Source organism: Nannobrachium achirus (assembly GCF_963921795.1).
Source record: "Nannobrachium achirus genome assembly, chromosome: 16".
NCBI lineage: Eukaryota > Metazoa > Chordata > Actinopteri > Myctophiformes > Myctophidae > Nannobrachium > Nannobrachium achirus.
Genome location: NC_137823.1, coordinates 51,244,487 through 51,388,665, shown reverse-complemented (window position 1 = coordinate 51,388,665; position 144,179 = coordinate 51,244,487). Strand labels below are relative to the sequence as shown.

Below are 144,179 nucleotides of genomic sequence, written 5' to 3'. Positions count from 1 at the left end.
CTAGGCTCCTCTACCGTTCCTGCTTGTTTGAAGCTCAAGCTGATAATGTTATTCTTTTGTCCCTGTTCTTGTATAAGTTGTGTGTATCCTTAATAGTGGTTTGTGTAGGAGTGCCTGACCACCAACCATCTGAAGAAAGCAAAGCTCATGTTCTTCTTCACGCGGTACCCCAGGTCTCCAGTGTTGAAAACCTTTTTCCATGATGTGCAGGTAAGAGTGTCGTTTCAATAGACAGATGCAATAAACTCAGTATAAATAGTAATTTATAGGATGTATTGCAATAATTTTTAGCATTAATCAAATAGCCTAAGACTTGAGAGAAAATAACAAAGCTTTAAATGTACAGGTCCTCAATATGTTGTACAAGTTCCATTGCAGAATTGTATGCGTTTTGTTTTCTGTGGCTGTGGCAGACCCCCATCAAGTTTTAATTATTATTTAATCATTTAGAACTTGATTGCCAACAGTAAATATACCATCTTCAGATTGAAAATAGCATTTCTGTGAAGTAGAAAGAATAACGATGACAACACATTACATATAAAAATATATACTTTATTGTAATTTTGAAAATGGAAAAACATAAAACTCAAGTCATAAAGCAAACTTTCAAAACCCAAACAATTTCCACTTAGCTCAAACATGCATTCACAATCATCATCTTATCTTTATTATATATATCTTTATTATCATTGCATTGTCTCACCCACCTGTTTTTGTGTTGCCTCCCAGTTCACTCGTTGCATCACCTCACAGCTCATCAAGTGGTTCAGTAATTTCCGGGAGTTCTACTACATCCAGATGGAAAAGCATGCCCGTCATGCCCTCATGGAAGGAGTGGCTGATGTCCGGGATCTGACTGTTGGAAGAGAATCACAACTTTTCAGAGCTCTCAACATGCACTACAACAAAGCCAATGATTTCCAGGTGATGTATGAGACATACTAGCAGATTTCTATCTGTAAAATCACACAAAATATTGTGAATAATTTGGTACGGGAATGTAGACATAGGCATAGTCACACCGCACTTTTATTCTGCCTATGAGGGCGGATTCTGCCAATGCATTTCGCAATGGGAATGGAGCGGTTTGCTTCCATTTGCGGATTACTCAAAAAATCCACTCCATTACCATTGAAATGCATGGGCAGAATCTGCCCTCAGATGTAGAATAAAAGTGTGTTGTGACCGTGCCCTAAAAATGACTTCTAGTGTTAAGTACAGAAACTTATACTAAAAATGAGTTCTAAAGGGATACTGCCAGGGTCAAGTAGTATGTGATGAGCTGAAAACCATTCACACATTATTCCTTGGTGAAAAATACTTAGCAAGTCAATGTTATACATTTATAAGGGTTTCACTGACATTGCTAGTGTTGAACAGCATTTTATAGACCCTCCAGAAAATGTGATTTCCTGCATAATCAGCCAAATGCCACAGATTATGCAGGGGTCACATATTTACAAAAAGGCCGCATAATAGCATATTTCCTCCCACATATTTCGGGAACTACCCGCATATTTCACAGCATAAAATCACAAACCATTGGATATTTCACATCTTTTCGCATATTTCGCAACTTTCCACAATTTTGCCGCATAAAATCATATAAAACCCAGCATTTTTCATCACAAAATCAAGGATTTTTGCCAGAAAATAATCAATTATTTTAGTCTGCATAATCATGGATTTTTTTGCCCACGTTTTTCTGGAGGGTCTAATTTTATCCTTAAGGAATAGTAGTGATCAATATTTAAAACAATTTCTAAACACCCAATGACTGGATCTTAACCACATAAACCCTCTATACTTAGTAAGCTAACACTTAATTGACCGCAGGGTCTGCTTTGTATTTTGTACTAATTCTTTCCGGGTTCACAAACAAACAACAAAAATTGCCGATCTACAAGCACACAACCTGTTACTTTGCAATGCATTATGAGCTTGTATATCTGCTATTTTTGGCTAATGTTGCCCCATATTAGGTATGCTCAGGTTACATTACTTAAGAGTTCAGTGCACATTCCCATCCATGTAAAATGTATATAATTTATGTGGGAATTCATAAATGTGATGACACTAAAAAAGTAAAAGTAAAACAATTACGATTCCAAAACTAGAAAATGCAATTGAAAATTGCAAGTGTGGTTGCCGACATGACTATATTCTGTAGAAAGCTGTCATGTGAAGCTCGACCAATACTCGAGCTAGCGCACTCCTCAAATGTTTTTATTTAAAAATATCAGGAAATTATTTTTTCTTTGCTACCATTGTGAATGGGGTTTTCTTTTTTTTTTCAAGGTAAAAACCTGTTCACAAATAAAGTTTATCTAGAATAAAGTTTCCCCAAGAATAACCACACTAATAAGTATCAATGATTGGAAAAATATTTATTCATGACTTGTAAGGCCCGATTTATTGCGACCGTAGGTCACAGTATACTACTAGTAAGACGCCTCAGGACAATTCTTGGCCATCTGGCCAGTGATGTATATCGGACCAGTTACCCATATATGGCACCCGGAGACCCCTGGTACTGTATATGGAGATATGCTGTGAGAGGCGTGATTCAAAACAGCGGCGCAGTTCGGCCAGTGGAGATAGATGCCCCTCTTAACATGACGCATACAAAAAAAACTGTTAAAGCCTGCACTTGACACTTTTGTGCTGTGCTCAAAATAAACTTGACACTTGTACTGTGAAAGGCCTCTCATTTTATTTATCTTCTGTGCTGGGTGTTTTTTTTATGGGTTGGCATGGTACAAAAGATAAATTAGAATAAGTGAAAACGGCTCACAACACACTTTGAAAAGATAAAAATATACTGTCTTGTTTTGTTCACTACTAGAAAATGCAGACATAACTTAATTAGAAAATGCAGACATAACTGTTTATTTACAACAGCCAAAAATGTTATACATTTGTAAAACATGGGCTGTAGGAAACAATTTAGGAAACCATAAAATGTGAATTAACGTTCAGCATTTCCTTAAAGCTTATTCGAATTCGCCTTTACTTTAAAGTTGTACTATGTAACTTTTTTTATAAAACAAATCTTAAAATTCTCCTAACTATTAAATCACAAAAGTTTTAGAAGATCCGCGCCGTGAATTTCAGCCTGTAAAGCCTTCTCTATATATGTAAACTGTGATCCTTGCCGGGGACCGGATCTCGCGCCAAAATTGCGTCATCACACTACCGGCCAATCACAGCGAGGGTTATACAACTGCCGGCCAATCACAGCGCATCTTGAAGTGGGGTCGCTATGGCTGCCATATTTGTTGTCACCCGTTTGTACCATCCCGTCTCTAGGTAATTTCGCCTACCAGGCAGGGTGAAGGAGTCCGTATCTCTGGAATTACTGAACGCACAGGAACAAGGGACCCCTCTAAAGATAGATCTCAGCGAGGTGGAGGCAGACGCGGGGGTCTGAAGGTACGAAAAACGGCCGAAAGACGCGGACGCGACCGCGGTTTGCTATAGGGCTAATGACCACTAGTTGGGCATCTTACACAGTATAGCTTTAACATTAAACCCGAACTACTGTCATACTCAATTCTCAAGATAACTTATAACGTGTCGGGTTATTGTTAAAGTAAAGCGCTACGCGCCTGACAGAGATGACAGCGTCCCCACCCGGGCACAGATATAAAAAGCTAGATACCTCCTCCGCTGCTGCAGTTCATTAGCGCGACTGGTCAAACACCCCTGGCGGAAGTGCATAACTGTGGAACTGCGGAAGGCACTCTGCCCCCTCCAATGGGAAAGAGGGAGTCCTGCCAGTCCTGCATCTGATTGGACTACCGAGCTTCCCATTCTGTGACGCACAAGGAAGCGTCCTTCAGAATTCCCAAGAGCCCCGCCTCAGAATTCTGGAGGCTTGCGTAGAGTTATTGGGAGGCTTGCCAGGAGTCTTGGACCAGCACCCCCCAGCCGGAAGAGGCGTCTACCTTTCTATGTCTGTGCACCCGGGTGCCGCCACGGGCTTAGGCCAATCAGAGGCAAGCGGAACGAGAGGGGCGTCTCCACTGGCCGAACTGCGCCGCTGTTTTGAATCACGCCTGTAAACATGCTTACTCAGTTATTTGTTATGTGAAAGTCTTATGTCTGACTATGACATCTGACATCATACCCTTTTATGCCCATACATGGAGATCCCTGTCTGTAGAACCAGCCGTTAGTGTGGTATGTGACATCAGGGAACTCCATATATGGACATAAAAGGGATTCTGTTAGTGTGACATCACAGTGAAGCCAGAGTGTGATGTCAGAGCGGCAAACCCATTCTGTTAAGAGTGGTTCCCCTGACATCACAGTGACGTCAGAGCATGTCAGAGCGACAAACCCATAGAACCAGTGTCAGGCGTGACAGAGATACATACGGACAGCTGTGTTCACATACTAAACTTGCGACCTACAGTCGCAATCAGAACCGTCACAGCATATCCGTGTCTGTTCGGACGGATAACGCCTGACACTGTGGTTCCCCTGACACATCTCTGTGACATCACAGTGATGTCAGATACTCAAGAGTAGGGATCTCCATATATGGGCATAAACAGGTGACATCACAGTGATGTCAGATACTCAGAGCAGGGATCTCTGATTCTGTTAGGGATCTCCATATATGGGCATAAAAGGGATTGTATCCCAGATGATGCCCTGTTAGAACCACACTAACATAATCCATATATGGCCAAGACAGATGGCAGGCCCTCGCCCTGCTTTTCGCTCTTAGGCGTCTTACTGGTATGTTATGTGAAACGGCACATCATGTCTCCGTCTGGACTTGTACGCTTTGATACGGTCTATGGGTTTGCTGCTCTAACATCACACTCTGACATTACTGTGATGTCAGGGGAACCACAATCACATAATCCCTTTATGCCCGTATATGGAGATGCCTATTATGGGGACCCTGTTCGTAGAACCTGCCACAAAGATATGGGCTGTCTTGGCCATCTGTGGATTCTGTTAGCGTATGTTGCCTCCATATATGGGCATTCCCATATGAGGTCAGATGGCCAAGACATGGCGCGACTTGACGCCCTTAGGCGTCTTACTGGTACTTACTTGCATGCCCGTGTTATGCACCTAAAATAGCCAATCTACAAGTTAAAAATCACACCCAATGTGAAGTGAGCGGTGGTCGTGCTTGCATAACGTCTTCAGACTAGGATTTGAGTCTAGGATGTACAGGCTATGCTACACACACACGTTTTGCTATGGCAAAACGCTGAGGAAAAAGACTACAGACATACAACATATGACATCACTAGACAAACATGATGCTACGTACACACATTTTGCTATGGCAAAACGCTGAGGAAAAAGGCTACAGACACACGCACAGCCACTCTATGGAGCGGTTTACCACCGCTCAAAAATGCGCAGTGAGCTTGTAGATCCGTTATTTTTAGTGCAAGACACGGTGCTGATCTAAGTATAAATAAGGCAGTACCTCTGCCTCATTTAACAGTGTGGAGGGCAAGGAGACATCATTGAGTTTACAAGTTGAGTATTGATTACAAGTATCTAACAGAATCCCTTTTATGCCCATAAATGGAATCAATATTAAGCCCATATCTAACAGGACTTCATATGGGAATGCCCATATATGGAGGCCACATACCACACTTATAGAATCCATATAGGCCTATGGCCAAGACAGCCCATATCTGTGTGGCTGGTTCTACAGACGGGGATCTCCATGTATGGGCATAAAGGGGATTGTATGTATGATGTCAGACGTCATAGGACTTTCACATAATAATAACTGAGTAAACATGTTTGGGCTCTCACAGCATATCTCCATATACAGTACATGGATCTCCATATGGGTACCAGGGGTCTCCATATGGTTAACTGGTCCGATGTACATCTCTGGGCAGACGGCCAAGAAATGGCGCGACCGAGGTCGCATGTCGCCCTGAGGCATCTTACTAGTTTATACTTACTTGCATGCCCGTGTTACACACCTAAAATATCCAATCTACAAGTTAAAAATGCGCAGTGAGCTTGTAGATCTGTTATTTTTAGTGCAAGACACGGTGCTCAACTAAGGATAAACCAGACAGTACCTCTGCCTCATTGAACAGTGTGGGCAGATACAGGAAGGAGGGCAAGGAGACATCATGACAACATTCAACAGCTTCAAACCTAATTCAATCCCAGGATGCTGCATTTATGTTGTCAGCATGGCAGGACATTCCACAACTGTTTTTATTTCAAAGGCTTTGTATTTTTGATTACTACAATACAGTAGGAAAGCTGAGAGGGATGAACGCTCTGGTCGGAAAACTTTAAACAAAGGGATGTCTGTGGCAATAGAGGCACGTGTCTAACAAACATAACATTATACTTACAATTCAGCTAACTTGTGCCTATCCTAAACCTAGAATATTATCATTGACACATCATCATAGGCCTTCCCTGAACTGAATCTCTAAGTTGGTATTAAAACCCAATTAGTAATTTACAGTACCTTGAGTTTACAAGTTGAGTATTGATTACAAGTATCTAAAAAATATATTATTCCATATACATGTAGCAGAACCGAACGTGCCCATGCCGTGACCACAACAGTAATTCTAGATTAGTAAAACAGTTTGTTATACTGTAGTCCAAGCCTGAGACAAGTACATAGGAAGTTAATGCAGCATTTCCTTTTGCGGTTTCTTTAACCTGGCATCCCTATTTTGGATGTCACAGGTGAAAATAGCTGTTCTACAAGCTCACGTCTAGCAACATGACACGAGCTTGTAGATCTTAAATACAAGGCGACATTTGACATTGAACTGTCGGACACAAGGTCATATTTCTTCCAGAGCACATGTGGACTACGTATGGATACTTGGTGATGTTAAAATAATTGTTGAATTCACATAATACAGCTGCAGGTAACAGGAAAGAATGTGTAGATGATTATGATTATTATATTACAATCAAATTGATCATTGTTATCTAGAACGCATGGGAGTTACTCAGTGGTAGTGATTTGGCCTCCCCCTCCAAACCACTCTGCAAAAAATTACAGCATGTTATTTGATTCCTCTTTTGTGTATAGCCACATCTGTTTTGTTCTTTTTTACTTGTGACTTACCTTAACTGGACAACAATTCAGAATATCAGTAATGTACACACGTTCAACACACACACACACACACACACACACACAGTATTGTATCTGAACAGAATAGTTACAAGAAACTGCTCTTTTCTGTTTATTAAACAGGTTCCTGATCGATTCCTTGAAGTTGCTGAGATTACAGTGAGAGAACTTTACACTGCCATTTTGATGGGCAAAGACTGTGACCCCTCTTGGAAGAAGGCAATCTACAAGGGAATATGTAAATTGGACAGTGATATACCATCAGAATTCAAAAGTCAGCCCTAGAGTTATGAATACACTGTGTTCTGTGAGATGTTTGTTTACAGTATATCAATGCCGAATTATTTTTGTGAGCCCTGATGAGCCTGCGCTTCCCATGGATAAGCAGACCTATGCTTGTAATGTCCCAAATGTACCCAATAAACAATATGAAGGCGGTACATGAAGTCCATTCCTTTGGAATTAGTCAGTATTGTTAAACATGCGATGGGTCTGTGCAATTACACAATGTATTTAACCAAATTATCACAGCAAAAATATCAGTTTTGTTTCAAGTCTACCGAGGTACTGAACACTGATACTAAAATGTTTAAGGCAAGTACAATTGATGTTTTAAGGATGATTCAATTTTGCCAAATTGACATCTGAATCTTTTTAGTCATGATTGCATGTGATTTTTTTTAGTGTTCTTTCCATCTAGAGCAAGAGTTAGAAAGCCACTTGCTTGCTCTAGAGGCGCATTAAAAATATCACATCCTATATACTCCACACAAGTAAACATTAAGAGCACACACACAGTAATAATACACCACAAAATACACATCACACACACAAGGAAAAAAATAATTTAATAATCAAGAGCTTTCACAATAAAGCAAATGTATCAACTATGAATATTGCACTGCAAAGGTTTTACATACGGAATGCATAATTACACACATAACCAACACCACAACTATCAGAATTTAAATTAGAACATTTCCTCTTCTTCAACTTACCATGAAGATCCTCATCATCTTTATAGATACTGAGATACTGCTCACCATCTCTGGTTAATCAAACATGGTCTTCTCTTCTTTCACTGGTGCCAGGTGCAGTTATACAGTACATCGTTCCTTGCTTCATCTGTCTTTATCCCAGCATCAATATTGATGTTTTAATGATCCTGAAATTCTCGTCTCGGGCATCTCTGAAATATTTGGTTTTGAGGCGTTAACTGTTGGCGTTCAGATTTTCTGTGAACATGCCTGTTTTTTGTGTGTGTGTCATATATTCTCATACAGTATAATATATGAATAGTAAGTTCAAGTTGCCTGGAGAAACCGTGGAAATACCTAAACTTGGTGTGCAGTCATACATACATAGAATAACTCAACTATCATGTCATGAAGAACTGTCATGTCATGAAGAATTTGAAGTGTAATTTCAGTTATTTCACATAAACGTGTCATAAAAAAAACAGCAGGCGGTCACCTGCAGTGAAATGAAAATGCTGCAGCCTTACTGTTGAACATTCTCTACATACTTAATGTGTACATCCCGACAAAGGTTCACGTGTGGGGCTTGTTTTGTAGCCAGCTGTTAATCTAACAGATATCTTAGATACTGTAGTTCTGACCACGCCGCAGACAGAGGGCTACACATAATGCTTCAGTGAATGAATTCAGAGAGGAACATTTGCCTGTAACCAAAATCATTCTTTGTCAACATGTTGATAGTGGTTGATAGTAGGCAATAACATATGCTCAGTATTACATTTGACAATTGACTTTTGTAAGACGTCCTGGACTTTTGGACCTAAAACATGCAAAATATGATAGTTCACTCATACAATTCTTACTTCTTAGATACAGTTGATATGTAAAAAAAAATTATAGATTGTCATAACGTCCACAACTTTGGGCACTGATCTCTGCATGACGCAGGATGAATGGTAGTTAAGTATATTGTCAAAATAAACTGTAGGCTCACATTGTGTCTGAACCGCTTTCTGGAACGATCGTCTCCCGGAGACAAGTTGTCTCACATAAAGCAATGTCAACGCCACGGTGAACACCAATACTGGGATGACGTTAAATTGAATATCCTGTCCACTATAATAGCAGCAGAAAATGACTCAGTCCCCATTTCAGAACCTCCCATAAATCATCAATTGTCAGTACATGTAGTTATTAGTTGAACGTTAACAAAAGGTTGACATCGGCGCACTCTTCTGAGTGCCTTTCAGCTGTATTTTAACTATACCCAGACGGTACGATCTGGGTACGATTATGAGTGCCTTTCAGCATCACAACTTTTCATATTGATTGTCAAATCTGTATTTTAACTATACCCAGACAGTACGATACAGGACTTTCTGAAATGAGACTGAATAAAAGAAAGAAAGCTGTTGCATTGTTTAACACCAGATAATACTGAACAATACTAATATTTTTCAAAATTCTACAGTATACATAATTTATCAGGAACTGAGACAAATTCCAGCCCCTCCAAAGTGTTACAGCTTACAGTAATCTGAACATTTACCTGTGGCAACAATGGGCACAATAATAAATATTTTTCAAATGGGCTGGGAACTCACAGTTCATGATTAATAACCTTCTTAAAACCATAACATTTTACTTAATGGGTTACCAAACCCCATACCCAGATCTGTGTGAAGCCGGACAATATTGGTTTAAAGCAGGGTACTAAACTGGCCGTCTGCTATTGGCTGGTGTTGGTGCCTGGTAATATCATTACTATATCCACAACTTTCCCACGTCCCATCGCGCAGAGGGTGTGCGGCAGTTTCCGGCGTTGCAGCCGAGAATGATCTACAAGCTCAGAACAGTTGCATCTGCGACGCGACGTGCGCTTGTATGTCGGCTGTTCACCGGAAGTGTCCCACAGATAATGCTACAGTAAATTCTTGCGGAAACAGGTGGATAAAGAGAACAGCCAACACCAGCCAATTTCACATTGCCAGTATAGAACCCCGTTTGGCTGCCAGACATCACATGGATTTGGGTGGTTAAGCTCAATGACCGCTCAGACAAGACACTCCAAAAAAAAGTTATTTTGTAAAACTTTATTATTTCTTATTTGAGAATGAAGACATGGTGCTACAGGTATACCTAGAACAGTGTAAAACAACAACGCAAATACGACTGGATACAATATGCGTGGCCAAAAGCACAGAATGAAAAAACTATAAAGTCAATATCAGGAACACTTATTTAAAACGTAAATCTCTACTGCATATCCAGCACTGAAATTAATGTTTGAATTTTATAAGTAACTTCATCCAGATGAGTGTTCCATGAGTTCATCGTCTGAATACCTGCAGAGAAAAAATTAAATAATTGAAAACATTTGTATTAAATTTGTTCTCATTGCAAATTTTGGTATTCAACTCAGACTTGGTCAAACTTTTAGCATTCAATTCAAATTGATAAGAATAACTGGAAAACATTCAGCTTAAGATTCTTTACTCGGCTACCAGATGAACTTAACATGAAATGGCATATCGTTATTATGACAGGGTGGCAGGGTACAGTAGCTGGAGAAACCAAGCTACATTTCATCATTACATGTGCATCACTAGAAAAGACAGTAGTTAGAATCTTTAATTTTACTCTGTTCTTACTGCCTTTTACTTTCAAACATTAAGTTCTATTATAAATTGTGTATTTCAGTAGAATATCATACAAACCTTTTTTATGACAAGACAAAAGAGTGATGTTTTCTTCTTAAAAATACTTAGTACGATTGAGTGCTCTCTGCGCAAGCTGGCCGGTCCCATCCGTGATTCTCTCCCAGTCTGTCTGACCCACCACAAAGCCGATGGCTCGTTTTCGGTCAGCCTCTTTCTGTTCTTCAAGATCAGCCCATCGCACCTAGAAGAGGCGGAACGACCGCAACGCGTCATGAGCAGGAAATTGATATATTCATAATAGTTCTGCTGCTTAATGCCTTTAGTTTATGTTCATATTTAACATTAACAGTATCATACGCACTAGAGGATCATAAACGTAGTTATTGAACACATCACTACAAACAGGGACCGAACTCTAGATGATTCCGTAGAATCTTCCAAGGTAATTTAAAGACATGTACACAACAGACAAACATTTTGACTCCGCTGCCTTTTTCAGTGGCTGTCACTGACAAACCAACATTTATATATATATATATTATATTTTTTAAACTGACAGTTATAGCCCTGAGTATTATTTATTTTCATCACCTCTCATTATCAAATCATAAAAGATTATGACGCAAGACTTGTGTTCCCATTTACCCTTTTCTTTCCTGGTTCTGACATGCGGGTAGCATAGTCATCTGGCAGCTGTAGGAGGTCCTCCATGTCTTCAGCGCCATCGCCTTCACGTTTCCTCTTCCCACCGCCCATCAGGCCATCCAACTTGTCTTTATAAAAAGAAAGAATGGTGTGTCCAGGTTACCTCCAGCTTGACATGATGGCATCAATTCCCTGACCTGGCATTCAATCTCCTGAATTAAGTCATTTTAAACAATATTTCTCCCCCTTTCTGTTTTACGATCTATAAGCTTGAGGCGCAATATTTTCACTGCCCCACAATGTTGCGACCTGCTGTAAGTGCATGTGCCAAGAACCTTGCATTTTCCGACAGGCCCATAATAACTGCCTGAAACATTGTTAACAAAAATATATTAAATTCAGAAGAGCATGAGAGGACCTCACGCTACTTGTGAACAGAAATTAAAACTGAATCATTGCTTTGTATCAAAGTATGTTCAACTCAAGATGTCGTTTGAGTTCAATTTCTCCCAAAACAATAAAACATGGGACAGAAATGTCGATGTGAGCATAATGTGGAAATTTTTTGCCACAGTCATTTAAATTTTAAATGCTGCCACATGTTTGGAACAAGTCACTGCAGATTTCTTGGAGTGGCAGCGTAACAAAGAATAGTCATTATTCACGACACAAGGAAAGGTCATAACACAACACAGATGTACAATATACACCATATCGTCGTTGTCGGCTGGAAACCTTGTATCTCCAAGTTTCAAATTTGTACGTTCTTTCGCAAAGTAAAGCCCTGCTTCATCATGCAAGGCCGTCGCACAAAAGTAGCGAAAACAGCCGATCTACAAGCACACAACGCCTCGCACATAAATCATTTTTAAATTGATAAATGCAAAACAAAGGGTTTTGGACATACAAGGTTTTCACCTGACAACGACGTTATGTTGCAGTACGTTGTCCAGATACTGAACGCGTAGTTGTGTAGCCAGATATGATCGTACAACTCTGGTATGTAAATCAAATCAAATAATGGAGAACAGCAGAACAGGTATAAATGTAAATATCAAACTATGTCAAACTTAACACATCTGGTGCCAACCCCGAGTTTCCCGAGTTTGTATTGGTACCAACGCTGTGCCAACCCCGAGTTTACCGAGTTTGGGCCGTTTTTGAAGAAAAAAAATAATAATAATTTTTCAATTTTTTTTTTCATTTTTTTTTTGGACCTCCAGAAATGTATTAGGCATGATCGCAATCGCGAAATTGCATGTTTAACCCCCATACCAACCCATTCTTTCAAACATGGCAGCCATGTTTGTTTACATCTGAAGAAAACATAATGGCCCATAAATCATGAATGCCTGAACGGATTTCCAAGCGGATTTTTTTGTTTGAAAGCTGTGAACAGTGTGCACACACGTGGTGCATCATCTAGGCATGGGCGTGCACTTTTTACACAATTGCGCAATTACATGGAAGTCTATGGTAACCATGGCAACGTGGGACATTGAAAAAATCATAGCAACATAAGTGTTTAACTGGTTCGGGAAAGAATGCATGTAAAAAGGGAATACCTACCAAGTTTTGCCTCAGACGTGTCCATCTCCCATTTGCTTTTTGGAATGTAAGCCGCCTATATTATACAGAGAAACACTGCAAAGTTAAACTTATGAATGATTAAGGGGTTGGGGATAATGGAAAGGGAGGAGAGAGCATAGAAAACACATTAACACATAAAAATCACTGCTATGACAATTACACAGACTAGGCGTCGAGTTAGACACAGACATGCAAACAATTTTGATGTTGTGTTTTTTTTTTGTAAGCTGAGAAAGCTTATGTCTAGACTATGCCTTGATAAAATATTCTTTTAAAACAAAATATGGAGTAAATCAGAAAGAACAAAAATGCACTAGCTAGAGTGGAGAACCTCCGTCAAGGCCTAAAAATCATCCCAGTTTGCCAATTTGAGAGTTTGGCCTAATGGTGGTGCAAGAGAAAAATGTCATGGGGTCACTAAACCAATAGGTTTCTTCCTCTTGCGATCATAAATGTGCACAGCCAATTTAATGGCAGTCAGGCCTTTATCTTTTGAGACATGTTGGTCACAGATAGACTAACAACAACCTTGACGGAGGTAACATACAGGAGATCAGAGCTGAGTGGCATATAAAAGTATTCATGGACAACAAGTTGTAAACGGCCTTACAGAGTCACCAATTCTCTACCACAATTGAATTTAACACCCTGTCTCCCATACAAATAATAGACATTTCTTGCTTTTAAAATCGTATTAGGATCATCACAAGCTCCACAATGACTATTTGACTGATGAATCCACACCTGTTGCCACATTCCAGTTCACAAACGTTCAACACTATAAAAAGCACAGCTCTGTTAAACTGTAACTCTCCGCCTTGAAAGTTTACTTCAGTGTCATAACAGTGTGGTTATGAAACAACACATGGCACTCCAGGTGTAAAAAATGTCACTACTAGAAAATGTGCCATGTGTAGAAGCAACAAACGTTTGCACTGCAACTATCTCAAACCACTCACTCAGGTCTTCCTGTGCTGACCTACTCGATGTGCCTACAATGACAAAAAATATGGTGAAGCAGCTTTCTGCTTCTACGGACCGACAGCTTGGAATAAACTCCCACTACACCTAAGACAGGCAGCCTCTGTGGATAGCTTTAAAGCACAGCTCAAAACCTATTTCTTTACTCTTGATTTTAGCTGAATTTTTTAATCCCTTTGATGCTATTGACGTCCACACTGTTCTGAAATTGTTCTTCAATGTTTTGTTTTTATTTTTCTGCTTTATTGAATTCATGTGTATTTCTTTCTGTTAAACACTTGTGCTTCATTTTCTGCTCTGTAAAGCGCTTTGAGCTGCATTTCATGGCATCTTATCACCCACCATCACTTACACGGATCACCATTTTTTAAAAGGCCACATTGGAGGTGTGCTCACTCAAATGTGTATTTATTTATTTTTTTGCCCCATTTTAGGATAGTTAAGTTAATCTTTGGGCTGGCGGCCACTAAGTGGAGAGGGCCAATCCTTCAGTAGCACAGGCCGACAGAGCAGAGAGACATCACATGATTGGCCCACTGGCTTGTCTATCATCTGAATAACGGCTTAAGTACCACTACCATGCAGAGTAGTACATAAGGACCGCAGGAATACACAAGAAACGGAGGGGGAGAGAGATTTCGTGCGTTTGATCCGTTTCATCTCCCAGTACGTAATCGTCCGGATGATTTAGGTCTGTACACGGACCCTTACGTACAGCTCCCAACTGGACGGACTGAACGTACAAGATGTATCCGTAGCAAGTACCACCCGCGGCTACCGTTGTCAATCATAGGCGCAGTAGTGAGGAAAATTACTTTTCCTCTGCTCTATGACAGCGGTGTCCCAATGAGAAATATATTGTATCAAGAAACGGGAAAAAAGGAATGTCGCATCCACGTGAAGAGGACGGCTTGACTGTTGACTCCTCACCCACACAAACAGGCGCGCGCGCGCACACTCACACACTCTCCCACACACCGCCTATCCTCTAACAGCAAGACGAGGCACACAAGAAGAGCTGATTAATTGGCTCAGCGGCTCATCCTATACAGTACTTGGGAATTATATGAGCGGGTGTGTTTGGTTATAATTACTCTGGGTCCGGATCCATATGTGGTTAAATCTGTACCCTGGCGGAGTTTTACATTTACTGCGAATCCGCGATGCAACGTTGTGGACAGACAGCAGAACCAGTCCAGACTGTTAACATCACGTCATGTCAAGAAATTCTGTGGTTCTACATATTTTGGCTAAAATGCTTCGCTTTTGTTCTGTTCTGTGCTGCGAGGCATTTTGCCTGACATTTAAAAGAAAGAAAGAAAGAAAGAAAAGAAACAATTGGATTAGATTTTTGTGGACTGGCAAATTAAAAAAAGAAAAACTTTATTCCTGGATATTAGTTGCTAAAATACATTTTTTGGTAAATTATTTTGAACAATTAAGGCTCCATCTCTGTCTGCAGGAAATATTCTGGCCATATTTATAAAAAACAATAACATGCTCATAATACCAAATGCTCCAACACCTTCAGTTTCCTGGTAAAGAACATCTAATCTGATAACGCCCTAAATAGTAATAAAAAGCCATTCAAACATGGGGAGCTCCTCTGCATTTACTACAAGAACCATCAGCCATTTTTCACATGGTGAATTTCAGCAGTAAATACCTAAAGGAACCTGTGTTTGTCCGGCTTTTAAGAAACGTTAAGATAAATGTGTTTGCATGTCCACAATTATGTATGTTATTTATTTAGGCTACATTGATGCAGACTGAATCCAAAGTATACAGTTCTAATTGACTGTCATTTGGTTTTGCACGACTCTTAAATCACAACTGTGTATTACTACTATTACCACATGCAGCCATACTTGTGCCATATTGTGGGATCAAATACATCTGCAGCAGTGGCTGTTAGGCACTAATGTCTGTACTGTAGTCGATGATGGTTGATGGAGGTTGATAATTAGTGAACAAAAGCACCCTCTAGTGGGGGAAAATATTATAATATTGCATGCAGAGTTATGGCAGCTCTTCATCAAACAGACTTAAAGTAAGCCATTTGCCATGAGAGGGAGTGGGTTGTTGGCTGATTTACCACTGTTTCAGGGTTGTGGCACGAGGCAAAGCCGAGTGCCAAACAACCCTGAAACATGTCTGTGGCATTTAGTTGGACTGCCACTGTGTTACCAGGTCTGCTCTTTATAAGCGACTTTAGGTCTTCCTGTAAAGTTGCTTATAAATATTCATAGTTGCAGGTTGCTTTTGTTTATGGCTTGTTTTCCGAAGTGCAGTTGCTTATTTGGTCTTGCTTTCAAGATTATTTAATAAAAAGCTGTTGTAATAGGTGGTGAAAATGGTTGTTTCTTCTTGGCTTGTTTTCATAGACCTGTTCGCTTGTTTCACTCACACAGCAAATGTTGCAACACTCATCTTCGACAAAAACTAAAACAAAGCATTTTAGTGCTAGCTTTGCTTTGGAGTTGATTGCTTGGTATAGGAATTGAGAATTGAGATTGAGAATATGGTATTTAGTTCAAATGTGTGACGGGAAAATGTCTCTGGCTTATTTAGGCTTGTTAAAAGGTCCACAGTACAGGAGTATTTACCCCCTAATTTCTACCGACGGTTAGGCAACAACGGAACATGTCCAGTTTTTCATCAACGGATCCCGACGGCTTTATCGACGGCAAGCGTCTCTTGCCGACAAGCTCCCGACGGCTCCCTGTCGGCAGCAGACGCTTTCCGACTTTTCGGCGCAGTTAAGAGCCACCCTTTAAGTACACCACCTCATTCATATGAGCTGGATCATTACTACTATCAGTAGTGATTTGAGGCATTTTGTCATTTTGCTGCCTGCCTTAGCAGGCAGGCATCAAAAGCCTACGGCTGACTTAATTAAAATAAGCTAAATCAGTTCATTAGGTGGGCATTATTGCTAGTCATAGGCACTTTACAAATGGATGTCAACCTGAGGTTTAATACAACCTGTCTGTGAGGCCATTATTTGCCCTGGGCGAGTAAGAAAAGGAGAGAGGGTGACAACTGATATCAACCCTAGAGCTGATAACTTACAGCATCAACCCTAGGGATGATGGCTGTAGTTGGCCATAGAGGCCAATAAACACAAGCTAAAGTGTCACTGTGCTCAGAACAGTCACTGTAAGCCACCTTGATACAGAAATAATTCCATATGTCAAACATGGCCACCCCAGTGCTGCACTGATCAAATCTTCTTCTCTTTGTGACAAAATAATGCCATAGGTTTGTGAAGAACAAATTAGGCATCAACATTGCAGTGTATCATCAACCCTATAGTATAGTATAGTATAGTATAGTATAGTATAGTAAAGTATACAAGTAATTTCTATCAAATTGTACCACAGTTTTAATTAGTGTATATGAACAAGTCCCACCCTAAACTAAACAGATTGACACATTTTGTATAATCTAGAGCAGCTCCATAGACTATCTAACAGTACCCACGGTCACTCGTGGCAGCTTGTGGATTTTTCCCCAGGTAGTGCTACATTTAAAATTAAGCTAAAAATAACATGTACTATATTAGCACACTACTTTATTTGGGTTATTAACATAACTATGGTATGAATAAAAAAGATCACGTATTATACCTTTATGTGCTAATAATAACATTGCTGTATTATATGATCTATATATTCACTGCAATAACAGACAAAGATGTTTTGTTTTATATGTTGGGCTATATTATTTGTACAATCTACGTAAGCATTTTGGTATGAAAACCAACATTCTTAGGCTATGATTATACGGGTACGTTGTCATTCTCGTTTTGGTGTTGTTACCAAAACATGTATCGCGTTTACACTTCGTATTGGCTTGTATGTCCGTAAGACATGACAACGCATGAATTCATGCAAAATGCTTTAGTGTCATGTTCCCGGCCTACATATACTGTGTATTTACCCTTCAACTATAAAATATATTGTGTTGTGATTACGCTCCCAAAATCCATATTATCGTCTGTTTTCACAAATTGAATGAGTCCCACTCCCACAGCGCAGCCAAGTATCTCAAAGCGCTGCACTGCAGAGGTATCAGTGGCAAGGTATGGCAGCATTGGCAGCTACCATACCTTGGCTACAGGGTATGTAAATAATAAAACGTACTCCATAAAATAAATTCATCATGCCTGTTGCTAAGGATTGGCAACATGACTGGTGTCTTGCAGGCGTGCCTTCGCGTGTACAAGACACCCGTCATCTTGCATCATACAAACCAAACGTGTAAATCTGTTGAGAACTCTGGGAGTTGTGTTGCCTTTCATGCCTCAATAAGATTGGTTTATACTTCGACGCACGGCGAACATCGCCGTTGTTCGTCGAAGCATAACTCAGCATAGACATAATGGGCATAGAAAGCAAAGCTCACCAGGTGGAATGAGAAGCAGCAGCCAGGGCGGTGCCACGGTGGTAAAGACTTTTGAGCACACAGTATTAAAAAAAAGTTGAAAAACATTTTGGGACATTTTTTTTGTGAACTTCCCAGACAGTTTTTAAGTTGCTTGATTCACAAACCCATTGTACTACTTTAAATTCCATTTTAACCATATTAGATTCATCAAAAACACCCGCCCTTGGTTCTACTGACTCATACTGCCCTCCTAAAGGCCCTTTTCCACCGGCAGCGATAACGATGACGATAGCCATAAAATATCACAGCGATAATTATGCCTTCACATTGATGTCCGATAAAGTTATCGGACATCAATGTGAAGAGGCGCCAATTAACAGCCGCTCGCGCAGAGCGCACCTCGAGCTGTTTGTCAGAGACCCAGTTCCATATCACTGTGATCTTAACCACATCGTTGTTGATCCTAACGATGTAGTTGTCGGCTATCGTTGTCTTTATCGGTGTTGGGTGGATGCTGCCGATCCACTTCAATTGAAAACCCACTTTTTTAAATCGTTATCGTCATCGTTATCGCTGCCGGTGGAAAAGAGCCTCAATGCATGAGGGGGCCATGTTATTTCAATTACTTTTAAAAAATTTTTTTTTTTCCAAAAACATGAAAAAACGTAATTGAAAAAAGTAATTGACAAAACACGGCCCCTCATGTATTAGGAGGGCAGTCTGAGTCACCAGAACCAAAGACGGGTGTTTTCGATGAATCTATAATGTTTAAAATAGAGTTTGAAGATATAATGGGTTTGTAAAGGAAGGAGGTGTGTCTGATAAAAATGAATATCAAATATCTAAATACTGAATCAAGCAACTCAAAAAAACTGTCCGGGTTGCTCCCAAAAGCCGGAGTAGACGAAAAAATTACTGTAAATGTTTTTGAAAGTGAAATATCCCTTTAAGCTTAGTAACGTCTTTAATCTACATTTCATGGCAGATTATACATTTCACTCACTAGTCATTAACTATATAACATTTACCATGTTGGTTTGATAAATTAAAATGTATAGCGAATATATTTTAAAGTAATATTTATTCAAGGAAGATCTACTGTAGGTTTGGCGAGAGTTGGTGTGGTGCATTAGTGCCCTCTATTGACGGCACCTGCCCATGGTTTTTGAGATGTTTAGACCAAAGAGTTGGATAAATGGACTGTAGAACCCATAGCAGGGCCAAAAGAAAAATGGCGGGTTACATATACTGTAGTGTAAGTTATGCACAGATAGAGATCTATCGTTCATGTCATTAGACTATACCTCCTGACCATGTGAGGCTTAACTTACCTATTAAACTGGATGTGACAATGCAGTTTCTGTCATGATTAAATTGGTTACGTGCAGTCGTGCACTATAAGATGACTTCACAGCAAGTCATTTCAACTACCGATACTTACTAGCGGCCTTCAGTCTCAAGAATCTGTGACATATGCACAATTAGATTTGATCAAAATGAATACACACATTGTTATTATTGGTGTGGTCAGATGACAAATCTGACCACACCAAATAGCAATATATTTACCAAACATATACGCACTCCATTGAGACTCCGCCAGTCATCAAATTATTGGCTTACGATTCGGATTGCAACAAAAACATATCTATGAATTTAAGGCTTCATTGGATGTGTACATTTTGATGGAAAATAAGTATTGTTTCGCGTAACTACTAACTACTGCGCACAAACCAAATACACAAAACATATGTAGCTCTGGTGTCTTTCTTCTTTAAAGGTTGAATGCCACAGGCTCTTAAATAATAGATCAATGTATTGTTATATATCCAGTTTTTTCTCCATTCTAAAAAACTGCATTCGTGTGTTCCAAAGTTGTATTTCTGTGGACATATCTTACAGCACTAAAACTTCTATTTTGTAGTCTCACTAAAGTACTTCTCTCTTCCTGCCCGTCTCCTTTCCTAAACGTAAATTGCAATCTTTTTAAACATCTCCCATCAATGAAGCAGTTTTCTCTTATGTGGAATCTATGTATTTGATCCTCTCTTTTCTATTATCTCTTTCCCAATTCTAACTCATGATGTAATGGGGAGTTTGGAAGCACTGTATCGCTGTGATTAGCTGAGACGTGCAACAGTTAATCCAATAATTGATAATACAAATAATTGTTACGGTCATAAAATAATTAATAACTGATCCTTATTTTGGCATTATAGGCAAAAAGTTTAAAAAAATGTGAAAGGAATTCTAAAAGAGGAAAACATTTATTATTTTTGCACAACACCGATGTGCAACAAAGTACAAAATAACAATGGTGGTGCATTGATTGACTAATTGCGACCGTAGGTCGCTGTTAACTATGAAAACCGTCACATCTTGTCAGTAACGCCTGACATTGAGGTAACGCCTCAATGTCTATAGCTGATCTATGACATCACATTGTTGTGACATTACATTCTGTCCTTGTCCCTTGTATGCCCAAATATGGAGATCCCTGATGTCATCAATATTAAGCCCATAGCTTGAAATGCCCATATATGGACATATTGTGTTTGTCTCATGTGGTCTATATAACATAAGACATCTATGATGTCAGACATCAGTCATATCCAATTATCCATATTTGGGAAAATAACTTAGAACAACCAACCACAACTCGAATCACACTTTGCGAATTCCATCCTGCGAAGGGCGAGGTCGCTTTTCGGCCTTAGGCGTCTTACTGGTATGTATTATGTTATTATGTATTAAGGAAACACTATCTGTCCCACATGGTTCTCCTCAGTGATTGAGAAACTGCTCTGAACTTAAACAGGCATTGACCATTAGCATATGCACACCAAATATACGCTGTTTACTTGCGTTTGTGATTTCTGCTGGGTTTGGAAGTTACTGAGCATGCGCGACCACAGGGTCTGTTGTCACAGTTACAATCCCCCAGGCTTTGGGATATAGTCCACGACACCCTGCCTCACGGCTGCGAAGAAAAACGTACGAGTGAAGCCGTGTATGTGTGTACTGTATGTGTATCTGTCGGAGCTAGGCAGAGATCGAGTGATAGGAACACACGCCTTGCCCATACACAACTATGTCTGCAAAGCTTCGAGTGCACACATCCCCGGTGTGTGTGTGTGTGTGTGTGTGTGTGTGTGTGTGTGTGTGTGTGTGTGTGTGTGTGTGTGTGTGACTGTGTGTGTGCGTGTGTGTGTGTGTGTGTGTGTGTGTGTGTGTGTGTGTGTGTGTGTGTGTGTGTGTGCGTGCGTGAAAACAAAAGAAAAGTGCTTCTTGATTATTCGATTAATCAAAATCACAATCAATAGAATTGTTGCTGAGAAAACAGATAGTTGCAACCCTAAATCAAAATACCATTTCAGTTCATCTTTTAGGGTGAACTGGTAGTCTATTATGTTCACTAATACTATTTAAAAATTTACAAAAGTGTCAAAAGCAACTCAGAAACAAATAAAAATACCTGTCACATGGTTTTGGTGTATAATTGTGATAATGGTGTTCAAAAGTTGGTATTATTCCTGTTACCATAGTTAACTATTAAAGCACAACACTCTTGCCTTCGGTTTGTATAATTACATTGCTGAGCAGAGTATTTCAAGAGAGGTGAAACAATTAGACAGACTTTTTGACAAATCTCAGCATGTGGGTTTAGATATTGTGATATATTAGATATTATCTTATTTTACAGTCATTTTGAGGTTTAAATTATGAATAGATTAATCAAATTCAAAAGATACAGCCTGACTAAATAAGTAATGCCTGCACATTTCCTCACGTATAGTAGCCTAGTTCCAGACCCTGAATCGCTAGCCACACCCCTTTAATTTTTTTGTTTCGGCGATTCAGGTCTAGAATCGCTCTCAATGAGGAGGCCTGCCTCGGTTGAAAATCCAAACGGGCGAATCAGCGTCGTGAATCAGCGTCTTGTGATCAGCGTGGGTGGGGGTTTCCCAGAACTCATGTGTGTTTCCAAGTACACCAGCGCCGCCGCCGTACCGTACCGCACATCGTGTTGCGGTAAAATGCGATCGTATCGATCTCGCTATGAAACACCAGTAGCAGGCATGTTATGTTGTGTTTGATTACTAGTTCGTAGTGCTCCTATTCTGACTGTTTCTTTGGTTAGCAAGTAGCACTAGCAAGCAACAGGTTAGCCACTAGCCAGCCAGGCACACATAACAACACTATGTCATGTGTTGGTCGGTGAACCAATCGCTGAACAGTGCCTCATTTTGGCAACGCCCATCCCTGCAAACGCTGTGGGCGGAACTGACTTCAGACTGAATAATGAAGTGAAACGAAATGTCAATTCAGGCTGAGTGTCAGGCTACACGTATAGCATATCTGAACTAAATCCTTGGGATTCTCTTTTTGGTCATGTATTTTTCCTTCTGTTAGTTAGTTCAGGGATACAAATAACATGTGCAATGGATCAATTCAACTTTTTAGGTTTCATTGTCTGTATTTGTCCATGCGTACACTAAACCTATTGTATACCTTTATTCACGAGCACACAGTTTGTAATACGTCCATACTATATTATTTTATATAGTTATATAGTGCATTAAAAGTAATTTCTGCTGGCCCGGATGGCTGGTGTAGTGGTCCGGGCACCTAGCCTCAATGTAGCCTTACAGCGTGTCGCAGGTTCGAGACCCGATCCAAACAGCCTTTGCTGCGTGTCACTCACTATCTCTCAGCATTTCCCGTCAACCTACTGTACTATCAATAAAGGCATAAAAAAAGAAAAAGAAAGGAAAAATCTTTTCAGCTGAATGTCCTGAAGTTTGAATGGAGACAGGCAACACATTAATGATCTTGGTCATCTCTGTGTCGGGCAGACAGCAGGGATGTCTGAAGGGGATTAGAGACTACTCTTCCGGTGTTTAGTACTCGCAGTTTAAGCCACTGGATTTGGAACTTACTTTTAGGACTAGTGATACAGTTTTGTATTTCTCTCCATCTGCAATTTCCTATTCCACAACAATACCATAGTACGTGTTTTAGTTTTTCTGTTGCCGTTTTCACCAGGTCTTCCTTGGGAGATCCCATTGAAACCCTTGGACTGTTCCCCGAACATAATAATTAAGTGGATTAAACATTTAAAAGACTGGGATTTTCAAATGCTCATCTTAAGCCTCTTTCAAATATGAACTTCAAAAAAATATCCTTGGAATCATGTTAGGACATTGTCCGGTGTTGACCTTTCATACATGTAGGATGCAGCAGGAGAATTCAGACGCGTTGTTACATGACTGTACATAGACCGTTATTAGCCGAGGCGCTGTGTCTGGGTAGAGGCATGCGTCAGCCACTCCCACATAACAGCGTGAGGAGGATTTGAGGAGCAAATACGGCGTTTATACACATTTTTCCTACCATAGTAGGCGGCAGGCCTAACGTAGACAACGAGCCACAGCCTACTTTTAAATCAAAACGAGCCGTCCTCCGAGCTAAATAACATTAGTCTCCATGTACAGACGAGGGCGTAGGGAGCGCCTGAATGAATATTACCGGTAGGTTGTATCTCGTCTCGTTTACATAACTATAGTAGGAAAGAGACTTTGTGTTGCAACAGTGTTTCACTTATGAGCCATTGATCACAGAAATTTGATTCTGTGAATATTTCCAACTCAAAACGCAAACAGAACCTGACGACCTGCCGTTTTTTTTTTCAGTGAACGTTTCTTTCTTTTCACACCTAGAAACCTCATCAACAGGCCCACACGCTCAATTCAAATTCACCGTCCGGACTAACACCATGTCCATTCACACATTCAGCTGTTTAGGTTGAATGAGACATCACACAGACATAGCTCAAGGGAGTTGGCAGCCTAATGTCCCTTGCATGTCAGGTCCTACTGAGTCAGACATGCGCATGGTTCACACTTACAGCCCCACCAGTTAATGTCTAGATAAATTCCATCCAGGTTACAGTGCATGCGTGAATGAGGCTCTAATGATAACAAGAAACAACTCCTTAAAGTTACTTTTCCAAGGAGTGTGTCAATATTATGCATTTGCTTAAAAATTACCCGAGAGATAGAACTTATTTCAAAAGGCTACTTTGCAGACAAACTAGTGACAATCATTACAAAGCACCAAGTCAATTTCCCTCAACCTGCACTGTAACCACGCTAAATACAAGACCCTTTGGGAAACCATGGGTTGTTGATGTGTGGATAAAGGTCAGTGGAAAAATATGTTTGAAAACTACATGATGACAAACAAGTTTGTCTTATCCTACCATGTCACCCTCTTCTTCCTCCTCTCTCTTGGGCTCCTTGGGCTCATCATCGTCAGGGTTGAAGTCCTCCATTTCAACCTGAAAACACAAATGTTAAGTTTAACCTCCTTAGCTTAGTGTCAGACTACACGGCAGTAAGGCTGTACGATCAGTTAACACAGTAATATCACGCATTCACCCAAATAAAGATACATTTCCTTTTTTTATTTCCCCCATCACAATCATGGTTATTTGACAACTGTGCTTAAGCATAATTTTATTTAAATAGACTGAACTACTGAATCTGTGATGATTCCTTTTAATAAAGTGCACACAAGTCATCTTATTTCCATACCACAAAACATTGAATTTAGTAAATAATGAACACACAGTTTAATATTCAAATATTGCTAAATGTTAAATATCAAGACTTCACACATTCAATTATATTTCTTCTGATTCACCACATCAAGATTAAGATGTTGTAAACCAGACGAATGTTTTGTCACACAGGAGCGCTGGGCAGCCAGAGCACAAGTGTGGTCGTAACTTGGGCTCTATACAGGTAATACATGTAATACCCTGCTAGCGGTTAAATAAAGTGAATGTAACAAAGGGAGTCTGCCTGTCTGAGGTCATGCTGAAGTTTGAAACACTGCTTATTATTTGAATTATGGATGTACCCTGGCCAAGGCAGAAGCATGTGACTGGATATGCCAACTAGATGCTGCAGTTTGCTTTGTTTAGTTTTTTTCCCGTGGGCAGTGGCAGCTCAGGACTACAAAGTGGAGACTGCTTTTACAGACACGAGAAACGTTTGGCTGGTTAGAGACTTGACGTTGGTATCAATGCATTTTCTGTTTACCGCCCAGCCCTACTAAATAGGTTTTTATCATTGATGTAATTCACATAAAGTTTTCAAATATGGTTTCTCCACTTTGAGTGTAAAATGTGATCTAATGTGGAAACTGGAATGTATTCAGTCTTTGATGTAGATGTGATCTAATGTGGAAACTGGAAAGTATTCAGTCTTTGATGTAGAAGGGCTCACCTCTTCAATAGCAGCATCCTGAAGCAGGGAGCGAACATCAAGGCGCACCATATGTCGAGGCGACGACTCCCAGTTGTGGGACATCTGTGAAAAAGAATTAATAATCCATGAACCAAGCGCATGTTGCATTTAGGAACTATTAAAGAAATTATTCATGTTATCTTAAAAAAAAGAAGCAAATGACGGCTTTCTAGATGCAAGGTTCCATACAAACCTTGGATACATCTTTGTGTGTGCGTCCGTGGACATTTCTCTTTGCACAAGTCTGGTGGTCTGCAGTGATCTCAGCCAAATACACCTATACAATGAGTGGAGATATTCTCCTTAGTAAATTAAATAACATTTGAAAGAAAAACAACAACAACCACCAACAAACTAAAAACCTCACCTCAAAGCCCTTGGTTTTGGCTGCACTCCAAAACTGATCGAAATGTTTCACCCGGTCATTAATAGTGTCGATAATAATGAAGGGGAAAAATCCATCCTCAAGGGTTTTCTTAAATGTCTTGAGCATGCTGCTGCGGTACGTGTCCTCCATCTCTGGCTCATATTCATACTCAAGCACCTGAAGGAATTTATTTAGTTAACAGTTAACAGCAAATAATAATGCAACAATAATAAATGTATACAATGTTCATTCTCCAATTATTAATATACCAGTAGGACTCCCTAATCGTGAGATAAGCGACCGTCAGGTCGCATGTATGTTGTCTGCAAAAAGCAACCTCATGGTGCCGCTAGAAGTGGGGCATGTGAGAAATCAGGGGCGGAGGATGTGGTTTGCCAGCCAAGGAATGTGTGTGAAACGTTTGGTATGGATAGGAGCAACGGTGCCGGAGATCAGAGTAGGGCCAAAAGTGTGACGTGACGGACAGACGGACCGACATTATTAATATAAAACATAAGAACTCTCAATCTGAACACACCTTGGTTTTGACTCTTTTTCCTGTGTCTGGGTCCTTCTCAACCTTCTCAACCTCCGTCATGAAGTAGTCGTCCAGGACAATGACTCTTGGTGGGGCTCCGCCACAATCTACTTCCTTGTCCTTTATGCAACAAAAACACCCCAAAACATTGCAATTGAAAAAGGCAACTCATTACTTGGCCATGATGGTGACAAAATGTCATTTCCAGCAGCACCTTTTTTCTAGAGTTAGAGCCACAAGTGCATGACATCATCTTAAATCTTTACATTCTACGAATCCATGTACGCCTCTTGTCTCAAACTACTGGATGAAATGAAGGACAACCGTCTGCTGGACATGTATCTGGCTCCTCATGTCAGAACACTGTACACACAGATCAGTATTTATAAAACGCAAGACAAACTTTTATAACAAAAATAAAATAGTTACATGGCTGAATCCAAAATAAATTGCTTATGTTTTAAATGGATGTTTGTGACAAGAAGCAGGACAGGAAAGAAGAGACACCTGATCTCATCAAAAACATTATTGCCTTGGAAGGATTAATTATAAATGTAGTACATTGTGTTTTGTTCACTTAAATAGGTTCTAATTTCTTAGAACAGTAACTATTCAATCATCTTAGTAAACAACCCAACTCGATTACCTTGACATTATGACTTACCCGTATAAGCTTCGCAACGTGGCTTTTCCCACTTCCCGGAAGCCCTCTCATTATGATGACAATCTAAAAAAATCAAATAAGAAAAAATACATTTTATACATTTCTAGCAGTAGGCTCATACCGATGCAATCACACAAAACAGGATCAGAGTTCAGTTTCACAACCGCCATAATATTTCAGCATTGTGTTCCACTGAAACTAGATGCGATCTTCAAGTAGCGTTTCCCCCTCACGGTATCTAGGGAAAGTTGTATGCTTCAATCAGTTTCACACCAAGTTTTGCAGAGCATCAACAATTAGCCACATTAGCATTAGGGATGGGACGATAGGCGATATCATCGTTTATCACGATAAAAAAACACTCAAGATAATCGTATCGTGGAGATTTCATTTATCGTGATATTGTGCTCCGTCATGCTCTGGGATCAATTCACCTTTTATTCGCCGAGCTGCATATCCGGGACCACTTAAACCCTCTATAATTGGTGAAAGGTACTTTTTTTAAAAGGTACAGTTTTTTTTCACTCTCTACCAAATGTCTTTGCCAAACAATTGCAGATCTACAAGCGTCACAACGCGTTGCTCACGTTCTGAGCTTGTAGATCTGCAATTGTTTGGCAAATGTTCCGCCCCAGGATAATGGATTTTGATTATCGCGATAATACGGTAAATCGCGATTTCTTTTGTCACAATAATCGTGATATGACATTTTCATATCGTCCCATCCCTAGTTGGCATTAATGAGACGCAATGTAATATTTATAAAGGATTAACACAATTAACTATGAGCCATATACGTGTGTCATTTCAGTTTCTATGTCAAAGGACAGTTTTGTTTCCCATTGTGGATTATATTTTAGATTTAGATCAGAGATATAATCAGACGAGAAAGTATAAGATGGTTTATCCTGTTGCAGTATTATCAATCGAGTTGTTAAATACAGCGTGTCTGGATGAAGAAAGCAGATAAATAAAGAGTAAAACAATGCTGGCTGCTGCACTGCAACAATGATTACATACTCTCTCTGGTCGAGATAATCTGCCGGGCATTTTGAGGAGGTCATCGATGTTCTTGATCTCTGGTTTCTTTTCGACCCGTGGGGGAGGTTGAGGTGGAGGATGAGATGCTGCAGGGCCGGGCACTCGCTCCTCTGGATACCCCCTCCGGTCCACTGCGTGACATAACATACAATTAAAGCCTCTCTTTTTCTACCTGCCATGTTCGATTCTAATCTGATCGCTATCAATGATGCATTTTCCTAACCGTGAAATGAACTGAGCTGAACAAGGGACTACAGTGTACTCAGGGGTCAGTCATATCCCTGTGCACGTATCCCCTGCTGTCACAACAGGCAGCAACTTGAACTCTTTTACTGCTACGGACCGCGGACGTTCCCGTTCGCCCCATGGTGGCGGCGCGTTGCCAATACGGCTCGTTCTTTTTACCTCTTCTGATGACTGTAAGCTGATGGGGGGTCGCGCCGCCGTGTACTGTAAAAACATCTCCCGTAACGCTGCTCTCAAAAATCCACTGCACGTTAGCAATAATGGAGTCCCAAATCACTTCCTGGCTGTTTTCTGTGGATCTGTTCTAGAAAATGCATTTCTGTGCTCTGAATGGATGGCAAGCGAAATGGCCCAATTCACATGAATTATTTGTATAAGGCTGCCCTCTGCCGCCAGCTAGGCCAAAGTACACATATCCATCCATCCATCCATCTTCAACCGCTTATCCGGAATCGGGTCGCGGGGGTAACAGTTCCAACTGAGACTTCCAGATTTCCTTATCCTGAGCAACTTCCTCCACTTCCTCTGGGAGTATACCGAGGCGTTCCCAGGCCAGTTTGGAGATATAATCCTTCCATCTGGTCTTAGGTCTGCCACGGGGTCTCCTCCCAGTGGGACGTGCATCGAGGACCTTCCTAGGAAGGCACTCGGGGGGCATCCGTACTAAATGCCCGAACCACCTAAGCTGACTCCTTTCCAAGTGAAGGAGCAGCGGTTCTACACCAAGTCTCTCTCGGGTGATTGAACTTCTCACCCTATCTCTAAGGGAGATACCAGCCACCCTTCTGGGAAAACAGATATGCGCGTTGTATTGTTGAAAGAATTATTTTGAAAATGTCAATCGATAATTTTCTATAACATCACAAAGGTAAGCTGCTTTTTGCTGGCACCAGCCCCAATAAATACATTATAACATCTGGCAGTAGGACAGTTAACGTACGATAAGGCGAGGAGCTGTGGCCATAGCGCTCCGGTGCGGCGCGCTCAGGTAAGCCCCGCTCAGGTAAGCCCCGCTCAGGCGAGAGCCTGTCATATCCAGACCTTCCGTAGCGATCTTCCCGGTCTCGACTGTCCCGCCCCTCCCTCTCTCGCAGGTCCCGCTCCCTTTCCCTGTAGGCCGGGCGAGCTGGGGGTCCAGGCGGAGGTCTGTGAAGATAAACGTTGTAATTTCAATTTCAACGAAAGAAGCAATGTGTTTAGTCCAATACTTGCTGCACACATAGACATGGCTGATGATTCATCACAATGTGACACAATGTGATATACTACCTTTCTTCAAAAGCCATGGACTGTGAGCTTGGATAAATAAATAAAACAAAAACAAATAAAACACAAGACAAAAAGAAAGCAAAGTTACATAATGTAACGAAGTAGCATACTTCCCAACAGTTTGGACAAAAGGTTTGTCAGATCTACTGCGGGGGAAGTGTCATACCGTACCTTTCATCTCTCGGGGGGTAGCGCTCCCTCTCAAATCGATCCCTTTCATAATCCAAAGGAGGCTTGTCTCTGTACAACTCTCTCTCTCTGCTGTATGAGCGGCGCTCGTAAGGGTCAGACGACCGTCTTTCATAGTAAGGGTCTCGCCCATAAGGATCTCTGCCGCCCAGTGGCTCTACACAGAAGGGAGGAAAAAAGCATTTCAGTAAACCTGGCTTACAAAACGACCAGGGACAACAATTAGTCCATGGGCCATACGAGATGTCTGTATCAGAAAGGTGGCAAAGGTTATCATGCATTTTTGAAAAGCTCTATATCAGTAGATTATATTTTGGTATGATAACCCTTTCTGAGACACAGCTAAATTGGTGTTATCAGCCACTAGAGTTGGTGTCGGCATCTCGTATGGCCCATGGACTAAATGACAATCCATATTGTCACTGTCGGGTGGAATGTAGTTATTATTCAGTCACAAGCTCACAAGTTCATATTTTTTAATTGTTCAATATTTATAAAACTCAAGACAAACAAACTTTTATAACAAAAATAGAAGAACTACAAACTCACGTGTTATGTAGTGAGTGAGCTTGTAGATCCGCTATTTTTGCTTTTGTGTGACACTATAGTTGACCAAGTAGTAATTAACGAAAAAATATATATAGTTTAAATATGGACATACCTTTTTCATAGCCTCTTTCAGATGGTACTGGGTCAGGCCTCAACACGATCCTTTCACCGTATGACATCCGTTCAACAGTGGTGCCAGGTTCTAAATATTTACATTTCACACACATTTTTGTATTTCTTTCACGGTTTTCTTTACATTTTGGTTCTATGCTTTAATTAAACCTTTCATAAAGTTTGACTTCCTACCATGCCCATGACCATAATCCACAGTCTTGGTTGCTGGAACTGCAGGTGGAGGAGGGACGGATTGTTGGTAACTGGCCATGGACTTATCCCAAGACACTGGGTCACTGCTGCTAGGAGTCTGTCCACTGGCAGCCATACCCTAAAGATGAGAAAATAACACAACATTTAATGGTGAACTAAGAAATGTTTAATTTTACTCAAAGTGTTATTTTAACGCGCTTGATTTTACATTTGAGTCATTATGGTAGTTTTGATTTACCTTAAGGGCATTCCTCACTTCTTCAGTTATCTCCAGTCCAAGTAGACCAGCTGGGAAGTCAGGTTTTACTTGCGATTCTGTTGCGGGTGGCTTCACCTCCTGCAATTCCCTGTGGATAAAGACAAAAACGACAAAGACAAATCCTTCTTCAGTCATTGCATAAATGTTACATGAACACAAAGTACTGAAATTGAATTATAGGATCAAGATCTTTCATTTGTATTGTTAGTTAGCTAGCTGTAAGCTAAGTCAGTAAGAAGTTCAGCTACTTTTGTATAACACAATGCTATTTACATTGTGTTTTAAAGTACAGTACAATACTCAAGACCTGTTCAATATCATGTGTAATTTTCCTTTTGCCATTCAACTAAATGTCATTAACACTTAATTAGTGATCAGAAGTCAGCTGTCAAACCAGAAAAGAAGGTCTCTGCAACTTACCGTAAGAATTTAAGTTCTTGAGCAGCTTTCAAGATGATCTCATGCTGGTGTTGTGAGAGTGCTAGTCCTGCGCTCGATCCTTGAGCAGCCGGGTCAACGGTGCTCTCTGGAGCTTTGGTCACAGGGGCTGCCGGGGTATCCAATGGAGGGGGCTCCAACCTACGGTCGTCATAGTGTGGTCTGGGCTCCTTATAGTCTGGAGGATACGCTCGGTCAGGTGATGGAGGAGGTCTTGGAGGTCTATCCCACTCAGAAGGAGGTGGCGGGTATGGCGGCTCTTCCCGTCTATACGGGGGCTCGTCCCTGTATTCGCGCGATCTGAGTTCCCCTCTTCGCAGCTCTTCCTCTTCATAAGGATACGGACGGCCTCTCTCTCTCTCCTCCCTCTCCCTCTCCGGCCACGGGTCATCTCTGTAGCGATCTGGTGGAGGAATGCGAGGAGGGTAGTCCCTCTCCCTGTCCCTGTCAGGGGGAGGAGGGCGATCTCTGTCCCATTCGGGATCCAAGTAACGGTCCCTGTCCCTGCGCTCATACTCGTCAGAGGGATAGTCCCTGGGTGGCGGCCGCCGGCCATACCTATCATCTCCATGACCGTAATCGGTGACAATTTTTTTCTCGCCACGTCCTTCGTCGTAATCTTCAGGGGGACGATGACTCCCCCTACCCATACCACCGCGATCCATTGGGGGCCTCCTCGTCCCTCCCCGATCCCGGTCCATCATCCCTTCCCGCTCCCGGTCCATCATCCCTTCCCGCTCCCGGTCCATCACCTCATGCGGAGGCCGAGGGGGAGAAGGGCCTCTGGCATGGGGAGGACGATGCCACCCAGGTTCTCTCTCCAGACCATCATCATAAAAATCATCAGCCATTGGATCCATCATTTCATGAGGCGGTGGTGGTGGTCGCCGTTGGCCTCTTCCCATATCATGAGGCATAGGATGGCCATGAGGGTCATAGCCGTGATGCATGGGGCGTCTCATCGGATCTATTTCCATGTCATCCAGGTCCACTGGAGGACCTAAAGGATCGTGTTCCATTGCAGGGTGAGGTGGCCGTCCTCGGCCTGGGTGTGCGAAGCCCGGATGGCCACGTGGCGGACGGCCCCGACCAGGCGGGAACGGGGGTCTCATACCTCTCATTGGCGGTCTCATGTCTTCCCAGTAGGGGTCCCCCCCTTCCTCCCAGTACTCTGCTGACTCTGGGTCTTCCCATTCAGGGTCCATTTCCTCTTCCATGCCCATAGGAGGTCCTCCCATGCCCATAGATGGCCCTCCCCTGCCCCTAGGTGGCCCTCCCCTGCCCATAGGTGGTCCTCCCCTACCCATAGGTGGTCCTCCCCTGCCCATAGGTCCTCCCCTGCCCATAGGCGGTCCTCCCCTGCCCATAGGCGGCCCGCCCCTTCCCATAGGAGGCCCTCCCCTTCCCATAGGTCCTCCTCTACCCATCGGTGGTCCTCCCATACCCATCGGTGGTCCTCCCATACCCATCGGTGGTCCTCCCCTGCCCATCGGTGGTCCACCCCTGCCCATATGAGGACCTCCTCGCCCCATCGGAGGCCCCCCTCGCCCCATGGGAGGTCCTCCTCGCCCAAAAGGAGGGCCCCCTCTGCCCATCGGAGGGCCACCTCGCCACATCGGAGGGCCTCCTCTACCCATTGGAGGTCCTCCCATCATGGGGTCTTCATAATAATTGTCCTCTGTCTGGAAGTGATAATCCTCTGGCTGCCACATCTCCTCTTCAGGGGGAACCTCTGGCTCCTCGCCCTGAGGCTCCTCATATGCGGGATCGTGCCATTGGTACTCGTCCTGCTCTGACATCTCGTGTGGGGGCATGTAGTCATAAGGCATTTCTTCGGTCTCCTCCCCTTGTGGGTAAGCAGGAGGTCCACTAAACTCCCCACGCCCCGCTGGCGGAGGCGGTCCACTAAACTCCCCACGCCCCGCAGGCGGTCCACTAAACTCCCCACGCCCCGCTGGCGGAGGAGGTCCACTAAACTCCCCACGCCCCGCTGGCGGAGGAGGTCCACTAAAATCCCCGCGGCCCGCTGGCGCAGGCGGTCCACTAAACTCCCCGCGGCCCGCTGGCGCAGGCGGTCCACTAAACTCTCCACGGCCCGCTGGCGCTTGGCCACGCCCTCGTCCACGTACAGGTTCCGGGGGCTGACCACGCCCCCTGCCACGTGCCAGTCCTACTGCCGGGGTTGGAGGCTCTGGCTTTGAATCTACTTGGTCAGGAAGTTTTGAACCCTGTTGTGTTGCCGGGGCTTTTGGTCCTTGCTGGGACACGTTGCTTTTGTTCACTGGTCCCCCTGGTTTATTGTTGGTGGGAGGCGGAGCTGTACTTTTTGGAGGCACAGAGGCAGGAGCCTTTGCAGGGGGCTGTGTGCTAGCTGGTTGTGCTTTATCAGTCTTTAAGTCTTTACCAGCAACAGGGGCTTCAGGCTTCTCTGCTTTTGATTGAGGGATGGGCTCGCTTTGAATAAAAAAGCCCCCATTTCCATCCAAGCTGTCAGATGCCAGGTCTTCCTTCTTATTTTTACCATCTGACTTTGATTCATTTTCTTTTTTCAACGGGGGTTTGGAGTCAATTTTGGGTGGTTGTGATTTATTATCTTGCTCTATCTTAGGCTGGGGATCTTGCTGTGCTTTCTGTTGAGGTCCAGGAGGCCTTTCAAAGCGATTGAAGCCTTGGGGTCCAGGAGGCCTTTCGGCGCGTGGGAAGCCTTGCGGCCCAGGAGGGCGTTCACCGCGTGCAAAGCCTTGGGGTCCCAGAGGCCTTTCACCGCGAGGGAAGCCTTGGGGTCCCGGAGGCCTTTCAAAGCGATTGAAGCCTTGGGGTCCCGGAGGCCTTTCACTGCGCGGGACGCCTTGGGGTCCCGGAGGCCTTTCAACTCGCGGGGCGCCTTGGGGTCCCGGAGGCCTTTCACCACGAGGATAGCCTTGTGGTCCAGGAGGGCGTTCAAAGCGATTGAACCCTTGGGGTCCAGGAGGCCGCTCAAATCGATTGAACCCTTGGGGTCCAGGAGGCCGCTCAAAGCGAGGGGACTGATCAAATCTAGACTGATGACCAAATTGAGCCTGATCGTTTTGCGGATGCTCAAATCTGTTAGGACCGTCAAAGTGCTGGTCAAATCTTGAAGCATTTCCATGGGGATCATCAAATCTTGAAGCATTTCCATGGGGATCATCAAATCTTGAAGCATTTCCATGGGGATCATCAAACCTGGAGGAAAATGAAATGCAAGAAAACAGAGCATCAGTTACTATTCACTGAATCCAAATATAACAGAAAGGTATTAGTCAGACCACATTCTCAAATAGGCAGTATTTTTAAAAGTTAGACAATATTCCAAACATGCAATGTGGATTTGACAAAGAATGTCAAAATAATGTTTAGTACACACAGTGATGCTTATAAACAAGAAACTCTTCTATATTCCCTGAAATAACCAAAGATTGGACAGGTAGCCAACACCATTATGCAACCCCTTTTGCCAACCCATTCAGGCCGGGAACACATTTTGCTGTATGGGAGGGGCTTACAGTAGTGTAGCAACATATTTGTTTTTGTAGGCTAATTTCTGATTTAGACCTAACTTAGGTTAGGCCTAAATGAGTTAACAACAAACCCAAATGCTGCAACTCACCATGTGTCTCTGGGACTATTATAGTGTGGTGGTTGACCAGGAGGAGGGCCTGAGGGTCGGTCTCCTCTACCGGCAGGCCCGCCTTCCCCTATATTGGCTCCAGTTGGCGATTCTGAATGTGGCCCAAAACCAGCAGATCCAGGACCTTGGTTCCGGGCTCCAGGACCACCCGGGGATTGCTGCACACCTGGGCTCACCATGTGCTGCTGTTGCAATTGCATGTCTTGCCCAGAGTACTGGCCACTATGCCCCATCATCCCCATCCCACTACTGTACTGGCTGGACACCGGCACTGAGGCTCTTAGAGTGGCGACGCGCTCTTGTAGATGAGCATATGTCGAGTTCATTTGATCCTTCCACTGCTTCCACTGGAGCTCATAGTCGTGGAGCTGGTCTTTGTGGGGGTACGTTGTGAACTGCTCGTACCAGAGACCGAACGTTACTTCCCAGTCTTGGTACAATGGGTTGAATTGCTGCTGCTGCGTTTCATAGTGGTTGAGCTGCATTTCGAGAGTCATCGTCTGCAACTAATGGCATTAAAAGATATTGAGTACAGCATAGCATATGTGATCAAAACTAGTGTGTGCATGAAAATAAAATGTCCCCATTATTAAAGAAAATTCTGATTCATCTGTCACTGGTTTAAAAATATATGCACATAATGACAAAGAAAACACATTTGAGCTACCTGTAGATTAGCTGGTTGCTGCTGAATCAGCTTTTGGTACTGCTCCAGGATTTGTTGGAGCTTCTCGTGCTGTTTCATGAGAGCCTGGTATTGTATGCCTGCCCTTTGCTGCTGCACCTGCTGCCACTGGGCGGCTGCAGCCTGTAACTGCTGGAGGCGGGCAGCCTCTTCTGGGTCCACAATTCTTTCCATCTGCAAAGTTAAAACAATGTCAGAGGCCTAGAATTTAGGACATTTCGATTTTTTGACCAAAACCGTCCCCACATCAATGTGCAGTACCGTTATTTATATAACAGAACTGATGTAATGTTATCCAGCAAATTCATGTATGTTGAAAATGTATCTGAAAATTAAATACAATACCAAATCTGAAAAGGCAATGTAGAGGTACTTTTTGTAGGCTGAGCACAAGCCTCGAAAATAGTTTTGCCACCAGCTCTGTTGTACTGTGGCTTGTTAATTTGATGTCCTGTATGACGTCAATTGCCAGGTGAGCCGAGTAGATACTGTGTACATGGTTGCACTGCAATGTATTTGTAGCATATAAATCTATCCTTTGTGACACACGACATCCTATCTAACATATAAACGACTGAATGTCTGTCTGAGTGTCTGATCCATCCCCTTTCCTCCTCAGTGGCTGTAGCAAATGATCTGAATCGGCATGACCATTAGCATATAAACAGACCTGACCTAACTGCGAAGCCCGTTTGTCACTTTCACAAATTGTATGCTATATACAAGAAATACTGTTCTTACGAAAAACTGTGGGCTCCTCCATTGGCTAAAGGCCATGCCTTTGTAATGTCAGACAGTTTTTTGAGTAGAATAAAATGAGTATATAAAGATTCGGGAGAACATACTTGCCTGGGAGAACATACGCTTTCAGCGTAGTGGTGGTGATCAAGAACTCTGCTCCTCATTGGCTAAAGGCCCTGCCTTTGTACTGTCGGTAATTTTTTTGAGAAGAATAAACTTGGCCTATAAGGTTTTGGTATAACATCCTGGTCTCGCCTTTCAGAGAGCCCAAAGATTTCGTGTGGGTGTTGTTATTTATATCAGGTCGCACTTCTTGGTGGTGATGTCACCAAGAACGCTGCTCCTCATTGGCTAAAGGCTCTGCCTTTGTACTGTCTGTAATTTTTTTGAGGAGGATAAACTTGACCTATAAAGTTTTGGTATAACATGCTGGTCTCGTCTTTCAGACACAATTAGCGTTTTTATGTTAACACAGCTTATTCCATTGTCGCCATAATAATTATATAATAAATTGTGAAAGAGAGACGTCTGTTATAATACACTAGCCCTTACACGTTCGAAGATATGTGCGTGGGTTATGGGGACGATTGTTGTTTTTACTCCACTGGCTGTTTACTGCTGCAGACCACGAGCACAGGGACAAAGTTGTGAAGGCGCGAGGACTTGCATTTAGAAGCCGTCTCCACAAACACAGCCTCTTATGAGCGGCGGCCCACTAAATTTAATTTTTCAGGGCACTCGCACGGCACACACTTGCACTGTGTGTGTGTGTGTGTTTGTGTCTGATTGTGTTAGCTCTTGATGCTAAGTGTTAGCGTCTACAATGCTTGCTGTGCACTTCCCGTGTGTGAGTGTCTGTTGGGAAATGTTCCTCCTGTGTGTGTCTGTCCGTACTATCAGAGACCGCGAGGAACAACATTTCTCACTTCTCCCGACACCCACACCAAACTGTTATTCACGGGTCCACCATTACGTGGGTCACGCGCGTGGCCGTGCATGTGTACAACATTTCTCACATCACTCTGTTATTAGCGTGTCCACCCTTACGTGGGATAGGGTTGCAGCGGTATGAGATTTTTAACACCTAAAATATCGTCCGTGTCAACACCGCGGTTATCGGTAACACCGTTTCAACCACCATTGCGTGTCTTGTCGTCTTGTGAGCACTCAGTAGCAGCCAATGCTACCTCAAGCTACAACAACAACAACCATCCGACCAGGGGTGAGATGCCGTGGGCTCGGCTGGGCTCGGCGAGCCCACACTTCTTTTTTTCAAACTGCACGTACGCACGCACCAGATGCACGCACACACGACCCGCGCGTGCACGCACGTGTGACGCCGTGCTGTCAGCACTATCAGAAAGCCTGGTAGGCGAGGTTAGGTCAGCACGAATCCCCAGGACTGAATCCCCCTACCTGGCTAGCTGCTTTGCATAACAATACTCGGGTAGGCAGTTCTCACCTACATCCTCATTTACACTTGTACACGGCCAGCAGCATGTTCGCCTTGCATTCTTTGCAGACATTTAGAAGCCTGGACATTTAGCTCCTTTCGGAACCCCCCCTCCGCTATGCAGCTCCGAGATGAGCTTCCCCACTCTTGTGATCCACAATCGTTTGCATCGCGTGGAAGCTCAGCCGTTCGCGAAAACGTCTCCTTTTGTGAACATCTCATCTGTTAGTTTACTTCAAAAGAGTGGAAGAAAAACGAAGCTGTGTGTTGTTTTGTCAGAGCTGCATGCATAGCGGAGGGAGAGTTCCGAAAGTGTCTATGATTGTAAAGTAAAGTCTATGTAATGTGTAAAGTTATTTTATATTTGATATAAAGAAATACATTAATTGAAGCTTTGTAAAAAAGCAACAACACTGTTAGTGTTACAACAACCCTGCGTTTTCTTGTTTGGCTAATCGTTGTTTTTCCGCCTACTGCGCGCTGTGACATTATAAATGTCTCCTGGAACGTGCCCTGCGAGTGGGGACGAGACATCATGCAGTCTGATGGGCTGTGCCTCGCCCTGTGGATGATCCGTTGATTCTGAATCTGTTCTCGACGCTCCCACACAAGGAACAGCTCCCGGCCTCCCGCGATTGAGAACCGAATCCCATCGTTCATTTAAAAGAGCTGTTCAAAAGAGCGGAATCGTTGGCGAACGTCACATCTCTACTGCGCTCCTTGGGGCAGAGAAGAGGATGCGTTTTCTTTTTATTTAATGGTGTTATCGGTGTGCAAGTAAAGCAACCCTAAAATGCGTGAGATGCGTGTGTGTTAGTGCTGTAACTGTCTCATATCTTCGAACGAATATGGAATAACTTAAGTGGCAGAAACCACACCCAACCCGCTGCAACTCACAATCTTGCTAATCAATGAGGATGAGGACTAACGCTAAACGCACCCAAATGACCAATGTTGTATACAAATACATATTAACACATACATAATCCCCATACTTCATTGCCAGTCAAACTATTCACCTAATTTTAATTTTTAATCATCCTAAATATAATATTGGTAGTATGCTACTTTTATTTCAAAGTATGATGTACTGTTATTCCATGTTTACTGATCAACTATATTCACAATTATAGCAAAGCAATTCTTCTACACATCCAACACTGTCTCAATACATTGCACTCCTCCATGGGTTACATTAATCTACAATTGCAGGTCTTACATTTTTGCTCCTACAATTTCTCATAAGCACCAGTTAAAGTTACTTCTAATCCATCATATACGGTCGGTGTGCACAAAACATAACTTTCTCCATGCAGGGACAGGTCAGCTCAACTCGATTATAGAAAGCGGTCTGAGGGGGGTTCCGGGTGCAGACAGCCGTCTTTCTTTCACAATTTATTGTAAGATTATTATTAAGGATAAACAATCAGGTGGTTAAGTGCCTGCCAACCATCATGGAGGTTATGGTTTCGAATCCACTGTGGTGCATCCGGCTTTGTCGAGCATCTAACACAATTGGCCCATGTTCAAGGGAGGAAAGCCAAGCAGGGAGGGTGATACTTCTGTCATTGGGTCTTCAGCCTTGTTTGTGGGACCTGATCAAGTGAGTCCCTTGTGGGGTTATTGGGAGGTTTAAAGGACAACTTTGTCTTTTTACAACACGGGTTCATGTTTTAGATAGTACTTAGAGCAAGGGTCTTCAACAGGGGGTCCGGGACCCCCCTAGGGGGTCCTCAGAGTTACTACAGGAGGTCCTTCAAATCTTTGTGTGATATAAACCTTTTTATCCTCTTTTATATTAACCATTTGAACCCTAGTGTCCATATTCTGAGAACTTTAGCCAAAAATAGCAGATCTACAAGCTCACAACGCCTCGCACTGCGAGGCGTTGTGAGCTTGTAGATTGGCTATTTTCGGCAAAGAGGTCTGGTGTGGAGGGGGAAAAGAGCAGACTAAGTACAGGGTGAAAGGTCAAGTTTATTAAGTATTGACGGTTCAAATGGTTAAATATCTGAAAACACGAATTGACATTGACAATCCAAAATACACTGACGATTGTGCTGTCAAACAATGAAACTATATGGAATCTATGAAAAGGTTGTGGGGGTCCCTGCTTCAGCTCTCTCTCAACTAAGGGGTCCTTGGCCTGAAAACGTTGAAGACCCCTGACTTAGAGCAAAGAAAAAGAAATGCATTGGGGGCATGCGTACAAGTGGGTAATTATGTATTTTTATACACAATAAGCCAGCAATTTCTTTATTACTATTTACTGTAGGCCTACTAGCGCCCAATAAGTCACAATATCCCATGAAAGTCTGCAGGCATCTTGGGAATGTGGGAGGTGACCTGTCCATAGGCTCGAGCCCTAAACAGTATGTAGTGTACTGTGTAGCTGTTGAGTCAACGGTCACCTCCCACATTCTCAATTACTTGAACACTCATCTTTTCTTTGCTCTAAGTACCATCTAAAACATGAACAAAGTTGTCCTTCAACACCAGCCAGAAGAGGATGCGTTTTCTTTTTATTTAATGGTGTTATCGGTGTGCAAGTAAAGCAACCCTAAAATGCGTGAGATGCGTGTGTGTTAGTGCTGTAACTGTCTCATATCTTCGAACGAATATGGAATAACTTAAGTGGCAGAAACCACACCCAACCCGCTGCAACTCACAATCTTGCTAATCAATGAGGATGAGGACTAACGCTAAACGCACCCAAATGACCAATGTTGTATACAAATACATATTAACACATACATAATCCCCATACTTCATTGCCAGTCAAACTATTCACCTAATTTTAATTTTTAATCATCCTAAATATAATATTGGTAGTATGCTACTTTTATTTCAAAGTATGATGTACTGTTATTCCATGTTTACTGATCAACTATATTCACAATTATAGCAAAGCAATTCTTCTACACATCCAACACTGTCTCAATACATTGCACTCCTCCATGGGTTACATTAATCTACAATTGCAGGTCTTACATTTTTGCTCCTACAATTTCTCATAAGCACCAGTTAAAGTTACTTCTAATCCATCATATACGGTCGGTGTGCACAAAACATAACTTTCTCCATGCAGGGACAGGTCAGCTCAACTCGATTATAGAAAGCGGTCTGAGGGGGGTTCCGGGTGCAGACAGCCGTCTTTCTTTCACAATTTATTGTAAGATTATTATTAAGGATAAACAATCAGGTGGTTAAGTGCCTGCCAACCATCATGGAGGTTATGGTTTCGAATCCACTGTGGTGCATCCGGCTTTGTCGAGCATCTAACACAATTGGCCCATGTTCAAGGGAGGAAAGCCAAGCAGGGAGGGTGATACTTCTGTCATTGGGTCTTCAGCCTTGTTTGTGGGACCTGATCAAGTGAGTCCCTTGTGGGGTTATTGGGAGGTTTAAAGGACAACTTTGTCTTTTTACAACACGGGTTCATGTTTTAGATAGTACTTAGAGCAAGGGTCTTCAACAGGGGGTCCGGGACCCCCCTAGGGGGTCCTCAGAGTTACTACAGGAGGTCCTTCAAATCTTTGTGTGATATAAACCTTTTTATCCTCTTTTATATTAACCATTTGAACCCTAGTGTCCATATTCTGAGAACTTTAGCCAAAAATAGCAGATCTACAAGCTCACAACGCCTCGCACTGCGAGGCGTTGTGAGCTTGTAGATTGGCTATTTTCGGCAAAGAGGTCTGGTGTGGAGGGGGAAAAGAGCAGACTAAGTACAGGGTGAAAGGTCAAGTTTATTAAGTATTGACGGTTCAAATGGTTAAATATCTGAAAACACGAATTGACATTGACAATCCAAAATACACTGACGATTGTGCTGTCAAACAATGAAACTATATGGAATCTATGAAAAGGTTGTGGGGGTCCCTGCTTCAGCTCTCTCTCAACTAAGGGGTCCTTGGCCTGAAAACGTTGAAGACCCCTGACTTAGAGCAAAGAAAAAGAAATGCATTGGGGGCATGCGTACAAGTGGGTAATTATGTATTTTTATACACAATAAGCCAGCAATTTCTTTATTACTATTTACTGTAGGCCTACTAGCGCCCAATAAGTCACAATATCCCATGAAAGTCTGCAGGCATCTTGGGAATGTGGGAGGTGACCTGTCCATAGGCTCGAGCCCTAAACAGTATGTAGTGTACTGTGTAGCTGTTGAGTCAACGGTCACCTCCCACATTCTCAATTACTTGAACACTCATCTTTTCTTTGCTCTAAGTACCATCTAAAACATGAACAAAGTTGTCCTTCAACACCAGCCAATGCATTTTCACAGCCAAATCCTACTCAAACATTACCACTCAAACATTACCACCTATAATTGAGTTATTGGAAATGGAAACACACAGCTAACCCAATATTTCTCAAAATACTTTTAGGTAAGCTTACCTCCTCAGGTGGAGGTGGTGGCAATGGTGGCTTCTCTTTTGGTGGCGGCGGAGGAGGTGCACCTTTCGGTGGCTCAGATGGGGGAGGGGGCTGGTGCTGAGGTGGTGGTGGCTGAGGTGCCCCACCCTCATTCTGGTTCTGTTTGGCCTTCTCATTTTTCAACTTCTGTAGATTCTGAAGGTGTTGTTTGTACCAATACTGTTGTTGCTCCTGGGTGGGTAGAATAAAAGGAAATCAATCAGATGACAGCCCGTTCTCATTAAAATATGATACAAAGAACCAAGCATGAAGCCCAAGACGTACGGTAAATGGCAAGACTCGCCATCTCCGGTTTACTTCCTGTATCTGCATTGGGACAGTAGGTGAACATCTATTGTTTCCAATGGAAGAGTGAGCGTGAACACAGCTTCTGAACCACTTTAGGCCCAGGGCCACTGAACTAAATATTGGACCATCACACAAGCCACACAATATTCCCTAAATTTTCATACTGCCTGAAGAAGGTCTATGAGCAAAAGCTTGCACTCTAACGGAAAATAAAAAACTTGATTTTGCGCAGTTTTGAGTGTGCGGAGGCTCCCTTTAATTGTTCATCTTGCTCCATTTTGGCTCCAGCACCTCACCCAAATCTACTGGCAGATGAGCTATGGTGTATCATGTAATGAATTCCCAGTTCCCACCAATCCCCAAACCTGTTGTTTTGGGGACCGCTGGTTTCATTGGCTAATTTTGGTACCGACCTGCGCGCGCATCTAGTTCTTATCAGTGTAACGTGGACCAGAAATGCGTCTATACTAAAATGGCTTTTTTCAGAAGGACAAATCAAGAGAAAATTAACTTCATTATCGACCTCTCTCTGTCCAGCAACACTCTCGCGGGATATAGCACCAGTAAACAAAGGATGTGCGTGAGATTCGGCTTATGAGGCGCCCACTTAGGAGACCCTGTGTAGGATTTGTGTACCATTTCGCCTCCAGTGGCTTCAATTGAGAACATGTATCTTCCTAAATTAAAAATCTTTGATGAAGCTGATTGAGGAGGAGTAAGCTATATCATTGACATAACATGCACTCAGAAATAAGAAATTCGTTTTTTTTATGATGACAGACCAGACGTTTCTGCGATTCTGGCTTCATCAAGTGTGAAGGCTGAATATCCAAATCGTTTGTCATCTTGAGGCATATGGAACTTTAAAAGAATTACATTATTTTAAAGTTCCATAATTACTTTCATTTCTGAGTGCAACCCTCCATGTTATGATTTTTTGAACCGTTAATTTGTACAACACACCAGAGTTGTCAGAGCACGGTGGTAGAGACAAGTATGTTAATCCTGCAATGCAATATTTATTTCAAATTAGCCTTTGACAACATAAGCCTTGCATAACCAGCATTTAACCCTGTTGTATCCTGCTACATCCATCCATCCTACAACTTACAAGACATTATTAGTTTTAGAAAAGTTAGTGTTCAGAGAACCGTTTTTCTTGACGGGTAATGTACCTATTATTACTGTGTTTTCAGCAAGTAGCAGTGACATGTAGTGATTTGTTTAAGGTTTGCTCAACTCAAAGACAGTTTGGGAAGGTTCAGGATATATTTGGTGCTGATTCAGATAATACGTAGAAAGGAATGTATAATCTGTACTCTCTGTAAGTCTTTGTTAATAATGATGATTAGGATCTGCAGCAGCATCTGTCCAACAGACACGTTTTGACTCACAGACCCAACACTGACGAAGGCCTGCGAGCCAAAACGTGTCAGTTGGAGAGTGCGGATTGTACATTCTTTTCTAAGTAGTGATTTGTTTAATCACCATTTGTAAACATATAAATGGGTTAAAAAAAAAGGCATTTAATTTAAGATAACCCATAGACTCACCTCTCTAAAAAGAAAACTTGCCAACATGTTCAAAGCAACAGACCTGTTTTCATCAAAATGAAGCCGCCCTTCATCATGTGTTGAATTATGCCCAAATATAATGGCCATTTGGATGACTTTGACAATTATTTTTCCTCACTAGGCCTACTCTTAATTTACCAACTACCAAGCCAGCATAGCATTTCAAATCCGTAGAAAATGTTATGTCAAGTAGTATAACAACCTGACAACACTACACACAAGGCTATAATATTAAACACACAATTTACACCTGGACAAACCTTTCCAGGTGATTACGGTAAGTGACTTTGTCGAAATAATATGCGGTATATTGGTGTCACTCACACATTCAAAGTCAATACATCAACATTTGGAGTCAAATTAGGATATGCCACTTGCCCGCCCACACACACACACACACACACACACACACACACACACACAACTTTTTGCCCTCACTATTAACAGTTTGCCCTCACTTTTAACAGTCTGTGGGGTTACTGTTTTCAATGTTTGAGCTCTATACAGCTTATTGAAAAGCTCAATAGCAAAGATTTTAAGTAAAAAACGAAATGGGATGGGTTTTTCCTAAGAGAAGCAATAAGCATGGCATGGCGAACGAAGTACTCAAAATGCCTAAATGAATAACAATGTTTATTTGTATAGTAGCCTACTTTCAAAAAACAATAACAAAAACTATTCTTAACTATTCGTTTTAAATCATGAGCGAACACTAAAAACTAGCCACCACGACACACACATGCAAACGGTTTGCAAGTTTACTAACGTGTCGCTTTACCTGCAAAGACATAGACGATAAACATGACTTGTTGTCATCCTCGGGTGCGGAGCTCTGCTTTACCTCTTGTGTCTGGGGGTGACCGCCGTTATTCTGGGGCGGCTTCGCTGCTGACGGCGGCTCGGGAGGCTTCGGCTGGGCCTCGCTGGGCAGCGGAGGCGGCGGCTCGGGCTCCTCCAGAGGCAGCGGAGCCTCCTCGGTGTCGTAGCCACCTCCATAGCCCATGTCCATGTGTCCACCACCGGCCCACTGAGAGCCATAATACCCCCCTCCTCCTCCTCCTCCTCCTCCTCCTGCAGCGGGAGCGCCGCCGGCACCGTACGGCCCCGCCGCGGTGCTGGTGTGCAACACCGACTGGAGCTGCTTCTGGTGGAGCATCTGCAGCTGCTGCATCTGTTGGAGATGCTGCTCCTGCAGGCTGGAGAACAGAGACCCGGTGGTGTTGGCGCCGCTGCTGGCCTCAAACCCCCCGCCGCCGCCGCCGCCGCCGAACCCGCCCGCTGCCGCCGCCGGGGAGGCTTGGCGGGGTCCGGGGCCGCCGAAGTTCTGCGGCTGGTGACCGCCGCCATAGTTCCCCCACGAAGGATACATGATGCCCGAGAGCTATTAGGCCTTTGTTCCGACCCAGAGCATCCGGCCTTGTGCTGCTAACGATGCTATGAGCTAACGAATGAATGCTGACCTACCTTTCGTACAGTCTGTGTGTTTTCATCGTATGGTGCATTACCCTTTACAAACACTGGTTACACCTACCGCCCAGGCATTAAACCACGGCTATGACGCATAAGAAATAAATACAGTAATATGTGTTTATCGCTTTGTTATTAAAGGTACATTGGACTGGTCGCTGTGCTTGTAGCCCGGGCGCCGCAAGAACACGCACGGAGGTGGGGAAATGTTGAATTATCGTACCGGAGGCTCAGAATTATCGTATTTGACATGAAACTATCGTACACGGCCAAAAAAGAGAAATCACTCGCGTAAAAACGTAATTTCACCAAAAAAATGCGTCTTTAGTGTAAGAAACGACCTCGTTTTAGACTCCTGCGTGACAAAAACGCATCAGATATGCTGTGTGGAGGCAGGCAACTTCTTGGAGCTTACACAAATAAAAGCCTGAAACTGGTCTGGAAAGATGCAACCAGTGTTTTTAATGCCTCCAAGTACAGATCTAGGGTCAGATTGACTGATTTCCTGGCTTATTTTGAGAAGCCAAACCAGATCCCAGATCAGCAGCCAGGGAAAATAGTGAATTCACGCTCTTTTTGATGATATGCCGAAATTATCGTACATTTGGGCATTTTTGGAATTAATGATCGTACATCGTACAGAGGGTCAAATTATCGTACAAATACGATAATTATCGTACGTCTGGCAACACTGTAGGGGAAGTACGTGTACGTTACGTAAAAGAGAATTTGCTCATATCCGGTAAAATGTCCTGGCCTGGGATCAGTTCACTGTCCGTTTTGTGACTACAGCGTAGCGGACACGGAAACGGGGTTCGCATCTATGTGTGCAAAGCTGGTGCAACTACCGGATACAGTAGGCGGGCTCTAATTTGGGTACAGTTAAGACACAGGTCGAGTGGGCATCTAGACCATGACCTAAACACTGTAATATAACAACAATAATAATAACTAGAAATACTGTTCCTACGAAACAGTGTGGGCTCGCATGTAACACCAATAAAGTCAATCAACGAATTCGCTTCTTGCAAAGAGTTGCCCCACTGATCAATATTAAATCCCGAAAGACACTAGGAGGTGCTCTTATTGGGCCCCTCATTGATTACGGAGTCCTTGTCTGGTATCGCGACGCCCCAGCTGCCTTAAAGCTAAAGCTCCAAACAGCCCAAAACAAACTAATTAGGGTTGTGCTTGGTCTCCCTCCTCTGACCCACCTTACCGAGCATCACCACGAAAGCGTGGGGTGGCTCAAAGTAGCTGACAGAGTACAGCATCTTGCAATGGGCCTGGTGTACAAGATACACTACACCTCCAAGATTCCCATGTACCTGACAAACTACTTCTTAAAGGTCAAGGATGTTCACGATCATAACACCAGAGGCAGCTCCACTAATCATCATCAGCGTAGATTTAACACTAAACAAGGCGCTAACTCGTTCTCCTGCTATACCATCAACATGTGGAACGCCCTTCCACAAGCCCTAAAGGAGAGCAAATCCCTAGCCTCCTTCAAAATTGGTATGAAAAGTCACCTTCAGACAGCAGCTACCCGTGACTTGTAAATAGACTAAGCCCCCATGCTCCCCCCCCTTTTTCTTTGTATTCTGCCTTTTGTATTTGATGTTATGCTTTTGAAACTGATATTATCCTAGATAAAGTACTATGTTCTATCCGTCTGTCTTTCAATGTTATATGAGATACTTAAAGTGTGGTTCCTGTGGAAATAAGCCTCGGCTTTCTAGGATCTCCTTTTAGTTGACCTTGTACCAGTGATTTGTACTGTCATGAAACTGTACTTTTTTCTATTGCAAACTTCTAATAAATTCTTCAATCAATCAAAAAACCATGCATGGACATAAAGATCTACCCTTTGGCTGCACCTCATTGGCTAAGGGCCCTGCCTTTGTACTGTCGAGGAGAACTTGACGTAATAGGTTACGTAATTTTTGAAGAGAACTTGATAGATAAATTATGAAGTTGTTCTTGCTTTCAGCGAACCCACAATAATAATAAATAATAATAATAATATAATAACTAGTAGGACGCCTCAGGGCCACAGTGATGTGGACATCAGGGATGTGGACATCAGGGATCTCCATATATGGGCATAAAAGGGATCTGTTCCCCTGGCATCACAGTATATATATGGGCATACAAAATATTTGTTCCCCCTGGCATCACAGGGATCTCTCTAACAGGGCATCATTAATATTGATGACATCAGGGAACTACATATATGGGCATAAAATTGATTCTGTTTGTGTGACATCACAGTTAAGCCAGAGCGTGATGTCTACACAGACGGACGGACACCGGGACATGGACAAGCTGTAATGTTTCTCATAGTAAACTGCGACTGAGGTCGCGCTAAGACGCGACTGAGGTCGCGCCAATGCTTGGCCATCTGGCCAGTGATGTATAGCCTATCAGACGAGACACCTGGTACCCATATATGGAGATCTATGTACTGTATATGGAGATATGCTGTGAGAGCCCAAACATGCTTACTCTGTTATTCGTTATGTGAAAGTCCTTTCATGTCTATGACATCTGACCCTGTCATAGACATGATACCCCGTTATGCATACATGGACATCCCTGTCTGTAGAACCAGCCACACAGATATGGGCTGTCTTAGCCATTTGTCTTGGCCATATATGGAATCTGTTAGTGTGTATGTGGCCGATGTGGCCTCCATATAAGGGCATTCCCATATGAAGTCCTGTTAAGTAAGGGGCCTCGGGTCAGATACTACATCACAATTTGAGATAGTTCGGCGGTTTGATTCATTTATTTTTTATATGGCCCACAGATATGGGCCATGTCTTGGCCATCTGGCCAGTGATATATATCGATGACATCAGGGATCTTCATATATGGGCATAAAAGGGATTCTGGGGAATACCCAAATATGGATTTTTATAGGTGATGTCACCTGTGATATCACCTGTGATGTCACAGTGATGTGTCAAGGGAACCAACCCATAGACTGTAAAAATGTGTGTACACACACACACACACACACACACACACACACACACACACAGAGAGAGAGAGAGAGAGACAAGCTGTGACATTTCTCATGGTAAACTGCGACCTTCGGTCGCAATAACTGGTCTCAGATCAGCATCTTGCACTAATAGTATAGAAACATAACCGGTTTGTTTATATACAGTCAATGGACAGTTACCAAGGACTATTTATGTAGCAGGTCAGTGATTTGTAGGCCCAACAGCCCTGTTCCAAACAATATAAATACAATCTAATAAGATAAATTACAAGCTTCTGGACGTTAATTAAACTATATATAAGAATGAAAATGGGGAAATAAAGATTAAAATGTATATAAACATGTGAAGTTATTCACAAGATGCCCCTGATATTGCCTTGCCATCTGGATGTTTGGGACCCAGTCAGATGGCTACCCCGGTGCTGCAGCATGCATACCCAGACTGACAAATATAAAGTTTACTGTTCAGGTCTGTGATTGGAATCACCCGTGGTACGCCAGCAGTTGAGAAACAGCCTCAGATAAATGATTTAGGATTACTTCAACAGGCGACCATGGATCTGAGCCTAGAATTTAATACACATTGTTTCTTGTTGTAATGCTAATAATCTCCACAGGAGGGAGATATTGATAAAGATATCTTTCCTCTACGGGAGGAGCAGTCTACTGTAGGTCCCTGGATATTATGATGATTATTAATTAATCATAATAATGATAATTATTATTATGCTATCACTGTTGTTATATGAACTGCCTCCCCTTATAATTGTTTTGATTGCACTATAATGATAATGAATTCATATTGATATTGAATACACTGAATACAGTGAGTGAGGGTAATGTTGACAAAAGATACCATATAAGACTAAAATATAACAAAGGGTTCCTTTGATCTGCTTTCATCTCAAATGTTTTGAAAAAAGGACACTCTTTTAAAGTAGGTCCATTTATATGTTTCCACGCTGTTCAAAGTGATACTATATACTGTAGTACACCTACAGTACTGTATGTGGTCAGTGTAAGACTGTAAGTTATTAACCAGCTGTGTGAGTCGTGAACAGTGGGAAAAGACTTAAGTGTTCTTAGTAACAGAGAGTGAATGATGGCAGAGGGTGAACATTTGGGGAGGTAAAAGGCCAATGACTTTAGATTGCCCTTGAGGTCTGGTACACATAAGAGTATTTTTTTCCTTAAGATCACCAGTAAATCTGTATTAATTTTGACCAGAACCACTTAAAAAGAATCGTTAAAGCGGATTAATCAAGCCCGTCCTGTTTAATGTCTCCCGTTAATTAGTTTGTCAGCAGTGTTTTAATATCGCCTAATGACTTCATATTTCACTGATGACATTAAAGGGGTGTTAAAAGAGGGGAAATGGCCCATTCAGGATTCAGCTCTTTTGCTCAAGACGCCCTCACTGAATAAGACAAGGTCACGGAGGCCTAGCCTTTAGGGAGAGATACATTATCAGGGGATGGGGGGTGGGAGAAATCCCATAGAGGAAGCTCTCTCCCCTCTAAAACAGCATGACGGGCACAATGTGATACAGTTCTGTCTTTGAACAATACACTGCACAGGGAATTGCATGATACAGCTTAGGCCAGCCACGCTGTATAGGATGGCAGGATAGCCCCACACAGTATACAATAGTGATTCTGGGGGCCTTAATGCTTTGTGCTTTTGTAGACTGTAGGAATGAGATTGCTTTGCATCGGGAGACTGCGATGCATTGTGTCTGTAGCAATGGAGGAAATGCACAAAGTTAGGAGTAAAGTGTTAAGTGTTTCTTGTCATTTTCAAGTGATTTATCCACAAAGGAATAAGACCAAAGTGAAATATAGGTTTAATATTTTGGGATAGATGTATATCTGTATATCCTTTCAAGAAATGAAATGGAAAAACTGCAGCCTTCAATTTTTAATCAAACACATTCAAATATAACAGTTTTTTAATCTTGATCAGCACTTTCTAAAGCTATGCGAGCGAGGGGAAAAAAAGAAGAGAAATCCTAAAGTTGTGGTCCCCAATATTGAGGACACTGCATTTTCTCTGTGATGAAAATCCTATGTTAAACAAAATGCTCAATGGAGGCTAATGGATCTCGAACAAGTCCATACGCTGCTTCCAAAATGCTTTGTTTGACAAATCAATTTTCCCATAACCCGGTGAGGGGAAAAGTGATGCAGATTGATCGCCCCCCCTGACTTTGTTTCCAGAATATTGTTTGATGGCTGGATAGATTAATTGGTATGACATTTGAAAGCCTTCTCTTGACTGTCAGCATCTGTACTCCAATCGAACCCAGGTCTAATTGTCTCCTCTGTAATACCCCACTTCACAAATTAGAGAAGGGTGCCTCTGAAAGCTATTCCCCATATAAAACCCGAGCAACAGCAACACACTGTCCAATCAAGCATAAGATTGAATAGGGTGATGCTGGCTTGATAAGATAAAGTGTCAGGCACGTGCACACATAGACATCAAAGGGGGCTTGAGCCCCTGCCCTTTTATCCGTCTGTGAAAAGTGCCCTCTCCAGACCATGAATGCAGTTTGTACTATGGTGAAATAAATGCAAATGTTGAAAGAATTGTCCTTTCTGTGTAGAAACAACATTGCTATTCAGAAGATTGAATTCCATTATTCTAAATGGAGGTGTCACCTAAACCAAACCTAAACCCTAACCCTAACCTCAGTGGGGGTATTTCTGAATAGGGGTGTTTCTGAATTGACGTCTCTCCCTATAGAATGCCGTTACGCCACATCTCCAGTATTTACTTGATTACGGTTAGTTTAGTGTGGTATCAAGTACCGGAAATAGCCGACCTCCAAGCTCACAACCCCTGAAATGTCAGCCCCTGCCTCTCTAGCATTCTCTGCACGTCCCTGTAAAGTGTAATAAAAGACATCACCCTATCGCTGGGCCAGCACATCTCCTCTGAGCAGAAAAAAACCCAAAATACATACTAAATCCATCTGAAAGCCTTAGTGTTAACCACATTCACCTGGCATGTCTATTTTTGGCATGTCTTAGGAAACAAACAAACAAAGTCCAAACAATTGAAAATAATAGCTGATCTGGCTGATTTTACTTTGTACAAACCAAATAATCCTAGTCAGTATTTTATTTTGAGCAAAAGGAATAATCCACAAAAGGAATAGCGATCTGTTTCCTTTTTTGAAGAACTATACAGTAGTTTTCTTGTCAGATATCTTATATTTTATGATGCATTATTTAGCCTATACGTTGTTGAGGACCCTAACATTGCTTTAAAAAGGTTTAAACTATAAGTAACAACTATAAGGTTGTTCCTGTGCACTCACTCATCTTCACATCAAGCTCACTGAATACCACCTAATAGATAATATGAAAATACTGTGCTCTGTTTCATTTGAGAAATGCAAATAAATGAATCCCCTGCCTACTACATAGATATAACATGAAAAGGCATGGCATAGTGACATCAAAATTAAAAGAGGAAACAAAATGCCCAATCTCCTGAGCTGTTAGGGTGAACTTCAAATGTACAGTAAATGACTGTTACTTAAAATTGTTTATGTTAGCTTTGTTGTCAATCATAAATATTCAAACTGTGGCGTGCAGGTATGTCCCTGGTGGTTATATGGATGTGTGCAAGTAAGTTACGGTAAGTAACAAAATGTTTCAATTTGTTACTTAATTCAATATAATTTGCGTGACGCGTGTACAGAGCAACACTTAAGATTGCTGCGGTCTCACCGCTATCATTGCTCATTCTACAAACAACTAGGCAGAAATGGATTGAATCACATCTGAAAACAAACATCAAAAATCCCTGGGGACAAAAGCCTTTCAGATCGGGCTTGCTACTCTGACCTAATGTAGATCTATTTGGGGCTCTGTGGCATTAAAAGTTCAGAAATCACTACATTAATAGTTATATTAAAAAGTGAACATATTTTTATGAATCAAAAGAGACTATACATTGTGGGGTGTCTGCCCTGGGCCTCCACATTTCATCACCATTTATTTATCACAATATCACTCACAATGACTAATTGCCTGACTTTATTTCAATTTAGAGGGCTGGATTCTTCACAGAGCAAGCTGTTCCACTGCCCACCTCCCTTCACATGTGGTACCTCCCTATCATCCAACACACCCACTCGCCTTTGAGAAAGTATAATTGAATGAGTTTATGTCGTCAAATTGATTAATCATATTAATTTGTACTTATTAGTGGGATAGTAGAAAGCGATGACAATTAGATTAATGAAATTAGTTAATTTTTCCCTACCTACACCATACTCCCAGCTACAACGAACCGAGGGGGGAAAAAGAAAGGGGGCCTGTTATGACAAAATTGGCAATCAAGATTTGGGTACTAATTGCATGTCTGGTTTTATTAATGACGAGGTTTATAAAAAGTCCTTGAAAGAAGAATATTAATTAATAAATCAAAGCAGGTTCCAAATTAAAGGGGGAGTGCACAATGTGGGGCTCCGTGAAAATCGCTTCAGATTTGATGTGAAAGGATTTGATGTGAAATAATTTAATGCAGTGTTTTTCCCAGGACTGATACATACCTACAATACATAGGCCTGTAGAGTACTTGATTGAGAAACATGGTTTGGTTAACATTTAACTAAATATTTGTCATTCTGCCATTTCAAAATCACCATGTTGTGTTTAATTTTGTTCAGTGTTTTAGTTATGATAAAAGATCACCACATTCAACTGACTTATAGTAAAACCGTGTGTTCCTGTATTTTACAAAAACTGTAACATTCAATACATCAACCATTAATAAATGTTTTATTTGTCAGCAGCACAACAAGTCATAAAGTTTGTGATAATATTGCACTGCAGTGTTAATTGATCCATTTGTACTGTCAATTTAAAACAGGGGATTTTATTGTCTAAGAGCAAATGTCTTGAGAACAGCGGTACACCAGAATTCACTGTATAAGGCTGGAACTTTCCTGACCTCAAATGTATTCTGCAGGAGCCACCTGCCCCAGGGGGGACCGTAGCCATGCATTTATCATGCCTGGTTGTCTATTGTTGAGAAACAAATACACATAAATATATGTAAATGTGAGTGTGTAAGTAAACAGAGAGGGAGATCCCTCAAGCTGATAGCAATGCTATGCTGCTATGAATTTCATTACGCAACACACTGTCCACTGGTTATAAACGATCCCTCTGGGGGGGGGAAAGCGATTGTTTGATATGATAACAATGAAATGTAATAGTTTATGCCACCATGAATCTGATTGTAACATCCGCACTATTAGAAAAACTGATAAAAAGCATTTATGACTATTTCCTTTGTGTCATAAAAGGGAAGTGGGCTGTTTGATTAATATGAGAGGCTATGGCACTACGTTCAACAGATTGTGTTGTTGCATATAGCTAAAAAGGGTATGGGTTTGTAATATACTTAAATGTGACCTGTCTGATGGAAGAGATAAGTAGAATTATGAATAACACATTCTGTAGTCTACTTGAAACATATTTGAAATTCACATAGAGCAAGAGGTAGAGAATAATATACTGTATGTGTTTTCACTGAAAGAATGTGGACTAGATGCTAGATGGCTAGATGCTATCTTCTATTATGGACTATAAACATCCATATATATGGACACGGCAGTAGGCAATGTGCAGTATTTATATACCTTATACTTTCATGTTCTTGGAATATTAACTTTTTCCTTCCAGACCATTGGGCATTTTGGGAACATGTCCTTGTTATAACCCAATATTTATCATGAGCAGTGGTGTAAAGTAACATTTACTCAAGTACTGTACTTACCGGTAAGTACAATTTAAAGGTATTTCTTTTTACTGGTACTTGTACTTCTACTCCACTGCATCTCAGAGGAAAATATTGTAGGCTACTTTTACCCCATTATATGAAAACTTTATTTACTGGTTACTTTGTAGATTGTGATTATTCTTACAAAACATACAGCACAACTTCGGCCATTTGAAAAGATTTGTATACATTTGAAAACTTGTTAGATGGGACATACTTTCTACTTTTGGTACCAATACTTTTGTACTTTTTTACTTGTATCAGAGTATTTCTACATTGCAGTATTGATACTTTTAAGTAAAAAACTGGAGTACTTTTTCCACCACTGGTCATGAGACTTAAATGAGGCTTAAGTCTGCGGTCATTTCACTACTATATTCAAGTCCAGAGTGTCAGAAACAGTGCTAATCCTGACTCAGCATGGTCCAGGACAGCAGCATGTCATGGGGAAACAAATGAAATACAATAGCGTAGGCCAGCGATTCCCAACCTGTGGACCGGGGCCTACTAGTGGGCTGTGAGGATATTGTAAGTGGGCCCCCAAATAATTGTTAAAACACTAGACTTTATTGACAAATATTGAGATAAAACCTTAAAAATTATTAACCATGTTAACCCTACCAGTGCCAGCCCCTAGATGGCGCCAAAGAATGCCAGGCTTTCTCCCATAGGCGAGCGCATTAGCATCCGGGGACTCACGTTGCAGTGACGCGCGTGCTCACGTTCGTGCACGTCATGGAAAGGTCCCGGATGATAATGCTAACAGAATAGCTATTCCCATTTTGTCATTTTAAAGATCATTTTTCGGCGATTTCGCCGTAAATAAACCTCGCGCCACATCCCTAAAAACACAATCCAGAGATATGGGCCTCCAAAGATGTGGTTTTTCATTGGATTCGGCTGCGATTCGCGGCTACGTTCGCGGCTCACGGCCGGCATGGCTTCCCCAGGATTTGGACCACTGGATTTTAAATTTAGGCTCAGGCTTCAGAAGGCCTCGGATCATTTTATTCATTTCATTAAAAATCCCGAACATGTTCGGGATAGGCACACTGTATACGTTCCGGAAGCGGTAGGGTTAGGGTGTATTTTAAACCATTTTTAATGGAATATATCGTCGGACCCTGTAAAATGGCTGGCTGGCTAGCGTAGGACGAGCCAGGACCACCCACGACTCTACAAGCAGCTCAGGGTAAGTCAATTAATAAAAAAAAAATTGTTTTGGATTGAACATATCCCGAACATGTTCGGGATAGGCACAGAATGAGTTAAGTGGCCAGATGGGTGGACCACAAACACACTTTGAATATTTTCAAGTGGGCCCTGCTCCAGAAAAGGTTTGGAACCACTGGTGCAAACTACAGGCCACCCGATTTCAAACAGTCAGATAAGCAAACACCTACGGTTACGCCCATGTTACTGGCGTTTTTAACGCCAGTTAAAAGTTCTTTTTAACCCTATGGTTACATCCTGTTTTATGCTTCCTCATATGAAAGTGTTGAGCACCAAGAGCAGATCTTCAAGCTAACAACCTATAGCATTGCATAGTGTTGTGAGCTTGTAGCTCTTCTATTTTATCTATTTTTGAACATTTTCTCCTATGACCTAAATAGGTGAAAGTATACCCTGACCCAGGGGTCTTCAACGTTTTCAGGCCAAGGACCCCTTAGTTGAGAGAGAGATGAAGCAGGGACCCCCACAACCTTTTCATAGATTCCGTATAGTTTCATTGTTTGACAGCCCAATCGTCAGTGTTAGTGTATTTTGAATTTTTGAACCGTTAATACTTAATAAACTTGACCTTTCACTCTGTACTTAGTGTGCTCTTTTTCCCAAAACCTCTTTGCCAAAAATAGCAACACAACGCCTCGCAGCGTTGTGTTGAAGACCCCTGCCCTAACCTAATATACTGTACGGAAGCCATGCTGAAAGTGGTTCGGCCGGTGGCTCTCAAAGTGGGGCCGAGGGACCCTCCAGGTTCAGTGAGGGATGGACCCTTACAGGTCTGAAACTCTGAGAGTTATGAGGGTCCTTGAAATTAAAAAGTTTGAGAACCACTGCAGTAATTTATGGTTTTACACACAATAGATTGATATTCCTGAGAGTGTGCCACTTCAACATTATTGAATCTCATCTGCAAGACACCCCCCTTCTTGACCTCCTTATAAAAGGCCAGTCTGGTTAGGGTGAAGCTAAGGACACATGCCGACTTCATCATGCAGCGTTCCAACAAGTTATTTCAAAGGAAAAAGTGAACTGATATATCATTGTAATCAGTGCAGTGAAGGATGGCATGATAGTGGCGCTTATATCCTTAACCTATCCTTCCACCGGTTTATATGCAAACAAGTAGTGGCAGACAGCCATAATGCACACTTTCCAGTGCACAATATTTCCAGTTTGTGTGTGTGTGTGTGTGTGTGTGAGAGAGAGAGAGAGAGAGAGAGAGAGAGAGAGAGAGAGTGTGTCTGTGTGTGTGTGTGTGTGTGTGTGTGTGTGTGTGTGTGTGTGTGTGTGTGTGTGTGTGCGTGTGCGCGCGTGCGTGTGTGTGCGCGTCCGATTGTATGTCTGTGTGTGTGTGTGTGTGTGTGTGTGTGTGTGTGTGTGTATGTGTGTGTGTGTGTGGGGGGGGGGAGGGGTGTAGTTAATTGCACAATGAGAAACTGTTCTTTAATTTATTTCCTGCCTGTCCATACGAGATTGATCATGAAAACCCAGTCATTTCACAGAACACAATTTTCATATTTAATGAGCATGACTCCAATACAATTACAGTAATTAGTCAAATCTCACCCATGGCCAATGGAGCTCACTGCCATTATTAGTGGATCTTATTAATGATGTTGCGTGTGTGGCACTCATAGGGTAATTGAGGGCATGTTTGGGTATGGGAACCGGGGTGCTGGGGATTGAAAGGCAGTGGCGATGTCAGTCTATGTTTGCTGTCTATTTTGGGCCTAATGTTAAATAGAGGTGTGCTTGATGCTAACTTTGGGGTGTTTGGGGCCGATTCACGCAGTATAGCAATGATTAGAATGTCAAGCACACGATACTGGACTGGCATGTCTAGTTCAATTTAAAACCCTGCATGGCATCCCTGTTTAATTGTTAATTGTTTTTAAACATTTCAAAAAATAAAAGAAAATTGCAGATCTACAAGCTAACTCTAGTCTACATCATCAACTAAGCACATTGAATAAACTGTACAGTAATTCTTCTGCCTACACATATGTCATGTCCTAGTATGAGCGAATAGGGGAAGGGGATCGTGATCGTGGGGGCACGTGATTCCCTTGTTTGGCCCAACAAAACATTATTGGCAGAATCACGGAAAGTTTAGAATATTTGGCGCTCCCGTTTTCACCCTTCACTAGATCGGTGGTTGGTTGTTTCAGTTACTTGCATTACAATACTTCACCATCTATTGTGCTATGACAAAATAAACCCATAAAATGTAACGTGTACGTTCCGTAATGCAATTCCAATGGAGGAAGCTGTGTGTTGTACACTCGGGGAAGCAATGGCATATTCGGCCAAGCCCCGAAATACCCGTATGCGTCTCAGAGAATAATATATGAGGTGCAGACAAACGAATAAAGCTAATAAAGGTGTCACTTAAATGTTCCACTGAAGGAGATATCACATTCTATGTCTTTCAGCTGAACTGAGAATCCATGTTGTATTTTACAAGCTGCTTTGAATAATTGCATATGAGTTCACAGCATCAGTGCTGCGCATCGGACCCAAGAGGATCACAAAAAGAAAGACAAAATGAGAGGCCCATTTATAGTGAGTGATGATACTGCAGCTGCTGACATTTCAGAGGTGCATGGAGCTTCCTCTTCTTCTCACAACGATGCTTATTAAACCTGATCTCCTACTTTGTCGTTCGAGGTCGAGAATAGCTGATCTACAAGCTCACAATGCATCGCGATGAAGGAGCATAAATAGGGTATGAGACCTATTGCGCGGCGCTGTATTTGCAACGAAACATGCAATATAGACTCATTCAGTTTGCCTTCATTTTAAGTTGTTGGTATATTTTTCAGCAGATTTTGCATTCTCAAAATCAGAAATCCATTCATGTTTGCAGCTAACTAACGTTTCCCTGAAAAGTAGAACTGAAATTCATAACAAACATTGCCACAAGGAGCAGAACGATGCACACATTCAATATATTTGTCTCAGAGTTGATGTTTATAAGGAACCAATAACTTTAATCCGAAAAAAGTGACTTAATGACCTCTTATCCAATCAAGGCCAGTGTCACCGCTGAGTTAATGAGTGTGACGCCATAATAGAAAAACCCCAATTAACACAACGTAATTAGCGTAACATAGAGGAATTAGAGAGAAGCAATGATAGTGCTTTGGTGCCTTTATAATTAAACTCTGCAAAAGACAACAATTAAGCCAGATCTTCTAGCTGCTAAACCCCCTGCTCCAAATTGAGCCACGGAGGGCATGTATTGTTTTATAAGAACTCTGGGGACGCTGTTGTTGCGTGAGGCGTGCATTATAGTTCAAAGACAAAGCTGAAAGTGAGAGAGGTCATGAGAGCAGCATATGGGATTCAGTGTACAGAAGGCCATGCACAGCCTGCACACTTTGGTTTTTGGTTTAATTAATTGTTTGACTGTGTAATTAATTGACTAATTATTGCATGTTAGTACGAGTATAGTACGAGCAATGATCATTTGATTTCATGGCTGTGCTTGTAGGTGACTAGACTGAGGTGACTGCATATGTCCCTGGCTCCATTCGGGGCGAGGACTTGTGTTGCATGACATTCTCCTCTGAGCTCCCTGTCTCTAATGCAGGGGTCTGCAACGTTTTCAGTCCAAGGACCCCTTAGCTGAGAAGGAGATGAAGCAGGGACCCCCTCTACATCTTGTATAAATGTGTGATGATTGAGATTCTCATCGATTTCATAGATAGATTCATAGACTTGTTTGACACTTAAACACCTAAAATCTTAAATCGTCGATGCTTAGTAAACTTGACCTTTCACTCTGTACTTGGTCTGGTCTGTTTGACCTCTACACCAAACCTATTTGCCAAAAATAGCTGATCTATGGCTAAAGTTCTCCTATATAGGGATGCAAGGGTTCAAGTTGAATTATCCTATCACACAAAGATTTGGCGGCTGGCCCCCCCTGTAGTAACTCTGAGGACGCCCTAAGGGTCCCAGACCCCCTGTTGAAGACCCCTGGTCTAATGGTTCTGGAAAAAAAGCTCATCACTCCCCAGGGAAAATGGTTAGGGTGAGGTTTTCAGTTTTTCAGACCTGAAAAGGACAATTGCTGCACCTGCCACTGCTCATGCTCTGTATTTGTGTTTGTGTTTCTTCCGTGCTGAAATGATCATCCAGAAATTAACTTTTATTTCCAGAACAGCCCTAATCAATCAGTTAACTTTTTTTGTTGTTGTTGTTGTTGTTTGGTTCCATAAGAGAAGGTAAAAATATATACAGTATGTCATTTGCTGCTAATGGGACCCTATACTCAGAGCTCAGTGTAAACAACTAGCTCTTTGGTGGGATGCATCTCGGGGCAAACCAACTGATTATTCTTGTTGCAGCATACTGGAGGGCAGGCCTTATTAGTGATGTGCTAATGTGACATTAATTGCTTTTACTTTTTCACTCCATTAAGTGGGCGCTATCTCTTTCAGGAGCCCGGCCAGATGGTTTATTGGCTCCGCTCTGTCAGTGGTGTCGCTAATGGACTAGGCACAGAGCTGTAAAATAACGTCGGCTATGGGCAATGACGAGCAATGCTCATTGCACTAATTGAAAAGTAATTGGGGAGGTACAGAACACCTGTCACGCCGTGAAAAGCGGTGTCACCACGCACACAAGGACAACTCACTTGAAAAGGTGGCGCGTTGTTGTTGTGCATGTAAAATGGAGTGACACGCGAGGGATGAAAAAAAAAACGACTCGACAGATATTATAACTCACCCCATTTGTCAGAGCCAAGTTATGTAGTGTAAACTTATCGCATTATTTATATCCACTATACAGCTTAGTGTCTGTTGCTTTCTATTCTGCGAGAGCAAAGAGAAAGTAACTTTGCAGGAAACAGAATGGCAGGTAGCCTGCGCCTTCTAAATCCTCAACATCAACCTGTTTGTTTACAGAATTCTTAAGCTTTTGCCATCAAGAACTGTCAAGGTTCCATTGGATGCGATCAAAGTATTGGCAGCTATTGACTATATGCTAGGAGGAGGACTAGGTGCTAAGGCAAGCTACTTTGAGTTGTAAAGCCAAGACCAGGGTCAAATACTGAAGAGGGAACTGGCACACAGGGAGCCCCTGGGGAACCCTCACCTTCTCTGTCCTTATTCACCCTCTCCCTTCCATTTAAGACCTTCCTCCCCCTTTTCCTACCCTGTTGCCAAACCTCCATGACCTAGGCCAGGATCAATAGCACAGTTTGAAGAGGATGGACTGTGTAAATAGAGATGATAGATCCTACCGATGACGCTGCCCCGGCCCATTGATGATCTCTGGCAGGTGTGGCGGATTTCGATCAAGGCTCATATCGATGGCTGTCGATACATTACAGGCAGTGAGCAGGCTTCAATTCTCCCACCATGGAACATCTGGAGCCTGAACATACAATATGGACACTGTAGGTCAAATGGACCATGAACAGTCTCTGGAAGCTTGTTTAAACTGCACTGTAGTCATTAGGTGTTGTTCAGCATGGCTGTACTGTAGCTGTATCAGCTAAAACCCATTGTATAAGCCTTCTTCAAGCTAAAGTTTGAGTATGAGCATTTAGAATTGTTTTTCATGAGTATTAAAATGAAGTCTCAATGAATAATACCTGCTTTTTAGATAAGCACTTTGAGATTTGTGTCAAATATAAAGTGCGTTACAAAGCTTTAAAGTGTCCCAGAATGTTTTCACAAACTGTTTCAACATGAATGGCAGAGAATGATGTTTAACTTGAAAGGTGTGCATGTGAGAACAAATGCTGCTGCCATCGGGGCAATGGGGCTTTTAAGCCGTGACATCATTTTGTAGGCAGAGGAGAATCTGCCCCCAGAGCATTTTCTGTCCCTTGCTATTTCAAAAAACAACGACTAAAAAATAACGACTAAAGTATAATTCTAACACTTTCCTTTCAACAACAAAGAGAAGAAAAATGTGTAAATAGTAAAAATAGTAAAAAGATTCACGGAAACTGGGGGCAGAAATTCTCCTCTGCCTACAAAATGATGTCATACTTAACAGCCCCATAGAGTACGCAGTACGGTGGCTCATTGCTGCCATGTGAGATTTAAGCAATATTACACGAGAGGGTGGGGGATATCGGAATTATTTGCACGGCAGTGATGTGGTCAGGAACGAGCCAAAGGCGATTTCCGCCGAGCATCACTGGAGTCGGAACTACCTGTTGTATAATTTGACATGTAATAGAGGGATGAAGCGACCAGCTGGCCTCCTTTTAAAGGGAGGACCTGGGAACACTGGCCAGGAGCTCCCAATCCCACCTGATTGGAACCCCAATGCCGAGCCTGCAGGACCTGTGGAAAGACACAGACAGAGGAAGGGGAATACATCAACACACATAACGCAGGCCCTGACAGGCCAGACCAAGGGGCAGTGACACAGGGCCAGACTGGTAACACAAATTATGCCAGGAATGTAAATGACAGCGGACCTCATGTCAGTCCAAAGTGACATAAAAATAAGAAAGGTTGCAGCATGCAGCCAAATTAAGTGCAGCAGCCAGCTGATCAGTCAGTCTGTGACACTGTAACACTGTAGAGCTCAAGACCATGATGTTAGATAGGAGAGTGTGGAGGGCAGCGATCTACTAGGAGTCCAGTTGGTTTTGGCTAGACCACACTCTCGCATCGCATCGCAGTCTGTGAGTAATACAAACTAGACAATTTTGAGAAATTGCATGCAAGTTGTGGATTGGCGGCTGCAGCCGTTGGGACCAGAGGAAACTGTTGGGAAAAAATAGCATTTCTCCAAAGCATCAAGTGACGGAGCTATGCTGAGATCTGCTAAAGTATACATTGAATGGCCTACACAAACTGTGCTGTTGAGCATCTCTGCTAAGAGAAGTCAAAATTATGCAAAGAGTCAGAATTATAGACTGCAAGGCCTACAGCATGGTCCTTTAATGTACTAATGTAACTTTTTGACAGACATTTCTTAAGCCCCCTTTGAAAGCAAACATTTAAAAAAAAGTTTGCTGCTTTTGAGGCCCAATAGTGGCATGCATATGTTGACTGGCAGATCATGTTTCCACCTCTGTAAGAGCAAAATGGTTGTGAATGATCAGAAATAGGCCTATCATGTGCAGGAATTTATCTTGGAGATGTTTTTAACACATTAACACTTACATACTGGCAATATGAGACAGAAACTACATATTTAGTCCAAGGGGAAATGTGCAATGGAATACACATAATTCATTCAGTGCCAAGTGTCACCGCGTAACCACGAAGTGAACTGTAAAATAATGCAAAATAAAATACTTGCAATATATCAGTTGGTAGAACTATGGTTGGCTTGGAACAATAACAATCAATAGCAGACACCGTTCTCTCATACTTAACACAATGTAATGTGCCAGTGACTTCTTACTACAACTTGTGTTCATACTGTATTTCTTCATATCATCTCTGGGGATTTAAGCAGCTGTCAGGACTCAAGAGGCAAAGCCGGTATAGTGTCTGGGAGTGGCTATGTCCCCGAGGAGTGTAGCATCTCTTACTCTCCCCGTTTCTGCGTGCTCAAGTTGTTTGAGAAATCTCCAAATGCAAATGCTGGTAGTTACCTTTTACCGCCCAGCAACAAAACTGTGTCACACTCAGAAGCCTTCAGTGAAAGCCCCCATTTTGTCTGAGGAGATATGGAGGTGAGAGAAGGCAGGTAAACAAAGCATGATGTAGAGGTCAAATGCTAATGAGCGCTCCATTTGTTATGTCTGGCTCCTTCAAAAGGCAACGCAGCAGCATCAGAGGTACCCAGACATAATAAATCATCCAAATGTATAATAAACTTTAGATATTCAGAGAGTATTTCATCCTATCCATCCAGCCACCCAGCAGAATTTACAGCTATACAGACCTGATTTCTTTCATGTGGGCCTATTTGTAACGTCCTATTTCATAATACCTACTGATGACAGCAACGTACTTGTAAGTTCATGTTCCTCTAGGCCTAACCCCTCGTAAACACCGTTGATTAATAGAGTACGACTGGACCGTGGCACCACAGAGAGAACTGCATGGAAACGTCCTTCTCTGTTTTTGTGCCGCAGACCACAAAGCAACATGACTACAACAGATGCAATGTCATGCGCTGTTTGCAGCTGTTGTGAGGCCTTGGACTGTTCACAGCTGCCCCCTTCACTGTCTGAGAGTTCACAAGTAAAAAGATACCAGGGCATCGAGGTGATTGATGAGGTAACGAAAAAGCCAAAGTGTCTGTTGGATTAAGAACATCACAGGTAGATTAAAGGCAAGCGCATCATACTGTATAGCTCACAAAATGTATTTTTTCTTTCTTTCTTTCTTTCTTTCTTTCTTTCTTTCTTTCTCTGTTAGTTTCTTTCTTTCTTTCTTTCCCTCTTTGCTTTTGTATGTCCCTGTAACCAGCCTTTCTCAGTTTCACTAATCATGGTTCTGATGAACACACTAGCTGAGAGGAGCTCTTTCACTACCTGCCTATAGATGGTGCTCAACTCATTTTGAAAAAACCCAGGCCCTTCCCTCAGACTGTCCATCACTAAGCGCCACTGACTGCATGACAGGGATGGGCTGGGGGGAAAGGCACCCTTACCTGTCCTTGAGCCAGGCGAGGAAAAGAGTAGATTCAGCATGTATGTACGCCGGTAGCCAGCAGCTATAAATCATGACCTTCTTCAATTTACACAAGGAGCATATTGATGGTTTCCTATCCCCTTCACTCACTCTCACCTAGTTACATTGTCTGAGACAACACCACTTCAGCTAACCATGACTGACACTTTACCACCTATTCTCAGTGGACTTTCACCTCAGCTATATCAAATAATCATCACACACTGTGACTTGGGGGTATGGTTAAGCCCAATCTTTTTTGAAAAATAAAATAAAATACAAATAAATTCAAAACATGGAAATAGAAGATCTACAATCTCACAATGCATTGTATCATGATTAATTGTGAGATCTTCTATTTTCGCTGTTCATAGTATGATGAAGTATATAGAGCTAAGTGACTGAGAGAGAACTTAAAAAAAGGTTTACATGATAGTGTGTCACTCTGAGGACAGTAGGCCGTGTCCTAATTCTCTCAGAAAAAGAACATGCATTAAACCCAAAATAGGCAACCATGGCAAAAAAAAAAAAAAAAAAAAAAACATTTCATCTGAAGTATCATTATAAAACAGTCCATATTGGGACCATATTGCAGAATGTCTAGAATGTCTACATGACTGGTTTTTAAGGAAGCACTATAAGTTATAAGGCAAAAAAAGGAATATTCAACAACCATGTTATAGTAGAAGCTGTGTTTGATCGGTCAGAGGGGAATAAAGAAGAATTCAAAATTGACAAGCCATTTTGTTTAATTCAATCTTTTGTTTGAAAGCAATCTTTTTGCTGGACATCATTGTTGATTTTGTTTGGGGGGGAGGGGGGGAAGGGTCCGTGGCATGTTGATTAAACATAGACCCCCCCCCCCCCCCCTCCCTCCCAACCCCCCGTGTTGGCTGAAGCTGAAAGCTTGCTAAATGAAATGACTTCCACAGGATTGCACCACAAAGGAAGGGACTGTGTCAGATGTGCATTCAGGCTGTGTTGGAGCCAACACAAGGTCAAACAGGACATTGTGTAGACAGCTAACCAGCTGACAGTCAGGGCAAGAGGATGCCGTTACACCCCTTAGGCATGGTCTGGTCTTACTCTTGCTAGACATACAAGTGCATGTGTGTGTGTGTGTGTGTGTGTGTGTGTGTGTGTGTGTGTGTGTGTGTGTGTGTGTGTGTGTGTGTGTTGCGCACGGCTGCATGCGCACAAGCGCGCGCACACACACACACACACACACACACACACACACACACACACACACACACACACACTTGACCATGTCAAGTACTGTTTGACTGTTCATTTCTTATCAGTAGAGATCAAGGGCGGCGAGTGCTTCTTATAAAAGACTACTTAATGAATGACTTCAAAACTAGATGGATACGCCTGATAATTTGAATGTTATTGGACTGTTTATGACTCACTGTAGAAATGAATGAATTAATAAAAACACACAAATCTACAGACATGAGAGAGTGGCCTAATTTAGCAAATAATGACAATGATATAGAACACCATAAGTTATAGTAGGCTACATTGTTGCAGAATGCAAAATTATACTTTTCCACATTAGTCAATATGTTATGGAATAGTCACAATAAGCTATTGTTAATAGCTGCACGTATAGATTATTTGTTTGAGCAATTTAGCGATTACTCAAATAATGGAGACATGCAGTTTAAAAATAATAATACATTTTTATGTCAAAGAAACGATCAGCCACTTAAGCCCTATTTTATTCTTCATAGCAGATCTACAAGCTCACAATGGGGCCCTCGAAATGGGTTTTGAACTTGTAGATCTGGTATTTTAACTATGTTTTTGATATATATATATTTTTTTTTCCAAAATCTTTGCCTATAATGCCATGCTCAAAATGGAGATCAGTTATTAATAGATTATTTGACTAAATTATCAATTGATAATTTGTATAATCTATTAAATTGATTAGTTCCATTAACTGTTGCACCCCTATTAATAACTCGGAATCACACATGTGCGCACGCACACACACACACACACACACACACACACACACACACACACACACACACACACACACACACACACACACAAAAGTAGAGTGGGATTACATAAACCATGTGATTTTATTGTCACTGTACATTCAGTGCACTGTTAGATCTGACTCACTCCAAAAAAGGAAAAAAAAAGCATATTTACACATTGGTACAGTAGGCATGAACACAACAAAACAAAAACACAAGAAAATACCACATGATACTGTCCAACATAAGCCAACCACAATGGCTGGCCTTTTTTCTTATTTCAGTTCCAATATATTAATATTATTATTTAATTTGTCTTCCTACAGTACGACCTGTGAATATGTGTGCATAGTTACCCCTTCCTTTGCTGAGCACGAGGTAAGTAAGTTCATAATTAAAACGAACCAAAGCTTCCCTTTTAACTTGATTCATATATCACAACCGCTAACATGATGCTTTTGAGGGGAGCAAACCCCTCGGGTAATCAAATGTCTATGGTACATACACCTGGCTGCTTCCTCTATACACCGTGGACCAGTGGCGGCCAGGGAGGTTCCTCCATGTTTTATGTAAATCTCCTCATCTCAGAGTGTATGGAGATAAGATGTTAAGTCCACAAATGGAACAGCGAATAAGAAGCTCTCTCCTCCGAGGGAATGTGTTCCCCAATTGCAGTAGGTTCATCTACATTTTTTTTAATACCCAGTCAGTGATGTCACTTTATTTCTGTGCCACTGATTCCCGAGGGAACCCGCATGGCCCGCTTCCAAACCCAGTGTAATTTTCAAAATATGAATTGAGGTATAGGGTCTACGGTGGGCTACTATATGGTACATCCTGCCGCTCCGTCCAAAATCCACGATAAAACAAAGCAATGTTAGGTTCCAGCTTTGCGACACAAAGACCAGGAGAAGGGAAACAAACAAACAACAGAAACAAACAGGCGTGAGATGAGAGCCCACCCATACCAAAATACAAGATCATTATGTTTGCTTAATTACCCTTTCATTTAAAAAGAGTGGTTAGTAGAACGCAGCAGCCGAGGTGGGTCGTCGTTAATCTAAATCAGGTTGATGTACAGCAGGTATTACAGAATTGAACATTGTTAACACACCTCATTACAGGACCAAATAATCCCACAAAACAAATCTAAAGTCAAGTTCAGTATCTAATCAGAACTATAACAGTGCACAGCAGCTACAGCACAGTATGGTGAAATATGCACGATACATTTGCAGTCTGTACAGCACTGTGTGTGTGTGTGTGTTCACATTGTAAACAAAGCACAACTAAATATCAGTCGGATGCTTGACAAACACAAGGTACATTATGTGGCTATATTTGCCTTGCATAGCCCAGTGATCATTCTGTTATGGAGCTGTTAAAAACACTCTGTAATGCTTTGGACAAATCCCTCCACCAGCTCTGTCAGCCCAACAGAAAACCTCTCCCGTCCCCAAGGTGGAGCCGATGCAGAGATTTAATTGCTCCATTTCTATTGAGAATTTCCAGCTAAGGAGACAATTAGAATTAATTGGATGTACAGTCAGTAGAACCATTTTAGTCTCTTAAAATAAATTAAGCATTTTTTCCCTTTTATTTTCTTTTGATTAATTTGAGTTGAGGGGTAAGTTTGGGAAACGATTATCTACCACATCACTCTTCAAAGTGAACTGGAGGTGGGGGTAGTCAGTGGAATACTGCTGATCTGAAGTTCAAAGGTTATTTAGTGTTATAGTTAAATGTTTGCCACAATGTCCACATATTTGTATATCCTTCCCTTGCCTTCCAAACCACGAACTGCTGAGGCATACTTAAATGTACACGTCTTCTTCTTTTTTTCCCTTTTCCCCCTTACCATTTGAACTACATTAATTCCCTCGATAACATGTACAGACACGTGCGCGTTGGATTAACAGCGAACAAACGTATGACTGTTTTTCTTTTTCTTTTTTTTTTATGGTCACTCGTTAGGATGAGATTTAACACGGTGCCTCGTATTGACGGGGAAACAGATGGTCAATGTCCAATCAATGCAAATATTGATTGAACTAAAAACATAACAGCTAGCCATCACAACGAAGCAGAGGATGTCAGAGAATGCCTCTGAATGCTGAAAAACACATGGACATGGCTAGACAGTCAGCCAAGAAAAGACAAAGGAAAAGAAAAGCCAGTCCGCAATCACAATGTGTTGCCTGTATAAACTGTAACCATTCTCTGTGGCTGGTTGAAAATGCAACAGATATTGTTTTACCCGGTATTACAGAGCTCACACTCTGCTTTTCACTGTAAAAGTACTTTAAGACGCTATGCTTTGGCTTGCTACTACAGCAGAGTTGATACACAGTAAAAATCTTGGTGTTAATTCAACCCAGAGAGTGCACAAATGGAACCGCATGGACCCATAAGGGTCCATGGTTGAATTAACACCAGGATTTTCACTGTGTGGCATCCCTCATCCCTGCTGTGGATGGATTACTTTGGGGAAGTGCGTGATGGGAACCGTGTGTGTGTGTGTGTGTGTGTTTTCTACTGTATGACTTTAAAGTTATCTATGCATTTCATTACAGCGAGTCTATCGTGGTTCAGGTCTGGTCCAGTGGGGACCCTCTGACTAATTCTCTTTAGTTGCTCGGGTTAATGTGGGTTCACCTAGATTTTCTCTTCTAGTTACCTGATGAGGGGGAGGAAAGCTAATGGCACTTTACACGTTAAAGTGTTCCAAAGGGACAATAATTATTAGTTTCACTAAAACCCTAAGAGAAGCTGATTAATCAATCCTTGCATTGTTTGTATCTTAGTTATGATAATGGCATGCACAGCCAAATCCTGACTGTCAGTTTCACTCTGAGAGTGTAGGATTTAACTGTGTATTATCAGGACTTTGTTCATAGGTACTATAATTACCCATGTCATATTTTGATTGCTTTCTTTGAATATGTTTGGCAATTGGTTTATATATCTCTAGATATTAGACATTTTCGCTCAAATATTCAGCGGTGAATGATGAAATAAACATATTTGTTAGATAACTCTGTGCACCTCAGTCAGTGTACACTGACATTTACACATACAGTGTCAGAAACAATCATTAGTACCTTCAATAAGGTTGAACAACAATGAAAGTGTAAGACAAATAACAATAATGAGCCATATTCTATGTTCAGGAAATGATATCCATACTCGGGAAATACATTGTTCAATTGTAACTACTAATAAACGTTTTAAATCAACATGTACTTGTCTTATTCTCAAAAAGTGTCATATTATTATTGCACAGACTCTTTACCCTTTATTATTGTTGCCACATTACTTGTTGCACAGACTCTTTATCAGTTATACTTAGTTGGCCAGGGTTCCCCAGGGCTCTAGTCTTTCCCCCCTCTTTTTTGCCTCTACACAAAATCTCTTCAGCGGAAATAGCTGATCTACAAGCCGACAAACGTGACCCATTGGGAGCTTGTAGATCGCAATTTTTTCGCGGAATCTTTTGCCCCCCAGAATAGGGATTCTATTGGGTTCATGTGGTTAAACTGAAACATGCAGAACAACTGTAGAACATTATCAACAGTTCTTAAAGTCTGGAAAGAACACCAGACAGAGCATGTCAACCAGCTGTTGTTTTAGATGGGTTGTACTTGAGCCAGTTCGAATTGCACTGGCTGTAACATACTGTATTGGAACTTGACCAAAAAGGAAGTTGGACTGTGTCAAGGCTGTGCAAATAAGAATAACATAAGTGATCTTTGGAGAATAAGACATAGGGAATCAACAGACCATTAAAATGGATAGTTGTTGTTGATTTTTTGAGTAGAATATAGCTTGGCTTTTCAGCCCTTTTAATCACCAATAATTCTCGAGGACACTGAATATGGTCTATACTCAGAGAGGGAAAGAGAAATAAGTTAGAATGAGAGAGAGAGAGAGAGAGAGAGAGAGATCAAGAACTTGGGTGTTAGTTTCTAAGCAATAACCACTGACAAACACTACCAAACAGAGCTTGCTAGAACAATACCCATTATTGCCACGTTACTTATAAACCAGATGCTTAGTGCAAATGTTTCGTGAACTACGCTCATAAGCCAACCACTTTTCCTGCTGTACGTACAGTAAGCACCAAGTTGAGTATAACAATTGAGTCGATGAAGCTACTACGAGGTAAATATGTTTACGAGGAACTCGGGGATCTTAGTACACGCCCGCGACGGGCACAGCTTCTTTGAGGTTGATGACGAATATAAGAATATGTCTAACAATTCTTCCCCCCCTAACCCAGTGCAATTTCACACAATATACAGTACACATATTTATATATTGACCAGTTGAGGACTATTGCTTTAACAACTGAAATCAGAAAGTATGAAAGAAGGGAAACGTACATGGCCACACGGAGGAGCCACACAGTTCATCATCAGGACATTTACATTTAAACACACTTCCAATTTTTCGAGACCAAAGTAAGATAAACAAATTCACAGAAGCTTTCAGGTGATATAGAACAATGGGTCTCTGGTTATAACAAGACCATGGTTTGCCTGATTTCTGTACACAGCATGTCTATATACACAATATCATGATCCCACATTAATCAGGCCGACATTTACCTCTTTTAAAACAAACAAATCATCGTCCGTTTCCTTTTCACGCTTGCCACCATTTAAAGGTGACCCCCCCCCCCCCCCCCCCCCCCAAAAAAAGCACGTCACGATCTGGACCAATCAGTGGAACGTCTCAATTGGGGCCAGATCACAGCCCATATGGGGATGATCTTGACGTCATTACCAGGACGTCATATGGACTTTTTAGTTTGACAGGATTATTGTTATTATTAAGGTTATATTCTGGGACATATCTAACTAGCTATGATATTTATCAGGCCTAGAATATCACCTGATTTCAACCAACATAAATCCTGTCAAACAAAAAAGTCAATATGACGTCCTGGTAATGACGTCAAGATCATCCCCATATGGGCTGTGATTTGGCCCCAATCGAGACGTCACTGATTGGTCCAGCTAGGTCCTGACCGTGCTTCGCTGGGCCCCAAAAGAAAAAGAAGAAAAAAAAAGATCATCAGTCTCATCCTTTGCATGTTTTATCCTTTCACTGTCAGTTGGGGCACCAGTGTATTCTTTGCAGGCTATCTGCGGCCTCGATCGGGGTGATACGACCGTCTAGTCAAACGTCTCGCTCGCTACCGATCATCATCAAGCCTTGGCCTCCAACATCTCCAGGAACAGTTTGTGCATGGGGACCTTGCCCTGCACCTTGATGCTGTAGAAGTGCTGGACGGCCTTGGCGGCGGTCTGGCGGAGCAAGGGGAGCGTCATGAGCAGCTTGCCCGCCCGCCGGGGGTCCTCGGGGTGCTGGGAGCCCTCAAAGTCCTGCAGGGCCTCGTGAAGGGAGTCCTGGAGCCTCTGCACCGCCTCAATGTCTTCTATGTGCATGGAGTCTGGCAGGAGGAGAAGGAGGACAGGGACATAAGATAAGGAAGAAAGAAATAAACATAAGAATAACCAGTACGATTCTGGTTATTAAGGGCAAAAAGCGAGGTCGCGCCATCTGTCTTGGCCATATATGGATTCTGTTAGTGTGGTTCTCCTAACAGGGCATCATCTGGGATACGATCCCTTTTATGCACATATATGGAGATCCCTAACAGAATACCTTTTATGCCTGCTCTGAGTATCTGACATCACTGTGATGCCACCTGTGATGTCACAATGATGTGTCACAGGAACCACAGTGTCAGGCGTTACCCGTCCGGACGACTGGACAGACATGGACAAGCTGTGACGGTTCTGATAGTAAACTGCGACCTACGGTCACAATAATCATTTCCAGTGGTGGACATTTATTTGAATAACAGTACAAAAGTATCAATATCAGAATGTATAAGTACCAAAAGTAAAATGTACTCGTTATGCAGAATGTCCCATTTCACAAGTTTTCAAATGTATATGCAATGTCTAAAGATCTTTAGAAAATAGCAGATCTACAAGCATTGCGACTCATTGTGAGCTTGTACATAGGCTATTTTCAAATGGCCAAATTTATATAAGGCTTACAAATAACTAGTAACTAAAGTTTTCAAATAATTGTGGCGCAATATTTGCCTCTGAGTCTGACAGAAGGGAAGGGGGAGGACAGTGAAAGGACAGTAAGAAAGAAAGAAAGAAAGAAAGAAAGAAAGAAAGAAAGAAAGAAAGAAAGAAAGAAAAAGAGAAAACACAGACCAAGATATCACAACAATTCAACGACAGTCACTTCCCTACTGTTTTGCAGAACACAGTTTAGAGATTAAATAAATTCATATAGCTTTCATGCTTAAAATTAGATATGAAAATCATAAAACCATTTTCTGGCACTCTACACCGTGACAAAGAAGAGGCCTGTAGCTACGAAAGAAAAACAGGGGGGGGGGGGGAGGAAGAAAAAAACAACAACTTGGTGTTTTGCAACGATATTGACTTGTTTGAAATTCTGCAGCATCTCTTTCGCAAACATCCAATTTTGGAGAAAGGCTCTCTCTCTCTCGCTCTCTCTCTCGCTCGTGGTTAATGACTGGCCTTAAATAAATGCCTATGTATGGCCAAGGCTCTAGGGAGAAAGGGGGGAGAGAGAGAGAGAGAGTGGTGGTGTGTGTGTGTGTGTGCGTGTGTGTGTGTGTGTGTGTGTGTGTGTGTGTGTGTGTGTGTGTGTGTGTGTGTGGGGGGGGGGGGGGGGGGGGGTACTGTAGGCTGTATAAATATACAGTGGCACAGGGAAAAAGATTCATTTCTTTGGGTATCATGGACCACATACATCCCCCTTGCTAATGAATTCAGATGGCTGCATTACTAGGATATCGTTCAGCTGAACGATGGCGGCAGATGGCCTTAATTTCCATAAGAAAGAGCAGTTGGCCCCCTTATGTATAGGCTCTAAAATAAAACCAGTTGAGACTTATTAAAAAACTGCTCTCCATGTATAAGTCTACAAGTTGGAGTGGTGGGAGGGGAAAAAAAAGAAGAATATGTCGTCTATGTGCCTGTCCTCCAAAGGACCGGACCGAGTGAGAATGTCATAATGGACGAGATTCTTGGCTTGCTTTCAGCCGGTTCAACCAGGCAGTCTGTCAGCGAGCACAGCAAAGACGACGTTCCCTTTTAAAACTCTTTAGTTTGAATGCCTACGTCCAGGCACGTGCACACATAGACATCGAAAGGGGGCTCGAGCCCCTGACCTTTTATCCGTCTGTAAAAAGTGCCCTCTCCAGACCATAAATGCAGTTTTTACTATGGTGAAAGAAACACAAATGTCCTCTTTTTACATGCCATACCTGAAGGCAGCATTCAAGAGAATTGCCTTGCCAAACTCTCCTGAACTTGAATGCAGCATCTTATGCTGAAAGAATTGCCCTCTCTGTGTGGGAATCCAAGCCACATCTCTAGTATTGCCTTTTTATGCTTAGTTTAGTGTGGTATGAAGTATCGAAAATAGCCAAGCTCCAAGCTCACAACGCATCGGCGCGTTGTGAGCTTGGAGGTCTGCTATATGAACACTTGAACACTTATAACTAATCAATGTCTTAATTCATGAATATGTAGGATAGGCATTCACAAGCTTTCAGCTTCAGCCTATTCCTTTTGATAACCTGTAACAATGATTATGTGGATGTACGACTTGTATAAATGTATGAGTTGATCAAATAAACTAAACCAAACTAAACTAAGCTATTTTCTATTTTTGCACGAAAATTTCAGCCCCTGCCTAACTAACATTCTCTGCACGTCCCTGGCCTACGTCGTTTTCCGCCTTCCGCTAATTGCCACAGGTACGACCGGAAATACGCTGGGCTGTTTCGACTCATCCGTTCGCGAACGTTCGGATTACAAAACCTGCTAAAACAAGACTCGAGGAGGTGGTTAACGGAATTAAATCAGCCGCAACCGCCACCATTTGTCTCAAAAGTTGTGGAGCGAAGTATGGACGTGTAAATGAGGCAGAAAAAAGGAAAGTACAAGGCTAATTATGTTCCTAACTGACTGATTAAGTCTCTTTTACCAGTCGCAGCTTCTGTGTAAATTGCGTTTCTATCTTGGGAAATTAAGTAGGCTATGTGGACCGCACATGTGTTCCAGCAGCAGCGCTCTTCATTTGAAACCTTTGTGTTAATACTGATCAGATCCCCGTTCGCCTGTGTGATGGGTGTGTGCGTGGGTGTGTGCGTGTGTGTGTGTGTGTGTGTGTGTGTGTGTGTGTGTGTGTGTGTGTGTGTGTGTGTGTGTGGGTTTGTGTGCGTGCGTGTGTGTCTGCATGAGAGAGAGAGAGAGAGAGAGAGAGAACAAGGGAAAACGTTTGTCGTGTGTGTGTGTGTAAGAGTGAATGTATATCGTCGTTGTCGTGTGAAAACCTTGTATGTCCAAAACGGTTTGTTTTGCATTTTTCATTTTAAAAATGATTTAAACTAGTGAAAACAGCCGATCTACAAGCACACAACGCCTCGCGGTGCGAGGCGTAGTGTGCTTGTAGATCGGCTGTTTTCACTACGTTTGTGCGACAGTCTTGTATGATGAAGCAGGACTTTACTTGGTGAAAAAACATACCAATTTGAAACTTGGAGATACTGTACAAGGTTTCTGCCCGACAGTGACGATATGCAAGGGACTGTGAACATTATGGTGTGTGTGGGTGTACACGCGCACACACGTTCGCGCGCGTGTGCGTGCGTGAGAGAGAGAGCGACTGTGCGAGCGGGGTTCTGTGTGTGTGTGGGGGTGTGTTCAGGAAGGGTTAGGGGCGGAATGCAAAACTAACTTTGAAGAAACAATTTCCATGTAATCCGTCAGCAGCCTGGGCGTCAATCCCGTCGATACTCCGCTAATTACAAAATCAATGGCCATGAATTTCCACAGCTGTCACACCCACAGGGACCCCCTCCGGAGCCCCGGCCGGCCTCTCCCAGACTACGCTGTTCAAACGAAGCCGAAAGCTGCCCTCTCGCCCTCCCTGAGCCCCGGCGCCCAGGCCCTCGTCCCGTCCTCTCTCACACGTCTCCCTTTACCTTTCTCCAAACACTTCTGTGTCTTTTCTACCCCGCCCCAAACTAGACCCCCAATCCTCCCAATCCCCCGCCCCACCCCGCCCAATCCCACATTTCCCCCCTCCCTTCCCTCCAGTGTTGATTTCGTCGACTAAAAACTATGACGAAAAATGTTTGTCGACTGCGTTTTTTTCACTGACGAAAACTAAATAAAAACGAAATAAAAACTAAGCTGTGATGCAATTTCGTCAACAAAGTAAAAATTAGACTAAAACGTCAGTCATTACGATGCAATCAAGGCCTGCCAAAATACATTTCATTTGACTAAATCAACTGTAGATTTAGTCGACTAAAATTAGACTAAAACTAATACTTTTCAGGTGACTAAATCATGACTAAAACCAAGTTAAACTTTATTCAAAAGACTATGACTAAAACGAAATCAAAATTTGCTGTCAAAAACAACACCGCTTCCCTCTTTCCTCCTCTCCTCTCTCCCTGGCCCAACTCACCCATGGAGAGTTTGTCATCTGAAGACTAAAAAGCACTGCACTCAGCATTTTTCATTTTTTTTTTTCAGTCAGGCAGGAGAAAAGACTCCTAACAGGCATTGATTAGTAAGGGGGGGAGGGAGGGAGGGGAGGAGGCGGGATTGGGGGGGTGGGGAGGGGGAGGGCCTCATGAAAAGCAAACTGTCGATACGGGCGCAGCATCTTCACATCGGGAACAAACGAGGCCCGTCGCTCCCCGACGCTCATTCCACTCCACTTAACACATTTTATTGACAGCCCCTGTTTTCCTAATGAAATGCTAAATATATCTTCTCTCTCCCCCTGGCTGGGGCTGCCAGCCACGCCACTGTTATGGAGATATGGAGAGAGAGAGAGAGAGAGAGAGAGAGAGAGAGAGAGAGAGAGAGAGAGAGAGAAGGAGAGCGCAATGTGACAGTTACGCGCAGTCGTACGCCACACACACACGCACGCATATATCGTCGGTGTCGGGTGGAAACCTTGTATGTCCAAGACCATTCGTTTTGTATTTAAAAACTAAACCAGTAAGACTCCCTAATCGATAAGCGTATATTGTGTATACATAAGCGACCATCAGGTCGCATGTATACACAAATTGGTCTGTCCATGTTGATGACATGACTTTAGAGATACTGTGTACAGCTTTGCGTGATTTCAGGGCAAAATCTGTAGGAGCAGTGTCCAAAAATGTGTTTTTAAAAAATTGGCCTGATGGTGCCGCTAGATGGGACCGATGCATTTTGATGACATGACTGTAGAGATACTGTGTACCGCTTTGCGTGATTTTAGGGAAAAATCTGTAGGAGCAGTGTCAAAAATGTTCTTGAAAGAATCGGCCTCATGGTGGCGCTAGAAGTGGGCCAAGGAATGTGTGTGCAAAATTTGGCATGGATAGGGGCAACGGTTGCGGAGATATGAGTAGGTGAAAAGTGTGACGCGGCGCCGGTGGAGCCGGTGGAGGTTTTGATAGTAACTGTGACCTGACGGTCGCAACTAGTGAAAACAGACGATTTTCTGTTTTCACTACTTTTGTGCTTTCACTACAGTCTTGTATGATGAAGCAGGGCTTTACTTGGCGGAAATAACGTACAAATTTGAAACTTGGAGATACGAGGTTTCTCTGCCCGACAGTCAGTGACGACATACATGCACTCGCGCGCACATGCACACGCACAAGCACAGACTCACACATTAAAATATAGATACATAGGCCACACACTTACGTTCTCACACAGGGTGGGGCGTGGGGGTGTGGGGGTGGGAGGGGTTGGTGTTTAATTAAATAGCCATGTTCCTGACCTTTCTGTCCCCTCTTATCGCCTAGCCGTCACCGCGACGCCCGTGATCGGCTTGGGAGATACGCAATCAGTTGACAATTTTTTTTGTTTTATTTCTTTGTTTGTTTTAATTACGTGTCAGGATTTCCAGATTTATTAGAGATATGCCATAGAGATGTTCTTCCCTGTCAAGGTAGCAGGGTGACTTCTTCTCCGCTTGGGGAATGGAATGAAAGGCAATTTGGCCAAATGATGAAAAATGAGAGAACGCCTTGTTTTGGTCAACATAAATCATTTGGTGCATTTCGGGAGTAACTATTTTAAGTATAAAAATAAGATTTGTTTTTTGGGGGCCTTTATGCCTTTATTGATAGGACAGTAGACTGCCAGGAAATGGGGAGAGAGATGGGGAGTGACACACAGCAATGGTCGGGATTCGAACCTGCGGCACGCTGTCAGGCATCAGAGCCTATGTGTGGTATGGGTATGGTAGCGGGCACCCCATGTATATATATCTTTTTTTAATAAATGAATATAGCCTCATCTTTATTTGATTTGTTCAAGTTCAACTGTCCCTATACGAATGCTCAATTACCCCCTACATTTTAAGCGACTTTCATGGTCTGTTGGTGTAGCTGGAATCAATTTCCTCACCCCGAAGAGTTGGGTGACCAATCAGGGCCCAGTATTGGTCAGGTCTAACAAATTGTGTTCAGAGCCATTTGAACACACTTGACATTTGACACTGTGATGTCAGAGCCAAATCCCTTTTATGCCCATATATGGAGATCGCTGTGATGCCAGGGAACCAAATCCCTTTTATGCCCATATATGGAGATCCCTGTGATGCCAGGGGAACCAAATCCCTTTTATGCCCATTCATGAAGATCCCTGATGTCATCAATATTAAGCCCATATCTGTGAATATCTATGGGTACCAGGGGTTTCCATATGGGTAACTGGTCCGATATACATCACTGGTCAGATGGCCAAGACATGGCGCGACCTTGCCCTTTAGGGTAAGGTCGCTTTTCGCCCTTAGGCATCTTACTGGTCTAGTACTGTTGGTCTGAGTGTATTGTTGCATGCATGCCTGTGTGTGTGCGCACGCGTGCGCGGTGAACAAAATATCATCAAGTGATCTTACCTGAGTTGGCGAGTGCGATGGCTTTGAGCGTGACAAACTCCTCCTTCTCCATGCGGAGCTTCTTGTAGCGCCGCACCAGGGGCAGGATGGCCACGTGCAGGTCCAGCAGGCCCGACAGCCTGGCCTGCTCCTCGTCCACCACGTAGTCCTCTGCGTAAACCATCTCCTCCTCGCAGGGCAGCGAGCGGAACACGATGCTCAGCACCAGGATCTCCATCCAGGCACTCTGCAGTAGACTCATCTGGTCTGCCAGCGAGAGAGTGGAAAAACCTGGGGAAGAATACAGACAGAAAGATGTTTGACTACGTTTAACCACTGTGTTTAGTAAAACTGACTTGAGTTGGCACTTGGTGCGCTCTTTCTGCCCACTAAAACCTCTTTGCCAAAAATAGCTGATCTACAAGCTTGTACATTTGCTATTTTCGCCTCAAGTGGTTAACTGGGGGTGAGCCGTATATTATAGAACATATGTTCATACTGTATGTACAGTATGTGCCCTGTATGCACCCTAAATGTTTGTGTGTGTGTGTATGTTTGCGGCTTATCTCACAAACCACTAAACTAATCAGCATCAAATGTCTTGTGCTCGCTGCCTGCAGGTTAATGGAGTCAATATCTGAATATTTTCAAAATCTGTCTGTTTTTTTTTTTTTTTTGCACCCTAGGTGCAATGCCAGCCTAACAGCGTGTCGTGGATTCGAATTCCGTTCCCGATGACCTTTGCTGCGTGTCACTCTCTACTGTCCTATCAATAAAGGCATAAAAGCCCCCAAAAAAAGACAATCTAACATATAATTTTCGGAATGTCTGAGTGAGTGTCTGTCTGTCTGTCTGTCTGTCTGTCTGTCTGTCTGAGTGTCTGAGTGTCTGTCACAGCGTTTCTCCTCAATGGCTGGAGCAATTGATCTGAAATCGCATCACCATAAGTATATGAACACACCTGACATAACTGTGAAGCCCGTTTGTCACTTTCACAAATCATATGCTGTATATTAGCATTTTTATGGTGTATCTACTATCTATTCTGCATCTAGCATGAGGCTTGGGGGGGGGGGGGGGGGTTGTCTGGCCCCGTTATAGATGTTGTCCAAAAATCATGCAGATCGGTACACAGTATCTCTGTAGCCATTAAGCGAAACGGGTATTTCTTACATTGATGCTCCTACATATTATCATGTAAGCACCAGTTAAAGTTACTTTCCATCCCTCATATACTGTGTGCACAGTGCACACCCCATAACCCACACACTGCACATCATTTCAGAGCTCATATCTTTGAACGGGTAAGGGCTAGTACTATTAAATTACAAAATATAAGACGGGTCTAATAATTGCATCTTTTGAGGCACTACACTGTCCTCTCTGCATTCTATTTATGTCATTATTTACCTGTTTATTCCAAGTTGCTCTGGAAAGAAATGCCTAAATTGTAAATGGCAAATTGCATAGCATCCCTGTGCAATCTGCAGAGCCATACCCAATAAAGCCCTGTTTGAAACAGACTGTTTCTCAACATTGGGCCTGGGATCCACCAGGGTCCAAATACAGGTCTGTAAGTTAAATTAACACTGACATTTGTACAGCGTAGATCGGGGTCCCAAAGAAAAGAAAGGAAAACAAGTTCAATTTGTACACTCTCAAGCGATATAGACCATTTGGACCCCCAGGTCGGCTCCAGACCAGCCGCTGAGGGAGTGACATAAATCAGAGGGTTAAAGCCTTTGAAACATGACTCCAGGCTGCTGGAAGCTCTCCTTGTCAACAGGCAGAGCTCTCCTGCTGTCCACACACACGTCTGAGTCGCTCCTCAGTGAGGCCAGATCCACCTGTCATTCTACACCGTTTCCATGTTTTGGGTTGATGATTAGTTAACTCAGTTAACTCGTGTAGATTGGGGTCCCTCGCTGGGATGTTTATTTAACTCTGAGAGTGTACACGTGGGACCAAAATGGGACCTTACATGGCCCATTTGGCATTTGGTTCCATGTTCCACTCTCAAGAGTTCCATTTGGGCCCCCGGAGGTCCTCGGACCTGACTTTGAGAACCGTGTGTGTTAACGTATGGGGAAATTAAATAATGATTTCATTACAGATTGGATTCATGAAGCAATTTTCTGTACACTGACAAAGAAAAAAAACGAATTAAGGAATTTGTTATGAAAATAACCTCATACAGAGATAGCTATTATGAAGTGTAATCTCTGAAATAGTGAAACTCTCAAAATCCATTTAAATACAGAAATGTTTCTGCCTATGGTATTGTTGAATATTTCCCCAACTCTGGCTAACAATACCTTTATGGACAGAGGTCATCCCCTCACCCACGCCACGTCAAACAGACAGACAGCTGAAAGGACTTCAAGCACCACAATGCCTTTCACCTCTCCATACTGAATAGAAAGGTGATTGGGGTATTGACCGGGACCTTGAAGGCACCAGTCGTTTCCCTCAACGCCTGATTTATAGTTAGTCGCACGCCGGCGTCGAGCACCAAAAATAGCCGATCTACAAGTCCACAACGCATTGCAGCGTGACACGCTCCGAGCTTGCAGATTGGCTATTTTCGGTGTGCGACACCCGTGCGTGGCTATGTATAAACCAGTGCATTCAAATCTGAGGTTGCATGGAACGGGACAGGGGCCCGGTAATAAGAGACCCCCTCCCACCCCCCGACGGCTGTTATCAAGCAAACGAAAGAAAACGAGAGGGAGTGAGTGAATGAGAGAGAGAGAGAGAGAAAGAGAGAAAAGAGTGCTATGGGTGTCATTGATTAGTAGATTGTAATCAGCCCACCAAATGCGAAGGGGGGGATCGATCTAAGCGTCACATCTGACAAACAGACAGTTGATGGAGGACATCCGGTACATGTTTAGTAGGGGGATGGGAGCGCTGTCGGGGGCCACACAACACAGTACAGTAGCACACGGTGGAAATGCATAGACATTTTATTCGGTGTCGCTGTGTGATATATAAGTGTAATATCTGGTGAGCAAAGACATGTTCAACAGCTGTTATCTGTCTGTCACAAACTTCAACCATATTTTTTTCAATTTCTTTAAGTAAAAGTGTTACTTCCTGGCAGTGGTGGACATTAATTAGGACATTTACACAAGTGCTGCGCTTACTTATAATAGTATATATATCATCGTTGTCGGGTGAAAACCTTGTATGTCCAAAAACGTTCATTTTGTATTTATTATTTAAAAAATGAACTAAACTAGTGAAAACAGTCGATCTACAAGCACGCGTTGTATGCTTGTAGATCTGCTCTTTTCACTACTTTTGTGCGACGGCCTTGCATGTAAGCAAGGCTTTACTTTGCAAAAAGAAAAAAAAACATACATACAAATTTGAAACTTGGAGATACAAGGTTTCTACCCGACAGTGATGATATACAGTATATATTTGTTTAATTTACACCACTCCACTACAATTATGTGACAGCTTTAGTAACTATTTACTTTGTGGATTTAGATGACAGGGCTTTTACTTGTTTACAGAGTAGTTCTACATTGTGACATTTCAGTTTTTACTGTAAGTAAAACATGCGAGTACATCTTCTGCCACTGCAGCGTGGCTCCCTGGGGGCTGCCTCAGGTACTGCGCCCGGAGGAGGAGGCTGAGCTAAGTGTGAGTGTGGAGGGTGATTCTCCTTGATGAAATATCAATATTTCACCGCAGTGATTTCCTGCCGTTTGACCAAACATGACACAATATCGAGCAAACAGTGGAGAAATGCCTATATCTCTGTCTCCCGTTCCCTTTGGCTTGAGGTGACAAAAAAAAAAAAGAAAGAAAAAAAAGAAGGGAAAAAAAGGTAACATAAATCTTTCAGGGTTTCCTCTGCACCCAAAGGAAATTAATGGGAATTAACAGAGCGTCTTTCCATGTGCTTGAGACACTATGGATGTAGATTAACATGATTTCTGCAGCACATAAAGTGAACCGTGTATTGTACAGAGCAAGCAATTTGATCATATACCGGTAAATAGATATTAGGAAATATGACACCGTTTTGGTGCCATCAAAATACTGTATTACGATAGCAGAGATGAAGGCCTACTTCAACTTCGACTATTCAAAAATAGATGATCTACAAGCGCAAAACGTGACAATATTTTCGGACGATTCTTTTGAATAGTTGTTGAATTTTTAGGGATGCCAGCCAGGGTGAAAGTGCTTAAATTAAGCTGCAAACAGAACAAAAGGAATAACAAATGGCCTCCAGGAACGCAGCAGCAGCTTAAGCAGGTAAATAATTCGACCACTATTCAGCACAATGGAGTGACTGAGTGGCTGGCAGTGAAGCTTGAAGCTGTCATTGAGAGGCCCGGGTCTAAAACAGACAGCAGTTCACTCTCTATTCATTTAATATCATTACAGGCCTCCTAAGAGCCCTAATGGGCCTAATAAAAAGACAGAGGTAATAATGAGACTAGAGGGCCTTGTAGAGAGAGGGAGGGGAGGGGAGGGAGGGAGGGAGGGAGGGGGGGGAGAGAGCCTGGGGAGCCAGGGAACAAGGAAGAGAGTAGGCTACATGTGAGCGATACGGAGGTAGAGAGAGAGGGCGTGTGTGTGTGTGTGTGTGTGTGCGTGCGTGCGTGCCGCGTGAGTGTGTGTGTGTGTGTGTGTGTGTGTGTGTGTGTGTGTGTGTGTGTGTGCGTGTGTGAGAGAGAGAGAGAGTGAGTGACAGAAGCAAAGCAGGAGTGAAAGAGCGAGGCAATCCGAGAGGAAGCGAGCCATGCGCAGAACATAAAACATCAGAGGGCGCTGATTGCCGCGGCCCAACGTCTAGATGTGCACATGGCTAGAGTGTATCAATACCACCCGTAAGACTCCCTAATCGGGAGATAAGCCACCATCACGTCGCATACTGTACACAAACTTTAGAAGGCAGTCGTAGCCAATCAGGAGGGAATATGGGAAATGGGTCAGATCCATGTTGATAACATGACTTTAGAAATACTGTGCTCCGCTTTGTGTGATTTTAGGCCAAAATCTGTATGAGCAGTGTCCAAAAATGTGTTTGGAAAAATCGGCCTGATGGTGGCGCAAAATGGGACAGATCCATGTTGATGACATGACTCTAGACATACTGTGTACCGCTTCGCGTGTTTTTTGGCCAAAATATGTAGGAGCAGTGTCCAAAAATGTGTTTTGCTAAAATCGGCCTGATGGTGGCGCTAAATGGTAGATGTGCACATGGCTAGTGTGTATCAATACCACAATGTAGAAACGCTCTGCTATAACTAAACTGTGTTCAAAGTGAAAGCACAAAAGTGTAAACTTAAAGTACCAAAAGTACAAGTACTCATTATGCATAATGTCCCATTTCCATGTATTTTCAAAATGTATTTTTGTTCCAAAAAGATTTATCTATTGATTAGTCACGCCATGAAGACTTGAGTTCAATAATATTTTTTGGTATTTGTTGCATTCCTAAGACAAAAAAATATATATATTATAGTAAATTTACCCCCATTGATTCTGGATGGGGACCCAAATACAAGGCCCTGAATTGGGACCCAAATGCATTTGGGTCAGAATCAATGGGGGTATTTAGGGTCAAGGGTCAAGTAGATTTACCCCTACTGATTCTGACCCAAATGGGTCCCCATCCAGAATCAATGGGGGTAAATTTACTATAATATTTTTTTCTTTTTTGTCTTAGGAATGCGACAAATACAAAAAATATTATTGAACTCAAGTCTCCATGGCGTTAGTAATCAATAGAAAAACTGTTTTGGGGGTGAACTACTCCTTTAATAAATGCATGTCTTGTATTAATAATCTAAATCTGCAAAGTAACTAACTAAAGTCTTAAAATAATTGCAGTAAAGTAAAAAGAACAATAGCCTATCTGCCTCTGGGATGTAGTGGAGTAGAAGTATAATAGTGGAGAAGAATGTACACACTCAAGTAAAGTGTGTCAGGACAGTTCTTGAGTAAATGCACTTAACGTAGTGACTTCCCACCACATGGGCAGTGTGTCTGTGTGTGTGTGTGTGTGTGTGTGTGTGTGTGTGTGTGTGTGTGTGTGTGTGTGTGTGTGTGTGTCTTCCATGACGTGAGTGTTAGCAGCTGCACAAATTAGCAGCGAACCTCTGACCTCCGTCCACATCCACACCATCATTCTTCCCCAGTTTCCACCACAAGCATGTCATCACTGTCAGTGTCAGGCAGAAACCTTGTATCTCCATTATTTAAAGTTGTTTAGTCTGTCTGTGGGTTTTAGTAATATTGAACCAATTAAGAGTATTAATAAGAGCTTATGACTAAATGATAACTACATTGGATCCATTGAGACGCAGGTTCTTTTCTTTTCCCGTTTCCTGAAAAGTAACAGTTTTGGACATACAAGGTTACAACATACAACGATGTGTAAGTGTAGCATCCATTCATCGGCTGCCTAGCGGTGAGTTACAGCCTTCTGCATTCATACACGTTGAACTGAGGACTCTTTCCGGGTCCATTTGGCTCCATTTGTGTATTTTTTTTAGTTTAAATGAACACTAAGGATTTTACTGTATGCTGTCCAGGCTCAGTGTTTTGCTTAATTTATTCTGTACTTCAAGATGCAAAGTGTTGTTGTGAGCTTGTGAATTGGCGATCTTCGTTCCGTTGTACAGGGTGCGTTCACACAGGAGGCTGAGATATTTTTCATGTGGCGCAATTATATATGAGGTCAAAGCGAAGATGGGAATTGTCGCGTGAAACATCCTCATCTTCGCTCAAGTTGAAATATCCCAACTCAGCGAAGTTAGCTTTGCAAATAAAACCAGTAAGACTCCCTAATCGGGAGATAAGCGACCGTCCCGTCACATACACAAACTTTAGAAGGCAGTCGTAGGCAATCAGGAGGGAATATGGCAAATGAGACAGATCCATGTTGATGACATGACTTTAGAGATACTGTGTACTGCTTTGTGTGATTTGAAGCCATTTAGGAGCAGTGTCCAAAAAACGAAATGAAAAATATCTACTCTAGAAAGTCGTTTTTCTTCTGTGCACCATACAATCAGAGTAGTGTATTAGAGTCAGTGCACAGGCATGTAAATTTGCTTTGCATGTGCTAGGCTAAATGTCACACATCCAGCTCTTTGCCACGACTACGTGTGGTGGAATAACAACGAAACGGAAAAAGAAAAACAATACATATCTCTACCCTGGGTCTGTATGTTTGGGGCGCTGAAGGACTTCTGCATTAATGGGGCGATCTGCGGTAATGGCTCTTATTACCCCATCGTTAAAGCCATTTGCGCAGTGGGTTATGAGTGTAATGGCAGGAGTGGACTGTTAAACTGCAGGGACCCCTTTTGTCTTAATCGTCTCTTGGTGACACTCTGAACCGGTGGCCGAGGGTAAGATGTCCCCAGAGTGTCACCAACCACGTTTAATGTCTCTGCGCGCTCTCCGTTTTCAGGTCTGGGTTTTGGAATGTGATCAATGGTTACACACAGAAATGTTCACGTCGTAGAGTGTCCTCCTGTCCCCCCACAGACCTCCCTCTAATCCTAGCATCCCTATTCTGGGGGGGGGGGGGGGGGGATATTTGCTGCAAATAGCTGATCTAAAAGCTCACGACCAGTCCCAAACGCGATGCGTAGATCAGCTATTTTCAACAAAGAGATTTGGCGTAGAGGTGGGGAAAAAAGATCGGAACAAGTACCGGAGCCGACTCAGGTCAAGTTTATGAAGTATAGACCAGCAGTGGTCCCCAACCTTTTCAGGCCGCGACCTCCAAAATAACCATATTTTAACTGGGGACCCCCCACCCTGACGAGCACTAAGAGTTGAGCCATTACATTTTCAATAACACGGTTTTATTGTGAAAATAGCCGATCTACATGCTCACAACGCCTCGCAACGTGAGGCGTTGTGAGCATGTACTGTAGATCGGCTATTTTCACAATTTCTGCCTCTAATTTTTGACAGTTTGGCCAATGTTTAAATTGTAAATTTAGAGTTATTAAAAAGTCCTTAAATTGTCACTTTAGAAATGTGCAGATACCCTCTATAGACTTAAACTTTATGTTGATTTGTTTACTGTTGATTGAGAAAACGAGAAAGTTAATCATCTGGGCACCCCTCAAAATAATTTGGGGACCCCCCCCCCCCCCCCCTGGGGGTCCCGACCCACAGGTTGAGAACTACTGGTATAGACAATAGCTTAAGTGCTTTAATCCCAAAACTGCTGTGTTTCTAAAACTCATCTCTACAACCTCACGGGTTAACACTGGCCTTTTTTTCGCCCCCACCTACTGTACTTCTGAGTGACAAGATCTATGAATTGCAAACAGAAAAGAAGAAGAAGATAAAAAAAGGAAAGAAGGCCAGGTAACACACATCCTCATTCTTGAGAGCTGCAGACTAAAAAGAGGTCAGTGAGGGAAGTGAGCATTTGGGTCAGTGATGCTCCTTGCGTCCTCCCAGAGTAAAGCCTGTTCCTTCCTTTGTAAACTGCACAGTGCTGGCTCAGCACTGCCTGCCTGCCTGCCTGCCTGCCTGCCTGCTTCCCCAGGGCACACACACAGCCTAATCTCCTAATCAGACTACACACCTCCCCTGTGGCAGCAGCACGGCAAAGTCAGTCCTCGGAGGCCACATACCGAGTCCACAGGTTCTGAGATCAACGCGCATGCACCCAACGCCACCTTGCATTTAATTAAGATGTCAAAGGTAAATCTGACCACAGATCAGTGATTAGAGGTGGCAGGGCGGCGGGCAGGGCGGAAGACCGGAGAGAGAGAGGCACCACGGCGCGGCCCAGGGTTGAGGCCGGCTGGGAAATAAGGAAATTATAAGGAATTCCACAGGGTGGAAAAATGCAAAGTCCCAATAATGAAGTGGCTGTACTGTATGCTCTTAGCAATGATAAAAGGCAATAATTTATCGCGAGGAATAGGAACACGCTTTCCAAAACCTCAAAATAGAAATCGTTTTTTCATCACAGAGGCAATAGAAATGTACCTGTTTATACCTAAAGCCAGCATTTTTCACAGCATGTACTATGTTGTGTATAACACAAGTGCACCTTGCTGACTTAGATACATTATTGTGCTTTTTTGGGGTGCGGATATACTTTCCCTTCAGTCAGATCTAGGCTTATTTGCATGCAGCCCTTTGTTCGTTTGATGCATACTGGCTGCACAACAAGTATTTAAGCATTCGTCAACACGGACGGGAGAAATCCATAAGTATTTCCCTAAATAAATCAATTTTACCGCACAAACCCTACGTAGTCTCCTTAAGTAAGTAAGAGGATTGCCTTCTTTAAGTCTGGGTTTGGAAATGGAATACATTGACATAGGGGCGGATCACCCCTCCTCCCACACACGCACGCGCGCGCACACACACACACACACACACACACACACACACACACACACACACACACACACACACACACACACACACACACACACACACACACACACACACACACACACACACACACACACACACAGTACCACCCCACCCAGTCAAATCAAAGGTTTCAGCTGCTCTTTATTGATTAGTTTTTAGAATATGGGACTGGCTTCTCCCTTAGGTGCAGATGAGTAGCAGATGTTAATTATCCTCTCTCTCTCTCTCTCTCTCTCTCTCTCTCTCTCTGCGTGTGTGTGTGTGTGTGTGTGTGTGTGTGTGTGTGTGTGTGTGTGTGTGTGTGTGTGTGTGTGTGTGTGTGTGTGTGTGTGTGTGCGTGCGCGTGTGTGTGTGTGTGTGTGAGAGAGAGAGAGAGAGAGAGGGAGAGAGAGAGAGAGAGAGAGTAAAGAAGCAGAAATAACTGTCTGAGAACTGCCTCAGTACTATCTTATAATGTACGATTTTGACAGAATTAATTGCAGAATTACTTATTTCATCTTACCGACTGTAGGATATAGAATTGTATTCCCCCCATATATACTGTATGGTACAGTTTGACTTACTGTAACAGTACTCACTGTAGGCCTATATATATATAGCCAGATAAATCCAATATATCATTATTATAAACATTAACTTTATTTGTTTATCACAATGTGTGTGAAAGAGTGGGTTAAATTATGTTTAGTCTACCAATTGCAGTCGTATACATAATAATAAAAAGATTAAATTAAATATCAAACGTTAAAACACAACCGTATCAAATACCAGTAAGACGCCTAAGGGCGAAAAGCCCATAGACCGTAAAAAAGCGTACACAGACGGACGGACGGACGGACGGACAGACACGGACATGATGTGCCGTTTCTCATAGTAAACTGTGGCCTTCGGTCGCATTAAATAAATTGTAATCAGAAAATAAAAGCAGTAGAGCTATATGTCAGACTTCTGTGCAAGTAAAGACATCACTTAGCAGCAGACAGCAAACAGGTCAAATAGGTTATCTACATAACGTGAATGTCTCAGCGGAGCTTATATATGACTCTAGTCTCTCGATTACAGACTACTGCATTGCTGCAAAGGGAAAAGAGCGACCGAACTTTTCCTTGACGATGGCTAGCCAGATTGATATATGACTGACATGGCAGCAGCTTAGTAGCCAGATGGCCTGGCCAATCTATCATTTAAAATCAAGTTAAACAAAGTATGATTGTTGTTTGTAGGAGTGTCGAATATACCACATTCATTGTCATAAAAGAAAAGAGAAATGCTGAAATTGCTGCTCAATGAAAAGAACAGATCTTTAGTTAGTGGGTCACCAATGGTCTAGTGGGACCCCAAGTTACCCCATATTATTTGTGGGGTCCCCAGATGATTAGTATAGTACAGTATAAGTGTATACAGGGTATCTTCACATTTATAAAGTGACAATTTAAGGTTCTTTCAAGTTTTAATACTAAATGGTAAATGGTAAATTTACCAACCTGGCCAAAATGTCAAATATTAAGTAAGCAAGAGGCGAACATTGTGAAAATAGCAGATCAGCATGTAGATCTGCTATTTTCACAATATTTATCTGTGGAACCGAGTCACATTAGATGTAATACCTACAATTACAAGTGCTTGCCAGGGTGGGGGTCCCCAGTTTAAATATGCTTATTTTGGGGGTCACAGCCTAAAAAAAGGTTTGAGACCCCCTTGGCCTAGTGGTTAAATCGAATACCACATTCATGCAAGCGAGCAAGGTTTGATTCCAGAGCCCCGACAAACCTTTGCTGCGTGTCACTCCCCGTCTCTCTCCCTGTTCCCTGTGGATACAGTGTGCTACAGTAGGTGCAGTGTTTGTCCTGTACCTGGGATATGTTTGGCCCAGCCGATGATGACCACCAGCTCCCGGTCGGCCAGGTCACACAGCGTGGTGAGGGCCTTGATGTCCCCGTCGGGCATGGTGGGGTCGGGCATGGCGTAGATCTTCTCTGGTTCCACCACCAGGAGGTGGGACACGATCTTAGTCACTGAGAGAGAGAGAGATGGATAGAGGATGAATGAACAGAGTGAGAGAACAGAGAGAAAGAGATCAAGAGAGAGTGTCTACTGCAGTAGTTCTCAAACCTTTTTAATTTCAAGGACCCCCATTACTCTCAGAGTTACAGATCTTTGCAGGTCCCTCCTCCTTTAAGGCAGTGGTTCTCAACCTTTTCAGGTCGAGACCCCCAAAATAATCATATTTTAACTGGGGACCCCCCACCCTGACGAGCACTAAGAGTTGAGGAATTACATTTTGTATAACTCGGTTCTATTGTGAAAATAGCAGATCTACATGCTCACAACGCCTCGTGTTGCGAGGCGTTGTGAGCATGTAGATCGGCTATCTTCACAATTTCTCCCTCTAACATTTGACAATTAAATTGTCATTTTAGAGGTATTAAAAAGTCCTTAAATTGTCACTTTAGAAATGTGCATATACCCTCTATACACTTAAACTTTATGTTGGTTTGTTTACTGTTGAGAGAGACAACAATGTTGCACATTAAGTTAATCATCTGGGGACCCCCCCAAAATAATTTGGGGATACCTCTGGGGGTCCCAACCCACAGTTTGGAGCACCACTGCTTTAAGGACCCCGTCACCCCAATCATCTCCTAATTTTAATTCAAGTGAAAAATTACATACATGCACAAAAGAATCCTGAGTGTTTGTTCGACTGAGTGTACAAGTAGAGTGCGCTGTACAGTGCAAAAAGGACTGAGCATGAGATGAGAACAGACAATAGGATGTTAAAACACAATTACTGCCTTTTAATCTGAAGTTTGCTTGGTGCCTTGGTGCCGCGCCGTTTCCTCCGTAGGCCGCCGCTATTATTTTGAAGGGCCGGAAGGGGGTTGTTGTTGTGTTTTTGGATTATCACTTGACGGCAACGATTACGTCATCTAGTCACATGACAGTGTGGGTCCAGAAGAGAAACATGTCTGCACCCAGCCGAGTGAATTTTGTACAGGAATCAGCCCACTCTTTGGCTCAAAATGTCTCTTTTTGAATAAATTAAGTCTCTTTATGGGCCTCTCAATGGATTTACTATGGCGGACATTCACTTTGCGTGCACGCACAACGTGCGTTGTAAACAAATCGCGGACATTACCGGCGGGAGCGGAGCGGTGTACTGTAAGTAATTATACTTTTACAGTAAATACAGTAAGATTGACAGTCCTCACCGTCAACGGCACCATGGTTTTAACCCTTTCAATGACGGTGAGGATTGTCAACGGCAGCAGAACAGTTAAATGAGCATATTATTTCTGATTACACTACGGCACTTTACCAACCTCAGGGGACTATAGCTGGAATAAACAAATAAATCAATTCTTGATGCATTCCCCGTACGGTATAAAAACACCATGTTTTAATATGAGAGGTACAGTAAGCAGACGTTAACTTGAGGGACTTACGTGGTTTTTTGGCCGGTGGCGGAAGGGATAGGCCCAGGTACGCCCCGCTCTCCGCGTCCAGCCGCCGCTTGTACTTCTGTCTTCCTCCCCGCACCCGGTCCAGACGCACACCTGCATATCATCATGTCGTTAGCACAAGGAGAATCTCCACAACAACTAAACATTGCGTGCTAAAAGTCAGGGACATTTAGTATTCAAAAGATACTAAATTATATTTATACTAACAGGCAGTGAGCGGCCTTTTTGATTATAGTGGGAAATTATTTGTCATAACGTGTCATAACAGGAATCCTTGCATCCATATAGAGGATATGCATCATATGCCACTCATCTACAGTAGACTGAGTGGCAAAACATAAAGCAGCTTGAAGCATTGGAGTTTGGAAGCGCTCGTTGGGAAACTCCTCCAGACTTGTCCTCACGCCTACGGATTCCTCATACAATTTACAATTTAGGCATTTAGCAGACGCTCTTAATCCAAAGCGACTTACAATAAGTAAGGTAATACATCAAACAATAAACAGGCAAATCAATACATCAACATCAATACATCAAATACATAGAAATATCAATCTAGAAAAAAAAAATAACCTAGGTAGACGAGCACCTAATCAATAAAAAAGCTTTATATAAAAAAAACTAAAAATAAAAAAAAATGCTATCTAGCTTTCATGTACGGTATGGTCATTGGGGGAGGGCGAGTGCTACGGTAAGTGTTATGGGCCTAGTTGAAGTCTGAATAGGTGAGCCTTCGGGCCACGGTGGAAGCTAGGGAGTGAGTCTGTTGTTCTAACTGCCACAGGGAGTTTATTCCTCAGTTTGGGGGGCCAGGAGGGCGAATTGTCTAGGATGAGTGGATCTTTGTCCTGGGGTTTTTAGTGAGGGTTCTGTCAGCATCCCTGTGTTAGTTGAGGTAGGCATTCCCGCATAACTTCCAGGTACGATGATGTCACCCGCATACCCTCTATTCTGGGCATGTTATATATAGGTGTACATTCTGAGAAAACAGGTAAACATTCTGTGAAAATACAAGCTCACGACATGTTGCAACGTGCGTATTGAGGTTCTAGATTTTTTTTTTATTTTCCGCTATCGATGTATAAAGAGGTATATAGGATTAACCGTTTAAGTGGTTCGCTTTCACCCCGATTGAAATACCTTTTTTTCTCATTCACCACAGAAGGGTTAAAGTATCTCATTAGTATACAAACAGGACAGATCTGGGATTATGTGGAGGGCAGCTTGAAAGGACAATGGGCAACATCAAATGCATTTCATGTGCGCACGTTGCGCTCTCGCATTAAAACTTGTTTGCACGTGGGGGGGGGGGGGAGAGCAAACAGATTTTACATGGCCAAGTGGAATTGAGTCGTGTGAGATTTCCCAGTGACTCGTATAAATTCCTTTGATTCCCCTGGAAACAAAAGAATCCGATTAGGATGGTCTTTCAATTTCCTGACACCGACTATCCACTAACCTAATTACCCACAATGCCCTGAGGGAGCCCGTTCTTCCCAGCAAACACAGTGAGATCATTTTATGCCTGGCAGATTGGAGCTAAATCGAGAGCCCCCTCTCCTAACACAGCTTTCCATTTGTATGCCTTAAAGTAATCAATAAGGATTGCAAATAGACTTCTTGTTCTTTGAACACATGTGGATGTGGTTTTAATTAGTTAGGCTGCTAAGCTAGGCTATGGGTTCAAGACAGCTGGAGCTCTGTATCAGCTTGTATATAATTATTCTTAAAATAGAAAATGTATATAGATTATGAATTTATCCTCAGGGACCAGTCAGTGTAACGTATTACAGACAACATGTGTTCAATACTTTGTATGTACACAACTGGCTTATAAAGAAAACAATACCATGATTGTTTTTTTAACGTAATTTCTTTATTTCTTTATTTATGTTATATTATCATTGAAATATTACTGTCTTGTCAATTATTTGGGGGCCCACTTGCAATTGAGAATCACTACAAATCCACATAACATACAGGAGATCTGTCTGTTAAGTTCCAAGTCTACATAACATAGATGTGTCTGTCATGTAAGCAACAGTGAATTGTTGCCTCCGCTGACATCCACCAACAACCAAACATAAACACACACACACACGCACACGCACACGCACACGCACACACACACACACACACGACAAACGGCAAGTGACCCAACAGCCGGAATCTGAGTTCCAAGGTCCGTAGGGGGACCGCCTGAACGGGTTCATCCAACCGGTCCATAATTAATAGACGCTGACGGGAATTAAGACCGTGGCGCAAACCAGTTTCACTTTACAGTTCGGCAGCACGGTGGAACGGTTAACACCAAGGGCCCTATTTTCGTCCATGCCTTAACCATAAACTTCTTTGACTTTCCTTTTTTACTATTTGGAGAAACATTTTTAAATAGTTCAAATAGCTGATCTACAAGCTCACGACGTGTCGGCTATTTGAAGTATTTTAAAATGTTGTTAAAAATAGTTAAAAAAGGCAAAGAAATAAGGGGTAAAGCATGGACAAAAATATACCTCTAAGTACTCAGTAGCTGTGTTCCCAAAATGTCTCATTCTCACTTTTCGTGATTCTCTCATTCTCATCTTCAGCACTGGGCGAGCATTGGTTCCCAAACTCTCAGCGGAGACCGAAATGACACATTTTGTGTTACAATAAAAATACATTTGAATGAACCACTTAAGCACTAATTAAAAGTGAAAGTACACAATCTACAAGCTTGTAATGCAACATTTTTGGAATCTTTTAAAATTACGAAATATTTATTGTAGGAAATGCAATATATATATATATATATACTGTATATATATATATATATATATATATATATATATATATATATATAATAAAAGAAAAGGGTCCATGACCCAAAAATGGGTCCGCGACCCATTGCTTGTGAAACGCTGCGGCCTAGACAGCCCGTCCCGGCCGCGAGAGCGCCTGATCCGACCACTGCGGGATTACAGCAGCCCATGTGATACGGGCCCAGTACTGAGAATCTGACCGCAACAAGACAGCTGGATGAGGCCCTTGGAGAGGGGTCTGCTCCCCGGGTCTGTGTCATCATCCACACCGCATTCCACACCTCTCAGGCCCACAACACACAATCCCCCCGCCCCCCACCACCACCCCATCCCGTTTGCCTCAAGACAATGCCGTCCCGTCAAAGGCGGCCGGTGTCTTTGGTAGCCATGATCGGGTTCGTTGTAACACAGTAGCCAGGAAGGCGGCTGCGCAGATCATCTTAAGAATCATCCATCTCCCATTTTCTACGGTTAACAGACCCTTCAAGTGTGACAGCCAAAATATGGCTAAGCAGGGTGGCAAAAAGGGGATTTTGTGTGTGTGCGTGTGTGTGTGTGTGTGTGTGCGCGCGCGCGCGCGCGTGCGTGCGTGCGTGCGTGCGTGCGTGTGTGCGTGCGTGCGTGTGTGCGTGCGTGTGTCATGTATGTTGGGATGAGCTCAGCGAGATCCATGCACATTATAGCCATGACTTTGTTTTACAGCCGGCTCTCAGAGAGGCATGTATGGGACGCTATGTGTTAGTGGGTGACCAAGTCCATCACTGTTGCTGTCCGTGCTCTTACTTACGTGCGTGCTGTGTGTGTGTGTGTGTGTGTGTGTGTGTGTGTGTGTGTGTGTGTGTGTGTGTGTGTGTGTGTGTGTGTGTGTGTGTGCGCACCTGTGTGCATGTGAATCAGGACAGAAGATAAGACATGTTTACACAGGACTGGGAGCAATCTTTAGGGCCACTCGACCCCCCAGCCTCCCTTTACACATTCAATAAGTACATCGACCCATGTTACCTTCAACTTTGTTGCTTTGTGAAGCTGCCAGTGTGTGTGTGTGTGTGTGTGTGTGTGTGTGTGTGTGTGTGTGTGTGTGTGTGTGTGTGTGTGTGTGTGAGAGAGAGAGAGAGAGAGAGAGACAGACAGACATGTGTTTCACAGAGTACAGTAAAGTACTATGCCTTCATGTACATTGGATGCGTGTGTATTGTATAAAGTATATTGTCGTTGTCGGATGAAAACCTTGTATGTTCAAAACCGGTCGTTTTGCATTTTATCATTTTAAAAATGATTTAAACTAGTGAAAACAGCCGATCTACAAGCACACAACGCCTCACACCGCGAGGCGTTGTGTGCTTGTAGATCTGCTGCTTTCACTACTTTTGTGCGACGGCCTTGTATGGTGAAGCATGGCTTTGCTTTGAGAAAGAACGTACACATTTGAAACTTGGAGATACAAGGTTTCACCCGACAACGACGGTATAAGTGAGTGTGCGCACACGCGTGTATGAATGTACGTACGTACGTACGCGTGTATGTGTGTGTGAGTGTGTGTGCGTGTGATACAGTATGTGCGGGCGTGTGTGTGTGTGTGAGAGAGAGAGAGAGAGTGTGTGTGTGTGTGTGTGTACGTGTGTGGCGTCTCACACACTGAACTATTCTCAGCCCCTTCACCTGTCAGAGGCGCTTCTTTCTAGAGAATGTGTCAGAATGGGCTGGATGGGCAGCGCTGCCAAGGGGAGATTAGGAGCTCCCTATTTTAGCTGGGAAAAATCAGTGGGATGCAGCGTACGTCCCCTCCTACTGTACCACCCTTTCACCCCCAGGGCCTCCTCCAGTAGAGCCCGTAGGATCACTCCTAAGCTAGGGGTTCTCAAACATTATCATTTCAAGGACCCCCATAACTCATATCTGGCGCGTCTCAAGTACCAGCAGGTCTTATGACTTCACTCAAGACCCTGGGAGGCGGGGCCAATGCCGCTTCACCTCCAGGTCTTTAAGTTAAGTCATATAACCCGGTACCTAAGACACAGAACAGGGCCCTTAGTGACCACTGTTCGCCAAACAGTGGGTCAGGACCCCTTTGTGGGTCACGGACCATTTTTGGGGGGGGGTCAAGACTCAATTAAAAATCCCATTTCTTTTCCTATGACATAACACTTGACATATTTAAAAAAAAAATACTATTTTAAAAGATTTCCCCCTCCCTCCAAATCATTTTTTTTAAATGAAACTACAGAAAAAGAAACCTAAGAAATTCCACAAATAAAAAAGAATATTAATTAAGAAGTGGTGAAAATAGCTGATCTACAAGCTCACAACACGGTGCAAAACAAGTTGTTGTGAGATTGTAGATCTACTGTTTTCACTAGTTTGGGTCCCGGGCAATTTTACTATTGGGTCTTGGGTCTAAAAAGTTTGGGAATCACTGCCTTAGATCCTCTTAAGATCGCTGTCGGGTAGAAACTACAGCGTCACACAAATAGCAGATCCACAAGCTTGAAACACGGCGTGAAGCGACGCGTTTTGAGCTTGTCAGTGTTGCTATTTTTGCTATTTCTGAATTTGAACCTGAAAAGGTTTGGTTTCCACCAGACAGAGATGATACACAGTACATTCTCTAAGTTCTAATAGTGAAATTAAACTGTTCCTCGTGAGGCTCTGAACCCCCCAAGGACCCCCCAAGGACCCCTGGAGGTCCCTGACCACACTTTGAGAATGTCTGCTCTAACAACTTGGCCTGCTTTAGTCTGGGTAAACTGGAACCCAAGTTGATTTGGTGCACACGTTTTTTTTCCGCGAACACCAAATCTCTTCGCCAAAAATAGCCAATTTACTAGCTCTCACAACACGGCGCGTTGGATTAGATCTGCTATTATTGGCTAATGTTCTCCCAAGAAATATGGATGCTGGGGTTCAAATGGCTAAGCATGTGACAGCATCTGTTTAATTACACGGGATCTGGGAGGGGGGGGGGGACAGGACATAAGGGAGGGGCGTGAGATAAGGGTCGAAAGCACATCAAGAAGGATGGGCCTTCCACCTGTTCTAAAGCCCCAGTGGTTGGAAAAGACAAAGCAGTTGTCGCTCCCACGAGTCACGACAGCCCCCCTCCCTCCCCCCCTCCCCCCCCCCCCCCCCCCCCCACACACACACACTGACACCCCGCTCTTTATCGCGTTTTACACTTGCCATAACTCTGAGCCGGCGTGTCCAGAGAAGAAGCGTGTTACTGTGCGTACGATATTGTGTGTATTACAGAGAGAGAGAGAGAGAGAGAGAGAGAGAGACGCCCCGGCCCACAAAGTGCGGCGGTAATCGGAAACATCTGCAACGGCTGGAGACGGCCGGCCACGGGGCTCGATCCCGGCCGGGTCCCTCGGGTGCGTTGGCGGTGGCATGTGTTTAGCTACACGGCCGCGGCGCGCGGCATATCGGCATTCATACAAATTTGCGCCGCGCGGCCCTACGAGCCGAGCGAGTGAAAGGGAGACCAGGCGCAGGGGCGTCACAAGGAGGGGAAACGTGGGACTGAGTTACTAGGGCCCAAGGTCCTTCATTATTTTATAGTTTAGCTATTGAAAAATATACAAGCTCACAGCCGCGCTGCGCGCTTGTAGATCTGCTATTTTTTAAGAGTCGTGAAAATGTGTGCAAATCTTTGAATATAATGTATTTTTTAAGCGAACATTTCGAACTCAAAGTTTGCTTCTTGGGGGTCCCTGGAACTGAATATTTTGAGATGGGGGTCCGTGGCCACTGGCCAGATACAGATCATTTTGGGGGTCCTTCACATGAAACATTTTGAGCACCACTGACATAGAAACATAGGTTTTTCAAAAAAACCTTGAAAGATTCAAAGACTTTTCATGATTAAAAAAAATAAATAGCAGATCTACAAGCTCGCAGCGCTGCACTCGGTGCTGCGCTGTGAGCTTGTATATCTGCTATTTTTCAATAGTTAAAGCACAAAATAATGCGTAACAATTCGTTCCCAGTCTAAATGGATTAAACTCCCTCCCCATATGAAGAACATTCATGGGGGGCCCGCAGTGAATTCTTGTACCCAGGGCCCAGAATTTGGTGCGACGCCCCTGACCAGGCGAGAGAGGGAGAGAGGGGGGAGGGGGGGGTGGGGTGTAGGTTGGGGGGGTTGGGGGTTGGGGGGGTGTAACAGCGACAACCTTGCTCCTCAGGGTCCCATTCCATGTCACTTGTCAGTGGTGATTTATCCGTTTGGCGTGTGTGTGTGTGTGTGTGTGTGTGTGTGTGTGTGTGTGTGTGTGTGTGTGTGTACATGAACACGAGTTGCTCATGCATTGTGAGTGGCGCGGTACAGTGCGGCACGGCGAGAGTACAGTACTGTCTGTGTGAGTGTGTGTGTGTGTGTGTGTGTGTGTGTGTGGGTGTGTGTGTGTGTGTGTGTGTGTGTGTGTGTGTGTGTGTGTGTGTGTGTGTGTGCAGGGGCGTCAATTGGGTATGGCAGCTGCCATACCCTGGGTCCAGGGAGGGAAATAAAAGCTACTTTTAAATATGAATCCATGAATGTCTCTTTGTCTATCTGTGCTGGTTATTATGTTGTTAAATTACAGTAAAATAACTACAAATGCTAAATTTAACAAAACGGGCACTTATTATTACTTATTATACACGTATTATAATTGTATTCTCCACACTTGTATTCTCCCCATCTTGACAAGATGGTATATATTCCCAGGTTCCGCAGGTCAGCTGCACAGGTGCAATTCATTATTGTTAATTGTGGCACGTTTACTATCATGCCAAGTTTAGCTGCACTTGAAAAACCATTCCAGGCTGCCATATTATCCAGCCCTAGAAACCGTAGAAACCTGTGTAAAAAACTGACAAAGGTCATTTTTTTTAGAAAAAATAGCCGATCTATACATGCTCACAACGCCTCGCAGTGCGAGGCGTTGTGAGCATGTAGATCTGCTATTTTCACAATGGAACCGTGTTATCCAAAATGTAATGCCTATTTTCCACGAGGACTCCCATCTTTGCCATACCCTAGCTTTTGCTGAACTGACGCCACTGTGTGTGTGTGTGTGTGTGTGTGTGTGTGTGTGTGTGTGTGTGTGTGTGTGTGTGTGTGTGTGTGTGTGTGTGTGTGTGTAGCGGGGAGAGGGCTGTGTGAGGGGGAATGGAGGGGGGGTCAGCACCTCCCCAAATCCCCTTCATCAGAGGAACACGTGTTCCAACTCCATGTCTGATCTATCACCTGCCAGACAGTGAGGACAGGCCCGACCGGGCTCTCCGGGTGGGCCCGCGGGGGTCTGTCAGGTCCTCTGATGCCCCCCTAAAGGCACACTGACAGATAGACGGGGGCCTGCAGACAAGTGCCAAGTGTTCTCATATAGCATATACGCAGAATGCAGCGGTGGAAGAAGAAGTACTCTGATTATATTTATTTTACTTAAGTAAAATAAATTGTATAGTTGTGTTACAAGTACAGTAATAGGCCTGTATTATAAATTTAACTTGAGTAAAAGTGTACAATGATCGGCATACAAATTTACTTTGAGTACCATTATACATTGTTTTGTTTTGTTTTTCAAAATTGGTTAAAGGGGAAGACTACCCATTTTCAATATTGAACTATGTCATTAATATACCTTAGAGGAGTTGTGTGGAAATAAAAAAAAAGTTCCCTCTTCTTTGTTGCCTAGAACTGGAGGATTGATTTTGGGGGTTTGTATTGTAAAGTACAATGTGTGATGTCATCAAGTTGTGATTTGCAATACAAACCCCAAAATCAATCCTCCAGTTCTAGGCAACACAGAAGAGGGGGAACTTTTTATTTATTTATTTACACCCAACTCCTCTAAGGTATATTAATGACATAGTTCAATATTGAAAATGGGTGGTCTTCCCCTTTAATGTATGTTTTGAAATAATAATGTAAATCAAGTAATAACTGGGGACAGGCGCATACCACATAGGCTCTAATGCCTGACAGCGTGTCGCCGGTTCGATTCCCGATCCGGACAACCTTTGCTGCATGTCATTCCCCATTTCCTGTCTACTATCCTATCTTATATCCTATCAATAAAGGCATAAAAATAAAAAATAATAATAATCAAGTAACAACTACTGTAACGAAAGCTGTCAAACCACTGCACAGGATACTTACTGCTCTTAGGAGTTCTGTTCCAATGAGTGTATGCAGATGTGGGCTGGGTAATAGTTGACCGGGCATACTGTAAGTCAAATTGGCTTTGTAGACAAAACATAATCTTTATTTTCTTATCACATATGAGTGGTATAATAAAAAAGGGGGGAAAATAACCACTGTGCTGTTCAAATGGGTTTATGATCAGGCATATAGTATCAACTTTTCTGCTATATCTTTATTTTGATGGTGTAATCTCGGTGCATCGATTGCTTTCTGATCTAAGCCTATTGATTGGGAAGGGGACCTGACAGTCTGTGATATTGGATATGGCTTCACTAATCTTTTGTGTATGTGGCCCGGAGGAAAATAAGGCCTGTAACGTTACCCTGCTAGCCACGTTCGCTCGCTCAGGAAAGACTGCTGATACCTATCTGTGGTTGAGACAGCGGTGTGGGTTGCCAAAATAGTCTGGCCGCTTGTATTCATCTATGACATTAGTACGGTGTCAGAAAATCCCCAGCAGCACAGAATACACCACAGATATGCACTGCTTTGAGTCGGGCCTATAATTAGCAACTGCTCATATCGGAACAGACCATTTTTTGTTTGAAATTTTGATTGAAATGACAAGAGGGTCTGCCCGCTTCTAATTGGAACATAACAATTTTGACATGTTAATTTGTGAACCACGGCCATAGCCATGTGAGTGGTTGTAAATTGTATGCCAGCGCTAATTCAGCTGTAGCGCTAAATTGAAGCAATGAATAAATAACAAGAAAGCAAACGTCAAAACACCAAGAGATAAATTATATCAAAAAACATACAGATATATATGTATATATATATATATATATATATATATATATATATATATATATATATATATATATATATATATATATGACCATATGAAGCTAGATAGCATTTTTAGGTTTTAGAAGTTTTTTACTGATTAGGTGCGTGGTCTACCTATGTTATTGTTTTTCTAGATTGGTATTCCTATGCATGTGTTATATTGTTGTTGATGTACTGACATATTATCCTGCTTATTATAGTGATGTGTATTACCTGCTTATTGTAATTGCTGTGGATTAAAAGCGTCTGCTAAATGCTATAAACTGTAAACTGTAAAAACATTGACTTTGTTTGATTTGTGGAATCATTAAACAACATACAACAACGCTATGGGGTATAATAATTTAGCACTGATGTTAGCTATGGAGACAGTGTGCTGCTGCCTGGCAGTGCCGGCCAACACCATGCCTCCTGCGAGTTATAATTACAGTACGTGAGAGTTTTTCCATTGAGCCTGTGACCTTTTATCAGACTCAGCCTGATATGTAAGGGGGCCAACGAGCAAGGCCTGAGACAGCCGGCCTGCCTTCCCAAATCCAGACACCGTCCCGCAGCAATGCAACAGAGCTTAGCAGCCTGTTCCGCGAAGGAACGTCCATCCACCATCCCTCTTACATCTTTGTTCACTTGACAAATATAGTCATCAATACACGCACATTTTGCACACAATCCCCTAAACCAGGGGTCTTCAACATTTTCAGGCTGAGAGAGACATGAAGCAGGGACCCCCTCTACATATTGTATAAATGTGTGATACAGATTTTCATTGATTTCATAGAAAGATTCATAAACTTGTTTGACAGTACTGTCATCACTCAATTAGATTTGTGTTTATGTGTTAATGTGTTTTTTTCTTCAGATTTTTTACCACTTAAATCATTGTTACTTACTAAACTTGACCTTTCACTTTGTACTTTTTTTAATCTCTAAACCGAAGCTATTTGCTGAAAATAGCCGATCTACAAGCTGTCAACGCTGAGAGCTTGTAGATCTGCTATCTTTGGCTAAAGTTCTCCTCAGAATTGGGATGCGAGGGTTCAAGTTGTTAATTGTAAAAGAATTATTCTACCACACAAAGATCTGGAGGCCCCCCTGTAGTAACTCTGAGGACCCCCTCTGGGTCCCGGAACCCCTGTTGAAGACCCTTGCCCTAAACCATTCCTGTATCACACACAACACCGTGATGTATTCATTCATTCAAGTGAACTAATAATATACACACACAACACACACACAACACACGTTGCACACTCTTAAGCAGAACCTAATGCATGTCGAACACCTCGCCTTGCATAGAGTAGATTAGGGATGTGGCTCTCATCTCAACTGGCTAATTGTATTTACAGACTGATTATGCTTATCCCCTATGGTGTGGTGGCAATTTTCCAACTCAGGCCAGCACAGCACAGCTCGTGCCCCAAGAATGCCCGTCCCAAGTAACGCACGCAAAGCAGTGACCCGCGATGGGCTTAGCAAGTAGAGGTAGCATGGTAACAGATGGTAAAGAGCAGGGTTCATCAATATGTCCGTGCACAGACAAAATGTGCACTTGGTCTTTACCGTGGGAAATTCTAGACTTTCTACACACTATGTCGTAATAATGTTCTTATTTTTATCCCAATTACTGAATGTCCAGTCTCCAGGTTTTCTTCACAATATTGATTGATTTAGTATTTTATTAGAAAGAATGGAGAACGGTAAAAAAGTAGTAGAGTGCAAGTACAGTTAAACACCCTGCATAAAAGGAGCATCCCAAATAAGTCCTTTTACAGTCTTTTTTATGTCTGAAGTCCTTAGTATTCAATTCATGGACTTGTACAATGTTCAATGTATGACACTGATTTACCACGACACTATGGCATATTACAGTATGTCCACTAGTACTAGTGATTCTCAAATATTGCATTTGCAACCATAACTCTGAGAGTGTACCGTACAAAAGGAACCTGAGCGTGTACAAAAGGAACCAAATGGACCTGTACGGATCCACTTGGTTCCTTTTGAACACTCAGAGTTACAGAGCTGTTATTGTCATTTAGGGCAATCTCTTCATGTGTTTCTGGTAATATTTGGCAAAAATTGAATTTTGACGTCCACCACAAGCCAACATTGCGATGACCCCTGGTAAAGTGGTCTGTAAAAGTACCCACTGTACCTACTGTACCTCCAAGGATACTGGACTGACCCTGGCAGTGGGAGGGAGGGGTATTGTATGTACAGTACAGTACAGAACATGTGCATCTAAAAGCCTAATATCTCCTTTCATAAATCCTCGCCGAGGCATTTCAGATCATATTTTCCCACTGCAGCGGGTATAAAAGGATTTTAGGATGTGCAAGGAAATACGCCAACGGTCGACAGGTTCAATAAATTACTATTCAATAGATAAAAAGACAAACAAGTCACAGTCATGTACGCATGTCATTATGATTCCATGTCTACGGTATGTACTAATTATCAAACAAACATAGACAGATCTGAAAATGCAATGACAAATCTGCTTATTGAATCTCAGACGTCGAATGCAGGGGCATCCGCAGTAATGAATCCCACAAGTTACCAATATGTCATCTTTTCTAGTATTAATATTTCACCCTGTTTTTCTCATTTATCCTGTGGCTGCCTTGTTGTCATTCATCTCCCCTCAAGAAGATGCCTCAAGATTAGATTTCTTCATGAACGACAGACACACCTCGCGTTCATCTTTCACTGTGTGATTATGCCTTTTCCATGACCGGCCCCCTCTCTGCCACTTGTTCTACGGTGATCTCATTACAATGAAGTAGGGCAAGCCTCGATCCCCCGCTGACACCATGATCAAAGCCCCCCCAAAGTCTGCGAGAGGCCGCGCCACACAGCGCTGCGCAGCGATTAAATGTCCTCTTTCCTTTTAATTGAATGCCGTCACTTTTCACAGAATCACCCGCCGCGCGGCTCTGAGCGAGCGGGGCCGTGAGGGCTGCGTGTCTCAAGAGCGGCGAGGGGCTATAGCGGAGGGCCGTGGGGTCCAATTCCCTTCCGGCGGGCGCTGATTGTCTGGCCTGAGCGGGGCTTAGTGTGGGCCGCCACAGACAATACCTCGCCATTTGCCCCTTAAGCACGTGCTAATAGTTCCAGCTTTATTCCTGAGGCAACATTATTTGTTTTGGTTGTGGGTCAAAAAAGCCTCTGCGCGATGGTGTGGCTTCTGAAAAGAGGCCGCACGGGAAAAGATCTAAAGAAATTAGTGAATACTGATTCATTTGTAACTCAATTACAAATGTAACCAAGTGGACCCTTACAGGTCCATATCGTCACTGTCCGGCAGAAACCTTGTATCTCCAAGTTTCAAATTTGTAATTCTTTTCGCAAAGTAAAGCCCTGCTTCATCATACAAAGCCGTCGCACAAAAGTAGTGAAAACAGCAGATCTACAAGCACACATCATTTTAAAAATGATAAATACAAAAACAGTTTTGGACAACAAGGTTTCCACCCGACAACGACGATGTGGTTACATTTGTACACTCTCAGAGTTCAAAGAACACTGAGGATTTCTCTGTGCAGGTGTCTGTATAAATAGGATCGCTATGGTGGCACAACGATCGACCCTCGGTCTGTGGAGACGGACACAAACAGAGGTATGTACATTGTGAAAGATGAGTTATAACAGTGGACAGTTACCAAGAATCTAGCATACCATCTGGCTTCACCAGATTGCAGTTAACTGCTGCTGGCTTCTATCATGAGATGCTTTTAGTGCTGTCAGAGCATGATGAGACCGTATTTCGGGTTTCTTCCCCCCCCCCCCCTTAAGTTACTTTAGTAAATTTACGACTGTTGTGTTTCTAGGTCAAGCCCATAAACAAATAGCTATTTTTGTTATGTTAGGCCATGCATCACGCACGTTATCGCCGTGAATGGCAGCGGTCCCAAACCCGCCACGTCACCGCGACTAGGGATGGGACGATAATTGTGACAAAAGAAATCGTGATTTACGATATTATCGCGACAATCAAAATCCATTATCCTGGGGCGGAAGATTTGCCAAAAAATAGCTGATCTACAAGCTCACAACGCGACGCATTGTGAGCTTGTAGATCAGCTATTTTTTGGCAAAGACATCTGATAGAGAGTGAAAAAAAGGACTGTATCAAGTACGTATAACGTATATTATAAGTAAGTACCATTTACCAATTATAGAGGGTTTAAGTGGTACCGGATATGCAGCTCGGCAAATAAAGGGTGAATTGATCCCAGTGCATCTCCACTACACGCTAATTTTTTATCACGATAAACAATAATATCGTGTATCGTCCCCTCCCTAACAGCGACGCACGGGCGTTTGCTTTGCACTGTGGCAGTGACAACATGACGGAACGGTACGCAGCTCAGAAGTGAGTCCCTTTATGCGTCGGTTTAGAATGGCTCTTCTGGCTAATACACACAAATGAAAAAAAAAAAGAAAAGAAGAAAAAAAAATCTATGGTCTAGATTTTCCTGGTGAACTCCCCAAGGCTGCAGGAGGAACAACACACGCAGGAAGTGAGGTGGGATGTTCGGAAAGCATTTAGAGGATCAATATGCCAGACAGGAGAGGAGGAGGAGGGGGGAAGAGGGGGGAGGGAGACGGCGGAGACAGAGGCGTCACAAGGGGGGGGAAAGTGGGACTGAGTTACTAGGGCCCAAGGTGGAGGGCTCTTAATTATTTTATACTTTAGCTATTGAAAAATAGCAGATATACAAGCTCGCAGCGCTGCAAGCTTGTAGAACTGCTATTTTTGTCGCTATTTTTGTCGTGAAAATGTTTGCAAATCTTTAATCTTTAAAGCGAACATTTGAAACTCAAATTTTGCTTCTGGGGGGGTGCCTGGAACAACATGTTTTGAGATGGGGGTCCGTGGCCAAATACATATCATTTTGGGGGTCCTTCACATGTAAAAGTTTGAGCACCACTGACATCCAAAAAAACCTTCAAAGACTTGCACACATTTTCACGATTTTTCAGAAATAGCAGATCTACAATCTCGCAGCGTGGCACTCGGTGCCATGCTTTAAGCTTGTAGATCTGCTATTTTTTCAATAGTTAAAGCACACAACAACGCAGTGAATCCTTGTACCCAGGGCCCAGAATTTGGTTCGACACCCCTGGGCGAAGAGAAACGGAGTAGGGAAAGAGAGAGAGAGAGAGAGAGAGAGAGAGAGAGAGAGAGAGAGAGAGAGAGAGAGAGAGAGAGAGGGAGAGAGGGAGAGAGAGAGAGAGAGGGAGAGAGAGAGAGTGGGAGAGGGAGATACCCAGGGGAGAGACGTCTCGGGGGAACAGCTTGTGCTTTTCAAGAGTACTGTTACACTTCTTCTCTCCTCAGCCACACTTGGTAGGAACAACCAGCTCAGCACTTTTTTTTCTGGTGTTTTCTTTTTTTCCCCTCTCTCCCTTAGACTCTATAGTCTGTCCGCGCCAGCCGGGCACTAGGCTGGGACACTGTCTGGCCAGCCCAGCCCAGAGGAGATGGTGTGTAAGGCTCATGGGTGATGTCATAAGTGTCTCCCTGAGGCCACAGCAGCAGCCCCGGCAATCACTGATGATCACTGATCAACCTCACAGCCAGTGAGTGGAGGATGGGTGGAGGTCTAAGTCAGTGGTTCGGAAACAGTGGGTCGCAGCCCATTTGTGGGTCACAGACCAATTTTTATTTTATATAAAATTGTTTTTAAAAATATAAACAAACAAACATATCTAAGAAATTTCATTAAAAAGATTATAATAATAATTAAGAAATAAAAGGGAAATGAAAATGAAAATAGCCGGTCTACGCACAAAGCGGCGCGTTGTGTGATTGTAGATCTGCTCTTTTCCCGGGCAAATTATTTTTGGGTCTTGAACTAAACAGTTTGGGAACCACTGGTCAACGGCGATATTTATTTATACTTAGTTGAGCATGGGTGTTGTTGCTCACCGAAAATAGCCGATCTACAAGAGCGCAATGCATTGTGAGCTTGTAGATCTAGCTGCTATTTTCATTGTGCGACACGGTGCACAAACAAGTATAAATCAATCATCTGTCTTGATTTATACGTAGCTGCATACGGGTTGCACACTGAAAATAGCCAATCTATACGAGCTCACAGCAGCGCGGCACGTTGTGATAGCCAATCTACAAAATATTGTAGATTGAATATTGTTGTTTGCGATGCGGCCCACAACCGAGTATAAATAAGGATTACATGTCAATACATCTATGAAAAGTGGCAGAGTCAAGGCAAAGGTGGTAACAAGCAGTTTTTTCTACAGGCCCCACTGATCCTTTGTGGAAATACTAAATACCAAATCGACACTGGCTATAGGAGGAGAGCAAAAGCTAAGCCACTGAACAGTTGGCGAACGTCCGAACTCACCCTCTTTCAACATGCCGACTTTGAGACACTTCATGAAACGGCAGGCCTGGCACGACTTGCGTCTCCTCTTGGTGATCTCACATTCGTTGGTGGCCGGACAGCTGTACTCGATATTCCCTGCGAAAGATGAGAATACAAAAAGAGAAAGAACATCTCTAATTAAGTGTTTTCAGGGTGCATATCGTCACTGTCGGGCAGAAACCTTGTATGTCCAAGTTTCAAATTTGTAATTTTTTTCACAAAAAGCCCTGCTTCATCATACAAGGCCGTTGCACAAAAGTAGTGAAAACAGCCGATCTACAAGCACACAACGCCTCACGGTGTGAGGCGTTGTGTGCTTGTAGATCGGCTGTTTTCACTAGTTTAGTTAATTTTTTAAATGCTAAATACAAAACGAATTCGGTCTTGGACATACAAGGTTTCCACACGACAACGACGATATAATGACTAAGACTTGTTTCATGGAAAGGGTACGCAGCAAAATCCAGGGTGCATTTCTTTCGAGTTATCTGGCCACAAACCCCGCTATCTCAAAAGTAAGCTTAGTTTTTCTTTGTCTGGCTTCAGCAGTTTCCTATGTTGTAAACAACATGCAGAGCTTGGGAGACAGATACACAGGCACACGCGCGCACACGCACACACGCACATGCGCGCACACACACACACACACACACGCACACCTGTCCCAAGGTGACCCCGTGTGACACTCTGGAAGGAGAGAAGGCTTTAGTGGCATTTTGATGGGACATGTAAAAAGCACCTCCCCGCCCCGGAGTCCCCGCCTCACTTTGATTCACAGATAAATTAGCTTCATTAATGCAGAGCGTCCTCCCGGCCCAGGCTCACCGCGACCCCTTCTAACCCGCGCTTCTTAACCTAGAGCATGATGGGAGAAGCTGCCCTCCCCTCACAACGGCAGCAGCAGGGCTATGAGACGGACACAGTGTTGATTTCGTCGACTAAAACTATGACGAAAAATGTTTGTCGACCAAGTTTTTTTCACTGACGAAAACGAAATAAAAACGAAATAAAAACTAAGCTGTGATGACTAAACCTAAGACTAAAAATATTGTCAATTTCGTTGACAAAATAAAAACTAGACTAAAACGTTAGGGAGGGACTAGTGGAGTAATTTTATGTTTGGTTGCTCTCAGGTGTCTGCGACGCGTTGTGAGCTTGTAGATCGGCTATTTTCAGCACGCAACCAAGTGTAAAATTACGTCATTACGATGCCATCAAGGCCTGCCAAAATACATTTTAGTTGACCAAATCAACTGTAGATTTAGTCGCCTAAAATCTTATGATATTTAGTCGACTGAAATTAGACTAAAACAAAAACTTTTCCAGTGACTAAATTATGACTAAAACTAAAAGTCATTTTTTTCAAAAGACTATGACTAAAACTAAATCAAAATGAGCTGTCTAAAACAACACTGGACGGACACAGCGAAGGTGGTGAGCACTCCGCATAATGTTCCCCACACAGCAAGGCCCTGCAGATCAGAGGGTTGTTGTTAGAGTTGCCAATCTAAGGCCCTCGTATCATATGGCAAAGCTCGATGTATTATTCAACTCCGTCTCGACAGTTGTTGGCTCAGTATGGGAAATATTTCCTATGCAATTTAATCACTCCGCTTCCAAAAACAGCCAGAAAGGCAGACATATTGTATCTGCTGCCATGTAACAAAAGGATGAGCTCTCTTTTTTTTCTTTGTCTTTTTTTTGTTGTTTTTTTCCTTCTTCTTCTTCTGCACACCAGGTTCCGGTTGACAAATTCATCTCGGATCATTACGCCATCCCTCGAAAGTTTTGATGTGACCTCGTCGAGAAACCCAATGACAAAAACTTCCCCTCCCCGAGCATGTCCAGATCTCCCTTGATTGAGCGTTTGAACAATGTCCCCGCAAACTCTAAAAACGTATTAATGGTACCTAAAAACAGCAAACCAGGTGTTGTCTGGAGCTGCAGACCTGCCAGTGTGCCACCCCCCCCCCCCTCCCACCACCACCACCACCCCCCAATTCCCCCCGCCCGCCCTCCTCCCCACCCCCGGCCCCCCCTTGTTGGTCAAGGAGAAGGTGCCAACATTTGTCAGGATCTCTGGCATCAACGGTGCCAGAGAGGGTCACATGCGCAGTGAGGGGGCCTGGTGGCACGGTGCCAGCATGTTGGCAGGAGTTAGCTGTGGCGTTTGGGGGGTGGAGAGAGGGGGAGGTGGTGGTGGGGGTAAAGTCGTTTTAAACCCCGATGGTCTGAGCAGAGGGAAAATTAAAGCACAGCGCCAGCGTGTAGAGGCTATAAGAAGAGACTCAGCGCAGACATGGATACGATTTTCCTCTCTCCCTTTTTCGTCTTCGTAAGACTCCGTAACGACCTTTTTCACGTACAAACGTGCACGTTGGATATTATGTACACATCAGGCTAGCTGACCTTTAACCACATATGCCCCATATCGTCACTGTCGGGCAGAAACCTTGTATCTCCCAAGTTTCAAATGTGTATGTTATTCAATAGTCAATTAAATTCTAGTTCATCATACAAAAGTAGTCGAACAAAACTAGTGAAAATAGCAGATCTACAAGCACACAACGCCTCGCACCACGAGGCGTTGTGTGGTTGTAGATCGGCTATTTTCACTAGTCTAAATCATTTTTTAAATGATAAATATAAAAAGAATGGTTATGGACATAAAAGGTTTCCATCCGACAACGACGATATACTCCATCGTATGACAAACAGTGAAAATAGCCGATCTGCAAGCTCACACTGTGTTGTGTTGTGACGCATTGTGAGCATCTATATCTGCGATTTATAAAGATATGAATTATTATTATTATTATTTTTAACTAACCAAAACAAGGTTAATGAGGACACAAAATTAAAGGAGTAGTTCACCCCAAAAATGACATCTTTTCTATTGATTACTCATGCCATAGAGGCTTGAGTTCAATAAAAAAAAAAGTATGTCTCGCATTCCAAACAGAAGACAAAGACAAAAATGTGATTATAGTAAATTTACCCCCATTGATTCTGGATGGGGACCCGAATGCATGGCCCTGAATGGGGAAACCATCAGGGTACATTTATTATAATCACATTTTCTGTCTTAGGAAAGCGACAAAAACCAAAAAATATTAACCCTATCCCTCTCCATGGTGTTAGTAATCAATAGAAAAAAGTCATTTTGGGAGTGAACTACTCCTCTAAGCAGGAAATGTAATAAATTAAACGGAATAAGAAAATAATAAAGAAAGAACAGCTCTTTTATACAGCAGCGTGTGAACTCATATCAGTCACTGATTCAATTGATTTACGATATGAAACAAACAAACTAAAAAAACGCCTTCATAATAACCGGGGGAGGCAGATTATATCCACTATTGTCTCAAACGGGGTCGACTCGCTCTAAAAGCCCACCGTCGGCGTATAGCCTCTTAGTTAATCAGGTCTCGTGTGTCCCACCTTTATTCCCTCAAAGGACATTTCAACCACTCTAATATCCTTCCTTAACCTCTCTTATTTTCCCTCTAAATTTTGATATATTATTATGCCATGCTATTATCCTGCAGCCGCTCGTCTCTCCCACTCTAGCGCTGGACCTCTCCTTGTCCACCTCCTTCCCGAAGGCCGGGACCCCCCTTCCTGATTACCATTCCATTAAAGGGGCTTCTCCTTTCACTTGACGACGACCCATGTCCCTCATCCCCCGTGTCCCCTCTCTCTTTTATTTAGAGGACTTCTCAGAGTCTGCCCTCCTCTCCACCGTCCTCTGTTATTGCCCCGGCGACACGTGCCTGAGCTTCTAATTGGCCTCCTTCTCCCCCCACCCTCCACCCCCCTTGGGTGGAGGGTAGTCGGGCCTGGGGGCAAAGAACAGATCCACCCCCCCCCCCCCCCCCACCACCACCCCCCATCTCCCACCCTCGCCGCTGACTTTCTCCCAATGAAATGCCTGGTTCTTAATTACAGTCACCCAACACTGATTGTTATTGACTGAAACTCCCGGGGCTCGGGACGAATGACGGACAGATTAGGTTCATTACGGGCCCATGTCCTCCAACTGAAGGAGAAGCAGGAGAAGAAGAAAGAAGGGGGATTTGTTGTGCGAGACGACACAAAGTCAGACGCGAGCGCTTGTTTACAGTCCCTAATCGGATGATGCACTGTATGCCGACCCTCCTCAGATGTTGAGTCAGACTGAGATATATGTATAGCAGGGGTCCTCAAACCTTTTTAGGCCGTGAGCCCCAAAATAAACATATATGAACTGGGAACCCCAACCCTGACAAGCACTGTGACTCGGTTCCACAGATGAATATTGTGAAAATAGCCGATCTACATGCTCTGTAGATCGGCTATTTTCACAATGTTCGCCTCTTGCTTACTTAAGATTTGACAGTCCCGACCTCAAGTTTGAGAACCACTGATGTATAGCAACAAGCTTCAAACTACTAAATCATATATACATAGATAACATAAGATATTCTTCAAAAGAATTACTGAAGCAATAATTTGATTTGTTTTGAATTGTTTTGTATAGGCCGGGTAAAGCATTTACCATAACGTACCGGACATGTTTAGCACAGCTAAAACAGAGATGCCACATTGGTCTTTCTTTCATCCAATCATTCTGTAATCTAGGGAACATAATAAACTATTTCCTGACACTGATTAAAGTATCTCCAAAGAGAACACCTGATCATGTTTTTGTGAAACGACTCCAACTTCCATCGAAGATAACAACGTAGCAGTCGTTTTCCTTCATCTAATTACGGAGTGTCACCAGAAGTGCATTAATTCGTAAGGTCAATAAATTGGCTGATGTTGATGGTGCTTTGCCAGTTAATCAGAAAACAAAACAGAAAATGAAGTTGGGCGCAGCCCCAAGAGTAAATACGTAAATATGTTTTGGCGCCATCGCAATTTTCAGCAGCCAATCACGTGCTGATGTTGCTTTACTTGCCCCAAGTATTCCTGCACCACCATTGGTCCTGCAGCCAGTAATCAACTGGCAGCCTTAAGCACTAGAATCCTAGCATCCCTATTCTAGGCATGTCATAATAGTTGAATATTCTACAAGCTCACAACGCTTCACAAACATGGCGCGTTGTGACCTTATAGATAAGCTATTTTTGGCAAAGATATTTAGTGCAGTGCGGAAAAAAAGGAGGAAGCCTAATATACAGTATACACCTGCAAGCGATGCTGCCCGCACAAAGTTTACAATGGCTCTTTGACTGACACAAACGTTAAGATAATGACAATACTTCCAAGTGTTGAAAGTATGTCTTTCAATTTTACATACATACATACATAAAGTGGTTCCTGTGTAAATAAGCCGTAAAGCTTACTAGAATCTCCTTAGTTGACTTTGTACCAGTGATTTGTGATGTCATGAAACTGTACTTTTTTCTATTGCAAACTGCTAATGAACTCTTCAATCAATCAATCAAGCATGGCTTCGTTTTTGAGCCTCTCAAGCAGGAACATGGATCTGTGGCAGACCCCAGACCTGCGAGTACATCATAACTTTGCGCGATGGCAAAGGCTTAAAAAAGAACAGATCTACAAGCTAACATCCTGTCTTGATAGCTTGTAAATATGTTCTTTCTGCGCATGTGACAACCTTCTCTGCTGTTTAGATGCGCTGCTCCACCGAGCTGCAGCTAACTGCTGGACACAGCGTCGCTTTTATCTCGGTCAGAAACAAAAACAAATCACTGTAATTGTAATGTAGCACAGCATTACTTGGATCAGTAATAATATTACTGTTCTGGAAGCTATAATAAATTACACTACTCGTTACTGGGAAAAGTAATAATATTACAGTAACATATTACTAAGTAGACACGTTACTGCCCAATACTGGTGGCAGTGGCTCAGGAGGTGGCGCGGACGTTTGGGAACCAGAAGTTCCCACTTCCTGGTTTGATTCCCAGCTCCTCCTGGTTTTGTGTCCTTGAGCAAGACACCCAACCTCCTAATTTCTCCCAATGAGCAGGTAGTTGCCGTACAGGTAGTTGCCGGTGCGAGGCGTTGTGTGCTTGTAGATCTGCTGTTTTCACTACTTTTGTGCGACGGCCTTGTATTATTTGCGAAAGAGCGTACAAATTTGGAGATACAAGGTTTCCACCTGACAACGACGATATACTAGTGTTGTTGCTGCTCTTATACCACCATTATTACTGGGGTTGGTGTGGGCCAGACAGTAGCCCACCGCGGGCCGCCTATTGGGGAACCCTGCCGTACATGGTTGTCTCCCCTATCGTTGTGGGTGAAAGTAAAAGCACGTTGCAAATTGATAGATTGGATAAAGGCACCACAGAAATGCAGACCATTTAGTCTCCTAGCTGGTGCACAGACTGGATATCAACACATTAGAACGTGTGCTAGTCCTGACAGAGGACCCCTCAGCAGGGAAATGCGTACTGCTATGAATTAGAAGTGGTTGGCACAGGGTTGTGAGAAGCATTTAGAACGAGCGCGATACAAAAACACTGCGCGGTTTATATTTACATTGTAGGTGGTTCACACAATACATCATTACAACGCAGCGCCAGAGGACCTCGGCAAAGTGAGTCATGGCTCACTCCATGAGCAACTTTTCTACTCGGCTGTTGCCCTGCCAGAGACGTAGAAAAACCTATTTTAAAACGTGTCCTTGGCCAGGTCAGACCGACCCAGCTTCAGTGGGCAGGTAAGGGTGAATCAGTGCGAGGCGAAAAAAGGGGAAAGGGGTGATTTATACTTAACTGTACACGCGGTATCGTCACGACCGAAAATAGAGGATCTACAAGCTCATAATGTGGCGCGCTGCGACGCCTCGCGAGATTGTAGATCTGCTTTTTTCGGGTGCGAGACACTGGTGCGGCAGCTAAGCATGAATAAAGCTTGTACCTTGGGAAATACCTTGTATCGTCCTTTTGAAAAAGGCTTTGCAGGCCTCGCAAGAGGCCACGCCGTAGTGGTACCCCGAGGCGATGTCGCCGCACACCAGGCACAGCCTCTTGGGGATGGCGTTCAGCATGTACTCGCACTTGATGGGCGAGTCGTCCGTCACGACGCCGGAGCACTCCTCGTAGCGCCGCAGGCAGGCGGCCGCCCCGCCGCCCAGCATGCCCGGGTTGAACATCGGCGGGGAGTCGAGCGGGTGCGACCGCCCGATGCTGCCGTTGATGTAGCCGCCGCTGGCGTCCGAGTTGCCGCTGGGACTGTGGTGGCTGCCGGTGTCCACCAGGGACGAGGACGGGCTGGACGGCTCGGTTTTGATGTAGGACCCGCAGCTGGAGGACAGATGGCGGTCCTCAGAGGGCATTCTGTTCAGCAGCCTGGGAAAACACACACGGTGCCAGCGTGGCGTTAGTTTCACACACTATTTAGTATGAAACAACAAAACATAGCTGGTATTAGGGCATTCACGAATAGTGATTTTTAGTATTCGAATTATTCAAAGTATTCGAATAGTGGAATATTCGACAGGACTGGACAAACTGTCAAATATTAACTAAGCAAGAGGCGAACATTGTGAAAATAGCCGATCCACATGCTCACAACGCCTCGCGTTGCGAGGCGTTGTGAGCATGTAGATCGGCTATTTTCACAATATTTATCTGCAGAACCGAGTCACATTAAATGAAATAGACTACAATTTCAAGTGCTTGTCAGGGTTCTTATGACTTCCTATCTAGCCAAGCTTTATAAACCATGAAGAAATATGTATATTTTTAAAGACAAAACAATAAAAAAAAAAAAAAGTGAATATTCGACATCGGTGAACAGCGTCGAATAGTGACTTTGATATTCGAATATTCGAATATTTGGTGAATGCCCTAGCTGGTACATGACTATGACCATACTACAGGAGACATGGTGAAAATGAAAGGCGCTGTAGGCTTAATGATTATGTATTTGGGCTAAAACAAAAGGTTTTTTGTTAAGTAGTTAAACTATATTATTCAGATTGGTAATCATTGATATAGTAGAGTTTTTTGTTCAGTAACAGGGATTCCAATTTTGTTGGATTTTTAGTTTTAGTTGCATTTTGTTTTGTTTATCCTGCGTATGACTTCTTTCTCCTGATTGGATGAAATTGGTATCCCAACCTGAAAATGTATTTTCCTACAGAGCTGGAGAGACCCATATTAGTGAAAAAAACACTCAATAGAAATGATTGTTATTGGAATGTGGAACTATTTAACAAGTTATTTGAACAAAAACTTAAAGCCCCTATCTTATACCACAAATATAGTAATATTGTATTTTAGTCTGACGAATTATGCTTGAAAAGGGTCTTTGATCAAAACATTTTTTGCATTAAAACTTCTAGAATCCCTATTCTGGGCTTACAGTAACAATTGCTATGAAAATAGAAAAACATTCTGTGAAAATAGTGGTTAAACATTTTTTCTATATTGAGCAGATGACAGTTTGTGTGTGTTTTTTTATTCTGTTTAGCTGTATGTACAGTTTAAACTCCAAAGTAACTGTCACCAAGATTGTATCCAGATGTGAAACAGACTTTTGACTAGCAGTGTACAAATAGTGCAAAATAATAATAATAATAACTTGAACTATATCAGAGGACAACTTGGCAAAAAACCTGACGTTGCGGTCAGCTTTTTCGGAAAACATTCCACAGCTCCACCACAATCCCAGGTTATTTCAACTGAGATTTACTGTATGGATTTATGGCAGCACAATGCTTTGAGCGGGTTATGTTAAGGACAGCCGGGAGAGTGTTTTGGAGCGCTTAGTGATATACTACTGAAGCCTTTTCTCTCAGGCGGAATGGTAACTAACGACCGTGTCAACAGAAGCCCCATACGTCTTGCAAACGATGCTCGTGATTGGTACTATGCCAGCTGTAAATGAATGAGTGAAACTCCAGAAGGCCATTAATGGACAGGAGAGGTGTTACACTCAGCATATGCAACGATGACGGGGGTGATACAGCCAATCGATAGTCCTGGTCCGGTTGGCCAGTAGAACGGTGCTGGGTTACGGTGGGTTTAAGTGAGAGGTTGGACGGGGTAATGAAGATGGTGGGAGGGAGGTGTGTGATGATGGCATCAACCACATGAACCCTGGAGCCCCTAGATGGGCGATGCGTAATAACAGTCAAACATTTTGGCGAAAGAGGTTTGATGGGAAATAGAAAGGTGCAATTCTGGGAAATTGGAAGTGTGGTTGCTGTGGCACTCACTTGCAAATTAATTCCGCCATTTGAATTTTCTTCATTCAAGTCAATGGGGAAAAATGTATTCACTAATAAATTAAACTATATATAACATATCTCTTAGCAAAATGCAAGCTCATGATTCACGATGAAGCTGGTCGATTTGACATCCGGCCCAAGTGCGTGCCACCAAACTGTGGGAGGAGTAGCGCGGCAAAATAAAGTTTATCCAGAAAGATGGAAAGAAAGTCGGACAAATACTATATAGTCTGGGCAACCACACAAAAAAGAAGGGGGCCAGGTGCACACCCTTGGGGGAAGGGTCTATACTTGCGACTGTCAATGAAGAATATAGGGTCTATGTTATTAAATTGAGGTGACATCTCTCTCTCTCTCTCTCTCTCTCTCTCTCTCTCTCTCTCTCTCTCTCTCAATGTCAGAAAATTGTGTACAGTAAAACGTACTATTCTTCTGTATACAATTTTTGTTGTAAGCATTACTTCCTTTACACAGATAAAGTCCTAAGTGTTTAGTGATCCATTTGTAACTCTGGGAGTGTACAAATGTAACTTATTTGTTTACAAAATAACTAAGAATTTTACTGTACAAGAACCAAAATAAAGAATTCTAGGAACATTGCCTTCGTAATTGATGCTATGGGTTGTTAACTTGTTGCTATGTAAAACGGAAAGGTAACATAATACAAATTCTGTTTTTGAGGCATTGGCATTGTTATTACAACGGCAATAGCCTGAATAATGTGACAATTAATACAAACAAACATCATTCTAACAAGGCAAGGAATCCACCAGGGCTGGTGTTTAAAGAACTGGCGCTGTCTATCACAGCTGGTGCTGATCTTGCACAACGTACTGTAGGCCTACATGGCTGTGAATTAGGGGTGTAACGATATAGTAACTGTATCGAAATATCGTTTTTAACTTAAAAAATCGAAGTAGATCGAAATGAAAACAGCTAAAATCGAATCGTATCGTTTTATTTTGTATCGTATCGAATCGGCAGTGCAAAGAATCGATTGTATCGATACTACCTACTTGTGCATTGTATTTAGCATTTTTAAGAAGAAAAAGTTAAAAGGAGGGGTTTAACTACTTTTCCTTTCCATATAGCTACACTGGTCTATCGATAAATGTGTGTAATCTCTGGGTTCATGTCAAGGTGCAGGTTTGTCAATATACAATGTCCATGTATTTGGCAGATAATCACTGTGTTTACTTATTTATATCCATAATAATACATGTTTCCCTTAAAAACCTGCACTATCCACACCTTTCACACAGATTTAATTTCTTTGCTAAATAGTTACTATATCGATTTTAAATAATTAAATCGAATCGTATCGTATTGCCATGAATTAACCAATATCGTCCATGTATCGTATCGTCAGCCATGTATCGTGATATGTATCGAATCGCTATTAAAATGTATCGTTACACCCCTACTGTGAATGGTAAACACTGGGAGAGCACTGCGAGAGGAAGCAGTGCAAGCAAATCATGTAGGTAACTACAAAGTAAAAGCCTCAATGTTAATCTATCATCTAACTCAGAGAGTATACAAATGGACCCATATACATGTAGTATAGAGTTATACAGATCTAACATCTAACTCAGAGAGTATACAAATGGACCCATATACATGTAGTATAGAGTTATACAGATCTAACATCTAACTCAGAGAGTATACAAATGGACCCATATACATGTAGTATAGAGTTATACAGATCTAACATCTAACTCAGAGAGTATACAAATGGACCCATATACATGTAGTATAGAGTTATACAGATCTAACATCTAACTCAGAGAGTATACAAATGGACCCATATACATGTAGTATAGAGTTATACAGATCTATCATCTAACTCAGAGAGTATACAAATGGACCCATATACATGTAGTATAGAGTTATACAGATCTATCATCTAACTCAGAGAGTATACAAATGGACCCATATACATGTAGTATAGAGTTATACAGATCTAACATCTAACTCAGAGAGTATACAAATGGACCCATATACATGTAGTATAGAGTTATACAGATCTAACATCTAACTCAGAGAGTATACAAATGGACCCATATACATGTAGTATAGAGTTATACAGATCTAACATCTAACTCAGAGAGTATACAAATGGACCCATATACATGTAGTATAGAGTTATACAGATCTAACATCTAACTCAGAGAGTATACAAATGGACCCATATACATGTAGTATAGAGTTATACAGATCTAACATCTAACTCAGAGAGTATACAAATGGACCCATATACATGTAGTATAGAGTTATACAGATCTATCATCTAACTCAGAGAGTATACAAATGGACCCATATACATGTAGTATAGAGTTATACAGATCTATCATCTAACTCAGAGAGTATACAAATGGACCCATATACATGTAGTATAGAGTTATACAGATCTATCATCTAACTCAGAGAGTATACAAATGGACCCATATACATGTAGTATAGAGTTATACAGATCTAACATCTAACTCAGAGAGTATACAAATGGACCCATATACATGTAGTATAGAGTTATACAGATCTAACATCTAACTCAGAGAGTATACAAATGGACCCATATACATGTAGTATAGAGTTATACAGATCTAACATCTAACTCAGAGAGTATACAAATGGACCCATATACATGTAGTATAGAGTTATACAGATCTAACATCTAACTCAGAGAGTATACAAATGGACCCATATACATGTAGTATAGAGTTATACAGATCTAACATCTAACTCAGAGAGTATACAAATGGACCCATATACATGTAGTATAGAGTTATACAGATCTATCATCTAACTCAGAGAGTATACAAATGGACCCATATACATGTAGTATAGAGTTATACAGATCTATCATCTAACTCAGAGAGTATACAAATGGACCCATATACATGTAGTATAGAGTTATACAGATCTATCATCTAACTCAGAGAGTATACAAATGGACCCATATACATGTAGTATAGAGTTATACAGATCTAACATCTAACTCAGAGAGTATACAAATGGACCCATATACATGTAGTATAGAGTTATACAGATCTAACATCTAACTCAGAGAGTATACAAATGGACCCATATACATGTAGTATAGAGTTATACAGATCTAACATCTAACTCAGAGAGTATACAAATGGACCCATATACATGTAGTATAGAGTTATACAGATCTAACATCTAACTCAGAGAGTATACAAATGGACCCATATACATGTAGTATAGAGTTATACAGATCTATCATCTAACTCAGAGAGTATACAAATGGACCCATATACATGTAGTATAGAGTTATACAGATCTATCATCTAACTCAGAGAGTATACAAATGGACCCATATACATGTAGTATAGAGTTATACAGATCTAACATCTAACTCAGAGAGTATACAAATGGACCCATATACATGTAGTATAGAGTTATACAGATCTAACATCTAACTCAGAGAGTATACAAATGGACCCATATACATGTAGTATAGAGTTATACAGATCTAACATCTAACTCAGAGAGTATACAAATGGACCCATATACATGTAGTATAGAGTTATACAGATCTAACATCTAACTCAGAGAGTATACAAATGGACCCATATACATGTAGTATAGAGTTATACAGATCTAACATCTAACTCAGAGAGTATACAAATGGACCCATATACATGTAGTATAGAGTTATACAGATCTAACATCTAACTCAGAGAGTATACAAATGGACCCATATACATGTAGTATAGAGTTATACAGATCTAACATCTAACTCAGAGAGTATACAAATGGACCCATATACATGTAGTATAGAGTTATACAGATCTATCATCTAACTCAGAGAGTATACAAATGGACCCATATACATGTAGTATAGAGTTATACAGATCTAACATCTAACTCAGAGAGTATACAAATGGACCCATATACATGTAGTATAGAGTTATACAGATCTATCATCTAACTCAGAGAGTATACAAATGGACCCATATACATGTAGTATAGAGTTATACAGATCTAACATCTAACTCAGAGAGTATACAAATGGACCCATATACATGTAGTATAGAGTTATACAGATCTAACATCTAACTCAGAGAGTATACAAATGGACCCATATACATGTAGTATAGAGTTATACAGATCGTGAACAGGTGACCGCTTGTAGATCTGCTGTTTTCACTACTTTTGTGCGACGGCCTTGTATGATGAAGCAGGGCTTTATTTTGCGAAAAAGATTACAAATCTGAAACTTGGAGATACGAGGTTTCTGCCTGACAGTGACGACGTGTTTGTTTATTTCGCTTGTTATAAGGCAGGACGTAGCCTAATATGAACGGGAAGGATTGCTAATATCAGTTGTTTTCTTTTTGTGTCATGGCGCCAAAATAAAAATGTAATTCATTCATTCATTCATTCATTCATACAGTACAGTATACATATAAATGGGTGAGATTAAAACTGATGCTTTAACTGTGCAGAGACCAGTGGGTTCTTCAGAACTCATTCCCCTCATTAAATATAACGTGCATTTAGCTTTTTGCAGAGCAGCCCTGTTCAAGTATGGTATATTTGTCTTTTATACAGCATACATGTGCATACACAGTATGCACAGTCTACAGTACATGTGCATATACAGTACAGTCTCAGTATGCATACAGACAGAGTGCCACGAAGACGGCGGGACCGCAGACAACATGAAACCTGTTTTTTAACTGCTAAAGGGGGGAGGGAGGTGGGAGGGAGGGGGGAGAGAGGGGGGAGGGAGGGGGGAGATAGCCCCTCTCTCTACTCCTGGGTCCAGATCAGATCTATTGATCCCCCAGCTTCCTTCCTGTTTCAGATGAGGCATGAAAAAATAAACCCTCCTCTTACGGGTCCCAGACACTCCTTATGCATTTTTAATCAGGCGGGACTGTTAACGCATTTAGAACGGGTACACATCATTGCTTGTAGCTTGTAGATCTGCAATTTTTTTTTAAATGGTGACAATAAGAATTTTGGCCCGATTCTAGTGTCTTTTGAATCTTTCTATGTCAGCAATCTGGCTATAGCCATCATCAAAGAAAGGGTCCTTTTCACTTGAACTGGAGCTCAGTTAGTCTGTTCTTGAGAGACTACTATGTCAGTGGTTCTCAAACCTTCTCATGTGAAGGGGTCACAAAATGATATTTATTTGGCCACAGACCCGCATCTCAAAATATTTAGTTCCAGGGACCACCCAGAAGCAAACTTTGAGTTACAAACCTTCGCTTTGAAAATACATATATTCAAAGGTGTGCACACATTTTCATGACTTTTTCAAAAATAGCAGATCTACAAGCTCGCAGCGCGGCACTCGGTGCTGCGCTGTGAGCTTGTATATCTGCTATTTTTCAATAGTTAAAGCATTCAATAATTCTAGGCCTGAATAGGTTAACACAGTTTCAGATGGAGCGATACTACATTACGTTGGGCTTGATTCAGAGGCTGCTGCGGTTAATAAAAGATTTAGGAGAACCCAAGTTAAATCTTGTTAGTAGTCAACTTGCACCTATAGTCAATTGGAAGGTGTATTTTTTCCGCCCCCCCCCCCCCCCCCCCCCCCATTGGAGGGAATTGGAGAGAGAGCGGCACGGCAACAGTTAATACATCATTCCGGATTCCATGGCAGCCAGATAGGGGGATTCCCTATGGAATAGTACATTGTGGCATATGTAAAAAGTAGTTCATTCCACACTTAGCGCGCAATAACGCTTGGGAGATGTTTTTTTGTTAGGTTTAATGGAAATTTCTAATGGGTCCTTTCAAATCTGTCGAAATAAAATAATGGCATGAACCACCAATTCTCGCAGACAGAAATAGCCCCCATAGTTTCATAATTTGGTTTCCCCTATTACAAAAAAAAAGAAACAAAAAAATGAAAATAGGCATATTTCTTTCCTTGTGCATTCCACCTCCCACTAACCTGCCCAACCCCTCCCTCCCCGACAACTACACATCGCACTGCGCCTCGCGTCTAGCCGGGGCAGCGTTAGCTCCGCTGCACACAGGAGAAGACAACGGTACGAAACCGAGCGGACACGCAAAAACGCTCCGGACAGACGTGAAGGTCAGCTGTTCACAGTGAGAGTGCCTGTGTGTCGTACCGTCGGCCCGGCCTGTTCACACAACACTCTGAGGGAGATTGTCTAGACTGTTGCCGTGCAGTTTAAGACGTGCAGGACCTCCACAATGGAATAAAACGTGAGCGAGTCTCTGGGACAGTGTCTGAAATGCCACCCATGCTCAGTGACCACTGCTTTTGCCTTTTCTTTTTTATTTTAAGTGCAATGAGTGTGAAAATGAGCCGGCAGAGCGGCAGTGTGTACCACTGGATGTGTGTGGCGTGCAGGGGCGTCACAAGGGGGGGGGGGAATGTGGGACTGGGTTACTAGGGCCCAAGTTGGAGGGGCCTTAACTATTTTATACTTTAGCTATGGAAAAATAGCAGATATACAAGCTCACAGCGCGGCACTCTGCGAGCTTGTAGATCTGCTATTTTTAAAAAGTCGTGAAAATGTTGCCTCTGGGTCATACATGGGCAACTGGCGGCCCGGGGGCCACATGCGGCCCTCACCTTCACTTAATGCGGCCCACAGGTTGACACCGGAATACTGATATATTATTGATTTCAGCTGTTATAATTCCAAACATGACCTGCTTTAATTCCGTCAGTCTCTATTAGTAGCTTAATGACTAGTATAGTAGTATTAAAATGTATTTTTTTATGTCAAATGTATTTGTATTTAGGTTCATAAAGTTAACATGAGTATGTAACTAAATGCGTTTGAAATTAAACCAAAATGTTACATTTAGGATTCCAATACAAAAAATAAAATTCAAAAGATGCAAATATAGCTGATCTACAAGCTCAAAAAGCATTGCAGCGCGATGTGTTTTGAGCTTGTAGATCTGCTATTTTTGCTTCTTTTGTATGAGATACTAGAATGACAAGACATAGCAATATGCAATGTGGCCCTCTGGAGTGAAGGTGGAAATATATCGGCCCTCTCCAACATCAATGTTGCCCACCCCTGCTCTGGGTGGTCCCTGGAACTAAATGTTTCGAGATGGGGGTCCGTGGCCAAATACATATCATTTTGGTATTGGTACCGCTGATATTTCAAGATTTTTCAAAAATAGCAGATCTACAAGCTCGCTGTGAGCTTGTATATCTGCTATTTTTCAATCGTTAAAGCAAAATAATGCGTTCCCAGTCCAAATTGGTCAAAACCCCTCCCCCTATGAAGAACATTCATGGGGGGGCCCGCAGTGAATCCTTGCACCCAGGGCCCAGAATGTGGTGCGACACCCCTGGCGGCGTGCGTGCGTGTGTGTGCGTGCGTGTGTTTACGTGCGCTCATAGTCATGCTGGCAGTGTTGCAGATCTCCTGTTCCACTGCATGCATAAATCCTGAAACTGTCAACCTCCTCTCCAAACCATGAAAGACACGCTCCAGACAAATGTTCTCACAATACATACACATACATGCACTCCCCCCTCCCATCCCCTCCCATCTCCTCCTTTTATTCCAAAAGTGTACTAATGTAACCGAATGGACCTCGGGTTACATTTGAACACTTTCGGATTTAAATGAACACGGAGGATTTTTACTGTGTAAAAATAGCAGATATACAAGCTCACAGCGCGGCACCGAGTGCCGTGCTGCGAGACTGTAGATCTGCTATTTTTTAAAAGTCGTGAAAATGTGTGCAAATCTTAAGCGAACATTTGTAACTCAAATTTTGCTTCTGGGGGGTCCCTGGAACTAAATATTTTGAGATGGGGGTCCGTGGCCAAATACATGTCATTTTGTGGGTCCTTCACATGAAAATGTTTGAGGACCACCAACATAAACCTTAGAAGGATTTGAAATATTCAAAGAAGAATTTTCACGATTTTTCAAAATAGCAGATCTACAAGCTCGCAAGTGCGGCACTCGGTGCCGCGCTGTGAGCTTGTATATCTGCTATTTTTCAATAGTTAAAGCATAAAATGTGAATGAATCCTTGTAACCCAGGGCCCAGAATTTGGTGTGACACCCCTGTCTGTACGCAGCACTGACTGACCTCATGGCAAGGGCCCCGGTCGGTGGTGACACGCGAAGAGTTAAAAACCAGTGTTCTCTGCGTTCATTTTTTTAACTACGTATTTATCCACTGGTTGGAAGGGAGCGGGACGGCAGTGGGGAGGGGGACGGGGAGGCGGGGGAGTATTATTGTTAAGGGTTAAGCTCGTAGCTACGGAACAACACAGCGTAAATCACGGCCGCTGAACACACAGTGGAACATGGAAGCGCAGAAGGACAGAGGCAAGGAGCCATGCATGAAATTAGTTCATTAATCTTTCTATGATAGGCTGTCCTTGTTTGGGGCAAACTCTATCAGCTTTAAACTGAGTGGCCCCTTCTCGGCTGACACATAGATTACACTGTTAGTCAGCGGCTAAAATGACTGTGAAATAAATGGAAATGTAAGGGTGGGGGGGTTGGAGGGGGGGTGGGGGGGGGGTGGAGGGTGTGTGCGTGCGTCTGCGTGTGTGTGTCTCCGTGTCGCTGAAGTGTTAAGTGGTAACAACAACGTGAACGCAACATATAGCGTCGGCACGAAAACTGAAGGTCATCAAAAAATATGGATAAATGTTTATAATGAATAAATATGCAAACAAAATCTGCGTAATTGCGTGATTAATTTTACACCTGGCACAATGTACGGTATACTGTATGAGGCCGAATACAGAGCAGATTTGTAATGTATGTCGCTGAAAAATGCATCTGTAATACAGTTTTTTTTGGGACCAAAATAAAAAGGAAAGCAAGGTAGCAAGCTTTTTACAATTACAACTGGGTTTCACGCTGTGAACCTGGGCGATTCTCAACGCGTCTGCAGATGCGGAATTTGGAAGAATCCCTTAGAAAGTTTTTTTTCCCCAATGCGAACAATGCTACTTTTACATGCTGTGGTAGATGTGACACACACGCGGGTGCACGCATGTACACAAGCGCACACAGGCAAGTATGCATGCACATGCGCGCGTGCATGCATGCACAAGCACACACGCGTGCACGCATGCACGCACACACACACGCACACACACACACACGCACACGCACACGCACGCACACGCACGCACATACACATACACACACACACACACACACACACACACACACACACACACACACACACACACACACACACACACACACACGCACACACAGAGAGAGAACTTCCAGCATATGGCCTCTTCAATGTCATTGCCACAAGGAGAGATTGCATAGATTTCCCTCATGGATGATGTCTCCTTACCTGGAGTATCAACCTCCATCTACATACACATCAACTACCTCCAGGAAATTGCTCTCCCCCGCAAAGTCAAACACACCCCTAACTGCCTTTAAAAAAGAGACTGAAGGAGGAGGTTATGGGGGAGAGGGAATAAACGAGCGCAGACTTAAGCCGTCATTGGGAATCAGAGAGGGACTCGTGAGGGACAGTTACGATATTGATTTCATAAATAAACAGAGATGGCCATCGATCCTAATGTTATTTTGCATTTCAATTACTGCCCAGAAACATAACCTTCAAACGTCTTGCTTCTCCACAGTAATAACATCCACTGATAATCACGAGCGAGCCTCGTCCCGCGCAAATAGGCTTTTCTCTCGTTCCCCCTCTTTTTTTTCTAAATGTGTAAATGACACAACTTTGCATTTGCCTAATGATATCAGAGCACGGGCTGAATTTCAATCGCGACTCAAAGCTTATACAGTAAGCGCCCCGGTCAATTGACACAATGCAAATTAACGCGGCGAAGAGGAATTAAGTTCACGACGTGGGACCTCGTGGAGCAACAATGAGACCCATTAAATTAAACATGGTGGCCAACCAACACTCCATGATTAGGCACAGTGTCTATGTGTGTCTCTGTGTGTGTGTGTGTGTGTGTGTGTGTATGTATCTGTGTTAATTTCATTTGATCAATAAAACAAACTCATTCTAATTCTAAGAGGTCCCCTCAGAGAACTCTCTCTGCATTCCCCCTCAACTTAGCATATCCAGCAAACCCCCGCTTTCAGGTTTTGATTGAATGGTCGCCGCAGAGAGAGAGCGCGTCCATCTACATCCTGATGAATTCAGAGTCCTTGACAACGTGCCTAAAGGATATATCTATATCAAGAAGGGGGTCATGACATGTAATGAAGTTATTTCTCCTCTGATGCAGTCACACGGCACCACTAGCCCCCCTGCCCCCCCATACAGCGCCGATGTACCCTCGCGGTGGTGGCTATCGCCATTAATAAACATGTCACTCTGAGCACTGGGAACAGGGTGTCATGCGTAAAATACATGCAAGGTGGGCTGCTCATTTTGTTGTTTTGTTTCATTTAACCACGTGAACCGTAGTGGGGGCAAACATATCCCGCAGAAATGTCAGATCTACAAGCTACAGTACAACGGACGTTGCGACGTGTTGTGAGCTTGTAGGTCGGCTATATTTCCTGCAAAGAAATTTGATGTTGAGGGTAAAAAAAAAAGCGGATCTAGTATAGCGCCCTGTGGGACCCCGGTCAGCTAAGTACATTTAATAGTTAACTGTTCGTTGACTCAGTTATGAGAGGTTAGAGGGCAGTGGTTCTCAACCTGTGGGTCGGGACCCCCAGGGGGGTCCCCAAATTATTTTGGTGGGTCCCCAGATGATTAGCTTAATGTGCAACATTGTTTTCTCACTCAACAGTATACAAACAAACAAAGTTTAAGTGTATAGAGGGTATCTGCACATTTCTAAAGTGACAATTTAAGGACTTTTTTAATACCTGTAAAATGACAAATTAAACATTGGCCAAATTGTCAAATGTTAGAGGCGTAAATTGTGAAAATAGCAGATCTACATGCTCACATCGCCTCGCGTTGCGAGGCGTATTTTCACAATAGAACCGTCTTATACAAAATGTCAACTCTGAGTGCTCGTCAGGGTTCAAATAGTAATATTTTGGGGGTCGCGGCCCGAAAAGGTTGAGAACCACTGTACTTAGGGAGTTAAGCAAAAAGTTGAAATTGCAAGGCAAGTGGCGTATTATTTCTTTTGCCTCATAATGGGAACACAACGGAACACTATTCCACCACCTGCTCCCCCCATCCATCAGTAGACTCATACGTCCTGATGGCTTCCTGTTACTTAGGCCTGTCCCACTCCTTTCCACTGCAAGCAGTACACATTTAATACCCTGACTCTAGCGTACAAATAGACCCGCGTGGGTCCATTTTTACACTCCTGTGGTTTAAACGAACACCACATATTTGGTCTGTGTAGAACCACTATTTAAGACAGGAAGAGGTCGTGGCCCTCTGGGAATCTTGTTTTAATCCATTCCATTCATTTTGCTTTCAATTAATGCGGTGTCATTTACAGTGCAGTGATATTCCCGGGCAGTGGAGGGAAAGCAAGTAAGACTTCTGTGGGAAGTTTAAATTGCACACAAGTGAAGTCCTCAGTGTTGATTTAACACCAAAAGGTGTGCAAATGTTGCATTTGTATACTTGCAGAGTTACAAATGTATAAGTTAACACTGTTTACCGTGCATCACAACAGAAAGAAATTTACTTTGATCTTAGACTAGGAAAATGAAATCCTTGGCGTTTGGAAATGACAATAAAAAGGATCTGACATAATCAGAGTTATGTCCTAATTAGACTCCACCTAAACCCATAGCACTACTGTAACACTTCCCTTCCCTCGATGACCACACATGAAGTTAGATAGCATTTTTTTTAGGTTTTAGAAAAGTATTTTTACTGCTTAGGTGCGTGGTCTACCTATGTTTTCGTTTTTCTAGATTGATATTCCTATGCATTTGTTGTATTGCTGTTGATGCACTGACATATTATCTTGCTTATTATATGGATGTATTACCTGCTTATTGTAAGCCGCTTTGGATTAAAAGCGTCTGCAAAAATGCCTAAATTGTAAATTGTAATCAAAGGATGATTTCGTCTAAGGGATAACTGACCATGACCAAGATAACGGAAATCAACGCAATACTTGCACAAAATTTGATTTAATATCAAGCAAAAAAAAGATAAAGGAGTAAAATATACGACAGGAATGGGAACGTGTATAACACATCCCTCTCGTTCAGAAATATCTGACATGAATATATGTCATCTGCCACACGTGTTATACTGTATACACCGTATGTACTTTAGCACATCATTGATTGCGGTATTGGATTTTTACTCTTATATTATGGCTGTTTCCAGCAGTAATCCTGAGCTTTGGCACAACACAATATATGTGAGTAAGATCCATTTCAGCTGCTGAAGACATGAGACACCTCAGGTTACACTACATACTATGGAGCCTTCATCCGCACCGCCTGGAACACACACACACCATACACACAACATATGGAAATGACTGTAAGCTATGTGCCTGGAAACACTGTATGCTAATATCCATGCTCAGAGCAAAATATTGCGTTTAGAATTTGCATACGCAAAAAACTGTTTCTCTGGGTGAAGTTTTTCTTAATGTAAAGCAATGTAAAAAGACATGCCGAGAAGCAATTAATAATGAGGGGGCTAAAAGTGTCGACCAAACTCTTCTAACTTTCTCAGCTCAGCTTCTTTGTCTAATCTATATTTCAGTCTTTGTTCTGAGTCACAGCATGCGAAAAATGGTGCAGTGTGAAGGTAAATACTTTACTCCAGGGAGTACAAGTTACAACTTAATGTATAGTTGCTGTTGTTTTTATTTAGACATTATTACATTTATTTTTCATATGAATGCATAACTAACCTACATCTTACATTGCATGAAAACAGTATGTGATTCTCTTAACACGGTGGTTCTAAAACATTTCAATGTCAAAGACCACCAAATTGATATGTACAGTATTTGATAAGAGTTTGTGCCAGGGACAGTCCATATAATTAATGTTAATCTGCCGGGGACCCCCTGGAACCCCCTCAAGGACCCCTTGGGGTCCCCGGACCCCACTTTGAGAACCACGGTCTTAACGGACATAGTCAGGTGTTCCCATGATATTATGGTGTGGCTAAAATTAGAACGCAGGTCAGTATGTGATTCCTCCGTCTCATCCCTGTGTGTGTGTGTGTGTGTGTGTGTGTGTGTGTGTGTGTGTGTGTGTGTGTGTGTGTGTGTGTGTGTGTGTGTGTGCGCGCGCGCGCGCGCGCGTGTGTGTGCGTGTGTGCGTAGGTGTGTGTGCTTGTGTGTTTATAGATGCACATGCATGTGCGTATCGTTGGTGTTGCTTTCGTAAATTAATGCCCTACTTCGCCATAGAAGAGAGTCAAACTAAAGTAGTGGTTTTGTTTTATAATTAAAAAAGGAACCGTTTTGGACATACAAGGTTTCCACGCGACAGTGATGAATCTGATGATATACACTTGTAGGTTTGTTTAGTACGGGCACCTGTGCAGACATACTAAATGGACCCATGTGTATGATTGAAAATAAATGATAAACTAACACACTCACAAGATGAGGCTTTTTCATACCTCTTCATTGCCTCTTTGCCTTTGTACATAAAACAAATGGAACAAATCTAATTTAGGTAAAAACATTGGCTTTCACTAGCAAGCTCTGAAACTCCATAGTTGGTGTCATTACAGAAGTACTTGTGTCATTTATTTGTCACAGTTGTAAAAGGACAGTTTCATTTTAGCTGAGAAGAACTACTTCAGTACCTTTGGCATAGGCTACATAAGGTGAACATTCAGCAAGAATAGGCAAATGTTTGGCAAAAATAGCAGAACAATCTGTAAAAATAGACAGACATTTGGTGAAAATAGCAGATCTACAAGTTCACAGAGGATGGGATTGTGAGTGACGTCTTGTGAGCTTGTAGAGGGGCTTGATTTGACGTATAACAAAGTATATACAGTAGTGTTTAAGAGGTTCAAATAGTATGTTGCCTAAGGATGATCCAATATACACCAATGTACAGTACTTTAGATGCACAGTAAAAACCTGAGAGTTCATTTACTGTAACAGTGTAAGAATTAAAACGTAAGGGCACTACCATGGTAGATGTGTTAATGTATTTTGTAACAGAGGTGTCTGCTGGTCATTTTGACCCATGTTATAAAAACACAGTCTCTGATTTACACTCAGGTTTGCAACCTCTAAAATATATTCTTCTTAAATTAAAAATCACACCCGTGTGAACTGAGCGGTGGTTTACCCCCCCCCCCCCCCCCCCCCCCTCCCCCTTCCTCCCTGTGTGTGTGTGTGTGTGTGTGCGTGCGTGTGTGTGTGTGTGTGTGTGTGCCTGGCCTGGCCTGGCCTGAAAACAGCGCCCCTCCCTTAACATGTGTGGTCCTAAAAGGTACTACACCACAGGCTTGAGACTACATACAGACCCACCCACCCACATACACGGACACATACACGGATACACGGAGACACACACGGCCACGCTATGGAGACGGTGTGACCACCGCTCAAAAAACATTCATTCTTAACACTACAATACAAAATTCTGTAATACTAAATTGTGGTGACAAGGCTACCGAACAGAGAAACACTACTGTGACGTCTGACGTACAGTACCATTTTAAAAGCTCAGGACTTAACCCCTCTCGTTTAAAGTAGGCTATAGCTAAGTGCCATGTGAGAGTCATCCTCTTTTGCGATGACAAGATACATCAATGAAAGTAGAGAAGTTATTTCCCACAGTTCAAGCCCTTTCAGTAGAGACATACCACAGCACACTGGTTCTCAAAGTCGGGTCCGAGGACAACATATGGGGTCTAAATGTACCCTTACAGGTCCATTCAGTTCCATCTGTCTCAAAGTTAAATGAACACTGACAATTTTACAGTGTACATTGGGATTCCAAAAGATGGGAATACATATCTCCATTTGTTTCCTCTCACATTTACAGACCCTGGAACCCTGGTGGGCCCCACACCAGACATTCAGAAACAGTGCTAGCGTGAGAAGTGGACATCACACACCATTAGCATCTTTTGCCTTGGGCTAATAGGCTAGTTAACTGGACAAAGCTTCCATTGGGGTTAATGGCATTCCCAAAGGCCAAATCTACCTAAGCTGCCCACAGTGCCCCAGTGTCGCAGATTTATGGTAGATTTACCTTAACTTTGACACACATTTCAGCCTGTATATATTCTATACAGTAATAGTACTGTAGAGATACTGTAATATATAGTAATATATTATGTTATTTTCTTTTATTAGCTGTACACAATTATTTATTGTTAATTCATATGTATGCCCTGTTCATTTGTTCACAAGTCTGGTGTTTCTTAAAGCTACCATCATCGTCGTCATCATCATCATCATGAACTTAATGCAGCAACTACTGTATGATATTGTCAATGTTGGGCGGAAACCTTGTATGTCCAAAACCATTACTTTCAATACTGAAGTTATTATTTAGTCATAAGCTCTTTTAATACTTGTTATTGGTTAAATATTTATTATGAAGCCCACAACCACCGTTTTAGACCATGTCATTATAAACACAAATGTTTGAAATAGCCACTAAACAAGCTCAAAACACATCGCATCGCGATATGTGTCGACAAAGACAGTGTAAAATAGGGCAATCATTTATGAAAAAAAAAAAAAAAAAAAAAAAGATTAAATATGGGGATACAAGGTTTCTGCCCGACAATGACAATATCATAACCATAAATTGGTACAGGTGAATGGCAGCCAGCATGATGACAATATCAAAAGGTAATTATTTTGAAAGTTTGGTGTAACTGTCACATTACTATACAGGACACTTGTCATGGACAGATGGATTGACTGTCCCACGTAGAAACTGGACAGAAACTCAACACTACGCAAAATAAAAGATTCACATTCGCACATATTCTCAAATATTTGCACATGTCAGCACATATACGTACACACAAGCCCCTCCTCACTCACACGTACACGTGTGTGCGTGGACACGCGTATATGTACGCAACGCACGCATGTAGGTAGGCACACATGCACGCTTGCATATGCACTCGCACAAACACACACACCACACACACCACACACACACACACACACACACACACACACACACACACACACACACACACACACACACACACACACACACACACACACACACACAGTTTATGCACACAAGCACAATGTAAACATTTTAAATAAAAGTTTCAATCTCCCAATACACAAGCAAAAACAGATTTTTTCTTCTTCATCTCAGTAAAGTATTAAAATCAAATAGAGTCAGTGGATGGATAGTATTAAAATGCTGACATTTCTGGAATTGACAACTGTGGTAAAGATTAGGAGGCATATTGTGGAATTGTAATATTGCTAAAACAAGAGATTAAAATCATATAATTTAAAATAAATGTAAAGGGAATAAAATCCAACTGTTACTTTTGTGTCAGGTAGACAACAAAACAGCAAACGTCTCTTTAATTCGGTAAACAGTATTAATTCTGTCTATCCTTGGTTCATAATGCCTTTAAGCAATTTTCCAGCAGGTCACTTTGAAATATTCTTTATCAATTAATGAATGCGTTTACTTTGAAAAGTGCATTTCCAAGTTTTATAGGAACACCACGGTGCACTGATCCTTCCCTGAACTGTTTAAGCCAGGAGAGATAGTCACTCTTATTCTAATCCTTTGCAGTACAGCTGTTCAGTAGGGGAATAATAAAATAAAACTAATAACAGATACTCATGTCCATTTACATTTCAGTGGCTCCTCGGAAATAATATCAAATACTTTAATTAAGATTTTGAATGTTACAAAGAGCATGTAAAACCTATAGCTATGATGGAACAATTATCTGTGATCTGCCATTACGAAGGCATTTACTTTTATACTGTATATCATTCAGGAAATAATTTGACATATAAGTCAGAGTAAACTAACTAAAACTAATTAAACACATTTGATTTTTGTAAGAGGTTTTCTGTGTAGAGTAATAGATGCCAGCAAGTTACGAGCTCGATAAAATTGTGCTTTGCTCATATAATATACAGCGCGCACACGCGCACACACACACACACACACACACACACACACACACACACACACACACACACACACACACACACACACACACACACACACACACACACACACACACACACACACACACACACACACACACGAGCGCGCCCGCGCACAGGTTTTTCAGTGATTCTTACATGTAAAGAGACTTACAGGTTCATAGTCCCGCACAAAGTGCCAAGCAGTTTAAACCTTCCCAATCCCATCTACAGCTTAACATTAAGAGGGGTGCATAGAAGGTCTCCTCCTCAAGTCATAATGAGCTCAACCAAAGGCCCTCTTCTCTCTCCAGGTACAGCATGCAGGACTATGTGTAGTAAGCATGACACAGATCTCCGTATTTAATCCACTCAACAACTCCTTAACTATAATTCAGATTGCTGAATCATGGCAAATAATACAGTGTTATATTGTTTTTCATGGAGTTTATGTTCTGCTGTAGGTTCACTGAGTGCAGTACGGTAAGAACCAGACCCGCTCAAGTGACTGGCTTCAACTTGAGGTTCCATCGATTCAGTCTGAACTGGGTAAATCATCTTTCTGTTTTGATGCTCCCGACTCATGGAACACTCTACAACTCACGCTAAAAATTAATGCTCCAATATCCTATGGACAATTTAATAACATGCTCTTAGATCTCCCTACCTCAGTATGCAATTGTTTTTAACTTACTAATTGTCTATGATGTCTATGTTTTTGTTGTTGTTTTATATTTGTATGCACATTTTTGATCTTGTGTATGTAATCTCGTCAGCATTGCAAATGAGGGTGAACCTCAATGCTCTTTTCGAGAATAAATAGAGGTTTCAATCAATCAAGTCGTTTTAACTTCTCTCGGTTTAAACTATCCATTGTTGTTGTCTTTTTTACCTGAATTCTCAGAAAATTTGAGTTATAAGGTTGTATTTCAATCACTATAATTTTAAATCAAAATTACCTTACTCCACATGTAAAACAGATGAATGTGCAATCGCACACAGTATAGTTTCTATGTATGAACAATTATTGTTTAAAATGTAGGCTACTACTGTATAGGCCTATTGCAAGTTGCATAGGCAATAGTAAAACAACAGTGAACTCTCCACCATATACGCTCACTATTACTCTCACTCTCACTTCCTTTCTCACACAAAAATACACGCACACGCACACGCACACACACACACACACACACACACACACACACACACACACACACACACTCACACACACACACACTCTTGCTGGTTCGGTCACAGCTTTTGTTTTGCACTGGGCCACTGTTAGACCACAGCTGTTGCGGGGAGGATCTGTGAGCAGATATCATTGTCATTAATCTGCCTCTGGCAATTCCCCGTGGCTCGGGGTAAGCCCTGTATCCTAACGCAGAGCTGGGGCAGCTCTACGGCGCAACACTCAGACCCCCGCGGACCCCCGGGAGGCCATGCCATGCCAAAAGTGGCCTGCCCATCAGTACTACCTGCTGTGCTGCTGCTACACTCTTCCCCGAGCAGCGGTGAGTTCTGCCGCTGTCCCGTTCATGGACGGGGACAACATCCCAGAGCTGCACGTCCAGACTAATTATTTCCCTTCTTTGAAGTAACTTAATCCCAAATTTGGCCGATGCTCATCATCACTTTTGGAGAGTTTAGTTTATTTTGCCCCAGCATACAGACAAAAGAAAATTAATGAATGAATGAATAAATAGTCACATAACCTGTGATGATGGGAGACAAATGGGTAAAACAGAGGAAGGCTGTGAGCCTAAAACAAATAGAGATGCACCTACTGGTTGTGGTAGCAGAGAGGCTCTGGGATGCACAGTTCTGAAACATCCATCAGTCCAGGTTAAGCATTCCAGGTGTTGTGATATAAAAGAAAAAACGACCGAGAGGGGAAAGCTGGAGGGGAATTGATCAGTTCCTGAGTCTCCACATCACTCTGGTAAAAAAAAAGAAAAAGAAAACACACAAAAAAAAGAAGTACCACAGTTCAGGTGCTCCTGGGTGTCGCCTCCCCTTCACCTCCCCTGCTCTGCTCAGCCCCTTCCAAAACACCTTTGCCTTGTCCTGTCAAAACTCCAGTCAGTCTGTCTGCGGCTGCACAGGTGCTGCTGCACTGCTCAGGGCTGCGTACTGTATTGTGTGTGAAGACAGTGAGTGCAGATAATATGCTGTGATACAAATATACAGAAGAAGTGACAGGGAAGAAGAGGCGGATGGAGTGAAAGAGAGGAGGTGCCAGGAACAGATGGGCAAAAGAAGGAGAAAGAAAGAAAAGAAAGAGGGGGAGTGAGAAGAAGAGAGAGACAGTGAGAGGCAGATGGATAGAGAGAGAGAGAGAGAGCAGCGGTGGTGTAGAGCGCACTAAAGCTGAGCAAGTCAGTGAGGGGATTGAGGATCTCCATTGAACAGACGGTTGGTCTTTAAGAGCAGAGGGAGTGGCTGGATGGAAATGAGTCGGCTGCCGTTGGCTGGTTTCACCAGGGCAGGCCTGACCGTGGCCAATGGGGACGGGCGGATTGCAGCCAAGGGAGTGGCCAAGGGATAACCAGTCACTGCCCAGTCATTCACAAGGGAACTCTGCAAAACAAATAAACACACACACACACACACACAAGCACGCACACGCGGGCGCGCGCCCACACACACACACACACACACACCAGTGTAGCCACATACTTTATCGTAATCCAACACTGCATTATAAAGATGAGCAGTGGTTGTTTTTAATGTCTATGTATTACAGTGAACAAAGAAACCAACCAGTGACTCCATCACAAGCTTCAAAATGACAGTGTCCTCTTAAGACTGAATATACACATGTAAATAACAGTTTGAAAAAGGTTATTGGAGTACTTTGTTCACATATACATGTAGATTTCACCAGTTACATATCTGTCCTTACATAAATTACACTGACAAAGACTACAGAAATCGGTTTGTGGGAACCATTCGCTGAGGAGAATCTGGACACGTCTGTTGTCTGTGCTTATGGGGGGCTCAACAGCAGCTCACGCAGGGCTGCAATCCCACTTGCATGCTTTCATCTTCTCCTCCGCGCGCTTTGCTTTTCACAAGACCACTTGCCGCACACAAAAATATGGGAACCGCAGTATTTTTCGGTGTGTGATTTTGTGTACTTCACAATGAGAATTCACAAAACAAGCTATGGGGCAACTGGGGATCATGAGGGCAGATGGGGACCAGGAGTTATGATGGAGTTACAAAGATGATGATGATGGGTTAGGGTTAGGGTTAGGGTTAACAATATGTCGTAAAACAGTGGTTATAGCTCGGGACCCAAAAGTGAGATTAGACATTTGCCCGGGACCCAAACTAGTGAAAACAGCAGATCTACAAGCTCACAACGTGTCACTTTGCGCCACGTTGTGAGCTTGTACATCGGCTATTTTCACTACTTCTTATAATTAAACATTTGTTTTCGAATTTATGGAATTCTTAGCCTTTTCTTTTATTTGTTGATGAAATTACTTTTATTCATGAAATCCTTAGCTTATTGTGTAATGTTTTTTGAAAATGTCAATGTCAAAAAGTCAAATTAAATGACCCACAAAAACGTGTCTGTGACCCACAAATGGGTCCCCACCCACTGTTTGGGAACCAGTGACATAAATGACAATGAACATGACCGTATAACATTTTCATTATAGCGGAACCTTTGCCACTTAGTCTGCAGTGTGACAGTACCCCCATACTTCATCAACCCACATTTTCCTGATCAATACAAAACCCATCACACACTCTTATTGATCACAGCAGTGCCATGTCACCAGAAGCCCCAGGACAGAGACTATCCCAGGCCCAACTGTCTGTTGTTGGGGATTTTTCTCTTTTTTTGTGGGGGGGGGGTCTTTTAAATAAAAGGATTTTGTTTAAATTAGAGCGTTCTCTTTTCCTGTCAGTCCGAATTAGAGTCATTGTTGATTGGTTGAAAGTTGATTGGTTTAATACAGGGGGGGCTGTGCGTTCTCTATTAAATTGGTGATCAATATTTAAGGGATTTAATGTAGTTTGGTAAGTAGCATAGCCAGTTGGAACGCACAGCTCTCCCGCGGTCAGTCAGTTTGAAAACATCCAGACATAATCAATAGTTGAGATTTGTTTATGTATTTAAAGAGGGACAGAGCAAGAGACAGGGACGTTTCACCTTTGACTTGCTAAGAAAAGCTAATCCGAAATGTGCAAATAAAGCAAATGTTTGTTTAGCTAGGGCTATCTGTGGTTTGACAATTCAAAGGCTATTCAGAAATGTCAGAAAAGTGCATTAAATAAAAGTTTATTTAAAAGATCATATTCAGGTTAGAATAATAAAGGTAATAAACCTACATTATTAGTGCCGCAATAGACAGAATCCTAAAGCAGTTGATCGGTATAGTTCAAGCACATTTTAAATCATGAAATCTAAAGCCCAGTTTATACTTTGTCGCACATGATGCAATGCGTTGTGAGTGAGCTTGTACTGTGTGTGACACCGCTATTGTGGGTATAAAGTATAATCATAACGCGTCTCTGTCGGGCAGAAACCTTGTATCTCCGAGTTTCACATTTGCACGTTATTTCGTAAATTAAAGCCCTGCCTCATCATATAAGACAGTTTCACAAAACGAGTGAAAATAGCAGATCTACAAGCACACAACGCTCTGCAAAGCGCTGTGTGCTTGTAGTTCGGCTATTTTCACTATTTTAAATCATTTTTAAAATGATAAATATGAAACGAACGGTTTTGGACATACAAGGTTTCCACGCAACGACGACGATAAGCAGCATTGGAAATCCCAGGTGTGTCAACATCTGTTTTAACCACCTGACCCCTAGCATCCATCCATATTCTGGGGGGAAACATTAGCCCAAAATAGCAGATCAGCTAATTATTTATCTTCTTTTTTTTCGTGGTGTAGACACACAGTACAGTTGCAAGAGGTAAGAGGTTGAGTTCCCTCCTCAGTGTCGCTAATGTGAAGCGGGCTCACATTGTTCTGTACTGTCAACTCTAGAGCAGTGGTTCTCAACCTTTTCAGGCCGCGACCCCCAAAAAAATTTCAACTGGGGAGTCGGGAACCCCCCCCTCCACCCTGGAGTTGAAGCATTACATTTTGTATAACACGGTTCTTGGTTGCGAAGCGTTGTGAGCATGTAGATCGGCTATTTTTTTAAACAATTTCTGCCTCTAATATTTGACAATTTGGCCAATGTTTAATTCGTCATTGTAGGGGCGCCCGCTGGCCTAGTGGTCAAGGCGCATGCCACATACTAGGCTATGATGCTGGCGTCGCCGGTTTGATTCCCGATCCGAACAACCTTTGCCACATGTCATTCCCCATCTCTCTCCCCATTTCCTGTCAGTCTACTATCCTATCAAAGAAAGGCATAAAAAGCCCCAAAACAAATCTTTAATTTGTCATTTTAGAAGTGTAGACACACAGTACAGTTGCAACTCAGGTCTGTCTCACTAAGAATGAAGGGTTTAAGAGGTTGAGTTCCCTCCTCAGTGTGGCTATAATGTAAAGCGGGCTCACATTGTTCTGTATACTGTCTACTCTAGAGAGTGAAGCTATAATGTGCGTGTGTGTTCCTTTAGTCCCCGCCCGGCCCGCCCTCTCAGCCCCGCCAGCTTTACTCACAGAAGGGGGACACTGGGATTCATGGCATCTGACAGGAAATCTATAGACCGCACAGCCTGTAATCCCGCCATCACGCTATCACCCAACGATGGAGCAGTAATCCAATCATTTAGTCTGTATTTACCCAAAACAGATTTTCAGCCCTATGACCAGCAGGGCCCGGGCATTGGCTTCTTTTAAGTGCAACCACAGTATCATCATGGGGTCCCGGCTGTTTTCACAAGGGATGCTTTACATGGATGACATCTGGAAGCAGTGTTATTTTTTTAAGCTCACAATGCGGCGCGAAGCTTGTAGATCTGCTGTTTTCACTACAGTTTTCAAGTACAGAAACCACTGATTTATGTCATATTGTTATTTATAATAACCAGTAAGACTCCCTAATCGGGAGATAAGCGACCGTCAGGTCGCATGTAAGAATCGGCCTGTTGGTGGCGCTAAATGGGACAGATCCATGTTGATGACATGACTCTTGGGTCCAGGGCAAACCCTTTTGGGTATCGAGCTAAAAAGTACAGAAACCACTGATTTATGTCATATTGTTATTTATAATAATAATAATTATCATCATCATCATCTTTGTAACTCCATCGCAACAATTGAATTCATTTTTTTTAAGTATAAAAGGCCCATTTGATCAATTTACTCCACTAATTTAGTTTAATTTGATTGGTATTTAGAAGTGGCTCTAAAGGTTGCATCATCGCGCCGTAACTTCGCAGAGAGCTGATGTCTAAGATAAGTGGACTGGACTTGCCGCACGTTTCCACAGTTCAGGCTTGTATGCCTGCATTCATGAGCATAAGACCCAGCATACATGCATGCATGGCCATAAATATAAAAAGACAGAGAGAGGGAGAGAGAGAGAGGGGGGGGGGGGGAGAGAGAGCAGGGGCGTCAATTGGGTATGGCAGGGGTATGCAGCTGTGGAGCTGCCATACCCTGGGTCTGGGGGGGAAAATAAAAGTTACCTTTAAATATAAATCCATGAATTTCTCTTTGTCTATCTGTTCTAGTTATTATGTTGTTAAATTACAGTAAAATACCTACAAATGCAACATTTAACAAAATGGTCACGTTTACTAACGTGCCATAGCTGCACTTGAACAACCATTCCAGGTTGCCTTATCCAGCCCAAGAAACTGTAGAAACTGGGGGAAAATAGAATGTACTTCTTAAAATAAATGTTATCATGCCTGTTGCTAAGGTATGGCAACATGACTGGTGTCTTGCACGCGAGCCTTCACACCAGTCATGTTGCCATACCTTAGCTTTTTCTGAACTGACACCACTGGGAGAGAGAGAGAGAGAGAGAGAGAGAGAGAGAGAGAGAGAGAGAGAGAGAGAGAGAGAGAGAGAGAGAGAGAGAGAGAGAGAGAGAAAGGGGGGGAAAAACTGATATGATTATGTTGCAAGCAATCTGCATCTTGTTGAAAAGTGAAAAAGAACCGATCACTATCTGTCAATAAATGGTAATTAGATTTTGTGGTGGACAGAGGGACACAATCTGCCAGTCACACGGGGGCACGTAATTACAATCCTGATTCATGAGGTCTTTTATGAGTGACCTCCGGACACCCATTCATGACCTCAGTACCAAACACGGATTCTGTGTCATGGGGCAAGCAGACCACAGCATGTACGCTACCATGTACCTGTGTGACTCTGTGGGACTGGGGATATGTGGCTACCATGTACCTGTGTGACACTGTGGGACTGGGGATATGTGGCTACCATGTACCTGTGTGACTCTGTGGGACTGGGGATATGTGGCTACCATGTACCTGTGTGACTCTGTGGGACTGGGGATATGTGGCTACCATGTACCTGTGTGACTCTGTGGGACTGGGGATATGTGGCTACCATGTACCTGTGTGACACTGTGGGACTGGGGATATGTGGCTACCATGTACCTGTGAGACACTGTGGGACTGGGGATATGTGGCTACCGTGTACCTGTGTGACACTGTGGGACTGGGGATATGTGGCTACCATGTACCTGTGTGACTCTGTGGGACTGGGGATATGTGGCTACCGTGTACCTGTGTGACACTGTGGGACTGGTGATATGTGGCTACCGTGTACCTGTGTGACACTGTGGGACTGGGGATATGTGGCTACCGTGTACCTGTGTGACACTGTGGGACTGGGGATATGTGGCTACCGTGTACCTGTGTGACACTGTGGGACTGGTGATATGTGGCTACCGTGTACCTGTGTGACACTGTGGGACTGGGGATATGTGGCTACCATGTACCTGTGTGACTCTGTGGGACTGGTGATATGTGGCTACCATGTACCTGTGTGACTCTGTGGGACTGGTGATATGTGGCTACCATGTACCTGTGTGACACTGTGGGACTGGTGATATGTGGCTACCATGTACCTGTGTGACTCTGTGGGACTGGTGATATGTGGCTACCATGTACCTGTGTGACTCTGTGGGACTGGTGATATGTGGCTACCATGTACCTGTGTGACTCTGTGGGACTGGTGATATGTGGCTACCATGTACCTGTGTGACTCTGTGGGACTGGTGATATGTGGCTACCATGTACCTGTGTGACTCTGTGGGACTGGGGATATGTGGCTACCATGTACCTGTGTGACACTGTGGGACTGGGGATATGTGGCTACCATGTACCTGTGTGACACTGTGGGACTGGGGATATGTGGCTACCATGTACCTGTGTGACACTGTGGGACTGGGGATATGTGGCTACCGTGTACCTGTGTGACACTGTGGGACTGGGGATATGTGGCTACCATGTACCTGTGTGACTCTGTGGGACTGGGGATATGTGGCTACCATGTACCTGTGTGACTCTGTGGGACTGGGGATATGTGGCTACCATGTACCTGTGTGACTCTGTGGGACTGGGGATATGTGGCTACCATGTACCTGTGTGACACTGTGGGACTGGGGATATGTGGCTACCATGTACCTGTGTGACACTGTGGGACTGGGGATATGTGGCTACCATGTACCTGTGTGACACTGTGGGACTGGTGATATGTGGCTACCATGTACCTGTGTGACTCTGTGGGACTGGGGATATGTGGCTACCGTGTACCTGTGTGACACTGTGGGACTGGGGATATGTGGCTACCGTGTACCTGTGTGACACTGTGGGACTGGTGATATGTGGCTACCATGTACCTGTGTGACACTGTGGGACTGGTGATATGTGGCTACCATGTACCTGTGTGACTCTGTGGGACTGGGGATATGTGTGTCACGTTTTTCCACCCAAAACTCTGTTTGGACAAATAATATAGGCTTCATAACTCTCTCCCATCTTTTATGTCACTTCAGGTTCTCCAGAAAGCTTTAATGTCTCAAAACTCTGTATGTACAATAGTACTTCATGTCAATAGATGACATTTAAAAATGTAAACATTTACATGTCATGGAATGAATTATCTTTGCATTTACTACATTTGGCCACCAAACTGTGGAATAAACTCCCTGTCACACTTATAACTACAGACTCACTCCCTAGCTTCCGCCGTGGACTGAAGACTCACCTCTTCAGACTCCACCTAAACCCATAGCACTACTGTAACACTGCCCTTCCCTCGATGACCACACATGAAGCTAGATAGCTTTTCTCTTCTCTTTTGTTTTTTTTTAGACGTTTTTCGAAGATTGAGTGCGTGGTCTACCGATGTTATTTTTTTTTCAAGATTGATATTCCTAATATGCATTTGTTGTATTGTTGATGTTGATGTACTGACATATTATCTTGCTTATTATAGTGATGTTTTACCTGCTTACTGTAAGTCGCTTTGGATTAAAAGCATCTGCTAAATGAGTAAACTGTAAACTGTAACTACATCAGAAGTGAAACGGTTTACCGTAATTAGAGACAGTATTTCTCAGTTCTTTGGTAATCTCGTGTCCTTCTGCACTGCTTCTGCACTACACATAGTTTAACTGGTAAATACATTCTACGGCACAATTTGGAATTCAAGGTTGCCTTCCCTACTGCTAACAGAATGACATTCAGTATACAGTAAGTTACCGTTGACAAACACATCAGTCCAAAAATGTACCGATGTAAACGTAAAGTCGCTGTTCAGTTTTGTGAGTCCTTATCCCTTGGCAACGAGTTGACCAAATATACGTTTTCATTCATAATTAAAGAGCTATATATTGTAGGTTTAATAGAAATGACCTGGTACTGAGCTGTTAAGTTTTATCTAACTCATATTGTACATCAACCATTCTCTGACCTTTGCTAAAGGCCTCAAATCATCAGTGGTTAACAACGCAAAGCAATGCAATATGGGGTAAATAGCCTGAATGAGATGCCATAACGCGGGAAAAAACTATTTTACTTTCAATTAAAGCAAGTTTAGCCAGTGGCTACAGTTCATTTCATTTGATTGCTGACAATTAAACTAGGGCTTATATTTAGCTCTAAGATTACCCTCCAGCAGTACAGTAAGACATGGGTGATTTATTGACAGCAAAGCCAACAAGTGTTTGATTGGGACAAATGTGGTCCAAGCCATCGTGCCTTCAGTTCCAGAGCTTGATAATTGATACGGATCACCTTACCAGCCCTTTCAAGTAATTCATCATAGAGCAGTTCAATATGGAGTACCAGGGAGACACAAACCGCCGAAGAGATCCATGCTGATCGGTAAACCCCCCACAAACCACAATATGATTATTTAAAGAACCATCTGATACGTGAGAGTCTTATTTACTTGTCATTGAGCCATATACATTTCATACAGCACCAAGAGCCATAGCAAAACCTACTGGAACTCTGTAGTTCCAGGTTCTTATAGGAGAAAAATAGACACTATAGCCTATATATAACTGGCAAAAAAAAA

The 144,179-nt window shown here is 42.6% G+C and overlaps 2 protein-coding genes across 2 annotated transcripts in view; both read right to left on the bottom strand.

Moving 5' to 3' along the window:
- The window catches only part of ylpm1 (YLP motif containing 1), a 62,110-nt gene extending 16,085 nt beyond the window's left edge, over positions 1-46,025 (bottom strand). The window contains exons 1-22 of the mRNA XM_080745027.1: positions 45,162-46,025; positions 42,483-42,692; positions 35,870-36,061; positions 35,182-35,708; positions 31,536-34,757; positions 31,095-31,203; positions 30,836-30,974; positions 30,642-30,731; positions 29,963-30,137; positions 29,792-29,818; positions 29,463-29,668; positions 28,256-28,407; positions 27,236-27,298; positions 26,572-26,691; positions 26,034-26,210; positions 25,860-25,943; positions 25,646-25,729; positions 24,616-24,693; positions 12,963-13,017; positions 11,394-11,521; positions 10,853-10,989; positions 796-859 (exon numbers count right to left, since the gene is read on the bottom strand). Of these exons, the coding sequence (XP_080601153.1) occupies positions 796-859; positions 10,853-10,989; positions 11,394-11,521; positions 12,963-13,017; positions 24,616-24,693; positions 25,646-25,729; positions 25,860-25,943; positions 26,034-26,210; positions 26,572-26,691; positions 27,236-27,298; positions 28,256-28,407; positions 29,463-29,668; positions 29,792-29,818; positions 29,963-30,137; positions 30,642-30,731; positions 30,836-30,974; positions 31,095-31,203; positions 31,536-34,757; positions 35,182-35,708; positions 35,870-36,061; positions 42,483-42,692; positions 45,162-45,752 (6,630 nt within the window). The 5' untranslated portion in view covers positions 45,753-46,025. The remainder of the gene's footprint in view (positions 1-795; positions 860-10,852; positions 10,990-11,393; positions 11,522-12,962; positions 13,018-24,615; positions 24,694-25,645; positions 25,730-25,859; positions 25,944-26,033; positions 26,211-26,571; positions 26,692-27,235; positions 27,299-28,255; positions 28,408-29,462; positions 29,669-29,791; positions 29,819-29,962; positions 30,138-30,641; positions 30,732-30,835; positions 30,975-31,094; positions 31,204-31,535; positions 34,758-35,181; positions 35,709-35,869; positions 36,062-42,482; positions 42,693-45,161) is intronic.
- Positions 46,026-71,696: 25,671 nt separating this feature from the next.
- Positions 71,697-135,529, bottom strand: LOC308300502 (steroid hormone receptor ERR2-like; the record flags this gene model as incomplete). Its single annotated transcript, XM_080744345.1, has 7 exons — positions 71,697-71,941; positions 78,469-78,738; positions 89,688-89,849; positions 91,281-91,391; positions 107,447-107,563; positions 114,356-114,774; positions 135,480-135,529. 7 exons carry the CDS (start codon positions 135,527-135,529, stop codon positions 71,697-71,699), a joined length of 1,374 nt encoding a protein of 457 aa, XP_080600471.1.
- Between the last annotated feature and the right edge of the window lie 8,650 nt (positions 135,530-144,179).